This window comes from Budorcas taxicolor, chromosome 3 (genome assembly GCF_023091745.1).
Source record: "Budorcas taxicolor isolate Tak-1 chromosome 3, Takin1.1, whole genome shotgun sequence".
NCBI classification, from domain to species: domain Eukaryota; kingdom Metazoa; phylum Chordata; class Mammalia; order Artiodactyla; family Bovidae; genus Budorcas; species Budorcas taxicolor.
Genome location: NC_068912.1, coordinates 118,154,213 through 118,256,244, shown reverse-complemented (window position 1 = coordinate 118,256,244; position 102,032 = coordinate 118,154,213). Strand labels below are relative to the sequence as shown.

The 102,032-nt window shown below is 50.5% G+C and overlaps 1 protein-coding gene across 1 annotated transcript; it reads right to left on the bottom strand.

Annotated features, from left to right (window-relative positions):
* Positions 1 to 782: 782 nt before the first annotated feature.
* TRAF3IP1 (TRAF3 interacting protein 1) lies at positions 783 to 60,395 on the bottom strand. The gene is made up of 17 exons (XM_052637525.1): positions 60,273 to 60,395; positions 56,365 to 56,433; positions 55,828 to 55,989; positions 54,109 to 54,252; positions 53,621 to 54,013; positions 51,262 to 51,333; positions 50,155 to 50,230; positions 45,096 to 45,191; positions 41,251 to 41,352; positions 38,702 to 38,722; positions 37,585 to 37,669; positions 37,100 to 37,183; positions 35,159 to 35,282; positions 34,912 to 34,948; positions 32,205 to 32,281; positions 2,511 to 2,734; positions 783 to 1,841 (listed from the first exon to the last, which is right to left on the bottom strand). The coding sequence occupies exons 1-17, from the start codon at positions 60,393 to 60,395 to the stop codon at positions 1,676 to 1,678; spliced, it is 2,055 nt and encodes a 684-aa protein (XP_052493485.1). The 3' UTR covers positions 783 to 1,675.
* Positions 60,396 to 102,032: the final 41,637 nt, after the last annotated feature.

Below are 102,032 nucleotides of genomic sequence, written 5' to 3'. Positions count from 1 at the left end.
CCCATAAAACAGGTGATTATTTTTAATGATTTATGTATATAAAGATAAAAATAAATTTTATGATACAATTTGAGAGACTATTCCATACAAAATTTGACTCACATACAATGTATGCGATTTTTTTGCAACACAAAAACTCTAGTCTTACATACAAATTCATAAACAGCAGACTTCTTAACCTGATGCAAAACAGGGTCCCTTTGGGGTGGTGGCTGTCACTTGAGTCAGTGGAAAAGAGACTGTGGACATAGGAAGGCCTGAGTAACTGGCACACCTCCCCTCCTCCAATGACGTGTTAATATCTAGTGTCATTTCAGCAAACAGAATTTTATGGTTAACTACAGAAAGGAGAAAAAGACCAGTGTTTCAGAATGGCACATCTTAATTATCCAATCTTGAACTTAGCTTCAAAAATCATAGAACGACCTTTGTAACAGATTTATTTTGGAAATTACACTAAGGAAAAACTTAACTGTGCCATCTGTGCTAATCTTTTAAAGAAACAAAACTTTCTCAGGAAATTCTAACATTTAAAATGACACTGCTTGGGTTACATCATAAATAACAGTATCTAGAATACAAGTGTCAGGACCCAGACTTTAAGACCCGTAAGCATGTCTCCAAACAGTGAAATCCTTTATACACAAATATAAGACTTTAGTATTTACAATATTATGTGTAGTGAAAAGCTAAATATAAACCATGTTTTAAAAAAAAACTTTCACTTTAAAAAAACATTTCTAAAAAATGGTAACATCAAAAAATTCTGCAAATCTGTGCATCCTTTAAAGTCTTCCTTCCGCGGGTTTTTCCTAAGCCATCTGTCTCTGAGGTGCCCAGGTGCTTACACCTGGGCAAAGGGACAGGCCTGGGCCAGTGGCCTGAAGCGCAAGCTTTGCTTCTAGAGAGGATGAGGGATCCCGCAGCTGCACTGATGTGCTCGTGGGGAAGCCCAGGGGCTCGATATTGAAGAAAGTGAGGATCCGGCCTATGATACTCTCAGGTCAGAAGAAGCCCGCAAAGGCCACAATCAAATCTCCTTTTTAAATATACGAACTTTTAAGGGCTGGAAGAATAAGCAAACCGTAATAGGGAGCAATAAGAAAATTGCGTTAAGGTACACGCAATGACAGAGAGGTTAAAAACTAGAGTTCATGGGCACCTTATAAAGACACGGGCTGAAATGAACCCTTTGCAAGTGGAAGTAAGCTAAAAATTTAAGTCTCTGCTTTTTGGGCCTCATTGCATTTATAAGGCTCCTGTCAAAACGCGCAGCCAGCCTCACTCGGGGCTCGAGCAGTCCTGTCAGCAGGCCTGGAGTCTGCCGTCTCGAACTCCCACGTCCCAGGTGGTCCCAGCACCGCTCGCCCGCTGGGCGGACCGGCCCAGAACCGAACAGCTGATGGGAGAGACCAGGCTTGCAGAGAAACATCTCACATCAGTGGCATCCGCAAGAGCCGTTTGTAACTAGCGAGTGTTCCAGCAGAGGAATGCAGGGAAACACGGTCTCTCTTCTGGAATGTGCCTAAGGTAGTAAAGCTCTGAAAACCAGGAGGATGATGCTGTGAGCTGCTCACCGCCGCCTTCAGACTGAAACCTCACACCGGAAGCGAAATGCCAGCCTCCTCCTTACGCACAGGCTGAGGGACCCGCTGGAGTCTGCAGCTTTGAGGTCTCACCTCCTGGAACTCAGGTTGATGCTGTACACCATCTTCTGGATCTTCTCCTCATTCTTCAGGATGTTGGCCTTCACGGCACAGATCTTGTCCTGCTGGTCCCTGACCAGCTGCTCCAGCTCTGCCAGCTCTGCCTTCAGGGGCTCCACGGCGCCGTCCGTGATGCTGCCAGGACACAAGCCGGGCCCGTGAGGACCTCCCTCCTTTCCCATCTGATGCTTTTCTTTTTGGCCACATCGTTGTCATGCGGCACGTGGGGATCTTAGTTCCCCGACTGGGGACTGAACCCAGGGCCCCTGTGTTGGGAGTGCAGCGTCTTAACCACTGGGTCACCAGGGAAATCCCTACACTGGCTTCTTAATTAAGACAATGGAAGGTAACAAAAGCAAATTACTCATTGTATCCAAAGGCAGGGAGGGAAGGATAAAAATATAAATGTGCTTTTTCCAAGTAAAAAATTTAAAATACTTTCAAGTTACAGTCACAAAACTTTGGGGATTTCAATAAGACACATGATAAACATGGTATCCAAACTGCAAAGTTTCCTGCCTTTTGTATGTCTAAATCTCGGGATTCCACACTGAATGTAGATCTTTCCTAGCTGCTTCAGAGAAATGCATGTTAGGTTGCGAATGAAGAAGCAGTGTACTTTCCTTGGGGGAGGAGGTAAGAAAGAGGATTGAGAGAGGAGGTCTCCCCCCCTCCAGTCCCCCACCCCCTTACCCACCCTCCCCCACCCCTCCCCCACCCCCCTCCACCGACCTCCCCCCCAACCTCTGCTCCTGCTGCAGGGCTACCTGCTGCCCTGGGCTGTGTCTCCCCCTCCCTCCCCACCTCTGCTCCTGCTGCAGGGCCTCGGCGTGCTGCTGGCTCTCAGCGCGCCACAGCTGCAGCTCGTTCTGCATGGCGTCCACGTCCTCCTGGATGTAGTCCATGATCTTGCCCAGGGGAAGGGCGCTCCGGCACAGGGTCTGGATGGACACCCGGAGCTTCTCTATCTCCTTGGAGACGATGTCCTTCTCCTTCTTCCAGGCCGACTCAAAGACGAGCAGCTTCTCCTGCGAGGAGTGTGAAGGGAGAGGAGCACCCTCACTCCTGAGGGCGGAGGGGCGCGGGCGCGGGCGCGGGGTCGGCGCACACGCGGGGTAGGTGCGGGCGCGGGACCCCCTGGACTGCAGACAGGGCTTCACGCCCGTGACCCCAAGGCTCGATCAGCAGCGCCCCGCGAGGGCCTGTACAGTAAGATCTTATCTCCCAGGGGACCGGAGACCTACAGCTGTTCTCGTTACAAGAGCTCAGGCAGGGGCATAGAGGACAGTCCCCAAAGGAAAGGGTACCCGGGGTGCTGTCACTCCCTGAGGGCCCCACCTCCCCACTTCACAGGGCTGCAGCCCCGCCTGCCCGAGCGCCTGCCCGAGCGAAAGATAACCTGCCCAGCAGACGAGGGGAGGGGGGAGGAGGACCACCGCAGAGGGAGGAGCCAGAGTGTGTGGACGGAGGGCGTGGCCGGGGCACCATGGGGCAGCAGGGGAGGCTGGGGCCGTGGGGCCTGGGGCCTGGGGCCCTGGAGCAGGGTCAGTGGCGGAGGGGCTCACACGGCCGCTGCTGAAGGAGGAGAGGAGGGAGGCAACCGGAGACCTTCACTCGGTTTTGGCCAGGGGTTCTTGGGCTCTTTGACACAAGCAATACCTAGAATTCCCTTTGTATGCGACTTTACCACTGACATCTCTGAATCTCAAGAACCAACAGGCATCTTGGCTTGGAGCCCTTTCCTGGGGAAATTAACACTCTCCAGGACCCCCTGCCCCGGTGCTCCCCTCCACACGGGCTGACTACGTGCCCCTGCTCTCCCATGGGCAGCAGGGGTCAGATGCGCTGAGTCATAACTGATCAGCTCCTTTTATTTCTAGACTAGTTTAACGAACCGACACATGATCGCTCGTGTCACTTCTAACCCAGTTTTAGACCAAGACCCCAGAGGGCAGGAACCTGCGTCTGGTCCACGTCAGTGCTCCTTAAATACCTGCCACATGAATAAAGTGAGTAAGAGACTCACGTGTCAAGATTTGAGCCCCACTGTGTTCTGGCCTCTAGCAAATGCGTGGAAAGCCTTAACACAATGCCTGGCACACTGAAGCATTAAACAAATAGGACTACAAACAGAAGGCAGAGCTCACAGAACTAGTAAGTGAGCTCTGAAAGGTTGCGGGACACCAGATAAACATACAGAAATGAACTGTTTCCATTTGCTGGCAATGAACACACGGCTACCAAAGTTAAAAATACATCACCATCTATGCTGCTGCTGCTGCTAAGTCATTTCAGTCGTGTTCGACTCTGTGCGACCCCATAGACGGCAGCCCACCAGGCCCCCCGTCCCTGGGATTCTCCAGGCAAGAACACTGAAATGGGTTGCCATTTCCTTCTCCAATGCATGAAAGTGAAAAGTCAAAGTGAAGTCGCTCAGTCGTGTCCGACTCTTAGCGACCCCATGGACTGCAGCCCACCAGTCTCCTCCGTCCATGCAATTTTCCAGGCAAGAGTACTGGAGTGGGGTGCCATTGCCTTCTCCTCTCGCCATCTATAACTGCTCAGAAAAGAGAAGTACTATTCGTAAATCTAACAAAATATGTATAGAACTTGTGTACTGAAAACTACACAACGTGGATAAAACAAATCAAAGGAGGTCTAAAAAGTGAGAGCCATACCCTGTCCATCAACGGCAAGATTAACACAGTACAGATGTCAGTTCTCCCCAAATTGATATACAGGTTTAATACAATTCCTATCACAGTCCCAAATGGTTTGTAGATGTGGACAAGATTGTCCTAAAACTTACACAGAAAGGCACAGGTCCTAGAGCGGCTGAAACATTTTGAAAAAGAAGAAATACGTGGGAAGCATCAGGCTCCTGGATCTCAGGACGTAACAGCAACAGCACTCAGGACGGTGTGGCCAGGGCAGGGTGGACACCCAGATCCAGGGGACAGAGCAGAGAACCCAGGTCCTCCTCACAAATACGCCCACCTGACTTCTGACAAAGGTGCTCTGTCCAGAAGGCTTTCACCACGTGGCACCACCACTACTGGGCACACAGGTAGAACAGGAGCCTGACTGGAGTCTCACACCTTACACAGCGCCGACGCCGGAACAGGCCACGGACCGAGATGCAAAACACAAAACTACACAACCTCTGGGGAAAACCTAGAGGAAAGTCCTCGGGGTGTGGGGCCAGCTAAATAAACGGTTCTGACTTGACCCCAAAACATGATCAGCTGAAGGAAAAACTGGTGCATGGGCGCTGTCACCACTGAACATGGTCCATGGGCAACAAGCCTGACAGCGTGGGAGGCATGCTAGACGGTGAGGGCGTGTGCTCAGGTCACAGGCCCAGCAAGGGGCAGGGCCCAGGGCGCACAGACTCCTGGACAGCAGCAGCAAGCAAGCAATCGAGCTGGAAAACGGACGAAAGAACAGACACTTCACCAAAGACGACACACGGATGCCGAAGCGCACGTGCAAAGACACACAAAGCCATTCCCCGCCAAGGAAACGCAGTTCGCAGCACGAGATGGGACCCACACCTATCAGAAACATAGAGACCATGGCAGACGCTGGGAAGGATACAGAGCCTGGACCCCTCATTCCCGGCTGGTGGGAATGCAAAACGCTACAGCTGCTCTGGAAACAGCTTCCCCAGGTCTTTAAAACTAACCGTGCAACCGCCATACAAGCCAGCGACTGTTCTCCTGGGCACTGAGCCCGGAGCAATGAAGTCATGTGGACGCAAGAGCCTGTGTAGGGTGTTTATGGAAGAGGCTTCACTCAGAGCAGCAAGACACTGGGCACAGCCCAGATGCCCTTCAGGGAGCCAAGAGATAAACTGTGCCACACCCACATCACGGAATACTACTTGGCAAGAAAAAGGCAATGAGTTGCTGATTCACACAACAACCTGGATGGACCCGCTGAGAGCTGTGCTGAGTGAAAAAAAGCCAGTCTCAAAATTTACATGCTGCATGATTCCATCTCCATAACAGTCTCAACAGGATAACACTGTAAAATAGAGACCAGATCAGCAGTCGCCAGGGGTTTGGGACAGGGTGGGGTGGAAGGCAGAGGGTGGGTGTGGTTATAACAGGGCGACAAGCGGGATCCTCGGGATGCTGGAGATGTCCCGTATCCTGACGGCATTGAGGTCTGCACCCCGGGTGCAACACTGCACTCAGCTTCGTCAGGTGTCATCAGCGGGGAGGGCTGAGTAAGCGGTCCCCGGGGTCTCTGTTACCTCTTACAACTACATTTGAATCTACAGTTGTCTCAAAATGACTTCAATTTTTTTAAAAAAGGTAGTGGCTATAAAAGTGCTTTTGAATTAAAATGCTAAGTGACTAAAATGAATCAATACAGTGATAAATTACTTCCCAGGAAAAAATGTGCTGTCCTTATTATACTGACTACTTTATTATGAACTATACAAAAAAGATCTTCATGACCCAGATAACCACGATGGTGTCATCACTCACCTAGAGCCAGACACCCTGAAGTCCAAAGTCAAGTGGGCCTTAGGAACCATCACTATGAACAACGTGAGTGGAGGTGATGGAATTCCAGCTGAGCTATTTCAAATCCTAAAAATGATGCTATGAACATGCTGTACTCAATATGCCAGTAAATCTGGGAAACTCAGCAGTGGCCACAGGACCAGAAAAGGTCAGTTTTCATTCCAATCCCAAAGAAAGGCAATGTCAAAGAACGCTCAAACTACCACATAACTGCATTCATCTCACATGCTAGCAAAATAATGCTCAAAATTCTCCAAGCCAGGCTTCAACAGTACATGAACCATGAACTTCCAGATGTTCAAGCTGGATTTAGAAAAGACTCAGAAAACAGAAATCAAACTGCCAACATCTGTTGAATTATCAAAAAAGCAAGAGAGTTCCAGAAAAACATCTACTTCAGCTTCATTGACTACACTAAAGCCTTTGACTGTGTGGATTACAACAAACTGTGGAAAATTCTTCGAGAGATGGGAATACCAGAGCACCTGACCTGCCTCTTCAGAAATCTGTATGCAGGTCAGGAAGCAACAGTTAGAACTGGACATGGAACAACAGACTGGTTCCAAATAGGAAAAGGAGTACGTCAAGGCTGTGTATTGTCACCCTGCTTATTTAATTTATATGCGGAATACATCACGTGAAGTGCCGGGCTAGATGAAGCACAAGCTGGAATCAAGATTGCCAGGAGAAATATCAATAACCTCAGATATGCAGATGACACCACCCTTATGGCAGAAAGCAAAGAAGAACTAAAGAGCCTCTTGATGAAAGTGAAAGAGGAGAGTGAAGAAGTTGGCTTAAAACTCAACATTCAAAACACCAAGATCATGGCTTCCAGTCCCATCACTTAATGGCAAATAGACGGGGAAACAATGGAAACAGTGGCAGAGTTTATTTTCTTGGTCTCCAAAATCACTGCAGATGGTGACTGCACCCATGAAATTAAAAGACGCTCGCTCCTTGGAAGAAAAGCTATGACCAACTTAGCATATTAAAAAGCAGAGACATTACTTTGCCAACAAAGGTCCATCTAATCAAGGCTATGGTTCTTCCAGTGGTCATGTATGGATGTGAGAGCTGGACCATAAAGAAGCCTGAGTGCCAAAGAACTGATGCATTTAAACTGTGGTGTTGGAGAAGACCCTTGAGAGTCCCTTGGGCTCCGAGAGATCCAACCAGTCCATCCTAAAGGAATTCAGTCCTGAATATTCATTGGAAGGACTGATGCTCCAATCGTTTGGCCACCTGATGCGAAGAGCTGACTCATTTGAAAAGACCCTGATGCTGGGAAAGATTGAAGGCGGGAGGAGAAGGGGACGACAGGATGAGATGGTTGTATGGCATCCCCGTCTCGATGGACATGAGTTTGAGCAAGCTCTGGGAGTTGGTGATGGACAGGGAGGCCTGGTGTGCTGCAGTCCATGGGGTTGCAAAGAGTCGGGCATGACTAAGCTACTGAACTGAACTTTATTATAGGGATGATATTGACGACTGACTTAATTGAGACATTTAAAATGCTACTTAAAACCACTCATGATGATATGAAGTAATTCCTATGTATCTGGCATCATGCAGGGCAGAGAACTCAGGACGGGGACAAACGCGTACAGCACCTAAGCTCAGCGAGCCCCACCTGGGACAGCGCACCCAGCGGGGGGGCTGCCAGCCTCTGCCAGGATTCTGTGTTGGCACCAACTGCCACCGGGGATGCACATTGTGAAGGTCACAGTCGTACTGTTGAGAGGTTAAGGACTTTTAACACAAGATTGTGTAGGATTATGATAGCTGGGAGAGGCTTTTCCTATTGCTGCAAAATATCAAGATTCTGGCATTTTTCAAGCTCTCCCGTAAGGCGGCGGCGGCGGGTAGAGCAGGTAAGTCAAGGCTGACTCTGTGCTTTTAAAAGCGTCCCCACTGACGACAGGCTCTGAGCTACACGCAGCTTGTTCTGCTGTATCAGCAACTTTCCAAACAAGCAACCACTATAGACCCCGGTTTTATAGACTTTTAATATGTACAGCAAAATCTGAGAATCCACCACTGTACTCACCACATAGGAATTAGTCATGTGAAATATGCTTAATTTTTGAAAATGGAAGAGAAAAAAAAAAAACAAGAGAAACTGTATCATTAGCCCAAATAGTGCCTAAAAGCCGCTGGAACGTGGGCGGAATCGGGGGCGGGAGGTGGGCCCGTGAGTGCAGGGGACCCAGCCGGCCTCCCCGCCTCCAAGCTTTACGGCCTCCGCAGCGCGGCCTGACCTCGCCCTGCCTCAGTCTCCTCACAATAAAATGGAAATGCTAATATTTACCCTGCAGGAAAGGATTCGATGGGATAACAAAGCAAGCAGCTCGGTGCCTCGCACACAGTAAGCCCTGCACTAACGGTCGCCGCTGTCATAAACGTCTCTGGCGCGAAGGACGGGCACCCGGCCTCGGGGGAGGCTGCAGGTGGTGCTCCTGCAGGCCACCCTCGCCTGCTGTGTGGTCAGCGCCAACCCACGCGGCGTCACCTTCCTCCCTGACACGCCGCTTCCTGTTGCCACTTCTAAAACACACACAGCCCACCCCACGAGCCGCGCTCTGGAAGCTCTTCACGGAAAGGCTGCGGCTCTGGGCTCGGAGCTGAGCTGAGGCCCGCGGGCGGCACCCCGGCCATGTCGGGGGCACTGCAGGTGACGTGGGGACACTCGCCCGCCCCCGGCGCCCTCCTGCCTGCTGCCGGGCGGCTCCCTCCTCGCATGGGCTGCAGACTGTTGACTCAGCTGGTGTCGGGCAGCGGGGACCTCTGGCAAAGCGTTTCCTCGTTTGGCTGGCCACTTCACACACACTTTGGAAGAAGTGACTTTCCAGGATCTTTCGGGGAAACAGGTGCCTCTGGGACTGAGTACTAATTGCATTTGCCACACACGTACTTGTCCCCAGAACTGTGGGCGTTTAATTGTGTTTATAGTGACTTTTCAAGTTTAGAATTATTTATTATAGTAAGTCATACACGTAAAAAGCACTAACCTGAGAGGTTCGTTTCTTTACATTTCAACACAAGGCTTCAGGAGAAGGTACTGTCGTTAAAATAATGCTGCAAACCCTGACCTGCAGGTCTCGCCAGAATCTCTCAGGAGCGGGGTCAGGCACAGCACTGCCCTCCGCTCGGTCGCTGATCTGAGGGTTCCTGGGCCCTCCTGGAAGAGCTCTGCCCCACGTTAAGCAGACCCGATAAACAACAGCCGCCTGAATCGAGGAGGGGCAATAAACCAGAGCGTGTGGGCGTCTACTTTAAATAGTATGCTCCCCCATGACCTCAGGAAGCGATCCACATACAGCCTGTCAGAAGTTCCTCTTCTTCCTAAACCGAGGAATGCTTGCACCCAACCAACCGAGGAAAGCAGAGACCCCCCAGGAGGACTATTCCGAGGGTCCTGTCCACCCAGAGACACGTTCGTCGTCAGACTTCTCTGCAAAGCACATGTTCATGTCTGGTGTGGGTCAAACGGAACACATGGGAAAATGGTCTGGAACCAAACACTTCAACGTTTAACATACAGGAAACCACCAAAGACAGAACTGCACAGTTTGAGAGAACAACACGGTGCCACCTACAGCCACCGCCTGCGTCAGGAGAGCAAACCCTGCCAGGGCCCCCAGAGCCCGAGGTGCCGCTGCCAGCTCGAGTCCCGGGTCTGCGTGACCGGCTCTGCTGTTCGCACACCCACCTGCCTGTTCCACGTGTGCAGGACGGATGGACGGAATCACACACACACACACACACACACACACACACACACACACACTCTCTCTCACGTTTCCACGTGTGTCGGCCTCTGTCCCTCGGCACGGCTGAATGGCAACGTGACCGTATGAATACACGACGTACCCATCCACTGCTGTGCTGGTGGACACGCGGTGGTTCCTGGCCTGGGGCACGACAGACCACACGGCTCTGAGCCGTCTCACAGGCGGATCCCAGCACACACGCGCACAGGACCCTCCAGCACACGGCGAGAAGCGGCACTGCTGGGTCAGCGGTCTTCAGCCGGGTGACGTCCCGGCACAGAGCTTTACGACGTGGTTGCACCAACGTACATCAAGTATTTTTCACCAGCCAGGACTGTATTTCTGTGCTCTGATGCCAGAGCTGGTACCTATGGGCCAAGATGCCCTGCTTCTTTGGCATGGTGCCCTAGCAAGGTGCTGTGACTATTCTAACTCACCCACATGTGGCACTGAAAAGCTGAAATCTGTAATTAATCTGTCAAGGAATAAAGAGAATAACAGGAAAAACAGCAACAACAACACTGATTCCAACGGTACTACCACAACCTGACCAGCACCGGCAGCAGAGAGAAAGCCACTGCTCCAAGTCAGAGGAATGCTGTTAAAAAAACCTTCCAGGTGATTAGAAATCTGCTCACAGGGACTTCCCTTGTGGCCTTGTGGTCCAGTGGTTAAGAATCCGCCTGCCAATGCAAGGGACAGGGGTTCAATCCCTGGTATAGAAGATCCCACACACTGCAGAGTGCCTAAGCCCACTCACCACAGAACTGTGGAGCCCGCACGCTGCAGCTGCTGAAGCCCACATAAACCTGTGGTCGGCAGCAAGAGAACTCACAGTAGTGAGCGGCCCCTGCACCAAACACGAAGAACAGCCCCCGCTCGCCACATCTAGAGAAAGCCCGGGTGCGGCAACAAAGCCCCGGGCGGCCAAAAAAAAAAAAATCCTGCTCATTGCGGCCACTACAGATAAATAAAACACAAGCAGAAAGCCTTCGGAATGCACAGGCGGGAAGCTGTATAGCACGAGGCTAACTCCCAGACTGGATACAGGCAGGCCTGGGGTGACATCCTCCCTTTGAGACCGTCTATGTAACCTCAGACACACTAACTTTTGTGCCTGTTTCCAAACAGCAAATGGGGATGACACCTATCTCGTAAGTTCCCGTGAGGATTAAAGGAAGTGACGGATGAAACTCCTTAGGGACAGTAACTGCTGTACTGACGTCAGCTGTTGTTAGAATGATTGTATCGGCTACAGCTAAGAACAACTAATGGGTTAACTTCGACAAAGGAAATGCATATATGGAACCACCCAGCACCTGGTGCAGAGAGAAATCAAAAGATCATTAAACGTCAGCTACTTCCACAGACATTACTGTCCATGGAAAGGAACAAGGAATGCTCTCGGAAGGCTGTGTGAGTTCACTGCACCTGAAGCCCGAGGTTACTGCACAGAATAGATAAGACGCAACATCGGGCAGGTCTTTCTGACTGACCCCAAAATGGAAATAATTTACAAATCATCTTGTCACATGGAAAACAGATCAAAACGACACCAACAGAGCAGGCAACAGGGAAACGTGGAGCTCAGACTCCCAGCTAGAGAGATTCCTTCTCTACTTAAAGGAATGAAAATGAAGAATACATTACTGTCCTAAAACTGGTCCTTTCGAGCATTTTTATGAAAGGCTGCTGCTGCTGCTGCTGCTAAGTCGCTTCAGTCGTGTCCGACTCTGTGCGACCCCATAGACGGCAGCCTACCAGGCTCCCCCATCCCTGGGATTCCCCAGGCAAGAACACTGGAGTGGGTTGCCATTTCCTTCTCCAATGCATGAACGTGAAAAGTGAAAGTGAAGTCGCTCAGTCGTGTCCGACTCTTAGCGACCCCATGGACCGTAGCCTACCAGGCTCCTCCGTCCATGGGACTTTCCAGGCAAGAGTACTGGCATGGGGTGCCATTGCCTTCTCCTTATGAAAGGCTATGACCATGTATTTATTCTTTTAGATAAAACTTTTTTATTTTGGCTGCACTGTGCAGCAAGTGGGATCTTAGTTCCCCAGTCAGGGATCGAACTTGCACCCCCTACACTGGAAGGCAGAATCTTAACCAATGGACCACCAGGGAAGCTCCTCACAGAAACTTCAGAATACCCTTCGCCAAATTCCAAAACATCCATTGAACATTTATTGGGACTGCATTACACTCATAAGTTAATTTGAGAGAAGTGCCATCTCTATAATATTGAGTTTCCGTGCAGAACACAACGTCTCTCATGACTTCTTCCAAGCCTTTTATATTTCTTAGTAGAATTCTGTGGCTTCTCGATACAGTTACTATAAACTCTTACTAAACGCACCCGTGCTGCGGAAATTTACGTTTTTGCTTCCAGTTCTGGAGGAAGAGCTTGATCCACATTGTTTCCAGCTGGCTATTGCTGACATATAAGAAAAATACTGACTTTGGTGTATTTATTGTGTCCCTGGCCACCTTACAAACTTTTAAAACATATTTAAAGTTTAAGGGGTTGACTGACTTGGTAGACCGCTGTCATCTGCAAATGATGACGACCCCGTCTCCTTTCCAGAATTCAGCCACATTTCTCTTTGCAGCGGCTAGCCCTCCAGAGGGCCTCGGCCACGTCTCACGTCACATCCTTGCTCCTGAATTCCATGGAGGCACCCACAGCCCCGTCCTGCTGTGTAGGATGCTGGCTGCTCCGTGCAGGACCTCTCCCTCTTGCGGCCAGAGGTACCTTCCTACCCCAGTTCACCGCAAGCTTCCAGTAATAGTGGACGCTGAATTTTACAGTGCCATTTGATCTCTCTCTTTTCTTTGTTGCACTGGGTCTTTGTTGCTGCACGAGAGCTTTCTCTAGTTGCTCCCCGTGAGCGATCCCTACGGTGGTGACCATGAGCTTTGAGGGACGGCTAGTGAACTCGAGCAGAAAGCCATCCTGAGTCTGCAAAGGGAGGGACCACACCTTCAGCATTGGCTCCACTCCTGGGAAGGCAGAGGGAGGCTGTGAGCACCCGGCGTGGAGCTGCAGCACACAGAGCAGGCAGCGAAGCGGAGGAGCTCTGCAAGGGGCGAGCAGGAAGCAGGAGAGAGTGCATCCAAAGGAGGTGAGCAAGCCTCGGGCCCCCAGCAGTGCTGGTGGAGCATTTATCTCCCAAGTCGGTTAGTAAAGGCTGGAGGGGCTGCTGCTACTTCTGATGTGAGGACAGCAACATAAGGCGCAAGGAACGTGAAAAATCAAGGAAATACAGCATCACCAGTGTGCTTCCAGTGTGACTGACTCCACAGACATGGGGATCTGCAAGACAGCCAACAGAGAACCCAAAACAGCTATGTTAAGGAAGTTTGATGAGCTGCATAAAAAGACAATTCAACAAATCAGGAAAATAACACAGGGAAAAATAAGTTTCCCAAGGAGAAACAGAAACTCTGGAGCTGAATAACATAGTGACTGAAATGAAAAATGTGACCAGAGCGTCAACAAAAAAACAGCTCAACTGGAAGAAGAATGTGAGAAGAAGACAACAGGACCTTCAAAATTATCCAGTCCAGGGGGGAAAAGAGTGAAGAAAGCCTATGCAAGCAATGGAGGGAGAAAGGCAGAAAGCGGAGAAAGGCAGAAAGCGTCCTTAAAGAGACAGTGGCTGAGAACTTCCTAACTCTGGAAGACATGTGGGCATCCAAGCTCATGAAGCTCGCAGGTCATCAGACAAACTTCACTTACAGAGATCTTGGGCTTCCCAGGTGGCACTCGTGCCAAAGAACCTGCCTACAGGCTCTTTGCAGGAAACATGAGAGATGTGGGTTGGATCCCTGGGTCAGGAAGGTCCCATGGAGGAAGGCATGGCAACCCACTCCAGTATTCTTGCCTTGGAGAATCCCCATGGATAGAGGAGCCTGGCAGGCTACAGTTCATAGGGTCTCAAAGAGTCACACACGACTGAAGCAACTTATCACATAAGTAAGGAGATCTTCTCTAAGATGTATTATAACAAAACTGTCAAAAATCAAAAACAAGAGAGACTCTTAAAAGAGCTGGTAACTTCCTGCTATAAAGCAATCTGAAGATTTGTCAGGAGAAACTTCACAGGCCAGAAAAGAGTAGGGCAAAATATTCAAAGAGATGAAGGGGAAAAAAAGACCCATCGAGAATACTCTATCCAACAAAGCTATCCTTCAGAAATAAAGAAGAGGTGAGACTTTCCCAGACAAACAAAAGTTGAGGGAGTTCACCACTACCAGACCTGCTTTAGGAGAAACACTGAAAGGAGCGCTTCAGGCTGAAACAAAAGGCTACTAATTAGTAACAAGAAAACATACAACATAATGGTGAAGATAAGTATACAGTGAAATTCAAAACACTCTAATGCTATAATATGATGGAGGTATTAATCACTTAACTCTAGCATGAAGGTTTGAGATAAAGTATTAAAAATAACTAAAGTCACAATAATTTTGCTAATAAAGAATATAAAAAGAGGTAGCCCATAGTATCAAAAACATATGAAGGGGGGGGTAAAAGCAGAGAGTTTTTGTATACAATTGATGTTAAGCTGCTATCAGTGTAAAATAGACTGTTATATCTGCAAGATGTTTTAGGTAAGTTTCAAATAATCACAGAGCAAAAACCTACAGTAGATACACAAAGGATAAAGAGAAGAGAACCAAGGCATACCACTATGGAAAGACATGCATTCACAGAGGCAGGCAAAAAAGATAAGAAAAAGGAACACACGAACCACAGAAAGTCACAACAGCAACAGGGCAGCATTAGTAAGAACTTCGATGTTGCTCAGTCGCTCAGTCGTGTCCGACTCTTTCAGACCCCACGGACCGCAGCACACCAGGCTTCCCTGTCCTTCACCATCTCCCTGAGCTTGCTCAAGCTCACGTCCATTGAATCCGTGATATGATCCAACCATCTCATCCTCTGTCGCCCCCTTCTCCTCCTGCCTTCAATCTTTCCCAGCAGCAGGGTCTTTTCCAATGAGTCAGCTCTTCGCATCAGGCGGCCAAAGTACTGGAGCTTCAGCATCAGTCCTTCCAAAGAATATCCAGGACTCATCTCCTTTAGGATTGACTGGTTGGATCTCCTTGCAGTCCAAGGCACTCTCAGGAGTCTTCTCCAGCACCACAGTTTGAAAGCATTATTCTTTGGCACTCAGCCTTCTTTATGGCCCAACTCTCATATCCATACATGACTACTGGAAAAACCACAGCTTTGACTACACACATATTTGTTGGCCAAGTGATGTCTCTGCTTTTTAATATGCTTTCTAGGCTGGTCATAGCTTTTCTTCCAAGGAGCAAGCGTCTTTTAATTTAGTAACTGTGGTCTGCATCCACAGTGATTTGGGAGCCCAAGAAAATAAAGCCTGTCACTGTTTCCCTTGTTTCCCCTTCAATTTGTCATGAAGGGATGGGACCAGATGCCATGATCTTAGTTTTCTGAATTCTGAGTTTTAAGCCAGCTTTTTCACTCTCCTCTTAGCTTCATCAAGAGGCTCTTTAGTTCCTCTTCACTTTCTGCCATAAAGGTGGTGTCATCTGCATATCTGAGGTTATTGATATTTCTCCTGGCAATCTTGATTCCAGCTTGTGCTTCATCCAGCCCACCATTTGGCATGATGTACTCTGCATATAAGTTAAATAAGCAGGATGACGATATACACCCTTGATGAACTCCTTTCTCAATTTGGAACCAGTCCATTGTTCTATGTCCGGTTCTAACTATTGCCTTCTTGACCTGCATACAGGTTTCTCAGGAGGCAGGTAAGGTGGGCTGCTGGTATTCCCATCTCTTGAAGAATTTCCCACAGTTTGTTGTGATCCACACAAAGGCTTTGGCATAATCAATAGATTCTCTTGCTTTCTGTATGATCCAGTGGATGTTGGTAATTTGATCCCTGGTTCCTGTGTCTTTTCTGAACCCACCTTGTACATCTGCAAGTTCTCAGTTCATGTTCTGCTGAAGCCTGGCCTGAAGGGTTCTGAGCATTGCCTGGCCAGTACATAAAATGAGCACAATTGTGCAGCAGTGTGAGCTTCATTTGGCATTGCCCTTCTTTTGGATTGACTTCCCCAGTGGTTCAGATGGTAAAGCATCTGCCTACAATGCAGGAGATCCGGGTTTGACCCCTGGTTCAGGAAGATCCTCTGGAGAAGGAAATGGCAACCCACTCCAGTACTCTTGCCTGGAAAATCCCATGGATGGAGGAGCCTGGTAGGCTACAGTCCATGGGGTCATAAACAGTTGGACACGACTGAGCGACTTCATTTTCTTTCTTTCTTTTCTTTGGGATCGGAATGAAAACTGATATTTTCCAGTTCTGTGGCCACTGCTGAGTTTTCCAAATTTGCTGGCATATTGAGAGCTGTATTTTAACAGCATCATCTTTTAGGATTTGAAATACCACAATTATTCTACACGTAAATGGATTAAACTCTCCAATCTAAAAGACAAGAGAAAGACAAGCCCTGTATGGTAGGGGGTGAGGGGAGAGGGAACTGGAGGCACCAAATTCCAGCTATTAGACAAATAAATACTGGGGACGTGCTGTTCAGTGATGACTGCAGTGAACAGTGTACATCATGTATGACAGCTGTTAGGAGAGTAGACCCTAGGAGTTCTCAACAACAAGCAGAGATCCCCTTCTTTTTTTCTATCTATATGAGATGATGGGTGTTAGCTAACCTGTTCTGGCAATTATTCACCATATATTTAAGTCAAGTCATTATGCTGTATACCTTAAAAGTACACGGTGCTATATGTCAAACATATCTCAGTAAAACCAGGGGGCGGGGAAAGGCAGAGAGTGGGTGGGAGAGATAAAGCAAGACTCAAGTATCTGCTGCCTACAAGAGATTCACTTCATCTGTAAAGACATACAGAGGCTCAAGGTGAAGGGACAGGAAAAGATACTCCACAAAAATAGAAACCAAAGGAGAGCAGGGGTATCCATACTTTTGGCCGACCCAATAGACTTTAAGCCAATAACTGCAACAAGTGACCAAAATGGCCAGTATATAATGACATACTGTATATAAGTGGTCAGTTCATCAAGGGATTACAGCAACCACATACATATGCTCCCAACACTGGAGCACCTAGACAGAGTAAGTGCCGGGAGCCAGCATGCGGAATCCCGCCCGTGGCAAAGGTCATGAGGAAGGAAGCCTGATGTACGCAAAGGCGTGATCTGGCTTCAGGGGTTCCCCCTGGATTTTCCTGAGCATCTACCCCCAAAAACCAGAGTCTGCCTGCTTTACTGTACTGTGCTTCCCACTCTTCGGACATTAACAGGGGCTGTCCCCCACCACCTTTCCCTGGAAAAAGTTAACTTAGAGCTCCAATTAGTCTCCTGCTTTTAAAAAGAAAACCTCGGCTTGAAACCCTCTGATAGCTTTCTAACTTAACCTGACCGGTCTGTCCGGACTTTTACAACTTGTGATTGTTTACAGCCCCCAACTGCGAGAGGCATGAAGCTTAAAACATCTTAAAGATACAGAGCCTTTTTTAAAGAGCTAAGAATTATATTGGTAGAGGGTTTTCACGGTTGAGTCAATGACTGCTGCCAGGCCTCCATATTCTTTTTTTTTTTTTTTTTTTCATATTCTTGATCTTTTAGGCACCTGAAGGATATTAATCAATGTAATTGGGATATAGAAAAAGGAATATAGTAGTTTTTGATGTCAGCAACACTAGACTTTTGAGTTAATGAACTTTCTCTTTGTTATAAATCACTGTACTCCTCTTTGTTATAAATTGTTGTGTCCTTGCTATGTAAGAATGTAACTTTATTTGGTGCTTTCTGAGAGTGGCACCAGACTTTGGGAAGAACAACACTATTACCCTTATCAGAAAAGGGCTGTAAAATGTTAATTGGCCTTCTGGCCAGAAGATGATGTAAATCACCTAAGATTTGTGCATACATACAGCTAGGTATGCAGAGAGAAAGCCTGGTCTCGGTAAGAGTCAGGGCTGCTGACACTGCATAATTTTGTATTATCCATTGACCTCTATGTACAACCAAAAGTATAAAAAGCCTTTCCGGACAATAGAGGAGGGGCCAGCCACTGGAAAGACTGGCTTCCCCCGTGTCGAATCTCTCTCTCTCTCTCTCTCTCTCCCCCTCTCCCTCCCTCTCCTTTTCAGGCCGAATTCCCGTCTGGAGCGTGGAGGCTCACCACATCTACTTACTTGTCCTGGCTTCTAAGACCCACGCGAGAGGGAGCCCAAGGCGGGGCACCCTCCGCGATTCAAGTGGGCACCGGTGGCCTAACGTAGATGGTGCAAACTTCTTGTCTCGAGGTTTTATTAGTTTTCCATGTAAAACAAGTTATTCAGCCTCTTTTCTCCACTCATTTTCCTACTATTCTTTCCTAATCTCTCTTATATTTCTAAATAAGTAAGTTTTTCCTCGCCAACTCCGTCTCCCCTTCGAATTACCCTGGATCCACCGGGGCTGGACCCCAGCAAGTAAGAAATCACTAATAGGAGGGGGGAAGGCAAACTCCTGGGCTCCAAGCTGTGTATCTGGCCTAGAAGTTCCGAGGAGACAGAATTCTGGAAAACTGCCAAGCATCCTACTGAGTCCTGCCATCGAGGCAAGAAAACCCGTGGCCCAAAATTTTATAAAGAGGACAGATGACTCCAGGAGTAACCTCAGAAAACCAGACCAGAGGTGCCAGGCAGAGAAAACTGGAATCGAGCACACAGAGGAATTTGAATCTAGAGAAGACATTCCCAGGAGGACTGTGCTTTCCATCCATGACATCTCCACAGCCACAGTGCCCACAGTTAAAGAGGCAACTGATAAATCCTCAAGGACAAAGTTACTAACATCCTTTTACTCCGTTTTCATTACATCTCATGTTCCCTTAGCCTCTTCAAATCCTGTATTTGCTATTTAGATTTCTCAGGAGCTCAGAGATTAAAAAGGTATGTGCGGGCATTTCTTATTAAAAAAAAATACTGTTAGGATGCTGTCACCTTGGGCAAGCGGGGAGAACCCTGGGGTAAGTGTAGAAGGATGGAGGGGCTGGGCTCATGCAAGCCATGGCCCACAGGACACAGCCCTTTCCCCCCCTGCCCCCGCAACACAGCAAGCTGGGCAGACACACCCCCTGCATGTCAACAGGAGGAAGGCGCCGTGCCTGGGACACCCAGCGCAGGCGGGGGGTGCGCACTGTTGGTTAGGATGATGCTTTTAGGTCTGCCTCAAGTGCATAGCTCCCCAGCTCCCCACCCAAATGAGCCAGGTCCAGGAGGATTGGGGAGAGGACAGGCTCCTTCCTCCCCAAGCATGAAGGCCCCGGGCCTTCTGAGAGTTTAACGTGGCCAGCCCTTGTGCGCCTGTACCAGGAGCACAGGTCAAGCAGCTCCCACTGCACGCCCCCAGGGATGAGTGGCCACCTGAAGCAGAAGCTCAAAGGTATCCTTGTGTTCCTGGCTGTGCCTCTGAATCAGCTGAGAATGTTTCAAACGCATCCACCCCGGCATCCTGCCCAAAGACGGACCCGTGGGTCCAATATCCAACAAACTCTCTCTGGATGGGTCTCATAGACTGCTCTGAGCAGATGTACCTTAAGTAAATTTCAAAGGATACAAGGTTCTAAAGTTCACTTGCTTTGTTTTACAATTGCCTCCCATGATATAGGCAGTGGCAGCGAATGAACCTAAGTTTTAAAATACACTTTAAAAGTATTTTTCTCTCTCCCCAATCATAGCTGGCAATGTCCATTAGGATTATTAAACTATTTTGCATTTCCTTTCCATCCCTCTCTTAACTAGCAGAATCTGCCATTTTAAATTCTTCTAAAATATTTATCATTTTTCTATTGAGCCTATTGCTCCAATCTTTCCTTACAAGTTTGGCTCCAGTTTCATTTTTATATATTTGGACTTCTAAATTCAGACCACAGCTCCAAAGATACCAGATAAAACAATCACAGCCAAATTAACCATTAACCCCAAAAGGCCGTTACTGGGTGACGGGAACCCCAGTGGATTTCCTGGTTGGCGTGTGAGCTGGAGAAGAATTAAGACCTGTAACTGAAAGCAGCCAGAATGTCAGAGGTCTCAGCAGTAAACGAGCTTCGCAGAATTAGCAATGAGCATAAGGAGCATGCCCAAGGACAGGGAGCGCAAAGACGTTCAAGTGCAGGAAGCGGGGCCCCACAAACCCTTGAGGCAGGAGCGTGGATGCAGACGCCACCGTAAGGCTGGGCTCAAGCTGGGCCTCACCCAAAGATGAGTTAGCCCAGAGATACACCCTAGAATTCGACAAATTTCACCCTACAGTTCCTGCATTCTTCACAGCGATTGACATCAGGAAGAGAACAGTCGGGCCGGAGACTGGCGGGCGATGGCTGCATGGAGGACCAGCGTAGCCAGCAGACAGGCAACGCCCCTCTGAAGAGGGGACATGTGGGCAGGGACCCGATTGGGGGTTTTCTGTTGACAGGTCCTGATATGGCCCACCAGGCCCGAGAGGCCAGGATCACCTTCAGATACCCGCAGCCAAGGCCACCTGCACAAATCCGGGGAGGAGGAGGCCCGTACAGTATACTCCAGACAGCCGCCCCTCCCTGCCTCCCATGGACGAAACTTGAGCAAGCACAGAGGGACAGACCTCAGCTCTGGGACACCGCTGAGACCCCTGGAGCAGCTGTCCCAGAGTTCCTCCTGGGGCCTCCCGGGGTGGGGGCGGCGAGCTGAGCCCCTGGTACAGGAGGAGCACAGACACTCCAGGTTAATTTCACCAGAACACAGATACAAACTTCCATTTGAAGATATCAGTAAAGTGAATATAGTTTTGCAGGGGACAAACAATTATCTACGAGCAAGCAAAGACACGACTGAACAACAAAGCAAAGATCATTTCAGGAATGTGAGAGCTGCTCAACACCAGGAACTCTATTAATATGTGATCATCTCAACAGCTGCCAAAAGGTATCTGATAACAGTTAGGATCCGTTTCTGATGAGACACCTAGAGCAGTGGCCAGGATATCGCACCAGATGAACTAAGCGGCTGATGAATGAATGAACACTGACTTTTAAAACCAGATAACTTATCATCATAAAACAAGTTAACATTAAGGTTAAAAAGAGGCTAAGTAAAAACCCAGTAACCGTGGGAATCAAGGTCAAGGTCAAGAAGCTACAGTTAGAACCAGACAGGGAACAACGGACTGATTCCAAATTGGGAAAGGAGTACGTCAAGGCTGTATAGTGTCAGCCTGCTATTTAACTTATATGCAGAGTACATCATGTGAAATGCCAGGCTGGGTGAAGCACAAGCTGGAATCAAGATGGTGGGGAGAAATATCAATAACGTCAGATATACAAATGACACCACTTTTATGGCAGAAAGCAAAGAGGAATTAAAGAGCCTCTTGATGAAGGTGAAAGAGGAGAGTGAAAAAGCTGGCTTAAAACTCAACATTCAAAAAACTAAGATCAAGGCATCCAGTTCCATCACTTCATGGCAAAGAGATGGGGAAACAATGGAAACAGGGACAGACTTTATTTTCTTGGGCTCCAAACTCACTGTGTACAGAGACTGCAGTCATGAAATTAAAAGATGTCTGCTCCTTAGAAGAAAAGCAATGTCAAACCTAGATAGTGTATTAAAAAGCAGAGGCATCACTTTGCCTACAAAGGTCCGTATAGACAAAGCTATGGTTTTCCCACTAGTCATGTGTGAATGTGAGAGCTGGACAATAAAAAAAGGCTGAGCAGCGAAGAACTGATCCCTTCAAACTGTGGTGCTGGTGAAGACTCTTCAGAGTCCCTTGGAATGCAAGGAGATCAAACCAGTCAATCCTAAAAGAAATCAACCCTGAATATTCTTTGGAAGGAATACTTTGTCCACCTGATGTGAAGAGCCAACACATTGGAAAAGACCCTGATACTGGGAAAAATTGAAGGCAGGAGGAGAAGGGGACGACAGAGGATGAGATGTTTGGATGACATCACCGACTCAATGGACATGAGTTTAGCAAGCTCCGAGAGTTGGTGATGGACAGGGAGGCCTGGTGTGCTGCAGTCCATGGGGTCACAAAGAGTCAGACACGACTGAGCAACTGAACAACAACAAAAACAAGGGTAACAAGGGTCCAACTTAATTTAAAATAACAACAGAATAAACCCAAAGAACAGAAGGCAGGAAGTAAAACTGGAGAGCTCGGTGAAAGGAGAACAAAGAAACAAGCTGGCGTTTTAAGAGACTGACAGACAAGTTTCTGGAAAAACAGAAAAGCACAAGCAAGTAGTATTATTAATTTTAAAAAGAGAACAAAACTAAACTACAAATAAAGCAGACATTTAAACGGATTCTACCGAAAGCTTCTTTGCAATAAGCTTGCTAATTTAAAAGAAATTAATAACCAGAACTGACTGTGCCGAGAAGGCACCCACGCAGGGAGACGGTCTAGTCCAGGAGTGACTGGGAGCTCATCCGCAGGGAAGCGGCCACCCTGGTGCTCCGGTGACTGTCACTGGAGCCCAAGGTGGGTGAAGCCACATAGCCCAGGGGTAACAGCAGCAATGGGAGATGGGTTACATACAAGGGGGATTCATGTAACAGGTTCATCCATGAAGGACAATGAGAGCCACGTTCACATCGTTGGAGAAGGGAAGTGAAAATACAGAAAGGGAAAAAACTGGCGTGCACACACGCACACACACACAAGGAATAAACCCTGCCGTGTGTGTACACATTAACACTCACACACACTTCTCATCTGTAGCTCTGACCAACGAGAGGGCCTAAGAGAAGAAACACTTGAGAAGTAGTGAGCACCCCTAGGGAACAGACCATGGTTTCTAAACACCATCCTCCACTGAAAGGAACCAGGAGGAAACGGCTCACGCCAGGGCTGGGACGGCACAGGAAAAGCCTAGGGCGTCCTGGTGGGCCAGAGAGCAGAGAAGGGCTCCAGGAACGACACGGGCAGAACAAAGGGGCACAGGAACCTGTCTGAAGGAGCCCCAAATCAGAGGCCGTTTGAGTGTAAAAATAATGATAGAATAAAGTTGGAAACCGTGGTGAGCCCACAGTGACATAAAGAATCAAACTGAAAATTAGTGAAGGACGGGATACCTACAGGGTTTGGAAGTACTTCCTCACATGCAGCATTAATTACAGAGAGTAACGGGACAGTGGAGAAGAGACCCACAGGCGCAGCAGCCGTAACAGGACAGATGAGAACACGTGCCTCGCAACAGGACGCAGCGAGAAGAGCAGGCCTCCCTTCTGGGCGGTCCCCACCCAGGATGGCCACGATGCTGAGGAGGTGCCCGCCCTCACTTCCTGGGCGGGGTGGGGTGGTCCTGTCACAGGGATGGAGAACGGCCCTGTTCTGAGAAACTGTTCAGGAACGTATCTGGGGGGGATACCTGCAACCTGTTCTCAGAGTACAGAATTTCTTTGTCCCTTACATGTAACTTCTCTCCAAGTGCAAGAGTCCTGTGACACTCACTGTGGCCCCACACAGGCACGTGTCTGGGGCCTGGCACATTAGCAGAAGCCCACCAGCTCTGGGACCTGGTGATCACGGCCACCAGTTCCGGGCAGAAGGCCTTCCTTCCCTGGAACCCGAGCCGGCTTCACTTCTCTGGGGGCTAAAGGTGAAGCCAAGACTCACCAGAGGATGAGTGCAGGGGTGGGGCAGGGGTCCTAAGCGGGAGGACCACGACACATGCTCCTTTCTCACATGACACTCCCCCGTCGGTCTCTGAAGCATCTGAAAGTTCTCCAAAGCGCCCCTCACAACCTTAAACGGTTGACCTGCTTCTAAATCTGCTTTTCTTCACAAGTAGCTTTTGAAATTGTTTAAAAGCATTTGCTTTGCTTTGCTCAGCTGTTACTATTACAATATAATCATTCATCATTTTTCACTGCAAATGACCCTACTTGTAGCACAATCAAGCTTTTTAAAGCTACCGAGAAACCCAACCAGTTCCCAAACTATTAATATGTGGAAATTACTCCTGAGTACCAAAACCTAACAAATAAACCTTTTATAACACGTATGGACTATACTTGAAAGAGTATTAAGACACAGTGTCTTTTATTTGTAAGCAATTTATAAATAGCAATGTCTAAGATAAACACATTGCTGCTTTAACATCTTTTCTCTCTGTAAGGGATTTAAGAATATTCTCTGAAATTTATAGCTGATGTGGAGTGAAACCCTGACAAAACACAAGCCCTGCACTAAGTGGTCATCCGTCCTGGCCTCTATAACAACAGGAAGACGGAAAGGCTTTATCGGTCATCAGAGAGTTCCAACTGGTTGGGGGGGGGGGGTCTTCGGCCAGAAGGAATGCGCTGGAGACTGATCACAGAACCTTGATAGTGTTGCAATATGAAAACCTGTACGCGCACTGCTGCTATGAAGTAAGAAATCGGAGTATTTCAATGCCAAGCCTTAGTTTTCCTTGACTGTAAGAGATCCCTGTGACCTGGACTCCGAGACAGAGACAGAGCCCTGCCCTTGGGCCATTCTCTATCTCAGTCCCTCCCAGACAGCCATTCCACCGGATTACATTAAACACTCAAAAGAACCTCACTCATGCATCCAGGTCTGGTTCCTCCAGCAACAGTGCTTCCCCGGGAGCTGCTTTGTTTTCAAGTCAGAAGGAACGATAAAGAGATGGGACCAGAAAAACAAAAGTGTTTCTCACCTAAAACAGTAAGCACGTGTTTTAGGGGGGACAAAAATAACTAAGAATAAGAATAGCTGCCAGGAAATACACCTCTTTGTTTCAAGGGAAGATGAGTAATTACAGGACCTCGGGATTCAAACGGCTCTAGAGGGAACGAGCAGCTCCGCTTCATGCACGCAGCACGGGCCCTGCCCCTGCAGGGCGGGCGGCTTCTGGTGAACCCGGGATGGGTCCCCAGGCCACACAAGCTCTGCCGCCTCCGAACCCTCCGCCCAGGACGGGAGGGAGAGCTGGCACCCGGGCCTGGGGCAGGAGACCTCGGCCGAGGACGCAGTCGCCTAGACCCCAAGTCCCTCAGCAGTGTGGACTCCCCGGGCATTTGGGGATGGGTTCAGGGCCCCCGTGCACACCTCAAAGTCTTCGGACATCTAGCACATCCCCTCATATACCTTAAATCACCTCTAGATTATTTATAATACCAAATTATAAATACAGTATTTATAATACCAAATACAGGCTATTCCCATGGTCCAGGCTTATCCTGTATTATATTATTTACTCCTAAATCCCATTCAGAGGAATAAAGGACTTAAATTTTACTGACCCAGGTCATTTATTTTCTTCAAAAAGCATGTCACGGTTTTGGCAGGAAGAGACATCATATTTCAGATGACCTTAGAAAGAAGGAAAGTGAAGTTGCTCGTTTGTGCCCGACTCTTTGCAACCCCATGGACTGTAGCCCACCAGCCTCCTCCATCCATGAGATTTCCCAGGCAAGACTACTGGAGTGGGTTGCCATTCCCTCCTCCAGGGGATCTTCCCGACCCGGGGATGGAACCCAGGTCTCCCCGATCGCAGGCAGACGCTTTACCGTCTGAGCCACCAGGGAAGCCCGAGAAGGCAGTGTAAATACGACATAAACAGCTGCCAGCGCTGCAAATTTAAGTTTCGCTTTTTGGAACTTTCTGGAATCACTTTTCCCTCCAGATATCTTCTGTCTGAGGCTGGTTGGATCCCTGGGCTCGGAACCCATGGGGGCTGAGGGCCCAATGTACATTGTCAGTGGTACTGGGCGGGGCTCTGAGCGCAGTGCCGAGATTACAGGACATGCTGGCGGGACCACGGCTCTCTGCCTCTGTCAGCCCTGGACCCGCAGAGACTCCCGCCCGCAAGGCCGCCCTGTGCTGTGCCACAGGGCCCAGCAGGCCGGCCAACGGAGGAGGAAAACTCCCGGGGATGGTGCAGGACGGGGAAGCCTGGCGTGCTGCAGCTCACGGGCTCGTAAAGAGTCGGACACGACCTAGCCACTGAACGGCAACAAATCATTTTTGTGGTCTATAATATAACCAGGGCATATATCTGTAAATATTCTGAAGCAATACTGCTGATGATTTTGTGGTGACAATTCAATTTTATATCCAAAACCCACAATCTCCAGCCTGCGTATTAGAAAACATAAAACTATCAGCTTATTTCTAAACAAATAAATACAAAAACCCTATAACTCTTCACGATTAAAACTAATTTCAGTGGTTTCCCAGTTCAGCTATTAAAAGTCTCATCAGCCTAGACATATTGCCCCACATGTCCCTTTTATTTCCACCACAGCAATTTAAATGGGGACAATATTCCTAGTATAAGAACATCCAGTAAGACTAGGACCATAAACTTTCAAACGAAAAACACGTTCATCAGGTGCAGAACTTCAGTTAAGCGAGGACGCAGAATAGCATCTTTCTAACAGGGGTTATGGAATTTGTAATGAAACTGCACCATCTAGCCACCAAAAGAAGAAATAACTATTTCAGATCTATTCAGATCACCAAAGTAAAAGAGAATATGACCCAAACCCCTGACTTTTGTATAAGAGTTTAGGTAATTACTGTTAGCTATATTCTGTTTATTAACGTTAAAATATAACATGTTTGTGATATGGTCATTTTATCCATCAAGAGCCATTTCATGATACAAGAGGTTCTCAAATTCCCAGACAAGGGCTTCTTCAAGACAGGCACCCACAATCTCTACTGATGTGTGGGTGTTGCACGGGCCCTCATGACTGCTCTCCTTCAGAAGGGCAGTAAAACAGCATCCGGAGGTCCGATTCGGCACACACTCAGGTTCCGGTCTGTGGAGACGGACGGCTCCTAGCAGCCCCTGTACAACACGCAGTTCATGCGACCAAGAAGATGAAGAGAACAAACCCGTCAAAACTTTAAATAAATGAAGAGGAGGAAATCTACAAAGAGGAGACTCTGAGCCTATTTCACAGTAAAGAATTTACATGAAAAGAAAAAGCAGCTCAAGTGCACAGTCACAGAACAGATATAAAACAGAAAAAAAAAAAAAATAGCACCCAAGAGAAGACTGTATAAAACGAGACTGAGAAATCAGGAGTGAGAAATCTTTAAACAGTGCTTTAAAGCGAGTGAACCGTCTTTGATACCGCTGTTATTACTCCAAAGCATCTTCATTTATAAAGCCTGAAAAGCAAGCATTTTTAAAGCATAAGAAACACTGTAATGAAACTGCTTTTCTGGTTGTTTTTTCAAAAACTTCATAAATCTGAAGGAAAAAAAATGCTTGGCATGAGCCAATATCTTCCTATTAACAAAGTTTATATTTCCTCTTGAAAAGAGAGCAAGTAAGTCCGGATGAGGAGAAAAATGCTCAAAGCAATCCGACTCACATATTTATTCCATAATGTATTCCTCAAGTCCATTAGCACAATAAGAAAGGGCTTTTCTTCCAACACAACTTCAAAGACAGGCTGGAGAGATGCCCAGATTACAAATATGTATTTCCTTAGCATTGGAAAAAAGTGCTCCCTCCAGAAAAGTACAAAGTACCGAAACTCAGGGCACACTACAAGCTATGTGAGAGCAGAGAAAACACTTTTCGAATTTCTGAATGAGCTAGAGAAGATAAACAATTAATGTTGTGATTAATGCATATAAGCCAAGAGTGACCACAGGTAGAGACGGCCTGCAAATAGAGTCTTCCAGTCACCTCTCCGTGAAATCCAGCGTACACTGAAGTGTGGACCGACCCCAGAGAGAAAAAGAAGACACGCTCTGCAGCCACGAAAGCAACATTTATAATAACTGACCACAAACTAGGCCACAAAGAAAGTCTCCACTCCAAATAATCAACATCACAGAGACCACGTTCTCTGAACATACGATCATACTAGATATTGGGGGGGAAAAAAACTTAAAAAAACCTTCTATGTTTAAAAGCTAAAAACCAAACTCCCAAATAGCTCATGTGCTAAAGAAGAAATAACAACAACTACTTCATACTAAAATTCAAGGAGTTTTTAGTTTTTAAAAATTTTAAATTTAAGGATAAAACATGCTTAAAGGGAGATGTATAGTCTTAAACATATTTGTTGAAAATGATAAAAACTAAAAACAAATGAGTTAAGTGTCTTTTACTCAAGAGGCTAGAAAAAGTAAACACCCGAAGAAATTAAGAGGAAGAATAGAGTAGAAATCAATGAAAGGAAAACAGAAGTCAGTACCTACAGAACCAAAAGCTGATGCTTTGCTACACGGTGTCTCTTTCAATAGTTTTTTCAAAGTCTTATCAGAGGAAAAAAAATACAGAATTTTTGGAAAGAAAGAGAACTATAACTATAGACCTATTTTTTAAATCACAAAGTATCTTGAAGCATCTTTTTGCCATGACTTTGTAAAATGGGCATGAAATAAGCGATTTCCTAGAGAAACACTGTGGAAGGGACGGCTGGCTGGCTCCTGTGCCTGCTCGCCCTTCTTTTCTTTCTTTTTTTTTTTCAGTGGGGTTTTTGGTTTATTTGTTGTTAATTGAGGTAGAGTTGTACTGATCTCTCTTCTTAACAGCAAAGCTCCCTGCCCTGTGAGCAGCCCACATGTGGTAGACGTGCCAGTTCCAAAACCCTCAGCCCTTAGCCAGGCAGGCGGCCTCCACCACTTAATCCAAGTGCCTTGCAAAACTGTCATTTTCTGCCCGTTCCAGGCAGTGAGAAAATCTGGCAAGTTTTGGTCTGTATGACAGAACCTCTGTATAACGGAACCTCTCATTGCTAGCTAAGCACATGGATGCGTGGAAGTAAGATGTCACTTCACAGACCCCTTAGCAACGAAGATCTGACCAATATAATGAAAGCTGAAGTGGTGTGCGTTATTCCATTAAATAGCCTAACAGATTAGTTTGAGAGAACAGAAAAGCCAGCGACTCAGTGGCTCCGAAACCAAGAAAACAGTGAGGAGAGAAGAAACTGGCAATGGAGTGACTGAACCAGCATCAGAGGGCTGCTGTGAGGACCACAGCAGGGAACGCAGAGTGCCCCTGGCACAGAGGAAGCAGCGGGAACGAGAATCCATGTTAATACCAAAGAAGCAAAAGGGTGCAACTGCACATCCCTCTGGTCGGCCAAGAAAAATTGCTAAGTATGACAATGTAACAAACGATGCTGGAACATCTGGTTACCATATGCAAAATAAATACGCTTCAGTCCATACCTTGCATCCTATACAAAAATCAACTCAGAATATAAAGCCTAAACTATAAAATCTCCAGAAAATGTAAGAAGAAACCTCCGTGACCGAGGGTTTGGCAAGACTTCTTGCATACAACACCAACGTTCGACTGCTTTAAAACTTTAAACTTCTGCTGTTTGAAAGACACTTTTAAGGGAAGGAAAAGACAAGCCCTGGACTAGAAGAAAACATTTATGCTCCGTATCTGATAAGAGTCTTCTGTCCAGAATATATGAAGGATTCTCAGAACTCAACAGTAAGAATACAACCAGCCTAGCTTTCAAAGGGGCAAAAAAAAGAATGTGGACACTTTACCAAAGAAGATATAAGAATGGAAAATAAGCAAAGAAAAGATATTTAATATCGTTAGCAACTAAGAAAATGCAAATCAAAACCACAAGACATTTTAAAAAACTGACCGTATCAAGTGTTGATGAGGACGTGGAGGAACTGGAACTCAACTGCTGGTCGGAAGGTAAGTGGTGCAACCACTCTGGAAAACAGCCTGGCAGTTTTTTCAAAAAGCTGAACATACGACCCAGCAGTCCCCTCCTAAGTGTTTACCCAGTTGGACAAAAGTACTTGTCCACACAGACTTGTTCACAGCAGCTTTATCTGTAATCATCCCAAACTAGAAGGAACCCAGATGCCCCCCAGTTGATAAAAGGGTAAACATGCTGCGGTACATCCACACGGCGGTAAAAGAAGTGAACTGCGGACACACACTGCGACGTGGATATGCTACAAGATAATTATGGCCGGTAAAGAGTATATACCAGATGAGTCCATTCATGTACAATTCTGGGAAATCAAACTAAACTACAGCCACAGAAGGAAGGTGAACGGTTGCTGGGGATGGCGGGGTGGAGGGAGGAAACGGGTGACGGAGGACACAGGCCACCTCTGAGGGCCGTGGGCATGTTCATTATCGGCTCTGGCTCCAGAGGTGTGTGAAAACAGGGACTCTCATCCCACGGAGAGAACAAGTCAGCACAGCCTCGACGGAGCCTGGTGAAACTGAAGCCCTGCCCGTGTTCTGGCACCGCCTCGAGAGTGGGGGCGAGGGGCACAAACCACAGGCCGAGGCCAGGTCCTGCTGTTGTGAGAAAGCTTTATCAGGACACAGACACGCCTTCCCGTACCAGTGTCTACGCAACAGCTGCTTGTGGAGGCATCAGCAGAGCTGAGAAGCTGCGGCAGACACCATGTGGCTCTCAAGCCTCAAGTATTTACTGTCTGGCCTTTTACAGAAAACATCTGCTGATCACTGCTGGAGACCGACACTGGCTCTTGTGTGCCAGGACACACGCAAAGGAGCCCACGGAAGCGCCCTGCACAACAGCGAAAGGCTGGAGAACCCCAAGTGCCCACCAGTGAAGGAACCGATTACTAACAAACACTGGAATACCATTCATCAATTAAAATGAATAAACTAGACCTACAGGCATCAAAACGGGCAGGGTCTCGGAAACTCCATGCTGTCTGAAGAAAGCTGCAAACAATAAGATGAGGTTACAAACCCACAGGAAGGAGGCATCACACCGAATGCATCTTAGTGGCTGCCCTAGTGAGGACAGGACTGAAGCAAGCCCAGAAAGGACTTCAACTTTTCCTACACATTTTCGTTTATTTTTATAAAATCTAATTAAGATATTTTAGAAGACCCACAAGTTAGACAAATTTAAATGTGACGTCTATAACATACCAAAGAAGAAAAAGCACAGAAACTTGCTGGGTTTTCCACCCAACTATAATACACATCACCCCCAACTTTAAAAACGCTAACTATACTTTTCACAGCAGCAAATGTTCACCGAACAAGGGAATTTTTCCCCTTTTATCTTCTGAAGGCAAGAGATCTACCCATCTGAAATTTACTTTCAGAGGAAACTGAAACACAGGCCTAGTGTGCTTTGCATAAAAACAAAGAGTTATAAAATTTAAACCGACTGAAGCTTCAAAGGTTACCTACAGTAACAGCCTGAGGCACACACACTGGAGGTTTCCGACAGGTCTGCACAAACACTGCCAGGGACAGCGGAGAGCTCTCCAGGCTCACGAGCAGGACGATGACACAGTGAAATTCCACAGCGACAGACCACAGAGGGCAGAGAGGGCTCTTTCCCTCTGAGAAGAGCGGGCGGCCGCGCTCTCCTCCTGTGCTGGTTGCGAGGGGCTCCCTCTAACGGGGGGTTTCAGCCCTACGGGTCTCCTTGCAGCTGCTTCAGGCCCTTCGTGACAAACCAGGACATATTAAGCAGAATTATCTAAAATAAATAACCGTTAATCCAACGGAAGGAAAGAGAAGCAGCCGCGTGAGTGTCTGCATATACACTTACTGGATTGTTGGCTCCTGACAAAGCTAAGAAACCCAGAAACTTATCTTAAAAACTAAGAAGTAAAGATTTATTCTTATTTTTTTAAGGTGCTAAGCTCTTGGTGGCATCTGAGGCGCACCACCTGGCCTGCAGGTATTCACCCCGTGTCACGCGCCCCAGGGCAGGGGCTGGTGGGAGGGAGGTGGGGGTGCTAACAGAGCCAAGCCACACACCTGGAAGGGAGACAGCTGGGAGACCAGCCACAGACGGCACGCGCGCTCAAGTCAGATCTGAAAACTCCCCAGACTTCCCCTCTGTCACCAGCTGGGGTCTCGCGGACGGACAGCCTGCCCGCCCCCACGGTGCAGGGAGAAGGGGCGGGCCGGGCAGGAAGGGGTCGGCACGGGGTCAGCGCAGGCTGAGGGAGGCCTCCACGCCACCCAGGACGGGACTAGACGTGGGTGCAGAGGAGCAACATCAGGCCCCCAGAGCCCCGCGCCGTCTATCCTGCCAAGTGGGGGGCAGTGGGGGGAGGCTTGTAACCACGTCCAGTGACGTCGCTGATAATCACAGGATCCGAAGGCTGTGCCTAGTCTCTGAAAGCAAGCGTGTGGAACAGAGGTTAAATGCCAGTGCTTACAGAAGCCATTTCGTTACCTTCTCCCCAGGTCTGGACGACGGCTGCAACTTCTCATAATCTTTCTTAGTCTCCAGAATTTTTTTGACAAGTCCTCCTGTTGAAAATCAGTGGTTTAATGTTAAAGCAGTTCTCTGCCCTAAGGAGTCAGCTTACTCTAAGTGCGGGTGGGGTGAGGAGGAATGCTAAGATTCTTTCTCTTTCTATACTGAAACAGCTTCAAATACCCTTTACAAGATAAAAGAGGAAAGCAACTCTTTCAGCCTGTTGTAGACTAAGTACTAATATTTCTTTATGTTGCGGAAAGAGCCGTCAACTCCTTTTTTATTATTATTTTAAGAAACGATTACTCATGAGATAAACACCATATGAAAAATCATTTGAATATACCTTGTTTGGCACGTTTGACCTTGGAACCATGTGACTATTTTACATTAATAAAACTAAATTAAATCAAAAATTTTAAAGCCTAAAGATCGAAAGCAAAAGAAAACTATAAACGCAGCAGTATCATATCATCATGCATAACCTAACAGAGAAGAGTTATTTTACCACTGAAAAACAGAGCCATGGGCCGTGCGTCCCTAAGAGGGCGGCTACTAAGACCCAGAAGGCACTCAGCTCTGCCAGGAGCACCCTGATGTGCCCTCAGTGGGCACATGGGTGGTAACCACCGTGCGTCCCTGAGGGGGCGGCTACTAAGACCCAGAAGGCACTCAGCTCTGCCAGGAGCGCCCTGACGTGCCCTCAGTGGGCACACGGGTGGTAACCACTGTGTGTCCCTAAGGGGGTGGCTACTAAGGCCCAGAAGGCACTCAGCTCTGCCAGGAGCGCCCTGACGTGCCCTCAGTGGGTACATGGGTGGCAACCACGGCTGCTGTGCTGCTCTTGGTCGCTCAGCCGTGTCCGGCTCTCAGCGGCCCCATGGACTCTAGCCCGCCAGGCTCCTCTGTCCATGGGATTCTCCAGGCAAGGACACTGGAGGGGTTGCCGTGCCCTCCTCCAGTTCACCACTGGTAGTGCTGTTTTAAGTTGCTGAGTGTGAGAAATGCAGGATAAAGAAACACGGCTGAAAGTGTTGGGAGCCAGAATTGCTGGCACGAGCAGAGATGTCCATGGACAAATCAAAGAACTTGGGGAAAACATAAATCATGAATCTAAAGTAAAAATACCAACATGAGCTCAGGATTTAACTTTCTTACGAAAAAGTTAGAAAACCCCTAGGTACGATGACCCACCCAGAAGTGACGTGCGACCAGGCTCCTTGGAGATACGGGGTGGGAAGAAGTACACAAAAGAGCCTAAAACCAGAAACCAGGAAGCCACAGAGTCTACTGGGCAAACGTGGGCAGAAGGACATAGAGAAAACTCAGGTGGACCGAGATAGAACACATCAAGCGTGTTAAGGCCGTGACTTCAGAACGACATCAAAACCACCATCACCACCAGCACAGCCCTCATCAGTCACCCCTCAAGGTGCCAGGACACAAATGCCCTGTGAGGAACACCCATCGATAAACGGGGAGCATGGAGCAGCAAACGCCTGGGGAGGGAAAGCCCGACAACGTGGAGTCACGAACCAAAATGTGCTGGGGGGTGGGGACGAGAAGGCCACCCCCCACGACCCCCACAGAGTAACAGAGCGCGACCCACGTCCGGGCACAGAGACAGCAGGCGTGACCAAGAGCCAGCACCACCACCACCGCCTGCTCTCGCCCAAACAAACCGAATCTGACCAGGTCTCTAGAACCAACTCACAGGAAGAGAAGAGCATGACAAAAACCGCACGACATCGGTGGGTAAGCAGCAGCACCCAACTCTGAGGAACCCTAGAGGACAAGCAACCAGCCTATTCAACAAATAAATCACAAGTGGGATGGGGTGGGAGGGGGATTCCACAGAGAGAATTAAGAGTTAGATCAGTCAGCTGCAAACACAGGGACCTTACCTGGACTCTGACTCAAAAGAACTAGGAAAAAACACAAAACAACCGGGATAAAAAACAAGCATAGACGATATAAAAAGCTGGGATGGCTGCTTCTTATAGGCAATAATGGAAATATGGATATTATTCTTTAAAAATAAAAACCTGTTCACAACAGAAATGATGCTCTCCAGGACCTGAAAAATGTGGGGAGTGGGGGTTACCTTGGGTGGAGACGGAGGTAAGACAAGACGACCGCTCACTGCAAAAGCTGCATGATAGCCCAGGGTTCGCCAGACTACTCTCTCGGCCTTTACACACGTTTGAACTAAGAGAAGACATTGTGGGGACCTCCCTCGTGGTTCGGGGGCAAAGACACCACATTCCCAACACAGGGAGCAGGGGTTCACTCCCCGACGGGGGCACTAAGATCCTATATGCCTCACGCTGTGGCCGGAAAAAAAAAAAAAAAAAAGACACTTCCTGGAAAGAAAACAGTATTCCAGAACTGTCGACCTGGAGGGGACCTCAGGAGTCCTCCAATCCCATGGTCTAACCGTGTGGGCGAGAAGGGACGCCATCTCCACAGCTGCCCACCGCTGACCTCCGGGTCCTGCCCCCATCCCCAGCAGCTTCCATAGTCCCCAGGATGAACCACACACCGAGGAGGCATCGGTGCCACGGCATCCTCTTTACTGCTACTCAGACCCCTGGGCAAACCACGGCAGACCAAGCTCACTTCACCAGGCCCTTTCAGAGCACAGACGGCACACCCGGGGCACGCGCACTGGCCCACGACTCACCGTGCTTCTCGTCTTCCTCCAGGTCCACCGCCTGGGCCTGAGCGGGAGAGGAAATAGAGAAAACAGAGGCTCAGGCTTGCTGAGATCCCAAGCCCACACCCACATGGATCTCATCAGGGTAGGGACCAGGTTAAAGAGGGCGGAAAACTAACTGGAACTTCAGAGGAAAGCTCTGTGCACACAGATCTCAGAGCGGGAGGACTCAGCCCAGCGTGTGACGACCCAACGCACGCCGCGCTTCACCCACCATTTCGAGCTCTGACATCTCAGGGAGCTGTGGGGTGGCCTCCACCACAAACTGGTCATCTTCCTCGTTGTCAGAGTTCTGCGACTCGGTGATCACGTTGGACACGGTTTTACCACTCCCCGTCCTAAACGAAGAGAAACTGGGTTCCATTGGAAAGTTTCCCCTGGCCACGCACCCCCATCAACCCCAGGCGCCTGGAACTGCGTGCTCAGTCCTGCCCAAGTCTCCCCGCCCGCCGCCCCTTCACCCCGTGCCCTGGGGAGGCCAGGCCTCCCGGAGCCCTAAAGCGGCCGCTGACCCCCTCCCAGGCCTCCACTCTCCAGGTGCAGGGGAGGAAATGGTTTCCCTGTGCTTACAGTAGCTTCTAGACTACGCTCCCTAAAATCTGCCAACTCCGAATTTCGTGTTGTCTGAGCTTCTCTGACAACAGATGAATGTTGTCTGCCATTTGACAGAGAATGAGATGGCTGGATGGCATCACCGATTCGATGGACATGAGTTTGAGCACACTCCAGGAGTTGGTGATGGACAGGGAAGCCCAGCGTGCTGCAGTCCATGGGACAGGACTGAGTGACTGAATGGAACTGACTGAACTTCTCCAAGAACCAGTGCTCTCGCCCTTGACCCCAGCCCTGATCGCCCTCACCAGCCAGCCCCGGGGCCCACGCTGCACCCCCAGTGCCGGAGAGGCCCCACCCAGTCGCTGGGCTCGGGGGCCCCCAAATGCTCCCGCACCCCTCTCTCAGCCACAGGCCTATGGCGGGGCCTGGTCACCGCCACAGACAGCAGACGCTCAGCCCCGAATCCAAGCCCCTGCTCCGTGACCACCCCACCCCACCCAAGAGTCTTCCCATCTCTGGCTGGAGAAAAGTCCACGTGATGCTGACTGGACCCTTCACCTCATGCCCTGGGGGCGCCCGTGAGCACACCCTGCCTCTCCACGCTCTGCAGGCCTCTGGGGTGGGCGGCCTGTCCTCTGCAGGAGGCTCAGCAGCACCCTGGCCCCGAGCCCAGCTCGACCCCGGGCGCCTTGTCTCCATGTCCTCCCCAGTCCCGATGCCACAAAATGTCCCCAGGGGCGGCCCCGAACGAGGACCTTGGCCCTGGTCCAGTCTGGGCACCAGGCCCTCCTCTCTTTCCTCTGAGCCCCAAGCCTCCACCCCCAGACTCACCGTCAGCTCAGGAGAAAGACACAGAGCCAGGAGCTCACCGCCCAGGACCTCACCCGCCCACCAGCCCCCTCTCCGTGAGGCCAGTCCCCCAACACGCCCGCTGTTTCCCAACAGCCTGCCCCCAACCCACACCACCCGTGCCTCCCGTCTCCCCTCCCGACTGGACCATCCCCACCACCTTAAAAACAGGAACTCTCTAACTTCTCTCAGGCCTTCCCACCACCACCTGCTGCCTCATTCCTTCGCTCCCCTGGGCAACAAGGCTTGAAAGACACACCGGCGCTGCCTTGGCCCTGCCTCCCTCCCAGCTGAAGCCCGCTCCAACCAGCCCGCTCTCCTCCTCCTGTTCCTCACTCTGACACTTTGCAGCGTGTCCACACTGGATCCTCAGGGAGATCCGTGACATTCATGAAGCCCTGCGTGTGGCCTGTCTATACTGCTCACGACTTTCTGTCTTTTGTCTCTAATCTTTGTGCGATTAAGCCTTTACATTCTTTTATCCCATTTTCCCCGGACTGTCTTTATGCTCAGAAAATCCTCTTATCTAGAGATGGAAGGCATACACTTTCCCCATAGTGGCAAAGATGTGACTGCAGAGCACGAACCCCTGGGTGGAGGCGGTCTGGCCCGTGCTTAGAGGTCGGGGCCCCCCAAGGTGCTGCGCTCCCACCTCAGCCTGTGCACCACCCCTGCCAGCCCCACCTGCGCTGCAGAAGCCCCACCCCCACTCCCGGTGCCCAGACACTGAGGTGGCTGCCCGGGGCCCCACCTGTCTGTGGTCAGCGCCTCCACACTCTCCTGCCGTCGAACCCGGGGAGGTGCAGGCCGTGCGCTCCCAGGCCGAGGTATCCTCCTGAAAAGAGACACAGGACACTTGTGCGTTTCCCAGTGGACAGAAGAACACCCAGGCTAGTGCTAACTTCCAGGCCACCTCCAACCTGCCAGTTAGGACACGGTCTGCAGAGTATTAGGGACGCCCCACTAACCTGACAAGTCCAAAAGCACCCACCTCTTAATCTCGTTAAGGTAAAAAGAGCGGTAAACATAACAACCAGGAATCAAACCCGTGACAAAATTCAGCCGAGAGGACGAATCTCCCTTAACCTCTGAAACGCTCACAGGAGGCAGGTGCCCCTCAGGTACGAGAAGATTAAGCGGGCTTCGCCTTCTCTGAACAAACACTTGCTCACAGCTGAGCTCACGCAGCGCACAAGCTGGGGCAGGAGAGGCGGGGGCGGGGCCGGGCGCACAGACCTGACGGCCGCCGTGAGCTCGCCGGGCGGCTCGGGGCTCTCGGGCGCCTCGCTCTTCTCCTGGCCGGGAGCTCCGACGTCTCCTTCTGGACGAGCGGCCGGTCCACCAGCAAGTTCGAAAAGGAAAAAAAGAACAAAACAAGTAAACATGTGAAGAGACAGCCATCAAAACAATGACGAATATGAATGACAATTTTCTCATCATTTGGATGAAATTAAAACAGACTCTTGGTATCTAAATTTGGGGGAGGTGTGGGGACATGGACAGACTCAAAGTACAAACTGGGTCAACTTCTCAAGAAAACAGAATTCAACAGGTAGGTCTGTCAGGTCAGCAATTTAACTGAAAGGAAAATACAGCCCAAGGACAGAAGCGGACACACACGTGTAAACACGCATGTGTCGAGGGGCTCAGCCGCCGCTCACCGCAGGGACAGACACCAGCAAACTCGGGGAGCTGTGGTTTGGCCCCGTGTCACACGGTCGTGTGATACAGTCATCGTGTTAGCACACGCGTAATCAACAGCGTGCGGTCCTCGGTCGTGTCGGCTCCCTGGGACCCTGCGGGCAGTCGCCCGCCAGGCTCCTCTGTCCACGGGCTTCTCCAGGCAAGGACAGTGGAGTGGGTAACGTATCTAACAATTACATAGCGTAGGTGGGAGTCTAAAAGGACACTCATCCAAGTTATGAGCACGAGACTACCAATGCTTTTCATTTTCTTCATATTTAAAGTTTCTTTATTTTGGTTCTGTACCATATTATTTTTATAATCTGAATAAAGTTTTGTTCATTTTGATAAAGATTTAATCAATAAACAATAAACCCAAACTATTAAGACAATTAAATTTACTCTACTATTTAAACTAAAAGTGCTTTATATGTTAGAAAATAGTAAAACCAGAATTTGATTATTGGAAATATAATTTATACTCAAGAAAAAAATTCCTGAAATGCATTCTTTTAAAACATAAAAAGTTCAATCTTAAATTGGTGGCTATGTTTCCTTAAGCTACTTTCACTAACACAATGTATAAAACATAAATCTGAGAGTGCATGTTAGTATCTGTACACATGGACACAATTTATACCAAACAGATTTATTTAAGGCCATTACTTACCTGCATCACTAGGACAGTCACCTAAAAAAAAAAAAAAAGTACATCAAAGAATCAATTTCTGTCAGGAAACTTCAGTATATTTAATGATCAGAACGGGATTTGAGAAAAATATATTAGTAATAACTTTGGATGTCCATTAGGGGAAAAATGGTCATTTCCTCATAGTCTTTTTTCCGGCTTCCTAATGCCACTGTTTTATTTTTAGAGAGAGACAGACAAACAAAACCATGAATCATAATATGTCATTACTTGAAAACAGGAGATAGGAATGAGGAGAAAGCGCGTCGGTCACAGAGCTGGGTGGCAGGCACAGAGGCGGGAGGTAGCAGAGCCAGGCGCAGGCAGGCGGGCCGTGCCACGCGAGTCAGCCGCGAGGGTCTGTTCGTCGGCTCCCAGGCGGGAGGGCGTCTGCCCTCAGCAGCCCGCCTCGGCACTCGTCGCCTCGGCACTCGTCACCCCGGACTTTTCCTCCAAGTGCCACGTGATAGGGACAAGCGTGACGGCCGAGGCCACGACCAAGGAGGGAAGCACCGAAGGGCGGATGGACCCAGGACGGTCTCTGCGCTGGTCTCTTAAAGCACACGAACACGCGCGCACATGAGCCAAAGTCCCTGGATGCAGGACGAGAACAGACGCCCCCAGGGACGGCCTACTGACCCGGAGGACACACGCTTAAACGCGGGGAGGGCCAGACTGCAAAAGCGGCCTGTGGACACCAAGGTCAGGGCCACAGACAGGCCGCCCCAAAGGGGCTGGCTCTGGGGGCTCAGGGGGCCAGCCTTGGGTCTCAGACACCTGCCTCCTAGAGGTCCAGCAGCGCAGAGGGCAGTCTGGAAGACGGGGCAGCCTGGGAGGACGCGCGGGGTGCGAAGGGACCGGTGCGAGAGCTGCCTTGCCCCCGAGGCCCCGACACCATGGCCCCGGGCCTTCTTCAGAGCCAGGAGGGGCTGTGGGCCACGGGGGGCTCCGAGGGCGGCCGAGTCCTGAGCTGACCCCAGGCGCTGCACACACTCGGCGGCCTGCCCCCAGCCCAGCACGGCACCCCACCTCACAGACGCCCCCGGCCCTGGGCTCTGCCTGCACCACTCAGCCTCCACCCGCAACGCCAGGGCCGAGGCCCCCTCTGCCTTCCTCCCTCGTCCCTGGCCGGCACCCCACCGCCAGGCTCCCAGCCCCTGTCAAGGCCGCCAGTGGCGCCCCTGTCAAGGCCGCCAGTGGCTCCCCTGCCTTCGGGTGCATCCGCCCTCGGGTGTCCACACGCTTCCAGGCAACCCCACTGCTCCGTCCCTCCCCATCACCCCACAGCCCGGGCCAGTCTGGCCTCTGGACCACATGCTATGCTTCCCACACGATCTGAGCATCATGAAGCCACTCACCCCTAAAAACAGCATCAGCGTCCTGTCTCCAAGCTTGCAATACAGCCACTGGCCCCAACTTCCGCCCCTGCCCTGCCCCGAGGGCCTCCCTGACCCCAGTGTGAAGTCTCCCCGCAGATCACCCCCACACCATCTGCTGCAGTGCCTGCGGCTTCAGCTCACTCAGGCGCTCTCTGCCCGAGGGCTGGGCGCACCGCAGGCCTCCGACAGGCACTTTCTGCTGAACAGGCTGGCAAACACCAGCCCTCACCTGCCCACACCCCTGCAGCCTGGACACCTGTGCCGGGCCTGGCGCTGGGGCACGACATGGGAGCAGCAGGTAGGGTGCCCCTCCAAGCCCGGCAGGACCTCCAGGGCCTGAAGAAGTGCACGCTGGTCCAGAAAACGGGGGATGTGTGTGCACGTACGCTGGTTCACTGTGCCATACAGCAGAAACTAACACACCATTGCAAAGCAACTGTACTCCGATCAAAAACCTTTTTTTTAAAAAAGCAAATACTGAATGTATAACTTTACTACAATTTTTTTTTTTTTAATGCTGATGAAAAACATTCATGCTTGAAAGCAGAACCCTGGTGAGGGGGGGCTTGAGACAGAGAATAGTGAATAGTGAAGTCGCTTAGTCCTGTCCAACCCCATGGGCTGTAGCCGACCAGGCCCCTCTGTCCATGGGATTTTCCAGGCAATAGTCCTGGAGTGGCTTGCCATTTCCTTCTCCAGGGGATCTTCCCAACCCAGGGATCGAATCCAGGTCTCCCGCATTGTAGACAGGCGCTTTCCCGTCTGAGCCACCAGGGAGAACGTCACAGAGAGGTCAGAGTGGAGACGGCCTCTGAGCTGCTGGGAAGGCCTCTTTGGACGGGAAACCTGGGGCTGCGGCCCGTCCTCCGGGAGCCCCAGTAGCAACTGAGGCTTGTCCCTGGGTCACCCCGACACTTCTGGGCTCAGGAGGGACTCGGGACTCGGGAAGGTCTGCTGCCCTTGGGCTGGGACTAGGACGCTCTCCTCTAGTTTATCAAACAGGCGAGAGCGATTCACCAGCCACGTTTGGTCCTGAGCGTGGACAAGGGGCTGGGCCTCAGCGGGGGCCAGAGGCCTGGGAGCCTGTGGCTGAGGCCATGACCCCGGGACACCCCATGTGGGGGACGTGCGGGTGACCACCCTCCCTCTTACCTTTCTGCTTCGTGGCCGGCTCTGACTCAGCGCTGCCTCTCCACGGACTGGCTGCACTTTCATCTGAAACACTAGCTGAGTTAGTATTGGCCTCTTTCGCTCCTGACGTCAGTTAAGGCGGGTCATTAAGAGGGGGACGTGCAGCGGGGTCACGGGCGGCACCTGACGCCTCTGTGCCTCCCCACCGCCAGTTCCCCAGGGATGACCCAGGGCGGCTTTCTAGAGGATGCACCTGGACCGCTCCCCCCAAGCCTGGCTCTGGGGCCAGGAGTAGGGAAGGGGCGCCCGGGAAGTGGGCAGGCCCCACCCACTCAGTCGAGGCAGAGGCCGGGGGCCTCCCCCGCACCGGTCACCACCAGTCCCCCCTGGAGGCTGCAGCTTCAGGACAGCAGGAGCAAAGCTCTCCTGCCTCCGCACAGCCCTACACACGCCGGAAGCTCCAGCACACCTGCCTACTGTTTACGGGCTGACAGATGTTGACCAAAATAGAAAAAAATATCAAGTACCCGAGAAATAAAATATTTCTATTGAAAACGAAAGCAGGGGGGCTGAGGGGACACGCTGAATTGTGGCAAGAACCAGGGAGGAAACCTGATCCATTACCCAAGCACCGCCCCCCACATCTAAGAGGGATCCGGAGACAAGCATGAAGCCGGGAAGATGTCCCCTTTCCTGGAGCACAGTCCCATGATCGCTCACAGGTGCTCAGAGAAGGAGCTCATGTCAGAATTACGCTGTCATTGTGAACCAAAGAACCTTTGTTCTTGTCGAATAAAGAGTGGCTTCATTTTATGTAGAACTACATAGGATAGACAGCATACAATTTTCTGAGGAAATTTTCTTTGATCTGTTAAGAATGATGTGGACCTAAACAGCCTGATTCAAGTAGTTAATTATTTATGATATCTCACAGACAGACAGCAACCAAAGAACCAACACGAAGTGCTATTGAGTTCTAAAACAAACAAATCTAAAAATCAGGGTAAGCTGGGCAGTAGATGACCAATTTTAGAAGAAAACACCCCAATTACTTTAAGTTGTCACATGCTATTCGGAAGCATCAAATACTTTCTATACTGCGGCAAATGCCACCAACACAGTAAGTGAATTACAGATGCGTTCTGTCCGTAGCTTGAGGAGACCAAGGACACTTTGCACAATTTCATCTCCTCAAAGTTCTTTCTCTATTTTTCAAGAGGCTGACGATGGTTGTTTTAACATTTCTAGAAGTAGTCTTAAAGTGAGGTTTATTAAACCCCAAATTCACAGAAATAGAAAGTACATAAAAAAACAGACTATACCCTCACTAATAATACTACAACAACAGCTTTAAAAAAAATTAGAAATTAAAATCACTATGAGTTGGCACAGAAAAAAACCGCAGCGCATGAGCACCACCTGCTGATGGAAGTACTGGTAATTACTGAGTCCCGCAGGTGAGGACGAGGGCCAAACGCCGTTCCTGGAGGGGGCTCTCACCCCAGTGAGAGCATGTGCACAAAGCTGGGGCGCCTGGTGTGGCCACCCCAGTTACTCCCCGGAAGCGCCTCAGCCAGCACTGGCCCGCAGCACAGCACAAGCCCGCGCTCTGCCAGGGCTCTGTGCAGCGTCTAGCCACACAGGGCTGCTGACCATGTCCCAGTGCAAACGCAAACATCCAGGCTTTACACCGGGGGAGCTGCCTGGCACAGGGATCAGCCCCAGCCTCACATCCTGGGGTGCAGAGACGCTGAGTGCATCCTGACGGGACGTAAAGCAAAGGGCACAGCGGCACTATGCAGGGTGAGGGCGAGCAAGCTCTTCAGCCCAAGTCTGATCAGGTCTTTAGATCCAAGGGGAATATGGGAGGTGGGAGGGGGGCGGGGGCTCTAAGCTAAATGACACCACGAGGAACAAGCAGACAGACATGCTGCACCCGACCAGCAACCGCAGCACTCTGCAAAGTCAACGATCTGGGACAAAAGTCGGGGCACGGGGATATTCCAGATTCAAAGCGGCTGAAGAGACAAAAAGAACAGGCTCGAGGGAGGAAGGGCCTGTGGGGAGGGGCCCCCAAGCCGAGGTGGCCAGGACCACACCCGGGCACAGCGAGCGCTTGGGATTCGGCGCGTGGCCACCAGGTGGCACCAGGCTCCCCCTCATCTCCACAAAGCACTGGTCGGAGGCCCCCGTCAGGGCTCTGTGCTCCTTCAAGGCGCAGCTCCCATTATTTTCACAGCTGCAGATAAAGGTCTACAAAGATCCATACAGTGTGAAACAACTCTCTGACTTGACTTTAAATCCATCACGCCCTCTCCGCACAGCGCTGGCTCACCCCGACTTGGGGCTCTGCCAGCTGTGTAAGTGACCAGCCCTGGAGCCGTCGTGCACGGCACGCCTGCGACTCGGCAGCCACTGCAGGGACCCTCCAGGTGGGCCTTCTCACACCCGGCACCCACGAGGAGATGCCGGCTCAGCGAGCACACCTCGCAGCTCGCTCCAGGCCAGCGGGGACGCAGTCTGGCTCTGGAGGTGAGGTGCGTCCACGTGGGCCGCCCAGCTGCCCGTGCGCGGCAACCTCTCACTCCAGCTTCACCCCCGGCCCACTCCCCTTTCCCACGGCTCAGGGACCCCCGAGAGGCTGAGAAAAGCTCCCGCAGAAGTGAAACAAACCATCACAAGATGTCGTTGAATGGCACAACCCGTGTGGTCACTGAGAACGGAGTGTCCATCCGTAAGAAAGCGCTCTGCCCCGATGTAGGTCATTTGTCCCCCACACTGCTCAAGACCCAGATAAACCACACAGGGCTGACCTACTTGGAACGGAAAAACCACGGATCGTCACTGCTGAACCGACAATGGAGCAGAAGGCCTGCACATACATCTCTTAGAAACGCAAAAAAAAAAATGAGGAAAGGCAGAACGCAAGCACAGAAAGGTGGGCCTGCTGCTGTTCTAGCTACAATTACTGAAGGTTTACAAACCAGCTAGATCCGAGGCAAGCTCAGCCCAGAAAAACGGTTACCTTTCCCTGAAGTCAAGATTTACACTATTTCCCCCCTTAAATGTCACTCAAGAATTGCCACACTTCTGAAGAACTGAGCTGAACATCACAGAAGACGACATGCGGTTGTCATCTCAGATGATCCCACTGAAATTCCGAATCCGCACATCTAACCTCACTGTACCAGCAGGGCGAGGACGTGTGCACACGTCATACTGCCAGCCTCAAATGTAAAGGGTGCGCCATGGGGACACTGCCCCCAGGAGCTCCGAGCACCTTAAAATATTTCCTGCGGCAAGGCCATGCTCTCGCTCAGTCGCGTCCGACTCCGCAACCCCACGAGGCTCCTCTGTTCAAGTGGGTTTCCAGGCAACAGGACTGGAGCCGGCCGCCATTTCTGCCTCCGGAGGATCTCCCCAACCCAGGGATGGAACCCGCATTGCAGGCGGATTCTTTACCACTGAGCATGGGGGAAGCCCACTTATGGTGGAGCGTTTTCTTAATAGAACACAGCAGAGTCGTCTGGAAAAATGAGGTAACTCTCTATCTATCCATACCACCTCATAAAATCCTAGCAGCCAAGATAAAAGAAAGCACTTTCACTTAGATTCAGAAATGTCACACATAAAAAGGCAAGAAAAGGTGAACGTCAAGCTCAGTTACTCTTTTTCATTATAAAACTTAGCAGATTAAAGCAAACAGAATATCAAGTTATTTGGGGTCTTCAATACATTGTGAAAAGAATCAGATGAACATTAAAGTGGTGGAACTAAAAAAAAAAAGAAAAGAAAACCAAACTGAGATGTCAATATTTCTTATCAAAGCAGTGAGGAATCTAAACTAAAGAATATTTTTTTCTCACCTATTTCTGAAGTTGTAGTTTCCTGCTCTGGTTCATTATTTAATCCAGGCACTATGGGGTCTAAAATTTTAGCTGAAACAATATTCTCCTTTCTTCCTGACATGAATAGTTAACGACAGATTAAAATACTGCAAAGGCTTTGTATCCGGTTGCTTTGGTTTGTTGGGATTTACAGGGGTTTCTGCCAAGGTCACCAACTAGCTGTCCCGTCTACTCAGCAGCCAGTTCTCCAGTCTCCACGGGACACTGGTAAGACGCCCCCCTTCCTGGCTTCAGGATGCCCCTCTCCAAGCTTGCCTCCACCGTGCTGGCCTGTGTCTCCTCCGCCAGAGCCGCCCCTCCTCTCCGACCCTCGAATCCTGGGCACCCTGCTCCTCGAGATGAGTCACTGCATGAAGGACCTACGCTACCCTGGGAATTCCCAGCTTCTTTCACATAACGCCGGCTTCTCCAGGTCTCTCCCTGAACCCCAGGCCACACGCCCGCCCGTGGTCCCAACACCTCTACCCGGCTGTCTCACGGGTGCCTTGAACGTAATGCCTCCAAAACAGAAATCCTGGCCCAGCCACCCGATCCACCAACCAGCTTCTCCCAAAGCTTTCCCCGTGGCCATAAACGACACCACCCAGGGTCAGGCTCCGGCCCCCAGGACTGACCCTCCCTCCAACTCCTCTCCTCGGGAACAGGTGCCGCCCCCTGCATCAGCACGCCCGTCACCCCACCCCAATCTTCTCGGCAGGGACCCTTGAGCCCCGTGGTCACGGCCTGTCACTTGCACACAGCCTCAGCCCCTGGCGGCTCTCCGCCTCACTCCTGCTCCCTGCAGTTTTAATGGGGGTGCTTCTCAAGCCTGGGCTGGTCTCCGTTCTGCTGGACACCCCCAGGGGCTGCGTTCACACTTAAACAGCCCGCCTGGCAGACACAGCCCCCGACGAACCCAGCCTACCACTCAGGAGCCCGGTCTCCGGTCACTTGCCCTCTCTCTGCTCCAGCCTCTCCACCTGGCTCCCAGGCTCACAAACAGGCAAGGCTGTCTCAGCGATGGGCCTCTGGCCAGTCCTGGACACCCACAGCTCATGCGCTCAGTGATCCGAGCTGACTCTGTGCAGACACCCCGGGCCCGGACCCCCACCCCTCTAGGCATCCTTTCCCTTCAAAAGGCTCTTCGCTAAACTAATAGGAAAGTGTACACCCGGACCTCTCCTTATTATGCAATAGAAGGTATACACCCTGACCTCTGCTTGTTATCTGATAGAAGGTATACACCCTGACCTCTCCTTATTATCTGATAGAGGATGTATACCCTGACCTCTCCTTATTATACAATAGAGGGTATATATGCTGACCTCTCCTTATTATCTAATAGAGGGTATATACCCTGACCTCTCCTTATTATCTCACAGAATGTATACACCTTGAACTCTCCTTATTATAAAATAGAGGATATATACCTGACCTTTCCTTATTATAAAATAGAGGGTATATACCCTCACCTCTCCTTATTATCTAATAGAGGGTACACACCCTGACCTCTTATTATCTAATAGAAGCTGTATACCGTGACCTCTCATTATCTAACAGAAGGTATACACCCTGACCTCTTCTTATTATCTCACAGAATGTATATACCCTGACCTCTCCTTATTATAAAATAGAGGGTATATACCCTGACCTCTCCTTATTATCTGATAGAAGGTATACATCCTGACCTCTCCTTATTATCTAACAGAAGGTGTACACCCTGACCTCTCCTTATTATCTAATAGAAAGTGTCCACCCTGACCTCTCCTTATTATCTGATAGAAAGTGTACACCCTGGCCTCTCCTTATTATCTAATACAGGGTGTACACCCTGACCTCTCCTTATTATCTAATAGAAAGTGTACACCCTGACCTCTCCTTATTATCTAATACAGGGTGTACACCCTGACCTCTCCTTATTATCTGATAGAAAGTGTACACCCTGGCCTCTCCTTATTATCTAATACAGGGCATACACCCTGACCTCTCCTTATTATCTCACAGAAAAGCTATGCTCCCTGACCTCTCCTTCTTGCCTGTCTTCTCCCTCTAGAGCAAACTCTGCATGAGGGCAGGGGCCCCACAGGCATCTGCAGAACAATGGGAGCCTCCTGTGGACCACCGGCCAGGGCCTGATCTGTGGCAGGGAACCTTCGCTTGGGGGTGGGGCGCCCTGTGGCTCAGACCCCGGGGTCGGCGGCCCCTCTGCCCTGCCCCACCCCGGCCGCCCGAGGGCAGTGCTCCAGCGCCGGGGCCCCCTCCCAGAGCCGAGCAGGCGCATCTCCAGGGCAGCAGCTCGGTGGCCAAGCAGAGGATCCGGCAGCTAAAGGTCTCGACTCGCCGGCGCGCGCTCTCAGCCTCCCCTGGGGCTCACTCAGTCTTACCGAACTGTTTCACGGCATGCTCCTTCTTAGCTTTACTGGAGGAAGAGTTACGCTCTTTTTCAGGGGAGAGACTATTTTCACTGGTTCTAGAGTCCCTTCTTCCTGACGTGAAATTGCACAATGAAAATATGTATTAATTGGTAATGCTGCATATTATTGAGCGAATGAAATTAAAATGCATTCCCCAGCTGCAAGCGCTCCACTTTGCTACAATTCACTAGTTAAGAATAAGCGGAAAAAAAAAAAAAACAACTCTCATATTCTTAAGCAGAATGCTTTTTCGATCCTCTAGAGATTCTGGAATGGCTTTCAGATTCTCAGTATGTTCAACCAACGTGATACTCCCTCCACCCCCACCCTTCTAGTAAACTCAAGGCTTCTCTTCTCAGCAGGAACACAGAGCACCTGTGTCTCACACACCTCCTGGACGCCGGACACTTGCCCAAACGCTACCCGTTACAAGAGGGGGCAGTGCCAGCTGTGCCAGTTGAGGACCTGGGGTTATTAGGTCCGCGCTCGGCAAGTGGGCAGGGAAGAAAAAAGAGTTCACCTATTTGTCAGTAGCTTAGTAGAGCTTAATGTCGTAAAGCCAGCAAATCTCTGATAACCAAATCTCTTAAAGACCATATAAAAGGAACCTTATGGTATAAGCTCACCAGTCAACTCAGATGCAAACAACCTGAGTTATTAGACGAGAAAAGCAGATGACATGACCGTCAGCTTAGAAAATGAAAAGAACCAGTGCAACAACTCTGTGTTAAGATTTGATCCAGGCTAGATTGAAGACACAGCCACACAAATCAGTAACGCTTCTGTGTATATTCCAACAACGAACACCAAAAAATTAATGAGGCAAAGAAAGATACCATTTCCAGAAACAACTGAGCGATCCCTGACTGGCGGACACACCCAAGCACCGCACACACGTCTCTGGAGAGGGAACCCCCTGTCTAACTTGAAAGCTGCAGGATCCAGGCGTCCCAGGAACAAAGCCTAGGCTTCACCCAAGTGCAGGCACCTCCTGACAAGTCTGTTTCGTGGGAGGCGGGACTCTCTGACTCATGGAACTCAAGTGACTGGAAAATGTCTCTGCAATAATAAGCAAATAAAACGGCTTTGCATTTTTTTTTTTTTTAAAGAAAAATGCCAGGGAACTGACAGTGAAACGGAAGAGAAAAAGGGAAACAGAAACAGCAGACCCCAGACTCCAGACCCCAGAAGGCCAGCAGGGAGAGTGCAGAACAGGCAAGAAGGTACCGCCAGCCAGGGCCGACCCTGGGGCACCCGGAGAGCGACCATGGGGACGCAGGTCTTCATCTCTCAAACCTCTGGGCAGACCACACAAACAGACTCGTGCTGCATAGAAATTCCACACCAAGGCAAGTCAGAAGCCAAACATAATCAGAATTAAAAACCTGGAAAGATACAAGAAACAGATACTTATTTAAAAATTGGCGACTACACAGTCCATGGAATTCTCCAGGCCAGAATACTGGAGTGGGTAGCTTATCCCTTCTCCAGGGGATCTTCCCGACCCAGGAATCAAACCGGGCTCTCCAACACTGCAGGTGGATTCTTTACCAACTGAGCTATCAGGGAAGCCAAAAAACATTGGCAGATGTCCCTAATGTTAAAAGAATTCACGCAAATTGAGAGCACTCAGACTCTGAGTGCTTTCTGTCTCTGAAAGTCAGCAAAGGCTCAAAACAAACCCTGGAAGAAAGTGTAAGGGAGAGGACTGGGACAGTGGCCACCGCAGATGAAACCTCCAGATGCCCGTACCAGCGTCTGTGCCAGGAATCACACCTGGGAACCTGTCCCACAGAGATGGCCTGAGAGACAGAAGAAGTTTCTGGCACAAAAACGTTCACTAACTCATTTATCAATGTCAAAGATCAAAACGCGCCATCTACGCTTAATGTCTCAGTGAAGAATCTCAACCTCTACATCCTGGCTACATTTACTTTAAGGTTTACACAATTTAGGGAGAAGATGACTCTCAGGAACAGCTACTGCTCATTCAAAGTTACTCCATGCTTCCACTGAAGCCTCCAGCACTGCTGGGCACCATCTGTCCCTCCCATCCCCGGACAGACTGACACTCTTTCCCTGGTCTGTCATAACAAGGCACCACCCTCGGGGAAACCCAGGCCAGGCTCATCTGCTTCAGCTCCAGCTTTCAGCATGACCCCCAGGGACAATTTCTGCTCTTGTTTTAAACACTGTTTTAGACAGCCCATAAAATAAACACCACCAGTCTAAGGGCAGGAGGCTCTCCATGTCCACCTATTTGTCAGTAGCTTAGTAGAGCTTAGGAAACTAGCCTGCCCATTCAGAAGCGTCAGAGACGTGGAAGACTAACAAACACCTCCAGAAAAATAACGCTGAATCACATCTCTTCGATCAGAACACAGATCTCCAGCAAAGAGGTGTTCTCTGTCCCTGGTGTCGTGGGCTCACACACGTGTGCAGGTGCACACATGTGCGTGTGGGTGTGAAAGCCACATATCTGCATCATTTTTGCACGGTCTCTGTTCACGCCTTCCAAAGGCAAACCTGCTTTCTAGCCACAGAAGCTTTTCCCTAGTGGATGCTGTGGTTAAGGCCAAGAGTCTAATACTTTCAGATACATTATGTGATAAACTGTGCAGTACCTTCCACTGAATTCTTGGATCGCCGCTTTGACGTCTTTGTTGTCACTGACCTGGATGCTCTGGTGGAAATTTCAGTCTTTAAAAAAAAAACAAAGAAAGAAAAAAATTAACTGATGCCCCACATAGCAACATCATGCATCATGAACAGATTTATTATCCAAGTGTAAGGAAAGAGCCAATAGGAAACAGGACAACACCCAGATGCTCCAAGAGGGGAGCTGAAGGCAATCAGGGCAGCAGGGCCTGAGCGTGGGGTCAGAAGGAAGCTGAAACCTCCTTCACCCTCACACAGAATTCCACATTTTTTATACAGCCCTAAGAAGGTCAGCCACCTACTGACCACCCTTGAGAATCACTGTCTTATCAGCTGAGTTTATGAGGACTCGACCTCTGTCGATACAAGCTTGAGTACTTCAGTGCTTGTGAACAACTCTGAGAGTGCAAACCTACTCAATTTTGTCTAAACAGAGCAATAAACCACAGGAGACACCACAGGCCGACCCTCTGGCCTCTCGTGCAGTTCCCCGCCCAACCCCTCTCTCAAGCCGCCATGTGGAGCCCTAACCAGCCCCACAGCGTCCACTCCACGCCTGTCCATTTTCCCTGTGGCTGCCCAGATACACTTTTCAAGCTGCAGTTTGGATGATGAAGTAAGGGGGAGTCTAAACACCCCCAGGAGGGCACGGCCTGGACAGTACCCCATCCAGGGGGAGCACGGTGCAGGGTGCCCCCAGGGAAAGCGCAGCAGGACAGGGCCCTCCAGCCAGCCCTCCGTCCCCATCTGCCTGGTGACTTAATCCCCCCACACCGACCCAAAGAGCCACCCCACCCGCTCCCACACCATGACCCAGCCCCTCTACACGCCACCCGTCACAACCATCAAACAAAGGTACAAAGGGTCCCCGGAGTCTGCCCCAGAAACCCGGAGGATGCACACACCCCATCTACTTCACAGGCAGGAAACCACCGACACCGTTCCTCTTACAACTGAACAAACGTGGGCTCCCGCACCTGAGGCCCCGAGCACCAGGAAGGACCACGGCACAGCACGTCCTGTCTCAGCACAGCTATGGGTTTACATCTCTTAAAGTTATTTTCAAATTTTACCTCTGTTTCGGCTTTGGGGTCTTTAAAAGATCCATCGGATAACTTTTTAGACATCTCTCCTGAGCTTGATGACTGTAAAAAAAAAAAATTCAAACTGTAGAATTACTCAAGTCCGTAACATCTAAAAAAGCATCGAGACACTTTCTCTAAGGCTGACGGACAGCAAGACAAACCACTCACAGAGGAGCGCCAAGTGCCCCAGCCCCAGCAGCGTCAGGTCAGCCAGGACCCCCAGCGGCGGCCGGAAGGCCACAGGTGTCAGAGGCAGGACCCAGGTGGGGGGGGTTGGGGGGGTTGGGGGGGTTGGAGGGGTTGGGGGGGTTGGAGGGGGTGGGCGGGGGGCGGGGTGGAAACAACAGGGAGCAGCGTCTCCCCCACGGTCCCTCCGCCAGGCCAAGCTTCCCACAAACATTCCAGGGACACACAGGGGATCTGGAGCAGAAAGGAGCTCTGATGCCCAGGGCAACACTGCCCTGGTCCCAGGCTCCGAGAGGAAGCCACTCTCACTTCCCGACGGAGCCAAGGCTTCAGACTATGCGATACGAATGCACTCTCAAGACAAACATGACGTGCAAACTATAAGAGGTTTGAAATCAACACCCTAGGAAGCCTCGCACTTAAGTCAGCTCTCAGACACGTGTCAACATCGGGAGAAGGGACACAGCTGCTGAGACTTTCCTCCATGAAAAGCGATGGGTGCCTGCTCAATATTTCAACAATTCAGTGTCTTTGCAACTTCATTATGAAGTGGCAGACTGCATCTGAAGCAGTTCCTGTGTGGGCTGGGCTCCGTGCCCGGGTCCCCCGCCCATAGCACTCAGCTGCCCACAGACACGCAAGGAGGGAGCACCCCGACGTGCCCACTCTGACCTCACACCCTCACCGCCACACAGGGACACACTCGGGGTTTCACAGGCTAAGAACATCTTACCAGCGTCTCTTCTACGTCAAGAGATCGGATCAGACCACCTGGCAGGACACGGGTGAGAGCCGTCTCCTCCTCCCAGAGCTGCCCCCACAGAAGCCTTGGAGCTCAGGCCTCTGGGGGGCTCCCAGGAGAAAGTGCAGCATGCCCCCCAAAACCATGCTCCACAGAGGAGCCCCAGATGGACACAGAGGAGCCGGGCCAGCAGGATCACCACGACAGGTCTGTGCACACCCACTTGGGCCAAGCATGACCAGCTGGGAGCAGGATCGGTCCCATCACCCTGTCTCAGATGCTCACTCAGTGCAGCACAGCCCGGGTGTCCATCCATAGCAGCAGGCACACCACCAGGAATCCCAGGACACATCACAGGGGGAACCCTGGGTCTGAAGGCCTAGACAGAGGAGAAGGTGCCCAGGCAGGGCACAGCAAAATGCACGAGGATGTCTGAGCGCCACAAAAAGCCAGGTCAGAGGAAAAGACTTTCCTTAGACCCCATTTAAACAGAGGCAAAAATGGGGGGGTGGGGGCGGAGGGTGTCTCGGTTTTTATGACACATACCGCATGGTGGGCTACCTGACTCCTGGATGCCCCTGGGGGTCCCCAAGGTTCCAGGCGGCACGCTAACATTACCAACAGAACCACCAAAAAGACCAGCTTCCAGGCCTGGCGCTGGGTGGGTCCCAGAGGCCCTGCTCACCTCCCAGAGCCAAACCCCTGGGATGCCAAGCCACAAAACCAGATGGCCATCGCAACAGGCCGGGGGGGCTCAGCCTGGCCCCTTGCCACCTGCCACCCCCTCGCGTGGGCCTTGAACTGGTCCAGACCTCAGCTTCCTCCTTCCAAGTGGCTGGAGAATTTCCAGGGCCTTCCCAGGACACTTTACGGTTATGCCACGTCCCCCAAGAACCAGAGTCCGCACCCCAGCCCTGACAGGAGGCTTACCCTATCTATAGAGACTCCAAAATAACCTGAACATCTGGGGAAACAGCAACAAAAGTAAACACCGCCTGAAACCAAACGAATTTTCCGGAAAACCCTAAATTTACCTGAGAACTTGAATTGGGCAGGATTCAGTAAGCTGGGGTCTCACTGTATTGACCTGGCTAACGCCTCAGAGACTTAGAAAGCGGCCCTCACCCTGAACGCAGGCGGCCAGGCCCACGGCCCGCGGGGAGCCCCCCCCACAGAGGGCGGCCTAGGGACCGCTCACGAGGTGGCGGGGTCCGCCGCTCCCCAGGAAAGCCCCCCGACACGCGTGCACGCGGCAGACAGCACCCTGGGGGTCTGCGAGGACTCCGGGCTGGCCGTGATTTTAGGGCGGGTGACATAAACGCTGTCTCCCCGTCACAATGCAGCGAAACGCGGTCTGAATCTTAGCGAGGAGCCCGCGCCCTCTGCGGGCGGGCGGCGGAGCGGCCCCGGGGCGCGCACCTTCTTCTCCGGCCGGTCGCGCTCGCGGCTCCGCTCGGGCTCGGGGCCCCTGCAGAGCTCCCCGTTGCGCAGCCGCCGCCGCTCCCGCTCCCGCTCCTTGCCGCGCTCCTTCTCCTTCCCGCCCTCGCTCCGGCGCTCCGGGTCCTTGTCGCGCTCCCGGGGGCCGCGGTCCCGGGCCCTCTCCCTGTCCGGCCGCGCCCGGCTCTTGGCGCGCTCGCGGTCCCCTTCGCGGTGCTTGTCTCGCTCCGGCTCTTTGTGTCTGTCCCGCTCATTCTCCTTGGCCTTGTCCTTGTCCCTTTCCTTCTCTCGGGGTTTGCTTTCTTCCTTTAAGTCCTCTCTCTGTTTCTGATCTCTGCCTGTACTTCTCTCGTTTGGTTCAGAATTTCCTTTATCCTGGAAAATAAAAAGCCAAGTAAGTATCACTTACAAATTATCCACCTGAACCACAAAAGGCCCCGCTATTTTAGACACAGGGAACCTGCATTCACCTCTTTGTCCTTCTGGACCCTGGACTCGTCTTCCTTCACGTTCTTATTATCCAGTTCCTGCGGTCTGGACGTCAGTGAGGGCCGACCTTTTGTGTCCCCCTTCTCTCCCGCCAACACCCTCTTCACCGCGTCGTCACTGGAGAGCTGGTCCCAACGGGAGGAGAGAAAACGCAAGGTTGCAATGCAATCAGTACACTTAATACACAAGCGTCAGCAAAGACTGTTCATTAAACGGACTCTGTCTCCTAAAGGAAATGAATTTTATCACAGACAACGTACAGCATCGCCTAGACCTGTCCCTTCCAGCATTTCCAGTCCTTAACACCAGAGTCCACTCAAGCTAAGCGAACCCCGCTTCCCTCCACGCAAGCTGCCAAGCGTGGCCGCGTAGGCTAGCTGCCGCGCACCTCTCACAGGGCCACAGAGGCCGGCCTAAGGAACGATCTCACTGGAGCCCCGTCAGATGCTAAAACCCCCTGGGCAGCGTCCCTGACTGCCCCCAGAGTCCCCCTTGCCCACACACTTCCTCTTTCCGCAAGCCTGTGCCGAGTGCCCATCGCACGCCGGGCACTAGACCAAGGGCCAAGGCCACGCTGCGCACCAGCAAGACGGCCAAACACAACCACCAAGTCGGTGCAGTGCGCCAGGGGAGCATGAGGGGGACCCCGGGAGGAGCAGCCGACCCCACGGGCTGCAGGGGAGGCAGCTGGGCCCTGAGAAACCCGCAGCGCGAGCGAGGCAGCGGGCAGGGCAGGAGACCTGGCGGCCGGCACCAGGGGGCGCTGAGAGCCGAGGGGCGGGGGCAGAGGATTCGGCAGCAATCACTCGTCAGATCCGCTTCTGGAAAGGGAGCGGCGAGCAGGATCTGGGGCAGCTGAGTCCCAAGCCTTGGGCCCACCGGGCGGGGGTCTCCTGCGGCCCCAGGAGCCAGTCTCACCCCACTCCCCACTCCCTACCTGCCGTGTGGGCTGGAGCCCGCCCTCCCACCTCAGCAGCTCGGAAGGCGAGCCCCCCGGCCTCCAGCCCATCACTTCCATCAAGGGCTGTATTCCCCACGCTCCTGGCAAAGGTCCAGCTCTGCTCCGCTGGAGGGGAGGAGGACCCAAGGGAAGACCTCCTCCAACGGCCCCAGAAGGACGGCAGGCCAGAGAGGCCCGGATTCCAGCCAGTGGTGAGGACCCCAGGAAATCCGGCCCCCGCACGAGCGCATCGGGGGTGTCTCGGAAGGCAGCAGAGCTCCGCACACACTCCTCCGGGGAGAGGGAGGAGAGGACGGTAACCGGGAGGGGGACTGGAAAGGCCGGCAGAGAACAGGGACACCCCGTAAACCTCACAGGCGGAGAGAAACAGCTCCTCCGGCCACTCCGGCCACCCGAGCTGGAAACAGTCACGGGCTCTGAAAGGGGGCCCAGGAGGAGGAGCAGCACAGGGCTTCAGAGGCTGGGCGCGCGGCCTTCAGCCATGTGCCCCCGGCAGGGCGCCCAAGGCGCCCCTACTGCACACCGACAGCTCGGGAAACCTGCGCCCGGCACTCGCTCGTCTGTTCACTGCAGAGCTTTAAACCACGGCTGTTAACTCCCAGGCTCCAGGAGAGGGGGGATCGGACTGCAGGGACAGGGCTAAACCCCACTCCTCCAACGCTGCCCACTGCCCGGGGTGGCCCGCCTGGTCACCCTCCCAGGTGTGCACAGCTCCCAGCTCTGGGGCGGGTGGCGCTACCTTGCTGAGACAGCACTTTCCAATTCTCTGCAGCAGTTCGTTGGTCCTCTCCGGCTCGTGCCCTGCCACGATCCTAGCCGGTTTCGCCGACAGTGGCTCTCCGGAGACAATGACTACCACGTCTATGGCCTTCTGCAGGAAGCTAATTTTTGCATCTTTATCCTGAAAGATATTCATTTGAAACACAGATATTAAAATATTTGAAAAAGAGCTTGCACTATCCTCAGGATGTTCAACAGGCTCAGTTTCCTGTTTGGACAAAAAGCTATTTTTAGGTGTATGTCGGATTTAGAACTCCTGACTCTTAATAACACTACCACCAAATAAAAGTTCGGTAAAGCTTTTCCTTTAGGGCGATGGGCTGGCACCCACCTCTGGGACACTAGCTGCGTTTCCGAAGGCTGACGTAGCGTGCCATGCAGCTGCTGGAGGAAGCTGAGGTGAGAAGGCCGCTGGGCACTCCCAGAGCCACCAGCCTTGTGCTCCAGCCCCAGAGCACAGCTCCTGAAGTCCCCCGGGAGAGCGCCTCCCACCTACCTTGACGTTGTCGGACTTCATCTCGACATCCGTGTAGAGGCCCTTCATGAAGCCCGTCATCCTGATCACCTTCAAAAGAAAAGGCAAGGCCACGGTCGGCACCCCAGGACAGCCTGGGACTCAGCCGTGCCCACCGCCCCACGCTGAGGGCACTGGGCTCTGTCCACACCCAGACGTCCTCCATCCGCTGACATGACATGCATTCCAGCGTCTGCCATGGGTGGGGGCCTCGTCCCAGGCAGAGTCCGGCTGATCCTCACGGAAGTCACTGTGGCTGCCAGGACAGGTAAGCACGACGGACCTGCAGGGTGCTAAGTGGGGACAGGATCTCCCCTGATCCAAGTGCAGGAGGGCCCAGGGTGTCTGGGAACACTTCCTGGAGCAAAGCCTATCCAAGCTGAGACCAGAGAAGATCTGGGGGAGCACATGCCAGGCCAGAGAAACAGTCCCACAAGGTCCAGGGCCAAGCGGGTCCGTTCAAGGGGCAGATGGCCTTAGACAGGAGGGGCCTGAGGCCAGCGAGCCAGCACGGGCCTGACCCAGGTGGCCTTCAAAGCCATTAGGAAATACAGACTCAGCCTCAGGACAACAAGGAGGCCCCGAGAGGTCCACAAGCAGAAACAGGCATCTTTTGAGGGTCGCTCAGAGCAGTGGAGAGCAAGGATCTGGGGAAGAGAGAGGACTTGCCAGCCTGGGTTTCTCCGCACCACTCCGTCAATCTCAATTGCTTCCTGGGACCCTGTGGGGGGCCTGGGGGGAGGGGGTGGTCTGTTGCCACATCACTGTTTTTTTGGTCCCCTCACCACTCCCTCTCCCCAGCCAACCTGGACCTCCCAGCTACCCCTCAGTCAGGCTTGGTGGTGCTTTCTGCCCCTCCCCACCCCTGGACACACCAGGGCCCTGGGTCCTCTCAGACCATTGGTTCTCCTGTGGCAGGTCACTATAAAGTCAATGCAATGGGTAGCAGTAAGCCTATTTTTAAAAAATAAAACCGATCAGAAAATATCAGCCTGCACTCGTATGTGGTAAGGATGAACATGCCTATAAGTGTGTGTCCTGGCGGATATAAAGAGTACTTATTACCATAAGACATGCTTTAAAAAAATAAAAAGACAGTGCCACACTAACACCAAGTCCCTTCTTTAAGACCCAGCTACAACTAGCTAGCTTATAGTTTCCAAACCGCTCAACAGCTGTGCTGTTATTTCCCCTGATAAGACAGGTAGAACATTAAGAGTTGTTGTTTGGTCATTAAGTTGTACCCGACTCTGCAACCCCACGACTGCAGCACGCCAGGCTTTCCTGTATGAAGCAGAATATTAAGAGCATCTAATATTCCTAGAACTTCTTCATTTTGCTCCTTTTGAGGTTTTTCTCGTGTGCTGACAGTGTGAGCAATCATTTCCAGCAGCAAGAGGCATTAATTTCACAGGATCAACGCTTCAAGTTATAAAAGATACGGAGTTAGCGTAGCAGTAACTAAAACTCTAGAATATGCTGATTTGAACACAATACTCAGGGGTAGTAAAGAATTTTGCTCAGAGAATCGCCATGTATTATTTGAAAACGCTTTCCATATGTCAGTTGTTCTAACATCTTTATCAAATAAGTAACAATTAACATACTTATCTTTATACAGGTAGAGAGATTACTTTTGACCTTCAGTTCAGTTCAGTCGCTCAGTCCTGTCCGACTCTTTGCGACCCCATGAATTGCAGCACGCCAGGCCTCCCTGTCCATCACCAACTCCCTGAGTTCATTCAGACTCACATCCATTGAGTCGGTGATGCCATCCAGCCATCTCATCCACTGTCATCCCCTTCTCCTCCTGCCCCCAATCCCTCCCAGCATCAGAGTCTTTTCCAATGAGTCAGCTCTTCGCATGAGGTGGCCAAAGTATTGGAGTTTCAGCTTTAGCATCATTCCTTCCAAAGAACACCTAGGACTGATCTCCTTTAGAATGGACTGGTTGGATCTCCTTGCAGTCCAAGGGACTCTCAAGAGTCTTCTCCAACACCACAGTTCAAAAGCATCCATTCTTCGGCGCTCAGCTTTCTTTACAGTCCAACTTTTGACCTTAGATTAGCAAAAAGGCAGACCAGTGCATCCCAATGGGGAACACGGAACTCCTTCCCCACAGTCTGGCTACCTGGCAATGGAGTCGATTCCTGCCTGAACTCTCCTCCCCCCTCCAACCTTGCAGGAGGTGGGGACAGCAGCCACCATGATAAGCCCACACCAGGACCCACAGAAAGATGCAGCCCCCACCCCCCCACCCCCCCCACCCCCGCCTCTTTCCTGGCTTTCTGGTTTCAGTGAGAAAACAGGACAAACACAGAAAATCAAAGTGTCTGGCTGGGGCAGCAACCGGTGCGGTCAGCCACTTACCTCCTGGCTAAGTGACTGGATCCCTCCTGGGTTAGAGGACACCACCCGCCCATTTCACAAGAAGAGGTGATGCCACTCAAGGCCTGGCTCCCCCTAGAGGCTCCCTACACAGCCCTGTCCCACCAGGCTCTCCACACAGCCTCATCCCCTCCCCAGACACTGTCCAGGGCGGTCTAGGTGCTGCACTAGCTTAGGAGGAGAACAAGGAGGCCAGTCAAGACAGCCCTGGGGATGTGGGTCAGTTTTGAGTTTTAAGCACAGCTTATAAGCACAGAGAGGTCCACATCATAAGCTAAGTCAAGAGAGCAAAGACAAGTAAGGCACAGTTTGTGGAAGAGTAAGATGCCGAACCTGTTGGAAGGATTGAGAAGTGAAGTTTAAGGACCAACATGGGCAAGAGTAGGAGGCCGGGACACCTGCAAATTGAACCTGATTCCTGAAGCCCAGAGAGCATGCCTGGGTTCCCAAGGGCAACACCACACTCGGGCGCACCATGGAAATGGGCGCTGACACTGGAGTCACGGAGCCGTGACTGACTCCATTCAGCAGTGAGTGTTTGCTGTGCACCTTCTGTGTACCGTGCCCGGGATGTGCCAACAAACAAGTCTCCGTCACTCAGGAACCCGCCAGCCAGCGGGCAAGAGAGTGAGACAACTAATATCAAGGCATGCTCTGCCATCGATCAGCAAATACAGCCCTGCTTTTTATAGTTATTATCCTTCCAGGTCCCCCAACAACCACCTTCAATAAGTCCACCCAAAGGCACTGATTAAACATCTAATATGGGCAAGAGCCGACTCACTGGAAAAGACTCTGATGCTGGGAAAGACTGAAGGTGGGAGGAGAAGGGGACGACAGAGGATAAGATGGTTGGATGGCATCACCGACTCAATGGACATGAGTTTGAGCAAGCTCCGGGAGGTGGTGAAGGACAGGCAGGCCTGGCGTGCTGCATGGAGTCCATGGGGTTGGGAAGAGTCGGACAGGACTTGGCGAGGGAACAACAATGGGGTGACCACAGCAGGAGCAGGTGGTGGGAAACCTGGGTGGGGCACTAACAAGAAAATAATGTCCTCCTGGGATTTGTAAACACTCTCCATCTGCCAGACGCTGCAAGGGAAAAAAAGTCTCAGAAACAGCCCTGCCAGGCTGAGTGGATGATCTGCTCTAAGAAGAGTGGGGCAGGACGGAAAACATAAGAACGCTCCCCAAGAGCCGGGACACTCCCGGGAAAGGTGGCCCAGGGGTCATCCGTCCCGCCGAGGCCGGGCTCCTCGGGCAGGAGCAGCGCTCGGCGACGCGAGGTCCGATCCCGACGCCAGCTTTGGTCCGAACCCCCGAACCCCCGTCCTCCGACTCCTACCCCAACACCGACCGCCGATCCGCATCCCGGTCTCCGGCCCGCACCCACATGGGCCCCGACCCCCGGACCTGCACCCTAGCCCGCACCCCGGCGCGCACCCGGTCCGCGCACGGGGACCCGGCCCAGACCGCAGTTCCGATCCCGGCCCGGCGCTCACCTCCGTGATGATGTCGTGCAGGTAGCGGAACGGGGGCTTGTTCAGCAGCTTCTCGGTCAGCGGCGGCCTCCGAATCACCTTGCCCAGAGCCTCCTGCGTCCGCTTCACCACCGCCGCGTTCATGGCCGCGCCCCGCCGGCCGCAGAGCCTAAGCCCGGCTCCCGGGCCGCCGCCGGCCCCGCCGCCGCCTCGGCTGCCCGCTCCGGCCTCGACGCGCCGCTCGGGTTCCCATCCCACAGTGCACCGGAGTCCGCCCAGGCGCGTGCGCCGGGCCGCGGCCCTCGGTCGCCAGGGGTGGCGCGGCCTTAGCAACGGACGCGCCGCGGGGCCCCGCCCCCTACCCGGCTGCGCGCGCACGCGACGCCGCCGACGTGGGTGGGGCTGCGTGCCCGCGGAGTGACAGCGCCCAGGTCCCGCCCCTCTCAGCCGCCGCTCGAGGAAGGTGCTTCCTCACTCGCCACTGGGGAGACCGCCGGAGGACTGGGCGGCGGCCACAGCGCTTCCAGGATTCCTGGTGCCTTTTTCTCAGGTTTAAGGCGAACTGGACTGAGTGCTCTCGAAATACGCATGCCCTTTCCTGTTTGCTACTTAATACGGCTTCCTGAGCGAGTATTAATGTCTCTGCTAGCAGCAGAGACATTACTTTGCCAACAAAGGTCCGTTGACTCAAAGCTATGGTTTTTCCAGTATTCATGTATGGATGTGAGAGTTGGACTCTAAAGAAAGCTGAGCGCGGAAGAATCGATGCTTTTGAACCGTGGTGTTGGAGAAGACTCTTAAGAGTCCCTTGGACTGCAAGGAGATCAAACCAGTCCATCCTGAAGGAAGTCAGTCCTGAATATTCATTGGAAGGACTGATGCTGAAGCTGAAACTCCAATATTTTGGTCACCTGATATGAAGAACTGGCCCATTTGAAAAGATCCTGATGCTGGGAAAGATTGGAGGCAGGAGGAGAAGGGGATGACAGGGTGAGATGGTTGGATGGCATCCCTGACTCGATGGACGAGAGTCTGAGTGAACTCCGGGAGTTGGTGATGGACAGGGAGGCTTGGCGTGCTGCAGTCCATGGGGTCGCAAAGAGTCGGACACGACTGAGCGACTGAGCTGAACTGAGTGAGTAACTCGTTTTCTCTGAGTCTCTGTTTCTATAAAGCAGGAGAATCTGTGCCAGCCTACCGAACTCCCAGGGAGGTGAGGACCAAATGATGTGCCAGGGCTCTGTAACCAGCACAAAGCCACGCCCTTGTCCCACCAGGTATTTATGGTTGTGTCCCGTCTGTCTTTCGTCCACCACAGGCTCACAGTAGATCCTTTCCACGCTTTGTGGCCTCTTTTTAGTTCTTCTCATGGATGCCTTTGGGCTTCCCTGGTGGCCCAGATGGTAAAGAACGCCTGCAATGCGGGACGCCTGGGTGCGATCCCTGGGTTTGGAAGATCCCTCGAAGAGGACATGGCAACTCACTCCAGTATTCTGGCCTGGAGCATCCACATGGACAGGGAAGCCTGGCGGGCTGCAGTCCATGAGGTCGCAAAGAGTCCCACACGACTGAGTGATTAAGCATGATGAATACCTTTATAGTTTTTATTTACACTCATTTTTGCCATTTTCAAAGTGCTCCATGCTTTATGTGTTCTTTGCTTATGATGTGGAGTTTTTAAACTTAAAATTTATATCTGATTATTATTGACATTCAGTAAAATTCACTCATGTTAAGTGTAGAGCCTGATGCATTTTGGTAATTATATACAGTTATGCTACCACCACCACCACCACAATCAAGACACAGAACATTTCCAGCACCCTAAAACATTTTCTCCTGCTCAGTTGCAGTTCATCCTCCCCCACGAGCCCTAGGCAACTGCAGTAGTCATTATAACCATGCCCGTCAACAGATGAATGGATAGACATGTGGTACATGTGCACAAAGTAATATTCAGTTCAGCCGCTCAGTCGTGCCCGACTCTTTGCGACCCCATGAATCGCAGCACGCCAGGCCTCCCTGTCCATCACCAACTCCCGGAGTTCACTCAGACTCTCGTCCATCGAGTCAGGGATGCCATCCAGCCAGCTCATCCTCTGTCGTCCCCTTCTCCTCCTGCCCCCAATCCCTCCCAGCATCAGCGACTTTACTCAGCCATAAAAGGGAACATATTTGAGTCCGTTCTAATGAGGTGGATGAACCTAGAACCTATTAAACAGAGTGAAGTAAGTCAGAAAGAGAAAGATAAATATTATATTCTGGAACTAACACCCAAAAAAGATTTTTTTTCATTATAGGGGACTGGAATGCAAAATAGGAAGTCAAGAAACACCTGGAGTAACAGGCAAATTTGGCCTTGGAAGCAGGGCAAAGGCTAACAGAGTTTTGTGAAGACAACGCACTGGTCATAGCAAACACCCTCTTCCAACAACACAAGAGAAGACTCTACACATGGACATCACCAGATGGTCAACACCAAAATCAGATTGGTTATATTCTTTGCAGCCAAAGATGGAGAAGCTCTATACAGTCAACAAAAACAAGACCAGGAGCTGACTGTGGCTCAGATCATGAACTCCTTATTGCCAAATTCAGACTTAAATTGAAGAAAGTAAGGAAAACCACTAGACCATTAAGGTATGACCTAAATCAAATCCCTAATGATTATACAGTGGAAGTGAGAAATAGATTTAAGGGACTAGATCTGATAGAGTGCCTGATGAACTATGGAGTGAGGTTCATGACATTGTGCAGGAGACAGGGATCAAGACCATCCCCATGGAAAAGAAATGCAAAAAAGCAAAATGGCTGTCAGGGGAGGCCTTACAAATAGCTGTGAAAACAAGAGACGGGAAAGGCAAAGGAGAAAAGGAAAGATATACCCATGTGAATGCAGAGTTCCAAAGAATAGCAAGAAGAGATAAGAAAGCCTTCCTCAGTGATCAGTGCAAAGAAATAGAGGAAAACAATAGAATGGGAAAGACCAGAGATCTCTTCAAGAAAATTAGAGATACCAAGGCAATATTTCATGCAAAGATGGGCTCGATAAAGGACAGAAATTTTATGGACCTAACAGAAGCAGAGGATATTAAGAGGTGGCAAGAATACCCAGAAGAACTGCACAGAAAAGATCTTCACGACCCAGATGATCATGATAGTATGATCACTCACTTAGAGCTAGGCATCCTGGAATGCAAAGTCAAGTGGGCCTTAGGAAGGATCACTACGAACAAAGCTAGCAGAGGTGATAGAATTCCAGTTGAGCTATTTCAAATCCTAGAAGGTAAGGCTGTGAAAGTGCTGCACTCAATATGTCAGCAAATTTGGAAAACTCAGCAGTGGCCACAGGACTGGAGAAGGTCAGTTTTCATTCCAGTCCCAAAGAAAGGCCATGCCAAAGAATGCTCAAACTACTGCACAGTTGCACTCATCTCACAGGCTAGTAAAGTAATGCTCAAAATTCCTCAAGCCAGGCTTCAACAGTATGTGAACCATGAACTTCCAGATGTTCAAGCTGGCTTTAGAAAAGGCAGAGGAACCAGAGATCTAATTGCCAACATCTGCTGGATCATGGAAAAAGCAAGAGAGTTCCAGAAAAACATGTATTTCTGCTTTATTGACTATGCCAAAGCCTTTGACAGTATGGATCACCACAAGGTATGGAAAATTCTTCAAGAGATGAGAATACCAGACCACCTGACCCACCTCTTGAGAAATCTGTATGCAGGTCAGGAAGCAACAGTTAGAACTGGACATGGAACAGCAGACTGGTTCTAATAGGAAAAGGAGTACATCAAGTCTGTATATTGTCACCCTGCTTATTAACTTATATACAGAGTACATCATGAGAAACGCTGGGCTGGATGAAGCACAAGTTGGAATCAAGAATGCCGGGACAAATATCAATAACCTCAGATATGCAGATGACACCACCCTTATGGCAGAAAGTGAAGAAAAACTAAAGAGCCTCTGATGAAAGTGAAAGAGGAGAGTGAAAAAGTTGGTTTAAAGCTCAGCATTCAGAAAACGAAGATCATGGCATCTGGTCCCATTACTTCATGGCAAATAGATGGGGAAACAGTGGCAAACTTTATTTTGAGGGGCTCCAAAATCACTGTAGATGGTGACTGCAGCCATGAAATTAAAAGACCCTTGCTCCTTGGAAGAAAAGCTATGACCACCCTAGACAGCATATTAAAAAGCAGAGACAATACTTTGCCAACAAAGGTCTGTCTAGTCAAGGCTATGATTTTTCCAGTAGTCATGTATGGATGTGTGAGTTGGATTATGAAGAAAGCTGAGCGCCAAAGAATTGATGGTTTTGAACTGTGGTGTTGGAGAAAACTCTTGAAGGTCCCTTGGACTGCAACTAGTCCATCCTAAAGGAGATCAGTCCTGAATATTCATTGGAAGGACTGGTGTTGAATTGAAACTCCAATACTTTGGCCACCTGATGAGAAGAAGTGACTTATTTGAAAAGACCCTGATGCTGGAAAAGATTGAAGGTGGGAGAAGGGGACGACAGAGGATGAGATGGTTGGATGGCATCACCAACTCAATGGACATGAGTTTGAGTAAACTCCAAGAGCTGGTGATGGACAGGGTGGTCTGGCATGCAGTGTGTGTGGTCGCAAAGAGTCGGACATGACTGAACGACTGAACTCAACTGAATGCATATATATGGAATCTAGAAAAATGGTACTGAAGAATTTATTTGCAGGGCAGCAATGGAGGGAACAGACACAGAGAACAGACTTTTGGACATAGGGAGAGGGGAGGAGAGGGTGAGATGTATGGAAAGAATAATATGGAAACTTACATTACTGTATGTAAAATAGATAACCAATGGAAATTTGCTGTATGGCTCCGAAAACTCAAACAGGGGCTCTGTATCAACCTAGATGGGTGGGATGGGAAGGGAGATGGGGAGGTTCAAAAGAGAGGGGATATATGTATACCTATGGCTGATTCATGTTGAGGTTTGACAGAAAAAAGAAAATTCTGTAAAGCAATTATCCTTCAAGAAAAAATAATTTTTTTAAAAAAAGCCCATGCCTTTTCTAGTGTGCTGAGTCATCTCTGACTCTGACTACCTGGACTGTAGCCCTCCCACCACCACATCACCCACCGGCTCTTCTGTCCATGGAGTTTTCCAGGCAAGGATGCAGCAGGTTGCCATTTCCTGGTCCAGGTGATCTTCCCTACTTATGGATGGAACCCTAGGCTCCTGCATATCCTGCATTGGCAGGCAGATTCTTTACCACTGTGCCACGTGGAAAGCCCTGCTTTTTCTAGAGTTTCATATCCATAGAATCATGCAGTACAGAGTCTTTTGTGTTTAATTCTTTCCCTTATCCCTTATAGTGTTTTGAGATTCATTCGTATGTCATTCCTTTTGGCAGCTGAGTAGAATTCCATAGAACAATTTAGTTATCTGTTCACCAGTTGATGGACATTTGAGTTGCCTGTAGCTTTTTATTTTTGTGAGTAATACTACTAAGACGATTCACATACAAGTCTTCACATAAACATAGTTTTCATTTCTCTTAGACAAATACCTAGGAATAGGACGGCTGGCCTGTATGGGGTGGGAGTGTGCACGTGGCACACGCATGCACGTGAAGAATATGCTTAACCTTATAAAATCCTACCATACTGTTTTTAAAGGGGCTGCACCGGTTTTCATTCCCGCCAGCAACAGATGGGCTTCCCAAGTAGCACCAGTGGTCAAGAGTCTGCATGACAGTGCAGGAGACACTAGAGGTGTGGGTTCGATCCCTGGGTCAGGAAGGCTCCCTAGAGTAGGAAATGGCAGCCCACTCCAGTGTCTTGCCTAGAAGATTCCACAGTCAGAGGAGCCTGGCGGGCTCCAGTCCATGGGGTTGCAGGGAGTCTGACACGACTGCGTACGCACGCACACACACTCAGCAACACATGGGGTTTCAGCTGCCCCTCACCCCTAGCAACACCTGTGCCAGCCTCTCTAATTCTAGTGATCTGACAGGACTGCGCATGCACACACACTCAGCAGTACATGGGCTTTCAGCTGCCCCTCGCCCCTAGCAACACCTGTGCCAGCCTAATTCTAGTGATTCTAGGCTGTATGTAATGGCATCTTATTATGGTTTTAATTTGCATTTATAAGAGTCGGACACAACTGAGCGACTGAACTGAACTGAGTGATTACTGATTCTGAGCACTTTTCATGGACTTATTGGACATTGATGTATATCTGGTGAAGAGAGCCCAGCAAATGTCATTTAGGCACTTATTAAATAACTGCTGTGTGCTGAGTGCTGTCTAGATGCTGGAGATTTTTCAAGTGGGCTGGCTGTTAGAGACTTTCCTGAGAGTCTGAGAGAAGCCTAAGAGTTCACAGCCCACGAGGGAAGGCAAGCAATAACCCTGCCCGTGTAGAACTGCTCCACAGTCCATGGGGAAGGAAGTTCCCGGGGAACCACACTCTCATATTTCCTCCTGGGTGGCCCTCGGTTAACCCTGCTCCCCAACTTCCAGTTCCACCCCTTGGCCAGAACGCTTCCATCCTCTGAAACCTGCCTTATCAAATCTCCCTGTCTCCCAGGAAACCCCACTCTCTACCCATGGAGGCTGTTGTCTTCCCTTCCATTCCCTCTCTCCCAGCGGTACATTTCCTGGAGTCTGGGTTCTTCCGGCCAAACTTTAATCCCGAAGCCTCGGCAGAGCAGTCCCCTGCGGCGTTTGGCACTTTGGTCCCTCGGGTGATGGTGTTCACTCTGAACTGGGCTTCGTCCAGAGCTCCCAGATTCCAGCTGCTCGGATTGTCCACACACTCGTCTTTCTCACACACACATCCTCCTTCCCCAAAACAAACCTTCCTTCTTAAACAGTCCATCAAGCCCCATATGTTATGCCCATAGTCTGAGTCCCCAAAACTGAGAGAATAAGACGTCCACAGCAATGCAAAAGCATGAAGGGGTTTTATTTCTAGCTCGAGCCAGGGCTCCCGCCACATCCAACACGGTGGAGTGGAGCAAGGAGCCCCGAGCCCAGATTTGCAGCAGTATTTATAGGTTTTAGAACAGAGAGTTGGCAAGGGCTGATTGGCTGCAGGAGTTTCCTAGTATTTACTAATTGGATAATCTTTATTGGCTGCAGGGGTTTCCTGGTATTTACTAATTGGCTGTTGGCTGCAGGGGGATGTCTTTTATGTCCTGATAAACTCAAACCAGGTTACGGGGAGTATGCTGATTAGACAAGTCCTGGCATCCACGGGGATGACCTCACTGGGCAAAGACTCAGCCTTTCCCGTGAGTCCTACCTTAGTCCCTGAAGCCTATCATGGCGTTTGTTAGGTCCCAACATTCCCCCCATCCTTTGATCATGGAGAGGAATCCTCCTCTTCATTCTGAGACATTGCCTGATATTGTTGTCTCAGCATCATCACTTGAACTGTACTGATATGTTCTTACAAAGGTCCAAGGTCGAAGGATAAATCTGGCCACCAAGTATTGGGCGGGGGGTGGGGGCGTGGGCAGGATTCCAGTAGTCGAATTGAGTACCTCATGGGTTAGTCCATTACGAAGCGTCCAGGTGATCTTAGCAGGTTGATGTGGGTTAGCACCAGCAGTTCCAGAGTGGAGAAGGAGGGCCACCAACAGGAGAGTCAGGGGGATTTGTCTGGGGCCAGCTGGCGGACGAGCTTCATTTTTAAGGGGTTGGTGGGATGCGGTGTCGCCTTCCATTCTTTTTGGACCTTTTCTTGTTCCTCTGGGGTGGCACAACGCACGTGGTTGCAGTGCACCCAGGGTCCAATTCCGTCCACCTTTAGGGCAGTGGGGGTGGTAAGGAGAACACCATAGGGGCCCTTCCATCTTGGCTCTAAGGTTCTTGACTGGTGTCTCTTAACCCAGACCCAATCTCCCGGGCCCATATCATGGGACGGGATTGTTCCTTTATTCTGGCCCTCATGAACTCGTATCAGTGACCAGATAAGTTTATGCACTTTACTTAGAGCCAGCATCTCTTGTTGGAATGTGTGTAGCGAGAGAGATGGTTTAGTCTTTCCCTCAAACACTGAACAAATGGGGGGTGGACTTCCATATACAATTTCAGAGGGAGTCAAACCTAGTTTATAGGGGGTATTGCATGCCCGAAAAAGCGCAAAGGGGAGGAGGGTTACCCAGTCCCCGCCAGTCTCTATTGCCAGCTTTGTTAAAGTTTCTTTTAGGGTCCGATTCATTCTTTCTACTTGTCTTGAGCTCTGGGGACTGTACTCGCAATGTAGCTTCCATTTGGTCCCCAGGGCTGAGACCAGTCCTTTAACAATTTTGCTCACAAATGCAGGTCCATTATCAGAGCCAATAGATGCCAGCAGCCCAAACCTAGGTATTATCTCTTCTAGGAGCTTCTTAGCCACTATTATTGCTGTCTCCTTTTTAGTGGGATAATCTTCTACCCACCCAGAAAATGTATCAACCAAAACTAACAGGTAACGATAGCCATACTTGCCTGGCCTTACCTCTGTAAAATCTATCTCCCAGTGCTGTCCCGGCCTTTCCCCCCAGTATCTTACACCCATGCGCTGTCCTTTTCCCGGTCTCATCATCTGACAGGCCTTGCAGGTGTGGACTATGTCCTGTATGGTTTTCTTTTGTTGGGGAAACCGCAGCTGCGCTGCTTGTAGAAGCGTCAAAGTCTTTTTCTCTCCCAAATGGGTGGTTTGATGTAAATGGGTCCAGAGATGTCTGCCCAGGTCGGCAGGAAGCAACAGGTTGTCATCCTGGTCCTGATACCATCCGTCCTTGCCTGCAGGGCGGTTGGTGTTATCTTGCATCCAGCTTAAATTGGAGGGGGAGTATATGGGGCTTGGGGGGAGAGTCCTCATCCCCGGCGGTGGTAATCCTACAGCCAGCACGTGAGCTTGGCAGTATCCAGCAGCCACCTCGCGGGCTGCTGCATCGGCAGCACGGTTGCCTCGGGCCCTGGCATCTTCTCCTTTCTGGTGTCCTGGGACATGTACTATGAATACCGCCCGGGGCAAGTGGGCCGCTGCCAAGAGTGCGTATTTCAGGTAGGTTCTTAATCTCTTTTCCCTCTGCCGTCAAGAACCCCCGTTCTTTATATAGAGGGCCTTGAATATGCACGGTGCCAAATGCACACCGGCTGTCAGTGTAAATGGTGATCTTTTTTCCTTTCGCCCTCTCTAGTGCTTGTGGAACAGCTATCAATTCTGCTTTTTGGGTGGATGTTCCAGGGGGCAAAGCCTCGTTGAACAACCTCGGCGAGTTTTTAAATCCCTGTGGAAGGCAAGTCCAGGTCAGCTGTCCTACAGTTTGACTGTCTTCGTCAGTCCATTCGAATGCGAAGATCTCTTGGCTCTGGGGGGCCAGAGGCAAACTGAAAAAGGCATCTTTTAAGTCCAAGATTGTATACCAGATGTAGTCTGGTGGCAAGCCGCTCAGGAGGGTGTATGGGTTAGGGACAGTGGGATGAATGTCTCTCACCCGTTTGTTGACTTCACGAAGATCTTGGACGGGTCTAAAGTCCGTTCCCCCGGGCTTTTTCACAGGCAGCAGGGGAGTATTCCATGGGCACCGGCACTTTTTAAGAATCCCTACCTTCAGGAGCCGCTGTATGTGTGGCGTGATTCCTTGCTGGGCCTCCTGACTCAGGGGGTACTGCTTCACCTTCAGAGGGGTAGCATTTGCTTTTAGTTCAACAATGATGGGAGGTCTTTGTTTTGCCAGTCCTACTCCTGCCGTCTCGGCCCAGGCCAGAGGGTATTTTTGGATCCATTGTAGCATAGCTGGGTCCACAGCTGCAGGGGGTTTTGGTGAATATAGTCTGTATTCATCTCTCAGTGCCAGGGATAAAACATGAATTGGTTGTCCAAGCCTGTCTGTGACTGATATCCCTCCAGAGTCAAAGTGAATTTGCACATTGACTTTGGACAGTAGGTCTCTTCCTAATAAAGGGGCCGGACATTCCAGGATCACCAGAAATGAGTGGGACACCCGTTGGGCTCCCAAGTCCACTTTTCGTTTAGTAGTCCAGTAATATCTTTTTGTCCCGGTGGCTCCCTGGACCAAGCTAGTCTTCTTGGGCATCGGCCCGAATTTTGATTGAGGCCCGAGTATTGGGCTCCCGTATCCACCATGAAGCCGACCGGTTTCCCCTCCGCATTAATAGTTACCCAGGACTTGGGGAGGGGTGCTGGGCCCTGACCCCCCTAATCACTATCTTCTCCTGCATATAAAATGTGGGTACCCGAGGGAGACTCTTCTTTTCTTACAGTCCTTTTTTTCAGGTTTCTCTTGGGGCAGTCATTTTTCCAGGGCCCTTGCTCTTTGCAATAGGCGCATTGGTCTCTCTTTAGGGTCGGTCTGGCTGGTTTCTCCCTTCCTTTCGGCTGGGTCTCTCGAGTCTTCCGGGAATCAGGTCCCAGTCTCGTCCCCGCAAAGAAAATTTGAGCCAGCTCTTTCTGATTTCTTCGGTTTTCCTTAGCTCTAAATTCCCTTTCCTCCTGTCTAATTTGTTCCTTCCTCTCCTCAGGGGTCTCTCTGTTATTAAACACTTTCTCAGCTGCCCTCACCAGATCCTGTATTGACTGTTTTCCCAGCCTCTCTATCCTCTGGAACTTCCTCCTGATATCCGAAGCTGCCTGATTAACAAAGGCTAGCAAGACTACTGTGTGTGACTCATCAGCCTGAGGGTCCATGGGCGTATACTGCCTGAAAGCCTCCATTAACCTCTCTAAAAAGGCTGTCAGGCTCTCATTTGGCTCCAGCCTTATCAAATTTACCTTAGACAAATTCGTTGGTTTCCTCGCGGCTGCCCAGAGGCCAGCCATCAGAGTCTGGCGGTACACTCAGAGACGCTCCCTACCTTCAGTGCGTTCAAAATCCCAGTTCGGTCGCATCAAAGGAAACCCCTCCTCGATTAGGTGGGGCTGCGTGGTGGGTCTTCCATCCACTTCTGGAACATGTTTTCGTGCTTCTGATAGAATTCGCTCCCGTCTTCCGTGGTGAAGAGCACCTGCAACAGCTGCTGACAATCATCCCAAGTAGGATTGTGAGTAAACAGGATAGAATCTAAGAGATCAATAAGACCTTGGGGTTTTTCGGAAAAAGAAGGGGTTTGAGTTTTCCAGTTATATAAATCACTCGTAGAAAACGGCCAGTACTGGTATGTTCGCTCCCCACCGGGATTTGCTGGCCCCACCCGGACAGGGAATGCTCGAACGGTGGATGAAGGAGCCTCCTGGCTTCCGTCGTCAGACAAGTCTCCGCCCCTTCGAGTCCTTCCGCGAGTTCCTTGGGCCGGCCCCCCTTCCCATGGCGGAGCTGAGGGTTCTGGGTCCCTCCTTTGATCTAAGGATGACACCTGAGGTACCTGCGGGGGCAAGGGTGGCTGCATATATAGGGGAGGTGAGATCTCAGTGTCTAAGTCAATCAGGCTAGGATATAAAGAGGATTCCTGGAGTATCGGCTTCTTCTTCTGACTCTCCCGATCTTGATGGTCAGTCATTACAGACACAGGGGTGGAAGAGCTTTGACCCATAATGACGGAGCTCACAATGAACACACAAAAAAACAAAAATGGCGCCGGCACACAAAGAAAGGCGACGGACAGAAGACAGACAAATATCGGCCGAAAACACAGAACTGGGTCTATCCCGGGTTACTGTTGTCTGCTTCCCAGTGTAATCTCACCACAGGGCGTCCACTGCCCACCAGATTCAGAGTCGGGAGAGACGTTCCTTCCCAATCCCTCACAGAACCAGCTGCCTTCCAGCACGAATGCTGCGCCCCGGTCTTGTGCTGGCTGCCAGTTGCCTTCCAGCGCGCTCACTGGGCCTCGGTCTTACACTGGCTAGGATGATTAATTCACCTCTGATTAGGCCTAACAAGAGCCAGCTGCCTTCCAGTGCATATGCTGGGCCTCGGCCTTACACTGGACTTAACCAGACTGAACACCGGTGTTCAAATATCTTTCCTCCTAGTGAGGAAACCCCTTCTACCGGGAGAGTGTTATTCTTCCCAGTTAAAGGGATCCCTGACGAGCCCCCAAATGTTATGCCCAGAGTCCGAGCCGCAAAAACTGAGAGAATAAGACGCCCACAGCAATGCAAAAGCATGAAGGGGTTTTATTTCTAGCTCAAGCTAGGGCTCCTTGCTCCAATCCACAGAGTTTTGGAGTATTTTGAGAGTCTTAATTAGCATAGGGCTTTTCTCATTGTTGAGTCAATGATTGTCACCAGGCCTCCATATCCTTAGGCACCTGGGAATATATTAATCAATGTATTTGGAATATAGAAAAGGAAATATAGTAGTTTTTAAGGTTAGCAATACTAGACTTTTTGAGTTAATGAATTTTCTCTTTTGTAATAGATCACTGTACTTTGTTATAAACCACTGTGTCCTTGCTATGTAAAAATGTAACTTTATCACTACCTTAAGACTAAATAGATCTTAAGGGGAACATTGGTGAAAGGATTTTCATTTGTTGGGCTGATGTTTGCTACTAAATCTCCATGTTCCCTGCCCTTATAATGAATATAACTAGCATATAGGAGAAATAAGTATTAACCTTTAAGCATATAGGAGAAATAAGCATTAACCTTTAAGATTAATCATGTTAACCTTGGGTTAAATAAATTCCTTTCTTGATTGTAACTCACTACAATCTCACCCTATAGAAATGTAACTTTATTTGGAGGGTGGTGACTGGTTTAAGAAAAAACACCCTTGGAAGAAACAAGCTTTTTGGTAATCAGAAAGAAAGGATCATAAAATGTCAGCAGATCTCATGGCCAGAAGATGATGTAATATCCCTAAGACCTTTTTTTTATACATTTATGTGAAGCACCTGATTTTGGTAAAGGTCAGGACTGCTGACCCCCCGTGTGACTCTGTATTCATCTCTATATGTAACAAAAGGTATATAAGCAAACCCCAAAATAAAGAAATCGGATCAGTTTCCAGAAAGGCTGATTCCCCCATGTCGTTTCTTTCTTGCTCCCCATTTTTCTGGCTGAATTCCCATCTGGAGCATGGATGCTATTCCACATAAACCAAGTTATTCAGCCTCTTTTTCTCCACTAATTTTCCTACTACACTATCCATTTCTAATCTCTCTATATATCTGTAATTAAAAATGTATTTTTCCAAGGACGCCGACTCCGTCCCCACCTTCGAATCATCCTGGATCCACTGGGGCTGGACCCCGGCACCTCTTCATTTCTGAGCATCCTCACCCACAGTGATACTAATAATTCACACGACAGTGAAGAACGGTATTCACCCCCTTCCTTCCCCTTCCCGGCCCACCACCTGCCCCATCTCGGGGGTTACCCCTGAAAGTCTGTTATTCAAAGGGAAGCCATTGTGAGACTGTGCGCTTCTCCTTGGCTGGGCCCTTAGTCCATGAAGATTGGCCCAATGCTCTGAGGTGATTAGGTCCTTGGACAAGGATGCACCCGCTCCCTGCCCTCCAGGTGTTAGGGAGAGAGGGAAGGGGCATCCCTGGCACAGGATGGCAGGTGGAGCTCCTCTGGGCCACTCTGGAAGCAAAGGGCGCTGTGGGGTCTGAGAGCTGGAGCATCCCACCCAGGCCTCTCCCGCTGTGTGCTCCCTGTGCCCAAGCTGGGAGCCCCCTCCTCTGAGCTTTGAACCCTGGCTGTGGTTGTCCTGAGCAGGGGGGTGCAAAGGGGGCACTCAGGGAGGCCTCAGACCCCAAGCACCCAGCCTTCTCAACAGACACTCCCCAGCCTCATGCCCAGAAAATCCACGCCAGGCAGAATCCTCCTCTGGGCCCCGAAGCAGGCAGGGCCTCTGTGGCCAGTTACCGACTGGACTGAGGAGAGGGGGGCGGGCGTGGCTGTGGAGAGCCCTCTGGCCCTCAGGGCCCACCAAGGAGCCCAGCCAGTGCCACCCAAGGGGAGTCCTGGCTCCAGTTTCTCCCACAGCCTGGGGACAGCAAGTGGCCTTCCAGGCTGAGGAGGCCTCACGGGGGCCTGAGCTCACAGGTCCTGCTGCTTCCTGTGAGGCCACAAGATAGGGTGTGAGATCTGAGAAGGTCTGGGACCAGGAAGCAGGCTCGCCTCACTCCACTGAGGGCCTGTCCCGGGGAGCTGGCGGTGGAGTCCCTGCGGGTTGTGTCCTTAACACTGTCCCTAGGCAAGTCCACACCCCCACCCCAAAGGCAAGCCGGCTCTGGGGAAGCAGGGCTAGCGATGCAGCCAAGGACTCCTGAACAACAAGAGACCTGGAACCAGGGCCTCGGGAATGGGGGAGGGAGGAGGAAGGGGTGGGAGGCCAGCCTGGAGCCCCCAGTTCTGGGAGCTGGCTGCAGGGGTGGGAGGGGAGGTGTCTGTAACCTGAATTCCCTCTAAGATCCTCAGAGTCATGAAAGGATTAGAGAAAAAGGCAGGGAACATTTTTTTTTTTTGAAGTGTCATTCATAACAAAAGATAATTGATTAAATATCAATAACTCGAGAAAATAACAGCTGAGAAAGTGTTTGAAACATAAAAGCCTGGCAGGAGATGCCTCTGAAATCAGCAGCGTCTGAAAGAATGAATGAGATAGCCCTGGCCATGACTCACCCCGGGAGAGAAAGTCCACAAAGCAAGGTGGCTTCCAGCCCCACCTCCCCTTGCCCGAGAGGCGAACATTCCTAGAGACAAAGGCCCACAGAGGTAGAGAGGCATGACCCCTGAGCTGCTCATCTGAGAAGAGCCCAGAATGTAGGCCACCCAGAGGGACGGGCCAGGAGGCAGGTACCAGGACAGAAGTGTCTGTCCAGCCTCCCCAGGCGTGGGGTCCCGAGAGGCTCAGAAGAGCGGGCACCAGTCTGTATGGCCAGCCAGGCACCTCGCTGTATACTCCAGCATCGAAACCTCAAGGTAACTGACATCATTCTGTGAAACCCGAGGGGCCTGCCTAGAAGGCATCGTCCCCTCCTCTCCAAGTGAACCTGGAGACAAAACCTTTTATCTGTTCCTAAACTTGCTAGGATCATTTCTGCCCCGGGACCTTGGTAACTTAGGTCCTTTCAGCTGAATAACACTGATGCCCCAGATCTTCAAATGGCGACATCCTTGCCATTGTCTGGGTCCCAGAGATTGTGAAAGTAAACCCCATCTGGAACCTTGCTGGTGATCCAGTGGTTAAGACTGTGCAATTCCAGTGCAAGAGCACGAGTTCCATCCTTGGTTTGGGAGCTCAGATCCCACAGGCCATGTGGCATGGCCAAAAAAATAAACCAAAAAAGTAAACCACCTGTGAACTCTCCGGCCTGTTATCTTGATTTTCTTCAAAGCATTCATCACTCTCTGGAAGTAATATTTTATTCACATCTGCCTTTTTGTTTTCTGTCTTCTCTCCCACACAATCACCCCCAGAAAGTGAGTTCCTTGATACAGGTCGATTTGCTCAGCCCTAAATCCCTATACTTACTTCCACACTGTCAGACATACATAATACTCAATGCTGCTGCTAAGTCGCTTCAGTCATGTCCCACTCTGTGCGACCCCATAGACAGCAGCCCACCAGGCCCCCCCGTCCCTGGGATTCTCCAGGCAAGAACACTGGAGTGGGTTGCCATTTCCTTCTCCAATGCATGAAAGTGAAAAGTGAAAGCGAAGTCGCTCAGTCGTGTCCGACTCCCAGCGACCTCATGGACTGCAGCCCACCAGGCTCCTCCGTCCATGGGATTTGCCAGGCAAGAGTATTTGCCAAATGCTAAATAGATTATGCTGTTAGTAAAATGGCTTTTCTCTAAGGGCTCTTAATAATATGGTTTAATTATACCACAAGTTTAAATGAAAAAAACAAAGTAAGGTGTTACGTAGACAGTATGATCTTAGTTATGTTAAGTGTCTCCTGTGCGAGTGTGTGAATAAGTCCACCAGTTTCAAGGTTTCAGACGTGATCTCGGAGTTGGGGTCATGGGACATTTCCTCTGCTTCTTTGTACTTCATTGTGATTTAGATGTATTTCTCAATAAATAATAGTTTTTTGATCAAAAAAAAGTTAGAAGTTGTTGGAGGAGGCGCCCTCCTGGGGGAAGCACAGTGTTGATGCCTTGTTGGTAAATGCCCTGCATGGCCACCTCTATCTCATTCACGGGGAACTGCGTCCATCAGGGTCACAATGAGACTGACGTTTACCTGGTCCTGGGGTGAGCTCCCCAAATCAGCAGTGACCAGCTGTCACTTTATCTGTAACCAGCCCTGTGACTTTCATCCATTCTGGCTTTAATCCTTGTCTATTTCACCAGGAAAGTGAGGGATTGGAATCTATTAAGCTCAAATATGGGCTTCCCTTGTGGCTCAGCTGGTAAAGAATCTGCCTGCAATGCAGGAGACCTAGTTTCATCCCTGGGTCAGGAAGATGCCCTGGAGAAGGGAAAGGCTACCCGCTCCAGTATTCTGGCCTGGAGAATTCCATGGACTGTTGGTCCATGGGGTCACAAAGAGTCGGACACTACTGAGCGGCTTTCACATTCAAGTTCAAACACATTCAAGTTTCAAACCCTTTTAGAAACACCCCACAGAAGAGTCGAGGCAGAGCCAGGATTCCACCAATATTCCCACAAAGGAGGGTCTCCCAGGACCTGTGGACCTGACGGAGACCTTGAATCCATGAAGACACATACAGAATAACTGGGGCACCTTCCTGGAGTGGGGGTTCATAGCTTCCATCTTATTTGCACAGGGGAGGGCTGGTTCTCAAACAAAGGGCAAGATTCAGCTGCTGTCAGAGTCCCCAGCAAGCCCTTTCCAGAAAAGTCTGGTTAACTAGTGTCCAAAGTCAGCCTCTGTGTGCCCGAAAGCGCGAGGATGGCACACATGTGACTCGCAGCCTCCTGCCAGGGTAGGTGTCACAAGGAGGGCAGGCTGGCCGGTGCCAAGCTCCAGGGGGGCCCCACCTCCTCCCCATGCCCAGCCCTCCACAGAGCTTACCAACCACACCTGCCGGAGGAGTTGAAGCGCACAGCTTCTGTCTGAATGATGTAAAGCCTGAGCTTTCTCCCAGAACGACGCCAGCCTACCACTCCCGCATGACCTGTGGTCTCCCACTGGCTTGTGGGTCCCTTCTTGGGGAGCCTCCTCTGATCTGTATTTCACGGTGCCTCGCCAGGGGGCACCAGCCAGCTTCCTCCGGGCGGCCTTAAGTGAGAATTGTGTGGCTTGGGTGAGCAGCGTCTCCTCCCCACCACAACACAAGCTCCAGGCAGGCAGGAGTTATTTCCACCGTCTCCTCCACACGCACGGTGAATCTCGGCTGAACTGAGCCAAAGTCCAGAAGCACGGATGTGGATGCTGTGGACGGCCACCCGAAGCCTGCTCCGCAGGACTGTTGGTCCTTGCTGGCTCCTGGCTAAGCTCCTCTCTGGGAAGACTTAACCAAAGAGGCTTACCTCACTCCTTGGGAGGACTCCGGGGAGTCCACGTGTGAGTTGGGGATACAGACCCACTTTCCCAGGGGCCGCCACCTAATATAGTTGCTGTCAGGAAGGGCCTGAGGAAGTGGTTGGTAACCTGAGAGTTTGAAGCTGAGTCAAACTGGCCAGCTGAACTGAAATGGTCACAGGTTTCATAGGAGGGAGAGCCGAGCACCTGATGCCCTTTGAGAAATCACCCCAGCGCTGGAGGGATGGGAGTCCAGCAGGGGGCGCTATCTGCAGTACTTGAAAGGCCCGCCCCGCCCCTTATCCCTTGCTGGTTGTGGGGTTGCCAGGACAGTGGATAACGACCGTGAAGCCCGGGGCTGAGAGTCAGAGGACCTCCTCGGCAGGCTGTAAAGAAACTAAAACTCTGTCTCTTGAAGCCAAAGGTCAGAAATAGCTGAGGCTCTGGTTCAAAAATCATTTTAAGGGCTCCAGAGAAGGTTTGTTTCTCAACTCCAGGAAATCTGGTGTGCCAAGAGGAAGTATCCGATTCGGGATGGAATGGGACTGAGATGTTGAAGACGAAGACATCTGGATTGATGTGGTCAAATATCGAAAATCCTGGATCCCCCCGGAATCTTCTGGTCTTACAGAAGTGGCCCACTCCTCCCTGCCAAGGGCTAGCATTTTCCCTTTTCTCGAAGACAACACAGAGGTCACTGCATGAAAGACAACACACACCTTTCTCAGGGTCTTCCCCATTAGCCCCCTGCTGGCCCCAGACCACTCACTAGGGTCAAGTCACATCTCCGGTCTGGGCCCGCTAAGGGAGGAAGGGGCTAGACCCCACAGGAACGGCAGGACCCAGCAGAGCCTGGAGACCGCACGTGGGACTCATCCCAGCATGCCCTCCGCAGGGGACGGGATGCAGAGCTGTATGAGGGTGAGTTGGTCAAGACAGGAGGACTTTCCCAACATAGGATTTATGACCCTGGCAAGGGCCCTGGGAGATGGAACTAACCATGTTAGCTCTTTGTATGGTTCTTGAAAGCCTACACAAAGCCGTGGCCTTCACTAAGTGAAGGAAAGCCCCCAGCCCTGCGGCGGGAGATGGTGGAGGAAAGGGCTGGAGGGCTCAGAGAAGCAGGCCTGCTAGAGTCGACAGAGCAAGGCCAGCAAACCCACCAGCTGACTTGCTTCCTTGGAAGGTCCTGGCGGAGCTCTTTTTTTTGCTAATTAACTTGTTTGTTTGCTTATGTACTTTGGCTGTACTGGGTCCTAGTTGAGGCATGCGAGATCTCTTAGCTGCAGTATGCAAACTCTTTGCGGTGCCATGTGGCCTCTAGTTCTCTGTTGTTGTTCAGTTGTGTCTGACTCTTTGCAACCCCATGGACTGCAGCACACCAGGCTTCCCTGCTCTTCACTATCTTCCAGAATTTGGTCAAAATCATGTCCATTGAGCCGGTGATACCATCCAACCATCTCATCCTCTGTCATCCCCTTCTCCTCCTGCCCTCAATCTTTCCCAGCATCAGGGTCTTTTCTAGTGAGTCAGCTCTTCGCAACAGGTGGCCAAAGTATTGGAGCTTCAGCTTTAGCATCAGTCCTTCCAATGAATATTCAGGGCTTATTTCCTTTTAGGGTGGACTGGTTGGATCTCCCTGTAGTTCAAAGGACTCTCAAAAGTCTTCTCTAGCACCACAGTTTTAAAGCATCAATTCCTGGCACTCAGCCTTCTTTATGGCCCAACTCTCACATCTGTACATGACTACTAGAAAAACCGCAGCTTTGACTGGACGTATATTTGTGAGCAAAATGATGTCTCTGCTTTTTAGTATGCTGTTTAGGTTTGCCATAGCTTTGTCTGACCAGGGGTCAAACCCGGGTCCCTTGCATTGGGAGCGCGGACCAGCAGGGAAGTGCCCAGGATCACTTCTTTTACCGCAGCAATGGCTGGTGAGGCCTGTACTCAGCTGTGGCAGGAGATGCTATTGTAAGTCTGGGCTCCCTGCTCACAAAGGGGATGCTGGGTTCTCAGAACAATAGACACCAGGTAGCGATGCTGAAAGATCAGAAACAAGGCAGATACCCTGGGGTGGCAGCCAGGAGGGGCTGACATGCAGACAGCTATGAAAATGCCTAACAGAGCACAGCGTCCTGGGGGCCAGATGGACGGGCAGTCAATAACGTTTAAGCAACCAAAGAGAGGCAGCCCAGAGGTTTAGAGTATCTGCCTCCAACAAAATGCCTCAGTCCCTTGCTTTTCAGACTTGGACCCCACTGACTGATGGAAAGCCCCGATTCCCATTACTGCCACTGTATACAGTTGCAGTCCTGAGCGGTCTTTCTCCAGCGGACCCAAGTTCACTCATCCAGGTAATGTTACACTGGGGGAGGATATATATACAGGGCCAGGGGACCTGAAGCACCATCTTGACCCCTGTTAGAATGAGGGCATTCAGGGTCGGTGATAAACAGAGTCTGGACCAAGGTTTGCTTAGGTTAGGTTTAGGTTTGTTCAGATTTTGTGAGGTCCTCTGAATCTATTGACCCAGCTGGTCATCATTTCCCAAGCTCTTAAATGCACAGTCGAAATGGACATATCACCAGGTGGGATAAGCCCCATGTTGGCCAGGTCCTTAGACTGTGGAATAAGAGCCACAGCAATGAGGAAGGCTGTGTGGGAGCCACCGATATGGCCCCTCCCCGTACTGAGCCACAAGAGTGAACCCAAAGGATACTGTATGCTGGCGTGAGTGAACGGTTATGTGAATGGGTCCTACCCCAGTCTTAAAATGGATCATCCTCCCCATCACATATCCATTTATCAGTCTAGCTCCTATAAAATTCAGATGGATCCTGGACAATGACAATGGGTGACTGCAAACCCAAGCAAGCAGTGGCCCCAGCCGTGGCGTCTTTGCTAGAGCAGGTCAGCATGTACTCAGATCCACGGTCCACACTTTTCCATCCCTACTAAGAAGGAGGACCAGTTCACATTCATTTAGGAAGGACAAGAGGACACACTGATGGTCTTGCCCTGGGGTTATGTTAACTCTCTTCCCTCTGCTGAACATGGTCTGGACTGTCTGGGCACTCAGCATGACATCATAGTGGTCCAGCATATTGATGATATTATATCAATTGACCTGGATGAGCAAGAGGACAATACATCAGAGACTTTGGTAAGATCTGCCTTCTGCAGAGGGTGGGGGAGAAATCATGGGATGATTCAGGATATTGAAATGCCAGCATTTAAGAGTCCAGTGCTTTAGAGCATAGCAAACGTCTGCTCCAAAAGAAAGGACAGATACTAATCTTGTACTCTGCACCACTAACAAGGACCCGCAATGCCTGGTAGCCTCTTTGGATTCTGGAGCCAGCATGAGCCGCGCACAGGAATGATGCCTGAATACGTTTGCCGACAAAGGTCCGTCTAGTCAAAGCTATGGTTTTTCCTGTAGTCATGGATGGAAATGAGACTTGGACCATAAAGAAGACTGATTGCTGAAGATTCGATGCTTTTGAATTGTGGTGCTCGAGAAGAACTCTTCAGAGTCTCCTGACAGCAAGGAGATCAAACTAGTCAATACTAAAGGAGATCAACCCTGAGTATTCATCGGGAGGACTGACGCCAAAACTCCAGTACTTTGGCCACCTGATGCAAAGGGCCGACTCATTGACAAAGACCCTGATGCTGGGAAAGATTGAAGGCAGGAGGAGAATAGGGCAACAGAGGATGAGATGATTGGAAGGCATCACCAACTTAATGGACATGAACTTGGACAAACTGGAAGTTAGTGAAGGACAGGGGAAGCTACAGTCCTTGGGGTCACAAACAGCTGCACACGACTAAGCAACCATGACAACAGAAACAGCGTTTACCCAGTGGCTCTGGGAAGTCCCAGCACAGCTCTGAGTGGGTCCCAGAACCGGAAAATTCTACCAGATGCAGGCTGTGGTGCAACCATCCCTACCACTTACGCCATGCAATCTGGAAGGTGCTATGGTTATAGAGGTATGCTGGGAAAAGAAGCCGCGTTCCTTTAAAGCACTCAGTTCAGTTCAGTCTCTCAGTTGTGTCCGACTCTTTGCGACCCCATGGACTGCAGCACGCCAGGCTTCCTGGTCCTTCAGCAACTCCTGGAGTTCACTCAAAACCATGTCCATCGCATTGGTGATGCCATCCAACCATCTCATCCTCTGTCGTCCCCTTCTCCTCCTGCCTTCAGTCTTTCCCAGCATCAGACTCGTTTCCAATGAGTCAGCTCTTCACCTCAGGTGGCCAAAGTATTGGAGCTTCAGCTTCAGCATCAGTCCTTCCAATGAATATTCAGGACTGGTTTCCTTTAGGATGGACTAAGTCTGTGGTAATATTATGACAAGCCCCTGAAGGAGAATCACAGAAGCCTAGGGTCCTGGAGCATGGCCACAGGCTACCTGCAGCCAAAACCAACGGCTGCCGGCGTGCCTCTGTGCCCCAGCAGAGATGGAGCACCTGACCTCGAAATGCCAAGCAGTCACCATGCCACCAGACCCTGTGAGTCAGATGGTCAGGCACAGCCAACAGCAACCCCCGGAAGAAGAAAGTGGTACCTCGGGAGAGGGCACAAGCAAGGCCAGAGGACAGAAGTAAACCACATAAAGGACTTCCCTGGCCATCCAGTTGTTAAGAATCTGCCTTGCAATACAGGGACTCGGGTTCGATCCCTGATCAGAGGACAAAGCTGCAGGGCAAGTGAGCTTGTGTGACGCAACTACTGAGCCCGCATTCCACAACTGAAAGTCCCTGTGCCCCCAAAATGATCCTCCATGATGCAACTAAGACGTGACATGGATAAACAAACAAAAAATGTTGTTTTAGAAGTAAGCCACCTAAACCCAGACCCTCACATCACCCACCGCCCTTGTCCCCATTGCCATACCTCAACTCCGCTTATTGCCGTGTTGGGTTGGGGTGGCTCCATCCACAGAGGAGGATGGAAGCTGCGTTTCCCACAGGAGCGGGTTGGCAGAAGGTGCCTGAGAACAGCAGCTGCCACACTCCAGCCTCTCTCAGATGTCTCTGAAAGGCAGAGGTGAAAGGAAGTCATCCCAGTCTCCCAGGTAGGAGACACCTGATGCATTTGCTCACTGTTGCTGCCGTGACAAATTTCCACAAACGTTAAAGCAATGTAAGTTTAGCATCATACAATCCTGGAGGTTAGAAATCCCAAACGGGTCTCGCTGGGCTAAAATCCAGGTGCTGTGAGGGCTGTGTTCTTTCTGGAAACTTGGGGAGAATACACTTCCCTGACTTTTCCAGCTCCTAGAAGCCACCTGGGCTTGTTGGCTAGTGACCCCTTTCCAGCCGCCACGTCATTCAGCCTCTGCTTCCGTCGTCACACCTTCTCTGACTTTGACTCTCCTATCTCCGCATCTAACAAAATTTTAAGGACACTTGTGATTAAGTTGGTGCTTCCCAGGTGGCTTGGTGGTAAAGACTCTGCCTGCCAATGCAGGCGATGCTGCATTGATCCCTGGTTCGATCCCTAGGTCGGGAAGATCCTCTGGAGGAGGGCATGGCAACCCACTCCAATATTCTTGCATGGAGAATCCCATGCAGAGAGGAGCCTGGCGGGCTAGAGACACGAGGAGTTGGACGTGACTGAAGTGATTTAGCGTGCACACACATGATTCAGTTGAGCCTGCCCAGGTAACTCGAGATCTCCTTCTCATCTCAAAATCCTCAACTGATATGTGCCAGCCTGGATGGGAGGGGCATTTTAGGGAGAATCGATACATATATATGTATGCCTGAGTCCCTTCACTGTTCACCTGAGGCTATCACAACACTGTTAATCAGCTATGCTCCAATATAAAATAAAAAGTTTACAATAATAAATAAAATAAAATTCATGCTTGGGAAAAAATCCTCAACTTAAGACAACTGCACAGTCCCTTTGGCCATGAACATATTCAAAGGTTCTAGGGATTGGGACGTGAAAATCTTTAAAGGTCATGATTCTGCTCACCACCCTTGGGGAGCATAATTAGCCATTCATTGTGTGTAGAGAGGGAAGTGACCTGACTTTATTCAAACCCATGGACACTGACTAAAGGCTTGGCTGCCACTAGTCTGGGCCTGGAAGGATGCAAAGATTGAGGGCAAGGAGTTTCGTGGAGGGGCATGTGTGCTGATCGCCCCTGGTGAGTGTCATGACGTGAAGATCTTTGTCTCGCACACTGACACCCACTAGGAAACACCCACCAGAAATAGGCAGTGACCAACCAGGCACACAAATGGTTTGACCAGTTGAAGTCAACATGCCCCTGCCATTGGCCATTCAGAAGTCAGCCGCAGTGGCGGGAAATAGGATGGCCTGGGCCCAGCGGCACGAGCTCCTGCCCCTCGAGGCTGGACCAGTCAGCCTCTGCTGAAGCTCAGCTGACAACACCCGGAGCCAGAGCTGGCCCCCACCCTCTCACCATCCCTTGAGGAATCTCACAGGCCACTCGGTGGAAAGTTGGTCACTCCGGACTTTTTGACCATGTGAATTATGAAACCCAAGCCACCATTCTGCATAGTATACACCACACACATTTGCAGGATAAGAAAAAAAATAAAAACAAACCAAAGCTTCTCAGGGTTGCATCTCCTGAGAGACCTTCAACTCCCACATCTGCTGGTCCCCACAGCCCACTTATCCAACCCCTTTCTCAGGCCACATCCTGGGGTTCCTTTTTTTACGGCCGAGCCCTATGGCATGTGGGATCGTCATTCCTCAACCAGGGATCAAACCCATGCTCCCTGCATTGGAAGCGTGGAATCCTAACCACTGGACTGCCAGGAAGCTCCCCGGGGACCATTTTGATGATCAAACATCAGAGGCCCTGACCCCCTCCCCACCAATCTCAGTCTCTCTCCTTGACTTTGTCCATCACGCTGGTCTCTGATTCCCCCAAACAAGCCTGTTTATCACCTTCTAAACAAGGTCTGATATGCCCTTCTTTCTGATGTGCTCGCCTACAGATCAGATCAACACTGTAAGAACAAAAACAGCCAGAGAAACAGGGAAATAACATTCATATTAATTCCCACAATAGTCACTGCCTGGCCAAGAAAAAGCCGAGACCGAGATCCAGGGATGAGGTTTTCCTTCAGAAAGGCAGTATACAGCTAACAGTTTAAATGTTAGTCTTGTCCTTTCGCTTTGTTCAATGCAAACGGATGAATTTTATATGTGCCCAACAGCTGCTAGAGATTTAAGACAGGTAAGAGGGGCATAATGCCAGCTGCTGGAAGAAAGCGGGGCTGGTCCGGCTGAGACTCCTGGTGGGTCCACGTACATGGAATAGTTCAAGAGTTAAAGCAACAGTTTTTATTGTAAGTGCAATGAAATTTTACAAATGGACTAAAACAAATTCCACTTCTGGGACTTAGTAGGCTCTCGGCAAATGCTGAGTGCACTGGGCTTGTCTTTGAGGCTCTCTGCCATGTGCAAGAGCTGAGCCTGGTGCCTGCGAGGCGTCCACCACCACCAAGAATGGGGGCATTCACAGGCCTGAATCGCAGGTACCAGCAAGGAGTGATGTTTTCAGGGTATTTCCATTGTGCCTGTCAACTTTATGTCTAAAGAGAGGGCTTACATTATCACTGAGAAAGAGGAAACCAGAGTCTTACCAATTTTCCAGAAAGAAAGGAAGTGAGGTTTACAGGAGAGCCATGGGCAAGCTTCCTTCCCACCTGCTAAGCCCCCAGCACTTCTCTGAAAAACAACTCGGCCTGCTGGAGATGCATTTCAGGTCTCCCACACAAACAGAACAAAGGCTTCATCAGCTGCAAGAAGGTGGTTGTGGAATCTGGGTCAGTCTTTTGATGCTGGTGAGTCTTTTGATGATGGTGAGTCTTTTGATGCTGGTGAAAAACGCTAGTCCCCGGTGATAGGCATACACACACCCGCGCGTGTGCGTGTATAGACACACACACACTAGGCCATGCAGCTAGAGGCCCAGAGCCACCAGGGATGGACATGTTTCTTCCAGGAATCACTTGGCTTAGCCTGAGAACCCTCCGAGGACCTGGAAGGACAATTCCCAGTAACAGGAGCTCCATGTACAAGCCTTCAGGGAGCTCATTTATTGGCCAGCTAAGGGCGCGTAGAGGAGAGTTCATCTCTGGACTGGCGCAGATGTGGCCTGAAACCTTGGTGACCTGAATATCGAGCGGAGGGAGGGGAATACTGAGGGGAAGATTGGAGACAAAAGAGTTCAACAGAAACAAATCAAGAAGCTTTGGTAGGACGAAGTGGAGCTCATCCTTGGAAAAACAGGGAGTGAGTTTCAAACAGATTTGAGAACAGGGCTTCCCTTGTGGCTCAGCTAGTAAAGAATCCACCTGCAATGCGGGAGACCTGGGTTCGATTCCTGGGTTGGGAAGATCCCCTGGAGCAGGGAAAGGCTACCCACTCCAGTATTCTGGCCTGGAGAATTCCTTGGACTGTATAGTCCATGGGGTCGCAAAGAGTCGGGCACAACTGAGCGACTTTCACTTCCCTTCACTTAGACCTACAGACCAAGCGGGTGCAAACTTTGTCCCTCGGAATAAAAAAGCCCGCATGGTCCCAGGCAGGGATGTCATCCAGTTTTTCCCGAGTGGGGCGGCTGGGCCGTAAGTTCTGAGTGTGAGAAGAACCCTGGGTCCTGAGAAGTGAGGATGGAGAGGAGGCCAGGAGAGGAAACTGGGGACAGGTGGTGGGCATGGGCATAGTGTCCCCGAAAGAGGACAGGCAGAGGTGAGGGCTGGGGATGGTGGAGACTTCCTGCATGAGGCGATGTCCAGGATTCAAGTCAGCACACACCCAGCTCCGACCATGTCTCTTCTGGGCTTGATGTCCCCACCCAGAGGACACTCAGGGCCGTCTTCACCGATCGAAGAACACGAGCAGACAGCACATGCTCAAATACGGGACCTGTGGGTGTCAGAGGAGAGAGAGGCTGCAGAGCGACCCAGAGGCACGCTGAAGCCTCGGGGGTCTAGCTGTGAGCAGGCGGTTCACGGGGGCAGGGGTGAGAGAGCTCGCCACTGCCCTGACTCTGCTCCAGGAGGAGCCTCTTGCCGGGTCTCTGCCTTCGCTCCCCAAAATCTCACTCATGACAGATGCATGGTCTTTTTTAAATTGAAGTAGAGTTGATTTATCAACTCTATCAGTAACCTCAGATATGCAGATGACACCACCGTTATGGCAGAAAGCAAAGAAGAACTAAAGAGCCTCTTGATGCAAGTGAAAGAGGAGAGTGAAAAAGTGGGCCTGAAACTCAACATTCAGGAAAGTAAGATCATGGCATCCGGTCCTATCACTTCATGGCAAAGAGAAGGGGAAACAATGGAAACAGTGACAGACTTTATTTTGCGGGGGGGCTCCAGAATCACTGCAGATGGTGACTGCAGCCATGGAATTAAAAAATGCTTGCTCCTTGGAGGAAAAGCTATGACCAGCCTAGACAACATATTAAAAAGCAGAGACATTGCTTTGCCAACATAGGTCCGTCTAGTCAAAGCTATGGTTTTTCCAGCAGTCATATATTGATGTGAGTCCATATATGGACTATAAACAAAGCTGAGCGCCAAAGAATCGATGTTTTTGAACTGTGGTGCTGGAGAAGACTCTTGAGAGTCCCTTGGACTGCAAGGACACCCAACCAGTCCCTCCTAAGGGAAATCAGTTCTGACTATTCATTGGAAGGATTGATGCTGAAGCTGAAACTCCAGTACTCTGGCCACCTGATGTGAAGAACTGACTCCTTGGAAAAGACCCTGATCTTGGGAAAGATTGAGAGCAGGAGAAGGAGACAACAGAGGATGAGATGGTTGGATGGCATCACCGACTCAATGGACATGAGTTTGAGTAAGGTCTGGGAGTTGGTGATGCACAGGGAGGCCTGGCCTGCTGCAGTTTGTGGGGTTGCAAAGACTTAGACACGACTGAGCGACTGAACTGAGCTGCACTGAGAGTTGATTTCCCATGGCGTGTTAGTTTCAGGGGTACAGTAAAGTGAAGTATATATGTATACATATGCCCATGTATATATATAATTGCATATATATTCTTTTTCAGATTCTTTTCAATTATAGGTTGTTATAAGATATTGAGTAGAGCTCTCTGTGCTATATAGTAGGTCCTGGTTGTTTATCTCTTTTATATATAGTAATGTGTGTATCTGATAATTCCAAACTCCTAATTTATCCCTCCCTCTGCTACCCTTCTGGTAACCATAAGTTTGTTTTCTACATCTGTTTCTGTTCTGTTAATCTGTTCTTTTGTGTCATTTTTTCCGATTCCACATGGAAGTGACATCATATGACACTGGCCTTTCTCTGTCTGACTTACGTCGTGTAGTGTGATCATCTCTAGGTCCATGTTGCCTCAGATGGTTTTATTTCATTCTCTCTTGTGGTTGAGGAGTATTCCATTATATACATACGTATATGTATCACAACTTTGTCCATTCATCTGCCGATAGACACTTAAGTTGCTTCCATGTCTTGGCTGCTATACACGATGGTCTTTAAGCAAACATGCTTAGAAGCTCGGTTTTTATTTTCTCAACCCAGATGAGAAAGACAGTACAGGAGTCAGCATCCCCAGTTTGTTTGTACAAGCAAAACAAAAGCTGGGAAACCGGCGAGGAAGCCACTCTCACCCTATGCACCGGACAGAAATGCGTGCCTTCCGTGCGTTCCCTCCCTGTGCTCCCCGCTGGCAGGTATGCGTCGCATGGTCACACATATTCCATATGAGATACCTGCCCCCAGAAGCCCAAATCCTGCTTTGTCTTTTCGCAATATTGCCACACCTACTTTCCTTGGTTTTCCAGAGATAGCCTCGCTCGTCGTTTTGCCTTAGTCTTTTTCCATCCCACGGCATTTGTGTCTGCGCCCGACTCTCGAGAGCCCGCAGGTGTTGGGTGTGCTCGGCCCCCCGAGAGCCCAAGGCCCCTGCTCCTGCGTCTGTGTGTTGCACGCGTGGCTGCACCTGATTTACACCTGTCGGATTGTTTTCTGAGGTTTGTTTATTGTTCTATCATCTGACTTTGTCTCTGTAGAGTATTTATGATTTCTGCAAAGGTTTGGACAAGGTAAATCTGCAGCTGTTGCTCAAAATTGCATGAAGCTCATGCTTGTGTAATTATTGAAGACGAAAACTGGGGAAAGAAGTCAAATAAAAGTAGCAACTTCACAATACGAAGAATTCAGTCTCTTGACTTTTTACTGCTCTGGTCCCAATTCTCTACTGGAGTTACAAAGCAAGCCATTTAAAAGTGACACTATATATATAAATGTAGATTACCTATAATTTATAATTTGTGTATACAAATATATATAACACGAATGAATGCTTACTTTAGCACATATGAGGGACACTGAGAAGTATAAAAAAGAAAACTATTGCCCATATTCCACAACCCAGGGAAAAATCACTGTAAAGTCTGGATGTTCTTTTTTGGTGCTCTCCTGTGGACACATTCACACCAGCACAGTCACAGGCTGTTAACTTGTGCAGCTCACCTGGAAGGTAAGTCCATATTCTTTCAATAAAGTGCAAATCTCAATGTCACAGGCCAATAGTTGTGTGTGTGAATGTGTATATAGAGGAAAACCAAAAAGGAACATCCAGATTTTTAAGTGACTTTTCTCTGGGTTGTGGAATGTGGGCAATACTAGTTTCCCTTTTTAGACTTCTCAGTGTCCTTCATATATCCTGTAATAGGCATCCACTCCACCCCATGACACATATATTTGTATACATAAATGTTAAATTCCAGATAATCAACATTTATATATCAGAAGAATTTTTACAATGAAACAAAATATAGATCTAACTGAGGAAAAAATCTTGTCACAGACACTGAGACTTTCTGGCGACCTCCTCCTGGCCTTTGACCCTGAGGGCTGGAATCCATGTGGGGTGGGAACAGAAAGCTCAGCCCAGACTTCTAGCTCTCCAGGCTCAGCTGTGAGAGGCAAAGGGCAGGGGTCGTTCCCAGGGGGTGAGACAGGGGTGCTGGCAGCCGTCCCTCCTTCACTGGAGCCCTAATGATATACCCGACCCCCTGGGCCCTCAGTCAGGGACAGACACACGAGCGGCCCCCTCTGCTGACAGTGGAGTTCATGGCTGTGAAGAGCAGGAGCGCCGAGACTGAGGTCTGGCCTGTCCCGGCCCCAAGCAGCATCTCAAGAGCCACGATGTCAAGTCCCTCGTGAACGGACTCAGGACACACTCCTCCTCCGAGAAGCCAACGGCCTCGACAGCCCTGAGAAGTGTTTTTATGCTGCACACTTTATTGGGATTATTGGACAACAATTGCCTCTCTTTCACAGTCTTTTCAGTGAGCTTTCTGTTTCATCTTGGGGTGTAGCCAATTACCAATGTTGTGATGGTCTCAGAGGGGCAGCAGAGGGACTCGACTAACACCCACAGGCGTCCGTTCTCCCCAGACCCCCTCCCGCCCCGGCTGCCGCACCACATGGAGCAGAGCTCCCTGCGCTCCAACTGTCCCTAACCGTCGCCTCTTTTTCAAGTCTTCTAAATAAATAAAGAGTCTGAAAACAAGCCTTTCAGGTGTTAAGCTTTGGAAGACCCATTTCTACTGGCGACCGAGCGAATTCACTCCACTTTCTAAAACACTTCTGCGAGCCATACCAGACGGATTCGCGGTGGGCCTTTTCCCTCCGCGGGTTGGCAGGGTGGGCTTTGCCCCTGTGTTAACAGATCCCTGTTAGCAGCTGGAAGTTGGCCACAGTGGGGACATTTGCACCAGGACAAACTTTTCCTTCCAGGGACCTCGTCGTTAACCTTTTACCAGCACACCACTGGAGTCATCCCAAGAAATGATTAGAGCCAGTTCCTGGTGTTCTTGCCAAAACATTAAGTTCTAAATCGCAGAAGGCTGCCCCACGCCAGTGAATTCTTCTCCAGCCACGAACCTAGCCTTGTATTCCTCCCCTTGCAACACTCTGAAGACCCACCGTCACGCGCGGCCTTCGGTCCTGTGGGTGGGTGTCAGCCAGGCCTGCTGAATTCTTTCGGCATGTGGGCTGGCTCAGCAGGGCAGGGCATATCTCCCCCGTGCAGCATCAGTGCTGACATCCGAGCCTCCCCAAAGGCCTGGAATCACAGAGCAGGTCTTGAGGAGAACAAGCATCATTTGCAGGGCACCTGCTCCAGGTGAGGCGTCCGTCAAGGGCAGTCTGTTCTCTGCAAGGGGGAAGGGATTGTTTCTGCCAGTGAGGAGGCTCCTGGCGACTCGGGGCTTTGAAATTCATCTCGAGACATCCCTGGTGGTCCGGTGGTTGGGAATCTGCCTTACAATGCAGGGGATGTATGTTCAATCCCTGGTCAGGGAACTAAGATCCCACATGCCACAGAGAAATTAAGCCCAAGTACTGCAACTACTGAGCCCATGCGATCCGGAGCCCATCACAGTTAGTCTGTGCGCTAAAACAAAAGACCCCCATGGGGCAACAAAGATTCTGCGTGCCACAGCTAAGAATGGCTCAGCCAAACGCAAGTCAAGTTCAAAAGAGAGAAAGAAAGAAATCCCAGCTCATCTACCTAGTTGCGCCCACCCATGACCCAGGATCATTCCCTATGTAACTCCTGACCTTGACCGAGGGGACCTGTCCAGGCTGTGACTCATGATCTCTTTTGTAGCTCTGTTCTTGTTATCATTCAATTGCTAAGTCGTGTCTGACTCTTTGCGACCTCATAGACTGCAGCACACCAGGCTTCTCTGTCCTTCACTATCTACTGGAGTTTGCTCAAACTCTTGTCCATTGAGCCGGTGAGGAAATACAACCATCTCATCCTCTGCTGTCCCCTTCTCTTCCTGCCCTCAATCTTTCCCAGCATCAGGGTCTTTTCAGATGAGTCAGCTCTTTTCATCAGGTGGCCAAAGTATTGGAGCTTCATCTCCAGCATCAGTCCTCACAGTGAATATTCAGAGTTGATTTCCTTACTGGTTTGATCTCTTTGCAGGCCAAGGGAGGGAACCTCATAATCAACATCTAGGCATGATTTCTACCAGTCCACCCCATGGCTCTGGGAGGCACGAACCTGCTGGACTGCAAAGGAGCCGTTAGCTTCACAGAGCTTGTCAAGTTGGCAGTGAACTTTTTCTTTTTCCAGGGTCTCCAGCACCAACATAATGGGCCTGCCTTCTCCATAATAAGTAGGATCACCTTGTCCCCCACTGAGAAAGCACCACCTCTGCCTGATCTCTGAATGCCTTGCTCTCTGCCTACGTCCATTACAACTGACCACAGGTAAACACCTGAGGAATTGCAATGCTCTTGCCTGGTAGGTTTGACCACTTCCAGTTTGCCTTGATTCATGGACCTGACATTCCAGGTTCCTATGCAATATTGCTTTTTACAGCATCGGACCTTGCTTCTATCACCAGTCACAGCCACAACTGGGTATTGTTTTTGCTTTGGCTCCATCCCTTCATTCTTTCTGGAGTTATTTCTCCACTGATCTCCAGCAGCATATTGGGTACCTAATGACCTGGGGAGTTCCTCTTTCGGTACCCTATCATTTTGCCTTTTCATACTGTTCATGGGGTTCTCAAGGCAAGAATACTGAAGTGGTTTGCCATTGCCTTCTCCAGTGGACCACATTCTGTCAGAACTCTCCACCATGACCCACCCGTCTTGGGTTGCCCCGCAGGCATGGCTTGGTTTCATTGAGTTAGACAAGGCTGTGGTCCTAGTGTGATTAGATTGACTAGTTTTCTGTGAATATGGTTTCAGTGTGTCTGCCCTCTGATGCCCTCTTGCAACACCTACCATCTTACAAGAGATGGCAAGGGTAAACGACATTCTAGGAATCAGCGAACTAAAATGGACTGGAATGGGTGAATTTAACTCAGTTCAGTTCAGTCGCCCAGTCGTGTCCGACTGTTTGCGACCCCATGAATCGCAGCACACCAGGCCTCCCTGTCCATCACCATCTCCCAGAGTTCACTCAGACTCACGTCCATCGAGTCCGTGATGGAATCCAGCCATCTCATCCTCGGTTGTCCCCTTCTCCTCCTGCCCCCAATCTCTCCCAGCATCAGAGTCTTTTCCAGTGAGTCAACTCTTCGCATGAGGTGGCCAGAGTACTGGATGACCATTACATCTACTACTGTGGGCAGGAATCCCTCAGAAGAAATGGCGTAGCCGTCATGGTCAACAAAAGAGTCCAAAATGCAGTACTTGGATGCAATCTCAAAAACGACAGAATGATCTCTGTTCGTCTCCAAGGCAAACCATTCAATATCACAGTTATCCAAGTCTATGCCCCAACCAGTAACGCTGAAGAAGCTGAAGTTGAATGGTTTTATGAAGACCTACAAGACCTTTTAGAACTGACACCCAAAAAAGATGTCGTTTTCATTATAGGGGACTGGAATGCAAAAGTAGGAAGTCAAGAAACACATGGAGTAATAGGCAAATTTGGCCTTGGAATGGGGAATGAAGCAGGGCAAAGACTAATAGAGTTTTGCCAAGAAAATGCACTGGTCATAGCAAACACCCTCTTCCAACAACACAAGAGAAGACTCTACACATGGACATCACCAGATGGTCAACACCGAAATCAGACTGATTATATTCTTTGCAGCCAAAAATGGAGAAGCTCTATACAGTCAACAAAAACAAGACCGGGAGCTGACTGTGGCTCAGATCATGAACTCCTTATTACCAAATTCAGACTTAAACTGAAGAAAGTAGGGAAAATCGCTAGACCATTCAGGTGTGACCTAAATCAAATCCCTTATGATTATACAGTGGAAGTGAGAAATAGATTTAAGGGCCTAGATCTGATAGACAGAGTGCCTGATGAACTATGGCATGAAGTTCATGACATTGTACAGGAGACAGGGATCAAGACCATCCCCATGGAAAAGAAATGCAAAAAAGCAAAATGGCTGTCTGGGGAGGCCTTACAAATAGCTGTGAAAAGAAGAGAGGTGAAAAGCAAAGGGGAAAAGGAAAGATATAAGCATCTGAATGCAGAGTTCCAAAGAATAGCAAGAAGAGATAAGAAAGACTTCCTCAGTGATCAATGCAAGAAAATGGAGGAAAACAACAGAATGGGAAAGACTAGAGATCTCTTCAAGAAAATTAGAGATACCAAGGGAACATTTCATGCAAAGATGGGCTCAATAAAGGACAGAAATTTTATGGATCTAACAGAAGCAGAAGATATTAAGAAGAGGTGGCAAGAATACATGGAAGAACTGTACAAAAAAGATCTTCACGACCCAGATAATCATGATGATGTGATCACTCATCTAGAGCCAGACATCTTGGAAAGTGAAGTCAAGTGGGCCTTAGAAAGCATCACTACGAACAAAGCTAGTGGAGGTGATGGAATTCCCGTTGAGCTATTTCAAATCCTGAAAGATGATGCTGTGAAAGTGCTGCACTCAGTATGCCAGCAAATTTGGAAAACTCAGCAGTGGCCACAAGACTGGAAAAGGTCAGTTTTCATTCCAATCCCAAAGAAAGGCAATGCCAAAGAATGCTCAAACTACCCCACAATTGCACTCATCTCACATGCTAGCAAAGTAATGCTCAAAATTCTCCAAGCCAGACCAGCAAAACGGGAACCGTGAACTCCCTGATGTTCAAGCTGGTTTTAGAAAAGGCAGAGGAACCAGAGATCAAACTGCCAACATCCGCTGGATCATCGAAAAAGCAAGAGAGTTCTAGAAAAACATCTATTTCTGCTTTATTGACTATGCCAAAGCCTTTGACTGTGTGGATCACAATCAACTGTGGAAAATTCTGAGAGAGATGGGAATACCAGACCACCTGACCTGCCTCTTCAGAAATCTGTATGCAGGTCACGAAGCAACAGTTAGAACTGGACGTGGAACAACAGACTGGTTCCAAATAGGAAAAGGAGTACGTCAAGGCTGTATATTGTCACCCTGCTTATTTAACTTATATGCAGAGTACATCACGAGAAATGCTGGACTGGAAGAAACACAAGCTGGAATCAAGATTGGCGGGAGAAATATCAATAACCTCAGATATGCAGATGACACCACCCTTATGGCAGAAAGTGAAGAGGAGCTAAAAAGCCTCTTGATGAGAGTGAAAGAGGAGAGCGAAAAAGTTGGCTTAAAGCTCAACATTCAGAAAACTAAGATCATGGCATCCTGTCCCATCACTCCATGGGAAATAGATGGGGAAACAGTGTCAGACTTTATTTTGGGGGGCTCCACTATCACTGCAGATGGTGACTGCAGCCATGAAATTAAAAGACGCTTACTCCTTGGAAGAAAAGTTATGATCAACCTAGATAGTATATTCAAAAGCAGAGACATTACTTTGCCAACTAAGGTCCGTCTAGTCAAGGCTATGGTTTTTCCTGTGGTCATGTATGGATGTGAGAGTTGGACTGTGAAGAAGGCTGAGCGCCGAAGAATTGATGCTTTTGAACTGTGGTGTTGGAGAAGACTCTTGAGAGTCCCTTGGACTGCAAGGAGATCCAACCAGTCCATTCTGAAGGAGATCAACCCTGGGATTTGTTTGGAAGGAGTGATGCTAAAGCTGAAACTCCAGTACTTTGGCCACCTCATGCGAAGAGTTGACTCATTGGAAAAGACTCTGATGCTGGGAGGGATTGGGGGCAGGAGGAGAAGGGGACGACAGAGGATGAGATGGCTGGATGGCATCACGGACTCGATGGACGTGAGTCTGAGTGAACTCTGGGAGATGGGGATGGACAGGGAGGCCTGGCGTGCTGTGATTCGTGGGGTCGCAAAGAGTCAGACATGACTGAGCGACTGAACTGAACTGCCTGGTAGCAGTTCAGCCGTCAGCAAACTTCCTGTAAATAGCCGGAGAGTAAATGATCCAGGCTCATGTGATCGCTGTAGCATTGTCTTTGATTTTTTTTTTCCCCTCCCTTTTCTCTTTAAAGAATGAAAACCATTCTTAGCTCAAATCTAAAAAACTCATTCTTGGGCATACAAAATGAGCCATGGCTGAACCCTGTTGCAATCCCACTTAACCCTAGGAATAGGGCTTCTCTGACTTAGAGACAGATGGGCAGTCCGACTCAGAATGAAACCCTCTCCAGAGCGGGTCTGCTCTCTAGAACCGTTATCAGCCTCCGGGGGCTTAGTTTCGAGTCTCTAATGTGTCTCTTCACACATCTAGTGTCAAGAACTAACACATTATCAGGAGGCGCAATCCCAGCGTGTGCGTGTGGAGAAGGAGGGAGGAGAATGCAAGGGGAGGTGTTTCCATGGCGACCTCCACTTCCCACTGAGCCACGTGGGACACACCAACCGGTCAGCAGGTTTGTGCGCTCAGCCCGTGAACCCCTCTGGGTGGCTGAGTGAAAAATCACACCTGGGATTTCTGCCCATTGGAGGGTGAGAAGTGAGGAACTGGCGAGCTGGCCCTCTCCTGTCCCTTGCCTCCTGCCGTCCACTGGACAAGTGCAAGGCCAGCTCAGCAGTCCCACCAGGACAGCAGATACCACAGTGACCTTTCTCGGGCACCATCTGGGTGCCCCGGGCCTGGGATCCCCATCCTTTACAGTGTAGATAACAAGCAGTCCACATTCCCTCCTAAAGGGAGAAGAGGGCCAGGGCCTCGGTCCTCATTTTCTGGTTTGAAGGACTCAGACAGGGTGCAGACAGGCCAGGCCGGGACTAGTCTGGCAGGGTGGACCCTACAGCCACCAGCATTCCCATCAGGAATGGCTTTCCGTGTAGTCGGCACATGGCATGCCAGCCCTTAGCTTCACTCTCGAGGCCTTCAGCGGGGCAATAAGCTTTGCTGGGTGGGCCACAGAGGTGAGGGTTACAGGCTCAGCTCTTTTGGGGACTTCCTGCCCCCCCGTCTTCCAGCCGTCCCCTTTCTCCTAGTCTTTGCGTTCATCTCCCTTCACCGTCTCCCCGCCCCCATCCACATGCTTTCTTTCCAAGAGTCCTTCCCTACTCCTGCCACGGGCACCTCCATCATTCTTTTTGATCTACAGCTTTCCACGGGTAGGGCTTGGCCGGCCGTCACTTCCCTACTTAGCACCTTTGGCTCCCAAGCCACAGCGACGTGGTTTGGGAGGTGGCAGGGCCTCACTCTCTCCCCTCCCCTTCCCAGTCTCAGGCAGAGACCTGGGATGACTATTCCATCCCGGCACTGCCTCTGGCCTGGAGGACCAACGCCAAGGACACCCGCCCACTTGGAGGCCACATCACATCAAATCACTTGGCATTTTCTGACTCCAGAGGGCATAGTCAGGGGTTCTTTCTGGATTCCCACAAGTTCCCTCAGGGAGCCCACAGCCTCGATGGGGTGTCCTAGTTGATCTCAAGGTCTCAGGAGCTCCCTCAGGTGGAGGGGGGCCTGTGCCAGACTTCCTTGAGCTCCTGCTCCAAGACACAGGTGGGAAGGCGTGTCTGTGCAGACCACCAACTCCGGGGCAGGGGTTCTGGATTGGCCCCCTGCCCTCTGCTTTGCTCTGCAGCACCAGTGTTGGTTCTCATCATGCAGACGAGCCCTTCCAGCTTCCTGAGAATCTGGGGTGCTGCTGACAGCCAGGCCAAGGGGACCCCATCTCTTTACTGAGCATCCACATAGATTCCCCCGATGCGTGGTCTTCTCCCTGCATCACAGGGCCCCAGAAGCCTCAGTAGTGCCATAGGGTGGGCGCCTCCTATTTCCCCTTCCTCCTCCCTTGTAGCCCTTGACCTGTTGAGGAGGAGCTGGGAGATGGGCCCACAGCAGCCCTCTCTCCCTGAGGATCTCTTTCACAATGGGACTACTATGTGCCCCAAGGCTGCTGCTGTCCACAGCTAAGGCTGCTGGGCTCCTGCCTTGACAACTCAGCCAGGCGACCCGTCCCCATTGCCAGAAGGGATGTTGGCCATCCCGAGAGAGCAGTCCAGCCAGACCCCTTTGTTCCTTCCACAGAGGTTTAGTCTGGGCACTAGTGGAGTGTTTTCCACCCTGAGCACTAAGGAGAAGCAGGTGAGCAAAGACCAACATGGCAGGTAACGTAGGGTGAGTCGTGGCCCCAGTTTACAGATGAAAAACTTACAGGCAGAGGCTCAGCAGAAGGCAGGGTTCCTGCCATCCAGGAGGGGCACCGTGGGTGGCATGGCTGTGTGGACCAGTGGTGGACGGGCGTCCACAGGCGGCACGTGCACTCCAGCCATCTGCACCCCCGACTCCCCCACCACTGCGAGCCTCTCAGTACTTAAAGAGGGGTTAGGAGGGTGTGAAGAACTGACTCATTGGAAAAGACCCTGATGCTGGGAAAGATTGAAGGCGGGAGGAGAAGAGGACGACAGAGAACGAGATGGTTGGATGGCATCACCGACTCAATGGGCATGAGTTTGAGGAAGCTTCGGGAGCTGGTGATGGACAGGGAGGCATGGCGTGCTGCAGCCCTTGGGGTCACAGAGTCGGACACGGCTGAGTGACTGAACTGACCTGAGCTAGGAGGGTTCAGGGGCCTGGCCAGCTGCAGCGTAGAGAGAGATTTGGGGCGGGGAAAACGTCCAGGGGACAAGAGGAACACTGGAGTTCGGACTTTGGCCGCCTGGTTCCCAGGCTCCGCAGGTGCAGGCACGGAGGGGATGGGATCGTTTTGCAAAGGCCGTCTCCTGTCTCTCCTCCGGGACACGAGACACAGCTCTGCGCGATTCCTTAGTGTGTCCTGATGTCAAGGGTGTCTCTGTAAAGGGACCATGTGGCTCTGGATACATGCCCGTCAGAGATGAGAATGAAAGAGGGTGCGCCCGGAGCACTGCGCGCGGCGAGCACGTGCTGGGTCACAGCTCGTCCGCGGGGCAGGAGACCTCCTGCGGTCCAGGCCCGCCATGGATGTGGACCCACCTCAGCCTCCTGGAGGACCACACACCCCGCAGGGACGGCCCTTCTTGGCCCCCAAAGCGCACAGGGCTCCCATTCCTGGGATAGGCATGTTTGGGATAGGCATGTTTGGGGGGCGGGGTGCCAGCTTCAGCACCAACCCTGGCAATGCTGGCTGAGCCCGCCTTGGGACACACACCTGGCAGAGTGTGTTAAGGCAAGAGACTCTGTCCCAGGGCTCCTGGTCCAGTCCATGGCCCCGAACACCAGCTGGAGGGCATGCCAACCAAGGAGAGATGCTCTGTCCTCCAAAGAAAGGGCACCTTGGATATGCGAGGGTCACCACAGCCAAGGGGAACTTGTGGGCAAGCTGTCTTTCTAGGGCCTTTCCAGGAGAGTGATGGGTACCAGTGGTCCAGAAACTCTGTGAATGGGCCTCAAGCTCCCAGACACCAGAAAACGTGACCCATACATCAGCCCTCAAAGTCTCAAGGCAAAAATCTGACAGGCAAACTCAACCTACCCACTGCCAGCTCCCCCACCTCACCTAGAGCACAGCTTTCATCTCAGTTAACCCCTCAGTTACCTTTAACAGCCTCATGACCAGGAAGTTGAAAGTTTTAATCCTTTCTCACATGACACGATAGCAAACAGTTTTTTGGCTTCTGTTAAGAGCATGCCTTTTATTTGTGAAACAGATAGCAAGAGAATTCAGTGAGGTACACGTTTAATCATTGGGTTCCTCTAGCAAAAAGAAGAAACTGACAACATGAAACGGTGGAGTCTTGGGCACTAATTTTTTATTTTTATTCATTTAGGTTTTTTTGTTTTAAGATACAATAATGAACCAAGCAGGTCTATACAGAGTGCTATATGGTACAGACAAAGTTATGGTGGTTTAAATTATCTGCAGATCTGCAAAAATAGATTAATTTGGGGAGACATTTTTAAGCAATAACAATTGCCATGGGCTGAACGTCATTGTGTCAGTGTATGATTTTAAAACACTCTCAGAGGAAATCCCCTGGTGGCCCATGGTTAAGACTCCAGTCTTCTACTGCTGGGGAATGTAGTTCAAGTCCTAGTTGGGGAACTAAGATCCCTCAAGCTGCGTAGCATGGCTAACAAGGGAAAAGAAAGCTCTCAGCAGACTATTAATATAACAATATTTACTTTAGTGTAGAATAGTATTAATCAATAGTAATTTTAGTCATGTCCAACTCTTTGCGACCCTATGGACTGTAGCCCACCAGGCCCCTCTGTCCTTGGGACTCTCCAGGCAAGAACACTGGAGTGGGTAGCCATTCCTTTCCCCAGGGGATCTTCACAACCCAGGGATCAAACCCAGGTCTCCTGCATTACTGGCAGATTCTTTACCGTCTGAGTCACCAGGGAAGCCCAATAATTATATTAATAGTAATAAAATAGAAGGACACTTTCTCTATACGACAAAAGACATCTACAGAGAACTAAACAACTGAGGCTCCCATCGTAGTTCATGGAGAAACACTGAGCACTTTTTGTCCAGCTGGGAACTGGGCCAGGATGCCCACCATCACCACTTCTATCCGACTTCGTACGGAGGCCCTACCCTGTGCCGTCAGAACTGTGACAGTGAGGATGTCACTTGCAAGGGGACAAGGCAGACGCGGAGGCCAGCTCTCCAGGCCAGGCAGCGCTGTGCAGACACGTTCAGTCCTTTTCAGAGTCTCTTCTCGGGGCGAGGTGAAGGAAGACGGAGGCTGCACACTCGTTGCCAATAACTCAGTCTACAACTTTCAGGAAGGACTATGAACACTCACACACACACACACACACACATGTATGTCATGCACACGCAGCATAAACATGTGTCCCCAAAGGAAAGAAAACCTTCCCTGCATCTGTATTTAGTTTAAAAACCAAAAGCCCTTCTCAGTAGGTGGCCAGCACAATATAGACACCTTCTCTGCGCTGGCTCCCAGACCATCTTGCAGCCAGAGAGAAGTGCCAGCCCGCTGGTCACTGCTCGGTTCAGGAACCTTCCCAACCACAGGGCCGTGTGGGCCTTGCCTCACTCGTGTCTTCGGACCCTGGACAGAGCTGCCCACGAGCTTGGGTCCCACTTTGGGAGCTGGCTAAGGGTCTCCCAGACAGGAACTGCCTCAGTGCCCAGTGCCTGGCATGAGGGAGGCTGGAGAGGGAGGTTCAGGGTCCGAGTTCTCATCTCCAGGGTCCCTAAACCCAGGAAGGGGCTCTGCGAAGCCAGACAGGCCGACAGGGTCCCCTCCATCTGCCTAGAGAGGACATGAGAGCCACCCTCCCACACACACTCACAGACCTCATCCTTCTCTTCCCAGCTCATCCCTCAGCTCACCAGCTCATAAAGCACGAGATTCAGGACCAGAGAAGCGGTGCCCAGAGCGGTGCTTGGCCACAGTAAACAGCTGGCTGACCGAGTGCAGCAGCGAGTGAGTGAGCCAGCAAGTGTCCTGGCAGGGACACGGAGGCCCGGAGGCCCAGCGCGGAGGGCCCCTCCAGGCAGGGCCCAGGCTGAGTGGGCAGGGGTGCAGGACCAAGCAACTGGGAGGTAGGGAGAAGGCTGAGACGAGAGGCCATCTCTTTCCATGTACAGCATTCCTCAGGCAGCTGGGACCTGGCTGCCACCCCCACACCCAGGTTCCTTCTTGCTCGCCTGCCCTCCCCCGGGGCCAAGAGTCCTGTGCGAGAGGTGACAGCTGATCCAAGCACATTTCCGGGTCAGGATAGACTGACCAGGAGAGGATATCTTCTCCCCTCCTCCTCCAACCTGAAAGCACTAATGTGTGCACCTGAATGCACACACACGCATTCACACGCACACACACATATGCTCACCCATCACCTTGGCTCTGGAAGTTACCACCCCGCAGCTGGCACTGGGGTGGCTGCTTCCACCAGATCTATGCCATTCTCCTGGGACTCACAATCCATCTTATTTGAAATTGTCCCCAGACCTCCCTCATCTCCCCACCTACGTTGCAAACTCCTTATAAGCAGAGGCACCGATGAGATGCATCTTTGCACACCCACAATACTCAGGTGTCACCAAGTATTAGTGGGGTGAACGAACATTTCCAACAGCAAGAATGAAGACAGGAGCCATGAGACTGAACACAGATTCAGTTCCAAAGAGTTGTCAAGGTCCACAGTGTCTGATAATTCCTAAAAGAATGGATTTCACTTTTCACCAGATTTGTGGCTGGAGACGAAGATCATGGCATCCAGGCCCATCACTTCATGGCAAATAGATGGGGAAACAACGGAAACAGTGACAGACTTTATATTCTTAGGCCCCAAAATCACTGCAGATGGTGACTGAGGTGATGAACTTAAAAGACCCTTACTCCTTGGAAGAAAAGCTAGGACCAACCTAGACAGCATATTAAAAAACAGAGACATTACTTTACCAGCAAAGGTCCATCTAGTCAAAGCTATGGTTTTTCCAGTGGTCATGTATGGATGTAAGAGGTGGGCTATAAAGACAGCTGAGCACCAAAGAATTGATGGTTTTGAACTGTGGT

What these genes read in the sequence shown, in the direction of transcription:
- TRAF3IP1 (XM_052637525.1), bottom strand. Translation starts at nt 60,395, where the DNA reads ATGAACGCGGCGGTGGTGAAGCGGACGCAGGAGGCTCTGGGCAAGGTG. An exon ending in GGGTCCAGAAGGACAAAGAG is followed by an intron (nt 54,014 to 54,108) that starts GTGAATGCAGGT and finishes TTTATTTTCCAG; the next exon opens with GATAAAGGAAATTCTGAACC. An exon ending in GCCGGCCACGAAGCAGAAAG is followed by an intron (nt 38,723 to 41,250) that starts GTAAGAGGGAGG and finishes TTTTTTTTTTAG; the next exon opens with GTGACTGTCCTAGTGATGCA.